The following is a 114,932-nucleotide window of genomic DNA, read 5'->3' on the forward strand; positions in this document are numbered from 1 at the left end:
GAACGATTCCTTTAATTAGGCATGGCCGCTGTGGTCAGCTCTCTTCACCAGAATGACCATGTGGTTTGTTTGTTTGTTTGTTTTGGTAAACAGTATGGCTATTAGCACCAACCCAGTTGTAAATCCATCCTTGTTTAAGATGCACTCTTAAAAATAAAGCTTCTTTATTGGTATCGATGGTTCCATGAAGAACATTTAACATCCATGAAATCTTTCAATTCCACAAAAGGTTCTTTATACTGAAAAAAAAATCACTTCTTTTAGATTTTTCAAATGTTTTTCATATTAAGAAAATAAAAAGTTTTGGTTCTTTGAAAACGAAAGGTTCTTTGAGGAACCAAAAATGGTTCTTCTATGGCAAAAATGGCCTTTTGGATCCTGCGTTCTTAAGAGTGTGTTCCTATGACAAGGATAGTATCCATAAGAATAAGACTTTGCTAAAAATAAATTTCGAGCTATTCCTGAAACTGAAACTAAATCTCATATTTTGTCCGTATATCTCATATTAATCTTTTCACCAGCCTCACAAAGTCATTATTTTGGCAATCATCTTCATCTTCCTCTTCAGGATATTGAAGCTAAAGAATGGCCTTGAGCGCCGTCTTACCAGCAGATGCTGATCGTATCATTTCTGGGGCCGTTTTTCTCTTGGAGGACCAGGAGCCACTGGCCATCTTTATCCTTGATGAGTTTCACAGGGCGGTTCTGCTCAGCGGTGACTGATTGGATCTTCTTCTGTGGGATCCGCTGGTCATTCGTTGCTGGTCTTCACCCCCAGAGGAAACCAGCAGAAAGATCCAGTATAAATGAAGGGTCAAGTGGAGGTCAGTGTAAAGCACTAATCAAATGCCCTTTGCCACTGTGTGTAGACGGGACTAAAACTACATCAGTAACTATAACTAAAATTAAAAGTGAAATAAAACAAACATGAACTGAAATAAAATAGAATATAAAAATCTTAAACTTTTTTTTTCTTTTCAGCTATTTACCAAGGCATCATTTCTCATTTAGTTTAACTTAAAATATTAATAAACCGTAACTGAAATAAAATAAAATATGAAAGAAATGATCAGGTGTGACCAAAATCAGGGTTTTAATCTAAAACTAAAACAATAAAAAACATTATTGGTACTTGAAATAAAATAGACGTCAACTGAATGAAATATAAAAATCTTGCATCATTCGTCATTCTCCAATGCATCATTTCTCAAAAAAATCATAAAACCTTGAAATAAAATAAACGTTTCCTGAAATGAAATAAAATATAAAAATAAATGATAAAACAGTCATAAAATCAGGGTTATTAGAATTAAATGCATTTAAAACTAAAACCATTAAAAAAAAATGAAATAAAATAAACATTCACTTAAACGTATTTTATTTCAGCTAGTTCCCAGCATCATTTCTCATCTTAACTTTAACTTGAAATATTAAAATAACTAAAATATACGTTAACTAAAATAAAGAAATGATCAGACATGATTAAAATCAGGGTTATTAATATTATTAAAACAAATAAAAATTAAGATTAAAAATTAAACCATAAAAAAGTAATTGCTTGAAATAAAGTAAACGTTAACTGAAATAAAATAAAATATAAAAATCTTACATTTTCAGCTAGTTACCAAGGCAATATTTCTCATTTTAAGATGAACTTGAAACAAAATAACTACAACTAAAACAGAAATAAAAATGAATAAGGATTATATAGACATTATATATTATATGAAGCTGATCAAATATATATATATATATATATATATATATATATATATATATATATATGCATGTAGTGAAATAACACAGATTGAGTTGACAGGGCATAAAAAGAAAAGCCCACAGCTCGAGTCGTCCCACACCCCGAGCAAATCCCCACCGCTCTCCTGGAACGCTCCTGATTAACATAATCAGACGGCATTAATTATTCAGGAGGTGTGGTGAGCCGCTCCAGGGGTCAGGCTTTTGCTCCGTCTAATAACCCGTGTTTAATATTAACGAGGCAGACAGGCGGTGTGATTTGCATAGCCTTTATGATGCCTGCTGGCTGCAGAGCTGCTTTCCCAATTCAGGCTTATTTTCCACTCTCCATTTTTATCGTCTGCCAGTGTCTTAGAAATGTAACAGGACACGTTTTCTTTGGATTTGAGGAATATAAGTTTCAGCGGCAGTAATATTAATAATGATGCTCGCCTTAGCAGATGTGACTGTGATGTTAGTGAACATCATCATATAAACATGCTTCTGATGGCTACGAAAGCCTTTGGTGTCTTTAACCTCAGACACCTTCACCTTCATTTCCTTTATGTACGATGCTGATTCTTATAGCTCAGGGGTAAAGTAAAAAACGCCTGGTTTTTGTTTACTTTTAATGGTGTCACAAGCAGCATGGTGAGCACTAATGAGCAGCTACTCCCAGAGTCTGTGTCCTCAGGCTGGAGTGTGTGTGTGTGTGTGTGTGTGTGGCATCTCTATTCCACAGAGACTATCAGTAGCCACAGGGTTGGTTAGATAATCTGCTAGTTTTTTGACTGTACACAAGGTGATAAGATTACTAGTGACATGTCTAGCAGTGTTGGTAACTAAAAGTAGTGCCAATACACTGCAAACAGTATTAATATTTTACAAATATTAATATTAAAAACCTTAAAACAAGATATATGCAAACAAGATATATATATATATATATATATATATTGTTTACCTCATAAAATGTTGTTCTATTTTTTTTCTGTTTGTCCTTTTATAATTTGTTTATCTGTTTACTTTTTAAATATTAATAACCTTGATTATATTTGATTTTTCAGTTAACATTTATTTTTGTTTCAAGATCTTATTAATATTTATTTCAGTTTTAGTTTTAGTTATTTTAATATTTCAAGTTAAATTTCTCAGGTTCTTCTAGTATTGTCGTTATTGTTATCTTGTGCCATTATCATAAAAACAACCTTTGAAATATGTTCTATATTTAAATCTAAAATTAATTTTTGACCATTTTTATTTAATTTCAGTTTGTTTTTGAAAATGTATCGTTTTTATAATAATATTTTTATTATGTTCTAATATTACACTATTTTAAAAAAAAGTCGTGTACCATTAACTCTAAAACACAATGCAATGAAGTGCAAAATTTAAAATACAGGTAAAACGCCTGTTGAAAATCAATATGGAAAATTCCTCCATATTAATACATTGTGCCCTATTTTTACAGTTTGTATTATTATTATTTACTTCAGTCAACAAATATGTTTTCATTTAGTTTCCATTTGTTAGCTTACAGTAGCCAACTACTTTTCCAAAGAGCAGCTTAGTTTAATGTTAGTTCATAACTCATTTTAATTCCTTATTTGTTCTGCATCAACTGCAATATTCAACGAAAGGTAATTTTTTTTCTTCTTTTGATTGTATAGTTAAAAGTGTCTCAATAGGACAGGTGGTTGGAAAAATAACGTAGGCTAAACAGAGTCAGTTTTGTTATTATGTTGACTGGTTTTGCAGTATTTTCCCCAACACTGCTGTGTAGTAAATTTAGCTCAAATGTAGTCCTCTACTGGCAAAAGGTTATTTTTCTGCTTGTCAAAACTGACGCACATAATTTCGCGAAGGCAACAACTTGAGCTCAATTCACGTCACAGACAAACAAATCTTTCACCCTAAATAGGCTGTTGAATTGCAATTAAGCTGCACAAAGGATCATACGCGGTGGACGTTTCATCAATAGGCAATTCCAGCCTCCTCTGCTGTTTTGATCTCTCTAAGCCGCAAGCGCTCGGGAATTTTTCATTGAAACTTCTCTCATTAATGCAGCGTTTCTGCCTGACCTCTCGTCTTCAGCCCTCAGCCCTTTAACTGACAGCGGAGGGTAAATAAATAATTAAAGGGCATTTTGCTGCTGTCAGTGAGATTGCATATTGCACCGTTGACATTTTGAAAACAAATCTCGGATTCATGAGCTATCACTGTGAGAGATCGGCAGAGGCTATTAGTTCGACTGACAGAAATAGACGTGAGATCGTGAAATATCGTCCTGTAATCTCACTGATTTATGAGCGTGTGTTGCCGCTTCATCGAGAACCACCACAGATTTATTGCCACTCAGGTGGAATTATTAATGAAGCTCCGTTTGCCAAAGCTGACGATGCCATCTGTGTGTGTGGAGGTTTACAGATGCTAACTAATTAAACTGAATTTAACACAAGCTTTTCAAATGCTTTTGTCTTTGTTTAATCACTTTGTACTTCATTTTAGGTTTTTGCAAGCATCACTAGGCCTATTGCTATTGTTCTTATTGTTTTGTCACATTTTATCACAGGGATTTGCACAAACCCCTAATATTAAGTATTAAACTTTGCAGCATAACTTCTATTTCTGACTTAAGTCACGTGGCTAGTTAAGGAGACATGTAGGCTGCTATTTTTACTTTCCTTAAGTGCTTCTGTCTGGGATGATGAAAACAGACTTTCTGGCTATAGCTAACAAAGAAGAATTACAGAAAGCGCCATTCAGATATTATTCAGTAAATGTAAAAATCTAGTTTAGTTTATAATCTGAATCTGTTGCTTTTGTTTATTCACAGCACCTGTGCATTGACCAGGCCTGTGACCCAATTCACATACCTCTACAGTGCACTAAATGCTTTTTCTTGCACAAAAAAAAAAACTTTTTGATGTTTTCGAAATCTGTTTGGCTCACCAAGGTTGCGTTTATTTGATCAAAAATACTGTAAAAACAGTCATATTTTTTTAAATATTATTACAGTTTAAAATAACATATTTTTTAATATAACAGTTTAAAAATGAATGACATTTGACAGGTAATGTTTAATAAAATAGATATGAAAAATGATTGCTGATATTAATTCTGGTTTATTTGTCACTGGAAATGCCAAGGGTTTAGCTGTTAACATGGTTGATTAGATGATCATCTCCATTTACGCCATTCAAAGCAAACCGATTGATATTCCTTTAGATGTTTTACCTGATTCTTATTAGATTAGGGCAAGAAAAAAATCACGTTTTAAGGCAAGACATGACAGTTGAAGAGGTGAATAGAATTTTAAATAAAACATCACAATTCTTCCCCAATAAATCAGAGAATATTAAGAAAATTGTTTTGCATTAGACGTTGTCTGAACTGGTATGTTTAAATATGTAAATGAGGCATTATCTAATTGAAAATTCACTGATATGCATACATTTCCAGAACAGAAATCTGAACATTGGATTTTGTTTCTGTTTTCTGTGAGATGAAAAACACATTGACGTCTGTCTTGTACCATTTCCATCTGAACATTGGATAAAGCCAGATTCAAAATTCATGTTTTATTTTGTTAACATAATAGAGTTTAAGAATTTTACAGAAGGGATTTTTGATATCTCTTTTTATCACTCTGTGAATCAGAAAATACTGTCAACAGCCAGAAAACATTCAATTTCACCAGGTTTTTAGGAATAAAATCCTATATAAACCATTGTGACTGATATATTAACAAACCCCTCAGTAAAAATCTTCAGAATATAGACAGGAATAAAACTGTAAGTTTAGGTGTATGTAAGTGCTGCTGAAGTGGAGAAAGAACCTCACGGCCTTTAAAGTTATGCGATTTTGCCCTGTGTTGTAGGAGTAAAATGTTATAGAAAACAGTATGAATGATATATGCACAAACCCTACGGTAAAAATCTCCACAATATAGACAGGAATAAAACTGTAAGTTTAGGTGTATGTAAGTGCTGCTGAAGTGGAGAAAGAACCTCACGGCCTTTAAAGATATGCGATTTTGCCCTGTGTTGTAGGAGTAAAATGTTATAGAAAACAGTATGAATGATATATGCACAAACCCTACGGTAAAAATCTCCAGAATATAGACAGGAATAAAACTGTAAGTTTTGCGGTATATAAGTGCTGCTGAAGTGGAAAAAGAACCTCACGGCCTTTAAAATGGTGAGAGAATGGCTCACCATACTTGGCCACACACCACTTCCCTTTCCCCTTTCCTTTATAGAAAATCTTCAGAATATAGACGGGAATAAAACTGCAAGTTTTGGTGTATGTAACTACTGCTGAAGTGGAGGAAAAAACTCATTTAGAAAAAAATTTAAAATTTGCATTTTGGATGTTTCTTTCCAATAACCTAATAAAGACGTTATTGAAGCAAAGTAGCCTAAAACTTCAAAATTGACCAGTGCATGAAAAAAAAAAAAAAAAAGATGGTTTTGCCTGTAGTGCCTTAAGATTCAGTCTCATTGAGTCTGGAAGTAATTGCTCACAGGGTGAGGAGATAAATAACAGCTGCTGACATACACTAAAACATTAAAAAAATTTATCCATATGAACATCGAACAAAGACAATGTCATTTGAAATGCTTTAAGACAGAAAACCTCTGTGACAGTCAGTGTACTGTATGAGCAACTTACCCATTAAATATGAATGAAAAAAAAATAAATCCAAAAATAAGCATCCAATTAGTTGTTGTGCATGAGCCGGTAAGAATTTCAATTCGAAATGTTTATTGAAACAATTTTTTGGGGCCAGAAACACAATTATTTCTTTTATCAAAAACTAATAACATTACATGAATTATTCTTCATAGAGTTGCTCAGTGTAAATTCTGTTAATACATTAGAACACTTTTTAAATATTACAACCTCTCAAAACGGCATTGCAAATTATAAACTACCCAAATGAAGTGATGAATATAAAATTAAAGCAAAGTAATCAGTGTAGCCTGTCATACAGAGCATGAATGAAGAATTCAAATGTATTGAATAAGAAAAGAATAACATTCAAAAATGCTTTTTTTTATGTATAGATACAGTATGTGTGCTGATTATGTCTAGTCGCTTATATGGCATTAAAAAAAATTGGTTTGCATTATCATGTTAACATGTTGCATGTTAACAGCAATGCTAAGTAGGAGATGTTATAAAATAATTAGATAAATTATGTAAGTATTTGTCACGGCAATAGATGAACAAAAGTTCTCAGAAGTAAATTTTCCATGCAATTTCTCGATAGACATTGAATTACTAAACCAAACTTGACCTGGAAAAAAAACAGTTCAGCTCCACAGAAGCATATAAAATCACTTCATACAGTACACATCTTCAACAGTTTGTACATTATTGCCAAAAATCAATTTCTTTATGGAGATTATCAATGGCATTTTACTTCTGGATCCCTACATCCACATATGAATCTGAATATGCATGACTGCAGTGTTGATTTTTCATATGTAATCATTTGTTAAAGTCTTGGTAAAACCAAAATGCCAGTGATATTCATGATGAATAACATTAATGTTCGAGTTAAATGGTTAAAAATACAATTTAAAAATCAATGTTGTTGATCTGTACGAGAAAAATCGGCTTTAAGAATGAACATACTGTACTGTGTGCAATAAGACAATGTTACAAGTAAATTTAAATCATGATATATTTTAAAACCTATTCCAGGATGTTCACTGAGATTGTTTCCACAATCATACATGTTGGACATGTTTATTGAGGTATCACCAGTTTTGGAAAGAAAGCTGGTACCGTCAATCGTCTCAGTTGATTTTTGCAACGTGGTGCTGTTTTGGTCAAAGTAAGCGGTTTTGAGTCTGTTTCATTGTCGCGCTCATCTCTCTGAGTACTTGTCTAAAATTTAGTTGGGTGCTGTAGGTTGTCCTGTGGGTTAGTTAAGGTTCAGTTAGAGGTATCCGAGTGAACGCTGTTTGCTCCCTCTATAGGAGACGTCACAGAAGATGGAGTGACCACATCGTGCCAGCCTCCGTTACCCTGGAGAGAGACACGGAAAAGACCATTTGAGACGTTCAATTAAAGTCAGAATGGAAACATTAGCTGGTATTGGTTTTTGAGAGCAAGATCAGATAAGACACTCTGTTTGTATCCTTTTTATATAAACTGTTGAAACAAAATCCAGCTTAAACCAGTCCGGTCAGGTTAGGCTGGTCTATTCATATGGTTTTAGATGCTTTTTGGACACTTGCAGAGGTGGGAAACCATCTTAAACCAGCACATCGCGCAACCATAATTTGCTGGATTATGTTTTTTGTTTGTTTTTATATGCTGAAAAAGATTTATCTTACTCATGGAAATACATTAGATACATATTCATTTAATTTTGCACACTTGCCAGGTGAGAAACCATCTTAAACCAGGCAAAACCAGCACATCACGCAACCACCATATGCTGGATTTTGTTTGTTTTTATATGGTGAAAAAGACTTCTTTAGTTGTGGAAATAAATTAGATACATATTCATTTCATTAAATTTTTCTTCAGGTTACTTTAGTGTAAACATTCAGGTCATATTTGTTATTTTTACTCTATCTAACTCAACTCAGCATAATCAACTATTATTAATTAGTTTACATATCCGGGTTGGAAGGAGTCAACTACAACATTAGCTAGATTTTTCGTAATAACTAGTATTTCGGTCTTGTTTTGCTCTTGTAGTTTTATTATTATTTTGTCTTACTGACAGATTTTTTTTTGTTGTTGCTCTGTTTATATCCATTATATCTAAACCATTGTTTGCTATGCTGAAACATCAAATCCAGCTTAAACCATCCTGGTCTGCTTTTTGGACACCTGACAGATGGTTGGGCTGGGAAATCATTATAAACCAGGTAAGACCAGCAAATAATCATTTGCTGGAAAAAGCTTTTGTTTTTACAAGGCTAAAAAGACGTCTAATCTTACTAATTTAAAATATAAATTCTATTTAATTTTCATCATAATTATCTGGCTAACCATAAATCAATTAACATTATTAAACATATCCTTGAAAGAGTCAACTAGCTAGATTTTTACATTGAAAATGTGGAGTGAAAATAGTATACACTGCAAAACAGTGATTTTTAAAAATTATTTTGGTCTTATTTTAAGACAATTTTATAATTTTTTATTAGTAACTTCTTTTAGTGCACTGTAAGATTTTTTACACGTTATTGTTTTACTTGTTTATACTTAAAACAAGTAAAATAAAATCTGCCAAAACTGCCAGACAAAATCATATTAACAAGTCTCGAATTAAGAATTTGAAAACAACGTAGGCAGTATTATGTACATTTATCTAATTTTTAGATATATTTTAACTGGAAAACAACACTTATTCAAAGAAACTGGTTCAGAAATCATTGTTTTTGAAGTGTGGCTAACATTATGTGACGGTTGTGTAAATGTTAAGATTAAATGTTAGTAAGTATCCATGACATCTGAAGCTATTGGCACTGCCCTTTACTTCTCTTTGTGATATGATTGTTTTCAGTATTAGAGAGTCGACATGGCTGCCTCAGTAGATAAATGAACCTTTAGCGCTGTGACTCCATTATAAAGCGTGTCTTATCAGACCTCATCTGGGAAGACGCTATTCACATCTGTACAAAGCTGCAGGCAATTCCAGTTTCATATTTTATTATAGTGATAAGGAAATGGACTACAGATTCTCTCAGAGAGAGAGAGAGCGAGAGAGAGCATGGTTCAATAAGAAGTCAGATATATACTGCCAAGAGCCGTGCATGTCGTTGTGTTATTAGATGCATTTTGGAAGATGGAAATGGAACGCATTTGCTTTCTATCCCAGCAAACAGCTCTGTGTGCATGTGTGAATATTAATATGAATCCATACGTTTATCTTTGCCTTTTCACAGAAGCGCATCACCTCTCCCAGACTTAATCTCAGCTGTCGTCTTTGTCGGCTCATGGAGTGACGGTTTGATCATACAACGTCTGTCTGAATGACTCTGGGAGACCTGCTGTGAAGAGATTATTCCTTCCCGCCACATGAGACGGCATGTTTGTGTGTGTGTGTGTATTGCATATGTGTGTCAATAATATTCTGACTCTAATGCACTTTTGCACCAGAGCTTTTGGTGTGGATTTGAGTCTGTTTGACGTCAGAATTTAGTTGAAAGCATCCAAGCATTTTCCACTGTGATTCTGGCAAAAAAATGTATTTATTTTTTCTCTGTCAAACTCACGTTCAAGCCATGCGGACTATAAAGCGGGTTTCCCCGCAGACCGTCGCTGTAACCCAACGACTGACCGATGGCGTGACGTATGGAGTCTCCCTGTAGAGAGAAAAAACAGGAGAGTCAGCGTAAGAGTCATGAACCACTGTACACCATTAAAACCATATTTATAGTAATAATAAATGTTTCTTGAGCAGCAAATCAGCATATTAGAATGATTTCTGAAGGATCATGTGACACTGAAGACTTATGCTGAAAATCTAGCTTTGCATCACATGAATTAATTACATTTTACAATATTACAATAGAAAACATTTATTTCAAATTGTAATAATATTTCACAGTATTACTGTTTTTACTGTATTTTGGATCAAATAAATGCAGCCTTGGTGAGCAGAAGAGACGTCTTTCAAAAAAAGTAATTATTTTTATCTATTGTGATTGTTTATATATTTTGTATATACGGTATATATTATATATTGTGTCTAGGCTGGTGTGTGTGATACCTGTGTCTGTCCTGTGTTGGGGACCTGGGCCGGCTGGTAGGATCCGTTCAGGCTGGACATGCTCATAAACATGTCTCCTGAACCCGGCAAACCATACGAACCTGAAGTACCTGCAGTGCAGAGACATGGAGAGAAACAGAAACAGTGAGTCTGAGAACATCATCAGTGACGTTAGGTTGATGTTCTCAGGGGAAGTCGTGGCCTAATGGTTAGAGAGTCGGACTAGTAATCGAAAGGTTGCGAGTTCGAGCCCCCGGCCGGCAGGAATTGTAGGTGGGGGGAGGGAATGTCCAGCGCTCTCTCCACCCTCAATACCACGACTGAGGTGCCCTTGAGCAAGGCACCGAACCCCCAATTGCTCCCCGGGCGCTGCAGCATGGCTGCCCACTGCTCCGGGTGTGTGTTCACGGTGTGTGTGTGTGTGTGTGGATTTGTTCACTACTCACTGCTGTGTGTGTGCACTTGGATGGGTTAAACGCAGAGCACCAATTTCGAGTATGGGTCACCATACTTGACAATACATCACGAAGGTTGGAGAAAAACTGCATTATTTGTTTGCAGATGCCACTTGCTTTGATATTTTTATCTGTGATGTAAAGGAATTCAGATGTTTTAAGTGTGACATGCCTGTTAAAATAATTATCCACATGTTCTTTTGGGCCACTGTATATGCACATATATAAACACAAAGTTGAACAGTAAGGGAGAGTTGAATGGGAAGAACAACACACAGACAGAGGAAGTTCACTGTAATTCTAACAAATCATCACAGGAAGTGTACAAGTCCAGGGCTATTATAGTTCATGAAAATGAAAACCACACATAAAATAAAATAGTTTACTTTTAAATTGAATGTGCTACATAAAAACACTCAAACTAAAACTGAATTTAAAAATAATAAAAACTACATAGACATATTAAGAAAACAAACAAAAAAATGACAAAAACACACAACACAATTACTAAAATGAAAATGAAAATAGAAAACAAAAAAATTAAAAATATGAATAAAACTATAATATTATCTCAAATGACACTAAAATACAAAACAACATACCAGTGAACATGTTGTTTAACAGATTATTTTTATCTTCTGCCGCATCCAGCTGAAAGTCTTCATCTTTCATCTGAAAGCCTGTAGAGAAAATGACAGTACTGACCTCACTTAAACTCTTTCCCCCAGTTTCAAAGACAAGGCTTAAGCCTAGTCCTAGACTAAAATGTAAATCTGAGCTGTTTCAACTGAAAGAAACTTGCACTGACTGATCTTAAAACATGTCAGTGCCTTTGTTTTGTCTTAAGATACACACCAGTAAGGCTTTTTTCTAAGGCATGTTTATAAAAATTACTTAAATGTCCTAATTAAACTATGGCCTAATCCTGGTTTAGGCTAAATCCTGTCTATGAAACCAGGCCTTTAAGAACTTAATTCTAAAATGCATGTTCATGACAAATAATCAAATAATCACACTAGATCAACTCTATCTCCAATATAAGGGAGACCGGGGCTAGTTGTCACACTTTTTATTCTTACGTCTACATTTCCACTGTTATTGCCAAGTAAACATGATACAGTTAATTTAACACCCCTATATGTTCCCTATAGCAGGACATGTTGTCACAACGGCTTAGTTAGGTAGGTCATTTCCCTGATGATGATTGACTATTGACTACTTAATTTAAGAATAATAACTGTTTTGGGTGACAAATGTATATGATATTTGAAAATTATATTTGAAACCAGTGCTGAAGAAAACCGGTATCTGTGCTATTGGACTCAAAACGTCATAGTTGTAGAGATATAAACTTTGTGACAACTAGCCCCGGTGGTCTCGTCTATAGTGTGTACCAGAGCTGGGCGTTGCGGGCGAGTTGGTCTGGCTGTTCTGTACAGCGGCCGCCACAGCCTGAGTCGCCGTCACTGCCGTCTTCGCTGCGTACAGATTCGCCTCTTCCTGGAATTTACCGATGTTCTTCTTATAGCGAATACGTTTATTACCAAACCAGTTCGAAACCTGAGAGAGAGAGGCAAATGAGGAAATATTATAAAAATATTATGTTATACTTCATACAACCCGAATTCCGGAAACTTTGGGAAATTTTTTAAATTTGAATAAAATGATAACTAAAAGACTTTCAAATCACATGAGCCAATATTTTATTTACAACAAAACATAAATGTTTAAATGGAGAAATTTTACACTTTTATCCACTAAATGAGCTCATTTCAAATTTGATGCCTGATACAGGTCTCAAAAAAGTTGGCACGGCCCCCGTGGGCTGAAAAGGACTGAAAAGCAAGAAATTTTGAAATATTCAGCTGGGAGAACATCAAGCAACTAATTAAATTCATTTAAATCATGTCTGTAACATGATTAGCTATAAAAGGGATGTCTTAGAGAGGCAGAGTCGCTCCAATCTGTGAAAGAGTGCATAAAAAGATTGTGGAATACTTTAAAAACAACGTTCCTCAATGTGAAATTGCAAAGGCTTTGCAAATCTCATCATCTACAGTGCATAACATCATCAAACGTTTCAGATAAACTGGAGAAATCTCTGTACGTAAGGGACAAGGCCGAAGACCTTTGTTGGATGGCCGTAGTCTTTGGGCCCTCAGACGACACTGAATCACTCATCGGCTTGATTCTGTCATTCCCATTCCTAAATGGGCCCAGGAATACTTCCAGAAACCACTGTCGGTAAACGCAATCTGCCGTGCCATCTGCAGATGCCAACTAAAGCTCCATCATGCAAAAAGGAAGCCATATGTGAACATGGTCCAGAAGTGCTGTCATGTCCTGTGGGCCAAGGCTCATTTACAAATGAACTGTTTGAAAGTGGAAAAGTGTTCTATGGTCAGATCAGTCCAAATTTGATGTTCTTGTTGGAAATCATGGACGCCATATCCTCCAGGCTAAAGAGGAGGGAGACCTTCCAGCAAGTTATCAGCGTTCAGTTCAAAAGCTAGCATCTCTGACGGTATGGGGGAGCATAAGTGCATACGGTATGGGCAGCTTGCATGTTTTTGAATGCACTATGAATGCTGATAGGAATATAAAGGTTTTAGAGCAACATATGCTCCCCTCCAGACGACATGTATTTCAGCAGGACAATGCAAAACCACATACTGCAGCTATTACAACAGCATGGCTTCGTAGTGGAAGAGTCCGGGTGCTGAATTGGCCTGCCTGCAGACCAGATCTTTCATCTATAGAGAACATTTGGTGCATCATTAAACGAAAAATACGTCGAAGGCGACCACAAACTCTCCAGCAGCTGGAAACCTATATCAGGCAAGAATGGGACCAAATTCCAACACCAAAACTCCAGAAACTCATAACCTCGATGCCCAGACATCTTCAAACTGTTTTGAAAAGAAGAGGAGATGCTATACCATGGTAAACATGCCCCCGTCCCAACTATTTTGAGACCTGTAGCAGGCATCAAATTTGAAATGTCCTTATTTGTTCAGTTTAAACATATGTTATGTTATCTACTGTATGTTCTATTGTGAATAAAATATTGGCTCATGTGATTCTTTTAGTTTTCATTTTATTCAAATTTAAAAAACACCCCAACATTTCCGGAATTCTTATTCGAATAAGAAATAGACAGAGGATTACGTGGACGAATTTCATCAGGAAATATTATTAGTGATCAAACTTCATCGCACACCTGCAAGTAATAGGTGCGTAGGACAAAGGACCAACCAGGTGGATCGCCTCAACAGACAAGCAATTCCCGCACACTATCGTAACTTAAATATTACTTTTTTGCAAGTTACGATAGTGTGCAGGAATTGCTTGTCTGATCAGGAAATTTTATAAAAAAATATTATAATGTACATTTTAAAATATTATACAATTATTTAACCTAAAAACCTAAATAAATAAATTATATATATGCATAAAGATAATTTTAATTTGAATTCATCAAACTTTTCCCCCATAATGTAAAAAAAAAAAAAAGTGAGAGGGTGAGGCAAATGTGGTTGAATCTCGTGAGAAAATGTTATCAAAAATATTATAATATATATATATATATATATATATATATATACAAATATTTTTACCCCAAAATCAAAAGAAACAAAAAAGAAATTACATTTTGCATGAAGAGAATGATACCTCTTTAACGAGTCTGACCATCACCATTTTTGTATTGTGGTATTATTTTATTTAAAATGAACTACATTTCCCCACCATAATGAAAAAGAAAGAGAGAAAGTAAATGTGGATGAATCTCATGAGGAAATATTATAGAAATATTATAATATACATCATAAAATAGTATCTCTTTTTTACCTCAAAATCTTTTAGAAGTTAGACAGTTGCCATTTTTGCATTATTTTAATTAATCACCCCTCCACCCCCTCATATTGAAAAAAAAAAAAAGAAATTTATAATTCATAAAGTCCAATGAAATATGTGCTGCAAGCCAAAGGTTCACGACTTCTTGGAAAATTGCATGCATTTTTATGTGTTTCACAGCGACTGTTGTTCTCACACATTTGTAAGACATAGTAAATGGTCCAACCTTTCGCAAAAGAACATTAACGTTGCTACAAACCCAGACACATTAAAATTACATCCACCTCAAGCAATGGCTCCTTCATAAAATATCTCCAAACAGGCCTTAAACTGCCAATGGGAGGCGGAATAGTTCAAGAAGCGTTATAAAAACGCCTCGCTGATGTCATAATCTCAGGATCCAATAAAAGACAGCCAGAAGACACCATCCAAGTGCAGGAAAGAATGTAACTGTCAGCAGCGGTGAGGAAATGTATGCATGGTTGGCTGAGTGTGTGTGTGTCTGTCTTATGGCCGTAAAAAAATAATTCCAACTGCTGGATAAATGACTGATGCATCGATTGTTGTTCAGTACACAGAGACACGGCTGCCACTGCAACCAACATCGACAGACAACACAGCGGACGGACGAATGTTTTAGTGACATACCTGTGACACAGTGATGGTGCTTCCCTTCCCCTAAGGGCACAAAAAGAAGGGGCTTTTTTACAGTAACGACTTCCTGTACACACCCACCCACCCGTTACACAAACATAAAACAGGCTGAATATTCACAATGTGTGTCCATCTCAGTCGAGCGCAACAGTCGGTTCTGGAAGTAAAAATGGCTTTCAGAGTGATTTTTATTTGTTACATTTAATGTTATTATTGAAATATTATCATTGTTTTAAATTTAATTGGCTTAATTTATGCTGCTGATGCTGCTGCTGTCACTGTCAGTTAGCTGTCATGTGGATCAGAGTTCATATTTTTACTCATTTAAAATTGGATGATCCTCACCATGTTTGAGAATGTGCTGAGCTACTATATATGTGCATCTCATTACAGCTTGTTTAATACATTTGTCTATCAGCGTATATGTTAGCCTTCAGTTTTAAGAGGCAAATACTACCTATATTATGTAGATGACTGAAAATAACCATAAATCTAAACGAAACAGGATTGTTAAAAAAGATTAGCATTGGTAAATGCTAAAACAATCTTTGGTTGCTCTGACAGATCTTTTAACACCCAGTAGACTGACTTTTATTCATTAGATGAACTAAAGTTTTTAAGTTGTCTGTGGCTAGTTGAGTTAACTTATCAAGTTGATTGTGATAGGTTGCCTTATATATATATATATATATATATATATATATATATATAATTTTTTTTTTTTTTTTTTTTTTTTTGAGTTAGGTTAACTTTTTTTTTTTTACAGTGTAGGTATAATGTTAGCTAGCTACTAGCAGTGTTGTTTTTATTGAGAAAACAAATTGTTAATTAAAATAAGGCTGAAATTAAATATAAACTGACTTGTATAAAACTAATGTAAATTAAATGTTATGCATAAATAAGTTAAACTAAGTGAAAATGAAATATGTTTAAGTTGAAGTACTAAAATGACTGAAATAAAAATATAATAGAATGTTTTTAAACAAACTAATAAAAAAAGACAAAAGACAATAACAAAATTACTTCAAAAAACAAAATTAAAAATGTAACTGAAAATAATAATAAATAATCATAATAAAAGCTAATTTAAACATAAATTTAAGTAAAAATAAGCAAAAAATATTTAGAATTAAAACAATCGTAAAATGACTATCAAATAACTCAAATTTTTAACTAAAATTAAAATGAAAACTGAAAATATCAAGCTAAAATCGAATTCAAATTGAAAACTAAAAAACATATTTAAATGAAAATGAAAAAAGAAAAATGACAAAAGCACATAAATAACTAAACATTAAAAAAAAAATTAAATAAAAGCTAATTCAAAACAGTAAGGAAATACTATAATAGTAGATAAATAATGTTAAAATAAAACTGTCTACCAGTCTCATACAGCCACTGTACACTTCATTTTATGTTTCATTTAGGGGTGGATTTTATCTGAAAGATTAGCTTCTAATTAGTTCGATAAACAGAGTCTAATATACAATTTTGCACACATCTATGTAGTTTACTTGCTACTAATGTTTACTTGCTCAGAGGTGTGCGGACAGAGGCTGAGACTAACTAGGTACCTGCTTAATGTTAGTTAATGTGGGAAATTGTAGCATGAAAGACTGTAGTTGTGTTAACAACCAACTGAACTGATTCAGTTGTTTGCAATTCTTTATGGTTGTGGTAGCTCTTTAATTACTGAAAAAGTACATTTTTGCACATTTTTACACACCAAAACAGACCTTTTGTCATTCGATTTTCACACACAGTTTTGCAAAACAAATGTTGTGATGTTGTGAGCCTTCTACTAAACTCTATTTGAACTTTATTGAGAAATTTAACGGGAAATATACTTCCAGGATCCATGCGGCAGAAAACTGGGCGCTCACTGTTGCGTTTTAAATCACTTCACACTCATGTTGAGATGTTACTGGGCAGCATCGCTATGCTTCATCACTATTTTGAGCCAAACTCTCTGCACCTTCACAGTGTCACAGACCACCTCTAACAAATTTGTTAGTTATTTTGCTCAGATTGTGAATAAAGTCTCCTTGTTTGTCAGCTGAAGGCTTGTGTGCGCAGTATCGTCCGAGATCTGGACTGACCTGTGACAAAGTGATGGCACACTTCTTGGCCAGCTCCTCTTTGGCCTCCTCGCTGGGATACGGGTTACTGAGGTGAGAGTAGAAATACTCGTTCAGAATCTCTGTCGCCTGCTTGCTGAAGTTGCGCCTTTTCCTCCTGGAGAAAGAGGAATCATGAGTACTGACAGATCCTCAATCATTTCAATATCTTGATATACTATTAAAGGTTATTACAGGAGAAGTGTGTATTTCCACGAGCAACATCACTGCAAAATAAAATATGAATAATTTAAAATATAAATAATTTAAAATATAATTAGCCCAGAAAAAAAATAGCAAAAAGAAATACAAAACCTGTGCTAATTGAAAAAATATAATATATATATATATATATATATATATATATATAAAAAGATTGAATACAATATTTGTAAAAAAAAAAAAAAAAAGTAGCATAAGACATTTATAAGCAGTTTTATTGTAGTCATTTGTGACCAGAAACTGCAGAAGTGTTACAAGGTGGGGAAAAAAAGTCCCCAAAAAGTACCAAAAGTCCAATGTGATAAAATTAACTAGTATTTTCAGGAAAAAGAAAATCCTTTCTGGCTCAAAATGACTGAAACACAACGTAAAGGTTAAAAATGTTTAGATATGTATACTGGAAAACAACACAAAATGGTTAAGTAACAAAATTGTTTTTGCAGCAAATTGTTTTCAAAGGTTTATCTGATCAGCATGATCCAACAATCCTCAGCTGGTAGATGCAATAACTATACCACAATACATTATTGCATGTATATATTATTGTGAGTTATAGGTCAGCCAACTGTTATTAGGTTGTATCCAATAAACAGTCCCTGATGTGGCATAAAAGCTATTTTTGGGCCACTTATTTGTTTAAAACAATGAGACTAGATTAAATCGGACTTTAGCATTCAATCTCTCACTCTCTCCTTATGATGTCATCATTGAGCCCACCAATCGCTGTCTGCTTCATTTGCATTCCATCAGCTGAATAATTTTCTGATGAGCAGATTTATGCATAATTTACTCTTTGATTTAAGTAACTCATGCCCTTGCAAGCCAAACGGCACTAATTGGCAAATTTCCTTCTGCCAGTTTAAGAAAAACCCTCACAAGACCTTAAAATATTACCAAATCACCCACTCGTTCACACACGCCTCGCTCTCAGCACATCCAATACACTCAGAAACAAACCCACACTCGCAAAAACACCTACATGTGTAAAAACACAGGCTCACCACCAATAACAATTATTCTTTATTAAAAAATGCTGCTTTATCTAAAGCTAGTTGCAGTGTGTTATTAGTAGGACAGTCTCTCTGGGGCAAAATGATGTTTGAAGTCACTAAACAGTTTTGAGCTTAGTATTTTAGAGCATTATCTAAGCTAAATCTGTGCTTATCTATGTACTTGACGTGTATTATATTGTACTTTACTCACATAAGCAAACACATATACGGGCAAAATACATGCATTAAATGTTATGCAAGACATTTTAGATACAAAACTAAAACTAAAACTGAAAAAAAAACTAATAGTAATATAAAAAAGGCATATAAGAAAATGACTACAAATTAAACTAAACTGAAAATCTGAAAAAAATAAAAATTAAAATTAAAAATATGCATAAAAAAAGAAATAGGAAAAAATGAAACCTAAATAGTAATATAAAAATTAGAAAACTAGCAAAAGCATATAACAAAATTACAACAACAACAAAAAACTAAATTGAAAATATAAAAATAGGCTAATTCAGATCAATAAAAACTAATAATATAGAATTAATACTAAATTCCATTTCTATTCAAACAAGGTGTATTATAGATTGCACCTTATTCAAGAAAGCACGTGTACTTGCAAAATGCATGCATTAAATGTTTTGATAAATAAAACTAAAACTGAAATAAAAATAAATGAAACCTAAATAGATAAAAACAGCAGGAAACTGACAAAAGCATATAACAAAATTAATACAAGTTAAACTAAACTGCAAATAAAAGCTCATTCAAAATATTAATAACATGTAATACTATATAAGTAATACTAAAAAACACCTTTTCTAAACATAAATACTGGCAAGATGCAGGCAATACATGTTATGCAAGATGTTTTGGATAGCATAGTCTGCCAAATGCATGACTGTGAATATGTTTCTGACCTGGCGTCAAGGAAGCGGGACCTGAGGATCATGACGGCCTCGCAGGTGCTCTGCTTGAGCTGCATCTGGATGGAGCTGAATTTGCGGTGGATGATGTTGACCATGCGCTCGATCTCTTTGGGTGAGATGGGCCGCGTGCGAGACTGTTCCCTCAACAGGTTCATCACATGGGTAGTGAACTCGTTGCATGCCTGTGGACCAATCAAATCACTCGTAACTGATAATGCAAAGCCATTAACTAAAGCTAACACTACGAAAACATTTTTGTTAACTGAAATTAAGCTGAAATCAAAATTGAAATATTCAATGAAAAACTGAATGAAAGATGAAAGAAAATTAGAAACGCTGCATTGGCAACTAACTGAAATGTTTAAATTGAACCGCTAAAATTATTATCTGGCAATAAAATGAATGAATGAATAAATGAAATGTTCTGTATTGTTTTGTATTAAATGTCTTGCTGTATGATATTTTTCTATTTCTTGTAAAGCGACCTTGTAAAGGTCTTCAAAGGCACTATATAAATAAAAATTCTTCTTCTTATTATTATTATTATTATTATAAAACCTAAATATAATGTTAAAAAAGAAAAAAACAAAAGCACATAACAAAATTACTAAAAAACTAAAAAATAAAAAATAAATGCTAATTCAAAGTGAAAAATTATAATAGAATATAAATAATACTAAAATTACACTACTCAGTGTGTGTATTTGTGTTTTCGGTACACAAAATAAGTAACTTAGTTGACAAAAAAATGACTAAAAAACTAATAAGTAGCAAAATTATTCAAAAAATAATAATAAAAAAAAAACTAAAACTTTATTTGAAATAAATTACATTATAAATTAGATGAAAAACTTTAACTACATGAGAAATGTTGCAACTGAAATAAGCTTAAGATGAAACACCAAAATTACTATCTGAAAAAAAAGAAATAATAAAAGAAAACCTACATCGTAATATTAAAATAGCAACAAAAAAAGACAAAAGCACATAACAAAATTACTAAAAAGTAGTCTAAATTGAAAATATAATAATAAAAGTTCAAAAAAATAATTATAACCTATAATTATATAAATACTAAAATAACGCTACTCATTGTGAATGTTTTCAATAGATGAAATAAGTCATCTTAGCTATGTTTTTCCCTGTGTAGTGTAAGTTTTCAAAGCAGCAGTACCAGGATGTCGGATTGATTTGAGTGAAACTCATTTTTCTGATACAGCCGTATATTCCTGATTGATTGACTGTTGTTCACACTCACAGGTGCACAGACCTGCTCGTATTTCTCCAGCTCGGTGTGGTAGATCTGTCTGATCTGGCTGAGTTTGGCTCTGTAGTCCGAGTGCTCGATGGAGCTATCGGCTCCCACTCCCACTGCTGCTGTTGCCGCAGCAACCACCGCTGCCCCGCCCCCTTTCTCCGGTCCGGACACGCCCTCTGCCAGCAGCATGTTATCCAGACGCATGAGCTGAGGATCCGTAGGGTCTTCGTCCTGACTGCCACGCATACTGAGACCTGACACAACACAGCCAATTTAAATAGAGACAATAGACAAGAACTACATCTTAATATTCGGTTATTTTCAGGTGTGTCCTCTCCTACACATAAAGGTTTGAAAAGGTGCAGGTATATATATATGCAGTCAACATTTGAAGTGGCTCAATATCTTTAATCAAAGTTGTCCTAAAACCAAAAAAAATACCCATTTCTGTCTTAGGACAACTTTGATTAATCGCATCCAAAATAAAAGTTTTTGTGTATATAATGTATGTGAGTGTACTGTGTATATTTATTATATATATATATAAATACACACATACATGTTTATATTTAAGAAAAACATGTTATGTTTATATATCAAATATATTTATACTGTATATAATATAAATTATATTAATATAAATATATACATGTATATTTTAAGTAAATACTGTATGTGTGTGTATATATATATATACATAATAAATATACATAGTACACACACATATAAGCAACAACTTTTATTTTGGATGTGATTAATCACTATTAATCGTTGCACAGCACTAATATATGGATCTCTAGGTCAGTAAGATGTTCAGCAAACCAACAAAGCTATACCCCTTTAATTCAGTTTTATATATATATATATATATATATATATATATATGTGTGTGTGTGTGCGTGCGTGCGTGCGTGCGTGCGTGCGTGCGTGCGTGTGTGAGTGTGTGTGTGTGTGGGTGGGTGTGTATTGGTCAGTATGAACTGGGTAAAGATTCAAAATTTCTTCTTTTGTGTTTCACCAAAAAAATTTCCAGCACACTGGTTTGGAACAACATGAGGGTAATGAGAGTAAATGATGATGAAATCCTATTTTTACAGGAAAAAACCATTCAGTTTAACTAGATATAAAAATACAGAAATAAGATGAGCAATGTAAACAATGTATTACACCAAGAAACAAAGGTGTGAGCTGACACATTCAGACATACAAAGACAATTTGTTGAACACCTGGACCTCCCAAAGCAGGTTTCAGGTTATTTCTTCACTCCACAGTGAACAAGCCAGACAGGCCCACCGCAGACCTGCAAGCCCCTCACGTCCTCCACCATTAACGCACGGCAGCATTAGTCTGCTATGACACGCTGTTTATCAGAGGTCGAGGTGTGTTTGTGCCAGCGCGGCTACAAGAGAATGATTGACAGTGGCAGGTCTCTTCACTGAGGTGGGTGGAATAAAAGCGCCGTGAGCCGTTAAGATGTGCTTCAGCGGCCGCCCAACACAGCCTCCTTTAATTCCACACCAAAGACTATTTGGCACTTCATGTTTGATTTTTGATTTTGCAGTCAGCAGAATAGATGGTCATGTCAGCACAGGAGAAAAATATCATATATACTGTATATGTCATTTTTATGGATTTATATGTGAAATGATATATATGATATATATTTATTACATTTTTATGGATTTTATTAATTGGCATTTTGCAGGCAGTGGAGTGGATGTTTACACGAGTGCAGGAGAAAAATGCACTGTGTTGATATAACGCGTTTAATTTTGGGGGATTTTTTAAATTTCACATTTTTTCATTTTATGTATATATTTTTAATTAGCATCTGTAGGATGTTTTCAATATTTTTTTTATTACCTGTTTTCTGGTCCCGCAGGTGAAAATGGTGCATTTGATCACTTAGTAAAGTAACATCACACTTCTCTTATTATTCATGTTGTGAATTTTAATACTAAAGTTGGTCTAACAGTGGTGTTTGATTGTCGTACTCCTCTGATCTCTAAAAGAGCTTTCTACAAGTGAAATACTCCAGATATTTTTAGACAGACCCATGGAAAAGAAAACATTTTGGCATAAATTTCAGATACATGTATTTGAATTGTATAAAATTAACCATTTGCATTGCACATAAACTGAATGTGGGGCATATTTGTCAGTTATACATAAATTAAGCAGTTAAGATTTCTAGAATAGTACTAATAAACTGAATGTTTTAAACACAATAACCAGCTTTATATATTTATCATCAATAAATCCAATTGGTTTCAGTCTTATACAGTATTGATTGTTAGGTATTATATATTGGATCATGTTCATACTTTATAAGTGAATTCATTTAATTGTTTTCACAAACAGATTTACGCCAATTCTAAGTAATTTGAATCAATGCATTTTGATCAACATATTTAAAAATATTAAAATAGATGCAAGTAGTTAATAAACCATGCCCTGATTTTTTTGAGAGCAGAAATCTTACCTGTTTCATGCAAGTATGACTGACAAATATGTATCACGCTAAGTTCATTAGGTTACGTTGCATAATGGACAGGATTTTATAGGCATTTCAGATACATAAATATTAAATTTAGGCCTAAATATTTTAAGATCTGCAATCAAAAGTCACAGATCCCAATAAGAGCAGCTAATCTGAGCCGCAACATTCATTTTATAGCTCTCTACTAGATGTTAGCTATTGACTCGTTGTCTGTTTTTCTCATAAGGTGTTTTAGACAATGTTGATACTAAAAGAAACATTAGTGTGCATTAGACTAGCTATTAAAGAGCAATCAAACTCTCTGCTGAGGAAACATTAAGTGCAATGCCATAGTTCTGCAGTTTTAGGTGATTTTGAAGATGAAAACCTGAGGACAAGATTGTAAACACACCACAGCTGCTCAGAATGACTAGAATAAGATCCACGCACGCACACACACACACACTGCCCTCCAGAAACACACACACACACAGTATTCATGAGGTCAGTGCAAGATGACATTTAAAGCACAGCAAACAAAGGCAAACAAACGCAAGATGGAAGGAGTTAATATGAGAGAAAGCATGAACATATGAACATTTGCTCTGCTCTGCTCTTAATCTCATTTCTGTTTCATCTCGTTCCTTTTCTTTGGTGTCGCTTTCATTTTTAATGGCAACAAAATAGTAAAGGTAGCCACATTCCCTATTCAGACCTCAGGCACAGAAATGCTAATTCAGCACAGAGCACATCTCATGAAATGCATCTCTCAGACAGCGGCTCTCAGTTTAAGCAGACGCCTAATTAGTTAACATTGACTGAACGGGAACAGGATCGACAAAGAGGTGCATGTATATAGATAGACAAGTGTATTCATGACTGTAGTAATGTTTGAATTATTCCATATATGTCCATAGAAAACAACCATATCATGGTTTAGTGATAGTATAAGAATATGTGTGTGTGTGTGTGTGTGTGTGTGCATGTTTATGTGGTTTATGAGAACACAAATTTGTATAATGACATGGGTATGACAGAGGTATTACAATATGAAGGTGGTTTATGAGGACACTGCCTATGTCCCCGTAATTCAAAAGGCTTAAAAAAACATACTAAATGGTGTTTTTTTGAAAATCTAAAAATGCACAAAGTCTCCTGTGAGGGCTAAGTTTAGGTGTAGGGTTGGTGTAGGGCAATAGCACACACAGTTTGTTCAGAATAAAAACCATTACGCCTATGGAGAGTCCCCATAAACCACAAAAACCAACATGAGTGTGTGTGTAATGCATATGTAAAGCAAACTGGAAATTAAACGGCAATTTTAAAAGCACACTCACCTCTTAAATACAGTGTTGCCAGTGTTATCAAACATAAAAACAACAGCGGTTGCTATGGTCCTCGTCCTCTGTTTGCCTGTGTAACTAGATGTTGATGACAGACTGAGGTCTGAATGTGAGTAAACAGCTGTGCTGCTGAAGCGGCTGCCAATTTAACTTCTCCACCTGACACCTCACATCAGGCTCTCAACACAGGCTAATATGCAAACATTTGTGCCTGATATTGTCTGTTGGTTTGGAATAAAACACAGATTTTTGTGCATGAGGACTGTACAATGATGCAACATGTATGTATGCTTTTTGATTGTTTTAAAAAATGCATACTTTACTTTAGTGTCTTATTTAGGTTCATTTGACTTGATCAAATAATAACCATGCAAACAACAAATAAAACTGAAAATCCAGTTTAATGGCTGACTGTAGTTATATTAATTTTGAAGCATAATCAAATTGACTGCTCAAGTCATTTCAACTTAAATTTAATTTATTAAAATTAAACTGACATAAAAATTAAGTTAAATCTTGTGTAATTTATAAAAAAAAATATATATATAATATTGAATCCAAGGTTATGCATTACATATTAAAGTCTTTTTCTGTGTGGTTGCAGATTTTTCATGTAGCCTTTTGTACTGGAAAATCTGCACAAATAAATCACGCCGTATTAAAATGCTGTATATGAGGAGATGAATGGCAAGTTTTGGGCCTGTGGTGTGTTTTTATCAGAGGATTGCTGTAGATTAGGTAGGTCTGGTTAAAACCTCAGCTACCTTGGGAGAGATCTTACAGAATAAATCCCAGAAATCCATGATCTCCATTACCTCACGCAACCTTTGTGATGTTTATGTCCTTTTGCAGGATCTACTGACTGCTGGAAGCTCCGACGGGTCACATGAGTTCAAGCACAAGTGCATTAATCCTTCAATGCCATTAATCTGGATTAGTCAAACAAAGACTTCCGATAATCATCTTTAATCACTCTTGGAAGTTGCCTGGGCATGTCAGCAATACATCAGCGTCTGGGATTTGATGTTGTGGTGGGGGATAAGAGATATTTCTCTGAGCTGTTTTTCAGTCAGATTGTTTTGAAAAGACATTCCTGCGGTGTTACGCTTTAGAGACACGCAGGGCCAAAACAAAGACTTCAGCAGAGTTATTCAGTATTATTTATACTATTACAGTAATATTTAGAATTAGCTTTTATTTTGATATTTTCAGTTTAGGTTTTATTAGTTTTGGTATGTGCTTTTGTCATTTTTATTAGTTTTTAAGTCTTTTCTTTAGATATATTACCAAATTTTGCCATAAGTCAAACATAGGTTCTGCAATATATAAATATATTGTGGAAACTTAAATTCCTGTAGAGCTGCTTTGCAACGATTAGTATCGTAAAAAGCGCTATACAAATAAACTTGAATTGAATATAGTTTTAATTTTTATTTCAATTTTAGCTATAGTCATTTTAGTACTTAAACTTATTTCAGTTCAGTGCCAAAGCAACATTTCTAATTTACTTTCAAGTTCTGTAGGTTTAAGGTCTTATTATTTTAGTTTGGTTTAGTTTAATTACTAAATATTTTTAGTTTTAGTTAAGGATGTGAATCTTTGGGTAGACAGCGAAATGATTAGATTGGCGATTCATAGTTTTTGATTCGAATCAGGAACAATTTTTGCTAATTCAGAATGATTCGGTTTGATCTGATTGCCAATATGATTCGATTTTTTATTTATGGTTTGATTTTTTAAAAGCATTCATAGGATTATGTCAATACTAATTTGTGTTTGGTAAGAAAAAGAAAATAACACTTATGAACTACTAAGATTGTCTATTGCAAGCAACAGTAAATCTGTGCATACTGGTCACATTGAATATAACAAAGAATGCAATGTACCATTAAAATATTTATAAAACAAAATGTCCAATAATCCATATTTTTATTTATCTTTGTCTGGAAATTACTATTTTAAAATGTTATATTTGTATAATATTTGTCATCGATGCATCAAGAAAATGAGTGAATCATTATACCCCTGGTAAAAAAAATGCATGCATCATGTGTATTTTTATGTGGTCTGTGTTGTTTATTTAGTCATTTTAAAGACTAAAGCTCAAAACAATAACACAGCAAATTTAACGATGTGTATATATGATGGATGAAAGGTGGAATGTGTGGTTCACTCAAAAAAAGTAAATTCTGTCATCATTTACTCTCCTTCGTGTCTTTCCAAACCCATTTAAGGTGTCCTTGTTACTGTGTAATTCTACATTTAAGCACGGAGTAATATTAATTAACTACATGTTACGGTTCTGTGGTTTTAGAATAAATGCCACGATGAAGGAGTAAACGAACAAAGAAACTTTAATCTGCATAAACACACTTTCTATTAACTAACATCAAGCAGAGACAACGAAAAAGGGAGAACTAAGGACTTATAAAGGAATGGGACCAAAGGAGCAAACAAGATGATTAATACAAAACAGGTGGATATAATAAACGATGATTAACTAATGACAGGAAAACCAAATAAGGGCAAACAGGAACTAAACAGAAACCAACACGTGACACATGTGCTTTAGGGTTAGGATTAGGATTACTTGCATACAGTAATTATGCATAATTTATTGTTATTGTTATTGTAATAGTAAGTACATGTAACAAGGACACCCTAAAATAAAGTGTTACCCCATTTTATTCTTCCACTGGGGTGAGCTCTAAAAATGACCACCAAAACAAAATTAGTCCTTATGACTTGTGTGCTTTATTTAATATCTTCTGAAGCAATTCTATAGGTTTGTGTGAGGAACAGAACAAATTTAGGTCATCAAATGCTTAAAAAAAAGTCCTTTTGGTTTTAGCTTTCAAATCTCAATCTCTAATATATGGATTTTCAGCCAATTTAATCAAAATTTTTATCAGTTCTCCATACAAAGTATAACTTCAGAAGACTTGGAATGAAGCGTATGAATACTGTTATGCAAAGTAAAAATGATTTTTCAACGATTATTAGAGTACATTTTACTAGAAAATACTATTTCAGTCTTTCTACTTCAAAATGAATCTTACACTAGCTTTTTTTGTTATTTGTGAATATTGACATCTGTTCACTTTCACTGTGGGGAAAACAAGCCAGGCGTTTCTGCTAAACAAAGCAAGTAAGTTATCCAGGGGTTGGAATGACATGAGGGTGAGTAAATGACAGACTTTTCATTTTGGGGTGAATTATTCCTTTAACAGACCCTCGAAATAAATCATAAGACAACTAACCTGCATAAGCCTTCAGGAGCGGGGTCTCTCTCTCTAAAATAAATATAATCCAGAGCTCTGAAATCTTCACAACCCCACATTTACAAGTCTAATTTAATCTGCTCAGTGAAACGCTCAAAGCCGGTCTCATCGCTGAGCAATGACAGTTTTAAATAAGAGTTTTAAACCCGAGTTACTGTACAGCTGAAGGGAGCTGTGGGTGGTTTTGGATTTCTTCACAGAGCAAAACCAATCGCTGAAATGCATATTTGATATATAAAGACTCTAATAGACGGCGTTCCCTCTCCCGCGACGCACTCAGAAAATCTTCTCAAAGCCACAGCCTGCTCTTCTGCTCCTAATTAGCACCGGGATCGAAAATAAGTTGGCTTATACCAACGGCAACAGAAAAAAAAAAGTTTTTTTTTTTCACGTTAAACCTTCTTATGTCAGAAAATAGACGCCTGCTGGGTAGTTTCAGGCATTTAATGTGGTTTTCTAGAGAGCCGCATGGATGCCTTGTCCTGATTTATTCACACTTTGTTACTAAAACATGCTTGTGTGGGTTTAAGATTCATAATTTGCTAATTAGAATTTGTATTCTAATTAGTGTTTCAGTCATACTGGTTCATTTGGATGAATATAGCTCGAAAATACACTCAGATTAAAGCTTTAATTGCTGCTGCCAAACACCAGCTATATTAACAAATCCTGCGGCAAACTGAGAGTAAGAAGTTGAACACTTGACAAACTCACAGGCTCTGCCAGGAAACAAATGTGTGTTTACAAGGCCCATACGAAGAGCTTTTCTGAGACAACTAAATCACTGAAAGTTTGCCAGGGCAGTCGAATCAAATCTTTAATAATATTAGGAGTTTTGTTTGAGGCTCTTAACAGAAGAAAAACTAAATATCCATAACCGTAAACATACATTCAGATGTGTTATGTGGCATAGTGTGTGTCTGGCTCAAAAACAACAAAATATTACATGTTATTTATTTATTTATTTAGTGAGTTAGAAAAACTATTTGCCAATTGGGAAAGAAAAATATATTTCTTAAATTGCATTTTAACAGATTTACTTATTTATGTATTTATTTATTCATTCATTCATTTATTATTTTTTTGCTTTCCTGCCAACTGTTTGCCAATTGGATGATAAAAATGTATGATTTATTCTCTGAAAACGAGTCTCAATATCTTTCGGTGTAGATATAGTTTAGATATTTTTACAGGATAAAAACTGATAAAATACTGTTTTTTTTTAATAGTGTGAAATTTTTGCCCAGGCCAAGATTTATTTTTTATTTATTTTTTCTTTCTATGTTTGTTAAATTTAATTTTTAAACTATTTATGGGTAAGAAAATTACATTCAAACAAGTCTCAATAGCTTTCATAATGTTGCTTTTACAGGATTAAAAGAAAAAAAACATTAAATTCATGATTTATTCTCTAAAAAAACTAGTTTTAATAATAGCTTTCATAGTTTTGCTTTGGATGTTTTAAAGATGTTAAAAAGATGTACAGGATAAAAGTACAAAAATAATATTTATTTGTTTGTTTGTTTACAATATAGTGTGAAATTGCCCAGTTTTTGTCCAGACCAAGCTTCAGACTTCACCAGTATTCATTAAACTGTTTTGAAATGAATTAATCAAGTAATTAATTCATTTTTTTAAACTATTCCACCACTGTGAGTGCTGAAATAACATACTTTATCTTTAATGTAAATTAAATAAAACAAGGGATTGTCATGTTCTCCGTTCACTAGACTGGATTTTTCTAAAAGTGAATGACGTTCACGAACTGAGGTGATTTAATAATAATCTATATTTCTCATTTTAGTGCTATCTCCCACATTTATCGGTCGGTTTATTGACACAAACACACACACACACACACACACACTGTGAGTGACTTTAACCGTTTAAAGCGCATCAGTTTCTCTCTTCACTACAAGATGAGGATCCTACAGCTGCAACTCTAATCACTGTAATTAAGAGATAATTGGCATTAATTATTCTCACATAAGCTCATCACAAATCAACAGGAAAATGGCTACTGCTGGTTTCCACACGCGACACACCGTAGTTAAGCTCTCAGAGACGCTTTGAAGCATGTGAATTTACACCTTTACAGACAATGCATGTCTTCTCCTTACTGAAGTGCAAAGCATCTGTCAATCAGATGCAAGAGTGATCGTTCATATTCAGTTCAAATTGGTTTAATATTGGCACATTTGGATGAAATTTGAGTTGCTTGTATCAATCAATTCTATGCATTTATTTTTGACTGTCAGTCAATTCAACATTACTATTGCTCAAACTGAAGGATAGTAATTTTAAACAAATCCTTGGTTACAGAGACTTAAGAATGCAGGACAAAACAACACCCTAGAACACCTTAGCAATTTGGAAGCTCTGTAGCAACCCAGAACCACATAGCAACACCTTAGAAACAACCTAGAACACCATAGTAACAACAAAGAAATACCCCAGAACACCCTGCCAACAAGGTAGAGACACCCTTGAAACAACCCAAACAACTCTAGATCCCACATATCAACACCTTAGAAACAACCCAGTACTCCCTAGAACCAAATAGCAACACCCTAAAAACAAGCCACAACACCATAGCAACCACATAGCAACGCCCTAGAAACATACCAGAACACCATAGCAACCACATAGAAACACTGTTTAAACAACCCATAATACCCTGGCAAAGACATAGCAACAACCTAAACACACCTTAGAACACCATAGCAACAACTGGGAACACCATAGGAACACCCAAGAAACAAACCAAAACACCCTGGCAACCACATATCAGCTCCCTAGAAACCACCCAAAACGCCCATCAACCACATATCAATGTTCTAGAAACCACATAGCAACACCCTAGCGACAGCTCAGTGGTGACACATCAGCCCTTTTCACACAGTAAATCCAGTAAATTGCCGTAAAATTACAGGAACGACTTTATCGGTAAATACAAAAATGCGTTGTTCACACAGCCTTTTCCACCTTTTACCCAGGATATAGCACCATTCACACATCAGTTTCAAATTACCAGTAAATTCTGTGACATCATTAACCAGAGATGACCTCTAAATGGCTGCGCCTCGTGGTTTTGTGTTTGTAAACATGGAGGGAGCTGCTTTTGGCCCAGAGACATCACATTAGTAAATGCGCCATCAGCGTCAGAATGTTATGATTGGCCCAGAGCCGTTGAATCTTGAATTAGACTTTGTAGTAGTAGACGTCTTACGTGAGCGCGTTCATACGTGCTCATACTGGTAATCTTCATTCTGTGTTCACACACAGCATCATTCCGGCAATTTACTGGTAATGTTGCAACTTCTCATACTGGTAAATTTCCAGAACGAATTTACCGGTATTTTTGAAAAAAAATACACAAAGCCAGTTTTACTAAACAGGGCAAATTAGCGCGAAAGCACAATTCCAAAACAGCGCCGATGGGTGTTTCTGCGTGTGATTTACTAACAATGTGCAAATTAAAAAACAGACGCAACATCTAATTTACATTTTGACCAACGCAATCTACCAAGCGCAGCGCAAATTAGCATAGTCGCAAATAAAGTAAATAAATTGTCCACGCCTTTTCAGCGCTAATTCTTCAGTACAATTTTAACGCCAAAAGGCAGTTTGCGCTGACTCAAGTTGTTAGTAAAACTGGTCCACGATCTCTTAACGGTAATTTACATGTAATTTACCAGCAAAGTCTGAATGTGTAAAAGGGGCTATTAACAGCCATTAAATGTAACCATTTTACAGATTCCAGCAGATTGTTTATGCTCTTTTCTATGTATTTTTATAAATTTTCTGGCCTTAACCTCGCAGTTCCCATCATCCTCACTGTCTGCCTCACACTAGCCAAACACACCATCAGACTCAATGCAGCAGCAGCAGCGACATGCACACACAGCTCTGATAACAGGCTAATGATGGTTTGTGTGTTAATTGGAGTGCATGGAGAGACTGTAGAGCAGTTAGTGTGTCACGGCTGATTAACAGCAAGTCAGAGATGCTCAAGCTCTTTTCAAGAACAGCATCCTGGGAAGAGACGTGTGTTTTTAACAGCAGGGCTGGTGCTTCAGATCCTTTAATGAAAAGTTGGACAAACACAGGAAAGTCCCACAGTTTACAATTTTCAGAATCGACCAATAAATGGTACACTGTAATAAAAAAAACAAAGATGACTAAAGTACACTTAACTAGAAATCTAATTCAGTCTAATTCAGTCCTTCTACTTCAAAATTTCCTGTTTATTTCAGTGCTTTACTTGTTGATTTTTAAATTAATTTTAATGCTTTAATAATTTTAATTTTATTTTAAAGTGCGTTATAGTTGTCTTTTATGGAAGCCCATTTTCACCACTAAAAATTAGTTAATTGCAACTTTTTTATAAAGCCCAATTTTGAGGAAAAAATACTTTATGAATTATGAGTTATGAATACTTCAGTAATTCTTTCTGAAATATCCCAAACAGACTATTTTGTAGACATATTGCTGTGAAATGATTATAAACCATGATCCTAAGATATGATAGCAAAACATTTGGACTGACATTTTTTCATTTTAACTTTACCTAGTGGTCTAATGCAGTACAGTTTTTCATTACAAAATATCTTATCAGCAACAATGTGAATCAATCTGAATAAAATGTACATTAATTTAAGTCTGGGTAAAGGCAACAAATCAATATCTCTATTTTAGCGACATAGAAAAAGCACAGAATCTTTGTTTTTCATCAGGCAAAAGTTGCATAAGTTTAATTTGATTTGTGTGTTTCTAAATCTTAAACTTTGTTTCTTTCCAGATATGAAATGAAAAAAATCCCAGCTTCTCAATGCCGTCTCAGATGTTTGGACCTGCTGTGCAAAACAACATGAATAATGACCAGCTCACAGGCGGCAGGGCATGTTGTCGATAGCGACAGATCAATTCGAAAGTCGTTTCTGCCTTGAAAGTCTTTTTGTCTTTGAGGAGTCATTTCATGGCTAAAGCGTGTGACCGCTTGTTATCACTGCAGGCAAACGACCCACAGAAACCTTTCCAAAGAGGCTTGCAGAGATATTATATGTTGTCAAAACACAGCCTGATGAGAGAAACAGCAGGTTTAGCACTGCAACGATTTTGTGTCACTGAAAGCACGCTTCACTGGAACACGCCAATCCAAACACTGATACCAGATGCAATCTGAGAACACAAATCATAGATTGCATGCGATAATTCAGACACATGCCATGATTATTGAAGCTTGGTTCCGCCATGGGACAAAAAATTATTTCAAAGACAAAGTAATAAAACATTCTTGTAATTCTGACTTCAGATCTCGCAATTCTAACTTTACAGCTCATTTCTGACTTTAGATGTCACAATTCTGACTTTCCATCTCGCAATTCTGATTTTACAGCTTGTTTCTGACTTTATATCTCACGATTCTGACTTTAGATCTCACAATTCTGACTTTCCATCTTGCAATTCTGATGTTACATCTTGCAATTATATAAAGACTTTCTACCTTATAATTCAGACTTTATAACAATTTTATCTTTATATAAACAAAAAACTTTTCATCATTTATGTACCTCATAAATTATCTTTATTATATGATTTTATAATCCAGAATATGATCAAGATTGTGATCAAGATGTGAATAAACATTAGTTCACTTTGATGAATGAGAGAGAATAAAAGAGTCAGTAAAATGATCTGATCTTCCTACTCGTTACTCTCTTTCGGTTTTAAAAACACGTGGGAAATTTGCTTCAAAAAAAAAAAAACCTTGCTTTGGTAAAGTCCCATTTATGTATTGATTTACACTCCATGAAGAAACACTGAAATGGAAAATGAGGAAGCCTCCAAAGATGGACATTTATACAGTGAATCATGAATCAGGACAACTAACCTGTGCACACGCACCAGCCAATCACATCCCTGATATAAGCGCACTCACTCGGCCTCATTAGCCAGCTATACCTCGTTAACGATGGCAGACTCTCACTGGAATGCACGTTAATTATGCTAATCAGGAGAGTGCCGCTCAAAGTATTGTGTTAATGTCCCGTTTAGAAAGCATAAATCCAAGAAACACAGTCTCTTATGTTGCATGTTAGGAGCCGTTCGTACTGGACATGTTCTTGTGTTTAAAAACAGCTAGAAAACAGAAAGAGAAACATTTTATGTTGATACAATGATCAAACTTCCATAATACACCTTTAAAATATGCATTTTATTTAGATAGACAGACAGACAGATAGATAGATGTTTAAAATACTCATAGAAATTTAGAATTTACTCAAATTTACTTTTGTAAGTAACAAGTACTTTTGTGCACTAGAGTGGAAGAACGCTTCATTTACCAGGATGCATCACCTGCATGCTTCTTCCTGTCACTCCAGTTCATTTTCCTATGTGTTTTGGCCAATTTGATGCAAATTCGCACTAATGGGATCTTCAATTCTGAATCCTACACAACCCTGTTTGTGCAACATGTTCGTTAAAATGCCGACATTTGACCAGTTTTTAAAGGCAGCATTTTTCTAAGAATCTGCTTGCATTGCATGGTCACATTTCAAAACATTTCCTCAGTTGTAACCAGATTAACTGGTAAATGTCGAGTGGTCATTCCTGAGGAAAAGCCAAGCCGTGAAGCTTGGTGGAAGCCAATGTGAACTGTAATTCACCTCTGACGCTCATACTTAGTCATGAAGATTTATTGATGGAAACTGTAAATGAAGGCCACTGAGAACGTCCATCGCCTGTTAGTGTGTGTGCAGCAATCTTTCTGGAACAGGAACTATCGATCGATGTGATTTCCCAAGACTCCTCAGAGTTGGGCGTAGGAGGGGAACAAACTGTTTTTTTTTTTTCGTTTTCTTCATGTTCTCTCAAGGACCCTGTGAATACTACAGCTTTCCACTGTGCAGATGTGAACTTTAACACAGTCTGTTGTAGATATTCTTACAAGGAGGTCAGATATTAAGGAATATTTATTCACCCGCATATCATTCCAAACCTATATGAATTTCTTCAATATCTACGGCAATCTCTGAACTGGTCTTTTCCATACAGTGAAAATATGATATGCATTGCAATTTTACTGTATATGAAGCATCCAGATGGTGATGTAGAAGTAAAATATTCAGTGTCTGGGGTGGAAAGGGTTAATCAGCCCCCAAATTTTAGAGAATAATGTGTTAGATCAATGGAGAGAATTCCTGCATATTAAAACTTGGCAAATCATGTTTGGTTACAAAACACGAAAATGGCATTGACATTAAACCTGGTCAAATGCACTGTTAATAGATCACTTTTATCTGCGGATCTGATGCACTAACATTTAAAATACCTAGAAAAATAAACAAATGTCAAACTATTGTACTAGGTAAACTTAATTTGAACATCTCCAACAAGAGATGAAGGCATGTTGTCTATAAAAACACTATTATTTGTAAATCAGCAGGTTGTAAAGAAAACATTTTCATTGAGACTTTTTGTTATCTTTTGTAAGCAGCCATATGAATACTTTAGCTCCTTGAAAATTTTGTCTTTTATCGGTAAAATTCAGCTGTGAAAACTCCCTCTGCGTTCGACTTCTGCAGCAAACACGAATATAAACAACGTCGTCCCTGAAGCGAAGAGTCTTGGTTTCTCTTAGGTTGTTGTCTCACCTGTATGGTAGCTGTCAGGGATTGATTCTTTCATCTAGAACAAGGAACAAAGACTGCTTTTAGGTGATGCCAAGAAAAGCACCAGAGCCAAGGTGAAGTATTGCGTGCCTTGTCTCCAGTGGAGCGTACGGCTTTGATCAGACGTACACAACGGTTTTGGCACACAAAAGCTTGAAAAGCCCAAACACACCATATAATGGGTATGTGTGCGCTTGAACCACACCTGACTCCTCTGCCCTCATCTGAAATGTATGAACCGCGTGTGTTTGACAGACTGAATAACAATGTGCTCTTAAAACGTCCTCATGAAAATACTGAATCGTGCATTTGCACCTGAGATGGAAAAATGGGTGCATGAACTTAATATACTGTCTTTTTTGTTATTAAAGAGATAGCTTAAGCAGATCAAAATCAATCAATTAAAACATGTAAAACGGAAAGGATTTAAGTTAGATTTTCTTGTTTTGTAGTTTTGATACAGACTTTTTGTTCAAATTTTTGGTCAATAATTTCAGACTTTGTTTTCTTTTGGAAAATGTTTTTTTAGGTTATGTTAAATACCACTGCATCAAATCTGAAAATGAAAGATTTTGACGAATGCTGGTAATCAAACAGCTGATGGTCCCCATTGACTTCCACGGTATTTCTTTTCCTACTAAATCAATGGGGACCAACAAATATCTTCTTTTGTGTTCAACATAAGAAAGAAACTTATATACGTTTGGAACAACATGAGGGTGAGTAGATGGCAAAATTTGGTGAACTATTTCTTTAAGTTAAATGTACTTCATTTATTCAATATTATGTTGCAAGGTTAAGTAGATATTAATTAACTTATTTTGCAGGTTTTTGCACACAATTTTGAGTCAATAGTTAAATCTACGTAACTTTATAATGCACGTGTTTCCATTGTTTTATATATGAAACCTCTAGGACAGGGGTGCCCAATCCTGCTCCTGGCGATCATCGACCATCCTGGAAAGTTCAGCTCCAACTCTAATTAAACACACCTGAAGCAACTAATTAAGGTCTTCAGGATCGCTTGAAAATTAAAGCCAGGTGTGTTTGATTAGAATTGGTGCTGAACTTTGCAGGACAGTCGATCGCCAGGAGCAGGATTGGTCACCCCTGCTCTAGTATATGCTTCTTTTTTTGGGGGCTGGATTTGCATGAGAGCATGTTATAAATAGCAAAACGCTGCCAAGCCAAAAACCCTATAGCCATTTCCAGCTGACCTGTAGGTGTTAAGCAACATTAAATGGAGTTCACAACCCATTAACTTCTGTAATGATGCATTTAGAATATTTAATGATATTATTGATTGCAGTAGTAGGCATTTCATATGAATCCAGTTTCCAAAGAAGGGTTTTTAAATAAATGTAGATGTATTATTGCATTCATTGTAATAAAGCAAGATGCCTTCAAGCACCTGATATTATATTCAATAAACATTTTACTTTATTAATAAACATAATCTGATTAAATAACTCCAATAAAAATAAGTTTAAAACTTCCTGACTGCACTTGGCTCATGGTTTCTATATTGAATGCAGCTCAGCCAGAATTGATGGTTAAAGATTTTGCAAAAGTTGCATTACCTACAGCCATAGCCTAAGCTTCAGTTTAATTTTGGATAACATTTCTTTTCCCCGCATACATCCATACATCCTAGTCTGGTCTTTCTCGCCTCCCCTCCGTGAAGTGTCATAAATTAAGACAGGTCGTTTCTCCAGAGTGTTATCTATCATACAGAAATATGCTGTGTGTGAAGTGGACTAATTCATTATGGCTGTGTGTGATATATAACAGCCACTCAAGAGGGTCAAGAGTACAGAAGAGCAATTAAAGCAGTCGTCAGCATCTTAAAACAAACACTAGTATGAGCCAAAGATTTACTGCTACTCTTCATTACTCAAATCAAAACTGGACACGAACCGCTGTAAGTCATGCATCTGACTCTTTCATAAGCATGGTATCAATCATAATATATATTCCCATGAACATCATAGAATAAGAATGGCATTTTTACCATCACTGTTTACATTAAATGTAATTAAAGCAGTATCATTTCACATGAACCTTGCCTTTTCCCAGTGTCAGTGTTTTCTGTTATTGGATTTTAAAGTATACAGTTTCTTTTCAAATTTTTGTCCTTCTTTTTTAACAATATACAAGAAATTCCTGAAATATCATGTATTTGTTTAAAATATTGAATTACGTCCTTCTTTCTTAAGAGGTCAATAAGAAATGACTGGAATATCATGTGGAATATTATGCGTTTGTTCCAAAAATTATTTTGCCAAATCTAACAAAAAAAAAAAAAATGGCTACATTCCTTTCTTCAATTTATAATGCAATGATATGTCTAGGTTATTTTAAATACAATTGCATTAGATCTGAAAATAAAAGTTTAATTTACACAATCAATATTATGTTGCAAAGAAATTACTCAAAATTGCATGCAAAAATCTGCAAAAGTAAATCTTTTTTTTTTCAGTTCTTCCTAAAGTTAACAGAACATTTCTTCAAAGTTAGCTGGTCTTTAATAATGTTCTCAAAACATTAGCACAAAAATGGTATTTAAACATCGTTCACTGAACTTTTTTTTTTTTCTGAAACATTTTAGTTGGACGTTCATTGAAAGTTATTTTTGAATGTTCTCTAATGGAACGTTCCCTTGCGGTTTCTCTAACATTCACATAACCAAGGAAAAATGTTTTTTACACATTTAAAAAAACTGGATGTTTTGAACGTTTAGAGAACATTCAGAAAAAAACCTTTTAGTTACACTTTATTTTATGTGTCCTTATAACAGTGTAATTGTACATTTAAATACTGGGTAATACTATAGGATTAGTGTTTGGCTTAGGGTTACTTGCATGTAATTATGCATAATTTATTGTAATTATTGTGATGTTATGCCCGATAACAATTATAGTTCCGGTAAGGTGTTGCAGACCGGACAGTTCTGATTGATGCACCAGGCTGTAGAGTTCAGTGCGCACATAATAAAACATCAGCAGTTGAAGCAAGTCGTTGTCCCGTGGCATTAATAACGTAGCAATTATAATAGTAAAGTAAATGTAAAAGGTGTAACAAGGGCACCTTAAAATAAAGCGTTACCAATCTTTTCATAACGGGAATGTTGGCACAGCATTCTTAGTTGGTTCAGAGACCATTCAAGAAACAGTCCTATAATAATGTTTTCTAAAATGATGAAATGGAACCATAAATGGAACGTTCACATAACCAAGAAAAAACGTGTTTAAAACAACATTCAGAAAACAAACAACTCTTGCATATCTTAATGGTGTTAGCTGAGTAGAGGTCATAGTTGTGTGATCCAAATGTCCTCCAACTGTCTTTGACCATATTTAATGTGCAGTACAATACAATCGCCCTTTAAATATGTGGCCTCAAGCAAGTGTCCATTGATTACTGTAATCTATCACATTACAGTACAGCTATAGGACATATTTGAGCAAGAATACATTCAAATCTTGTTGGTCCGATGACAGTGCTGACGACAGCAGCCACTTTATCACGTTAAGATGTTTAAGCAGGAGTCTGAGCAGACGGGAGCAGCTGCGCCGTCTAGCCGTATACCGCAAGTCGGTCACTCTGAGTTGTCAGGTCTGATAAACGAGAGCCGAGCTGTTCAATTTCACATTTCGTCCTCGTCATATCCAGCACTCGGTGATCATGCGCCACTGACCCGCGGAGGGCGGGCAGGAGGATATTGATAAAACAATTATCTGCTTGCCGCTCATTTGATTTTCTATTTCAATTAACGCCAGCGAGACGGGAACGGGGAGGATTGCACTATTGATTTTTTTCCCCGTGACAGGAGAGTGCGAGACTCCTTCACAGGCCACTTTGATGACACCGCAGCCGTGTAATAGCACGCTGTCCCGTGTCCTTGTCTGCTTCAAGTCTCACTTGTTGCAGTTATGTGTTTGAAGGAGAAATGGATGTTAAATTACTGTTTTAAGGCAAGGCACAAACATTGCTTTATCGGCTATTTTGCTTCCATAGGCCTAACTTGTTTTGCTTCAGACTAGCAGAAAGAAAACATCTAAAATACGCATTTACATTTTTATTATGCTTTATCTATTTGCTTTTGAGCTTTTTCTCCAGTTCAGTATAGCACTTAGCCTACATACACCAAATGTAACAGTTTTATTCCTATCTATTCTGAAGGTGGTTTGTTCATATAGCTATCATTCACACTGATTTCTATTCAGTTGTATTCCTATAAAGGCGAAAATGTATTTTTTACTGCCTGTATTTTCTGATTTTTGGAGTAAAACCTAACTCTAATATGCAATCAAAATTAATACAAGAATTTAAACCATGGCTTTATCCTGTTACTGCATGCAAATTTCCAGAGAAGTTGCAATAAAATTTTTTTTTAAAAAACACAATTGTTTTATACTGTGATTAATTTAAGTGGCGAAAGTATGGTGATATAGGTAAAAAAATTAAAAAATAAAATATTCACCATTTGGTGTGCACTGTATTATATTTTTGAAAGGCTGAAAAAAAGTGTTTATTAAAAAGGTCAAAAAAGTTACTATTTTAATAAAAGATTATGAATACAAATATATTTTTCTGATCTAAAAAGACAAAAAAACATTCAAAGTAAATGCGATCAATTCTGATTTCATTTTGACATTAAAGCTGTTCTTAACAACAACATCGAAAAAATTGTCAAGAAATATTTTTATTGACTAAAAGCCATTATAGTCTAACATGTCGGATATGAGCTATAATGATTAATCATTGCTAAAACAAACTAAAAATGCTCAAATAGTCGCATAATCATCAGATTAGTCAATTTATCAACTAGTTGTAGTGTATCTTATCATGTTGTAGTACCACGTATATCAGTTAAAAGCCATTAAACTTCATCTAATCATCTCCAACCATGAGATTCCCAGTAGACTCTATTGACACGACTGATAGACAGTCATAAAACCAAACCTGCTAAACAGCAATATAAAAGAGCTGCAATGATAAAAGACAAAGGAAAGAAGAAGTGCACTGTGGGAAAATCAAGCTCAGAGCAAAGAATTCATGAGCTCCTGCTTTTAACAAACCAGGGTGATCTCAATCATATTCATAAACAATATCAACATACTGACAGCATCTAGACGTTTATGCATGTGCAGCTTTAAAGGTCTACAAATGTTTACAAATCCTTTGAAGACTGGTCTGAACTGGACCTGCAAACCAACACAGGTGACCAACTTCAACTCAGACTCAAACAAAGCAGGACTTCTGTTTCTCAGTAAATGAAGAAACCCTGAAGTACATTTCTATTGCAAACTCATTTAAAAATCAAATCCAAATTGTGCATAAAACTAAACAAGTATTACATTTTGACGGTGAAAAATTGTTGCATATATACAAAATTCTTTGAATACAAAGGTTTGTTATTGCATTTATAATACATCTATAACATCTATAATATATAATATGTTTTTAACTCCATTACACGACACGGTTAATGCATTTACCTTATACTGCATATGTTATATTATATTGCATATACATTGAAATATAATATTAATTAAATCGTAGAGAATTTGTAAACTGCACAACATATGAGGTTTTAGGCCGTTGTGCTTTGCAGCAAGTTTGAAGCTTCCATTTGTTGCCTTATTTTTTCATCTCAGAAAAAAAGTAAGTATATATCAACCAACCTCCAAAATGGATATGAATAAAATATCAGTTTCTTCTCCTCAGCAGCAAATGAGGGTTACTTGCCTTGTTAAGGCAGAGAAAATACTGATTAAATTTTAATTTCACTGCAGTCTTTTTGCACCACACTTTCTGCTCTGAAATATCTGCTAGACGCTGACGAGGGTCATGTGTGCAAAAGATGAAACTACATGCACTGTGATCTATCTATCTATCTATCTATCTATCTATCTATCTATCTATCTATCTATCTATCTATCTATCTGTCTATCTGTCTATCTGTCTATCTGTCTATCTGTCTGTCTGTCTGTCTGTCTATCTTTTATTTTTAATGTTTTCAGTTTACATTTATTTATTTATTTGTTTGTTTGTTTGTTTATTTCAAGGCTCTACTACCTGCCAGATATCAGGTAGTAGTAAATATGTATTGTGGGAAGTCACCTCTTTGACACTGCTCTGTTAGCCAATCAGAAAGCATGGAGCCAGTTTTCTGCTTGTCAATCATTGCTGACATGTCTTTGGAGGGCATCACCAGCTGACTGCACAAATGATTACATATATACGTTGTTTTATGTCATCATCTCATTATGCAAAGTCAAAGAGAGTCATTTTAGCAAAGTGATGAACAATATACTTATTAGAACTATATTAAAAAGTGTTAAAATCCCAATTTATATACTTTGCACTTTTTCTACTTCCTTTTTTTTTAATAATAAATCATAAATCATTGCCTCCAATTCTGCTGTGACCCCAAGCATTTTAGAAAACAACTGCATTTTTGTGGAAACAATGTATTTGTACTAGTAAAACATATTTTTTTATTTCAGAAACAGATATTTTATCAAATAAAGTGACTGCTAGCTTATCCTCTTTTCCTCAAAAAATGTTAAAAAGTAAGAAAAGTGACGCTTATCATAAATCCACAATATCACTTTTACCAAAATCTGTAATCAAGCCCACTTTTCAAGGACATACGATAAAAAATAATTATTTAGATGAAAAAATCTGAAGTTTCATATTGCAAGATTTTAAGTTGTCAAAAATGGCTCTAATTGAAGAATTACCCATATCCAACTTTACAAATATTAACATTTTCTCTTATAAATGGAAGATTAGCCAAATATAATAGCACTAACATTTTCAAAAAGTTCCATTTTTAATAAGTCATAAAGAATGGCTCAAGATTTAATTCAAGCAAAATGAAGGATATTCTTTACAGATTGAACATAATTTCTGTTTTGCACCTGAAAAAAAAAATAATTAAGAACACACCTGCGTTGCTATGAATGAAAAACACACACACAAAACGTCCTGATGCATGATGAAAAGAGGAAACGGCCTTGTGTGAAATTCACACACATGCATGCGATATCTTGAGCAGCCCGACTCCTGTTGTATTTTCTCTCTATAAAATATACAACCCTTCCCTCTCAGAATTTTATCCCATGTGGAAAAATTATGGATGACTGCAGATCACAAATGGCACTCATATCGCATGCACGTCACAGGGGAAATGTAAAATATTAAAATACACGAGGTGGGGTGTGTAGCGTTTACTTTAGGGAAATGAAATATAAATTAAATAAAATATGATGCTTTAGCTCAATTTAGTTAACCTGTCGAGAGCGTGCAGTTGTGCTGACAGAACAAAATCAGTGTCTTTCAGGTCGTCTTGACAACAGACTTCATCATTTTTACTCAATGTCTTTTAAATTATGGTGTTTTGGGGATTTTAAGTGAATGTATGAACTCAGTTCTCCTCAAGTTCACCGCATTAACTATGAAAATGTTCAATTACTCAGCTAACAGGGAATGTTCTGGCAAGGTTCTCTCAAAGTTTAGAACAAACATTCTTACAGTAACTTTAATAGAATGTTCATTTAAAGTTATCTGGTCTTTCATAATGTTCTCAAAACATTGAAGACAAAAATGATATTCTGAAGAATGTTGGTAACCAAAGAGTTGGTGGTAGGCATTGGCTTTCATTGTACTTTTTCCATATAATATGGAAGTCAATGGCTACCGGCAACTGCTTGCACATTTTTCAGAATATCTTCTTTTGTGTTCAGCAAGAAAAAAGAAACTCGTACAGGTTTGAAATAAACTTAAGGGTGAGTAAATGATGACAGAATTAAAATGTTTGTGTGAAATATCCCTTTAACGTATTTCCTAATGTTCAAATAACTAAGAAAAAAAATAGATGTTTTGAACATTCAGAGAACTTTTAGGAAATTTTAATACTTGCTAGTTTCAAATGGAATGCTCTCTTAATATCTCTCTACCGTTCACATGACCAAGGAAACATTTAAAAAACTGGACATATTGAACTTTCCGAGAGGTTATGTTTTCATAACATAACAAGAACATCAGCATAGCATAACATTCTTATTATTGTTAGCTGGGCGTTGCACAATCTTCATTTTCAGCACTAGATTACTTTTTTTTTTACTAGATCTAATGCATTTCTTTTTGTTTTGTTTGTAAAGTTTTCAGCTATTTGTCTTTATAATAGACAACATGTGCACTCAAAATGCTTTGACATTAGCTGAATGCTTTTGGCTGCACTACTCACTGAGTGCAGTAACATTTGCTCAAGAAACGTACATTGTGCTTTTAGCTCTACACCGACATAGAAGTACATAAGCAGGGAAGGAACGCCAGGGATTTAAATCAATTATGCTCCATTCTCGTGTCCATTTTCCAGGCCACTGATCCATGCCGCCCGTCTCTGACAGTCCTCCACAGCCTATGGGGTAAGCAAGCTGAACACAAGCTGCCTGGGCTGAGAGATTGTAATGATCCACCCACCACATTCAAGTGCATCTTAACCACTGTTCAGCCCAGTTAATTGCACAACTCACTGCTAGAGTGAAAACGAACACGAACAGCAGCAATTGCTCAGGGAATGTGTACTATGTGCATAAACCAGGGGTCACCAAGTTCGGTCCTGGAGGGCTGGTGTCCCTGCAGAGTTTAGCTCCAACCCTAATCAAACACACCTGAAGCAGCTAATCAAGGTCTTACTAGGTATACTTGAAACTTCCAGGCAGGTGTGTTGAGGCAAGTTGGAGCTAAACTCTGCAGGACACTGGCCCTCCAGAATCAAGTTTGATGACCCCTGGCATAAACAGATTGATATTTCAGATGCACGTCTGCAATCATATTTAGGTCACTTTTTAATCATGTTCATGTTTTTTTAATGCTATTATACTAGAAATATTAAAATTGTGATCATGGTAATATCATATTTAGTGGTGCTGGAGAAAGCATTATTATGGACAGAGCACTTGTACGCTAGCCGAAAGCAATGGTTTGTAGTTGAAAACGCATTAATGATGGATATGTTTCATACAAACACACAGATTTTTACTTCTCAAGATGTTAATTGATGGACTGGAGTGGTGTGGATTACTTGTGAATTATTGTGATGTTTTTATCAGCTGTCATTCTGACGGCACCCATTCACTGCAGAGGATCTACATCACAGTGATGTAATGCTGCATTTCTCCAAATCTGTTCCCATGAGGAAACAAACTCATCTACATCTTGGATGACCTGAAGGTGAGTAAATTTTCGTTTTGGGTGAACTATTCCTGGCTGCAAATGCAAAAATGCAACTACTGCTTTACTAGTAAACCTCTAACAATTATTCTCAAATCACTTTATGCATGAATATTATCTCTATTGCTAACACAACAGCCAGCATCAATGTTTATGTTGATATTAATTTATTTGTTATGTTTTATAGTCTCTCCTAATTAAATTTGATTGCTCAAATAGATGTATAATATTCAGCGTGATTGATTTCACTCATTAGCTCTGTCAGATTGCATCAATACTAAAAAGCCCCCAGCAGACTTCAGAAGTGCTTACTTAATATAAAGCAACCTAATGAATCAAATGCAATTGCTTTGCTGTACTACAGGCTGACAATTGATTTTACAGAATGAGAGATGCATATTTACAAATATGCATGCACTGAAAAAATTGTTTTTGTGAGTGTATTCAGCATGTTCAGTTGAAAGGGGAGTTACTCACTACCATGGTAATATCTGAATGTTTACTGTACTGGCACTGGAGTGTGTTGTCATGACTAAATAATGTTTTATACTAAATTTACACGACCAATTGCCTCACAGAGCCAGTGAATTTCCATGATTTTTCAAGGCATTTGATTACTTACAAAGCAGTTTAATTAGAAAGCAATGTCAAGCCAATGAAATATTATCAAGCTGGGTATACATAGAAAAAACTAAAAGTTCTGACAAAATGTTTTTTCAATCAATCAATTGTAAAATTCATTAAAATAATTAAAACTGTACATAAAATATTTAGCTTAAATCATTTTAAGGTAGTATGACTGACTTACATAAAGAAAAACATCACTTTTCACTGAGGGAAAAATTACTGAAAAATTACTAATGTGTAATTTCTATTTTAAAGTTTTTTGTTTACTTACAAATATTTATTCATTTGAATGAATTAATTTCTAAACCAATAGGTTGAAGATAAAGATGTTACATGGTTAATAATCATTTTCATTTATAAATAGGAATGGGTGTGAATTGAGATTGCATCTATAGTTGCATCTACAGCATAGTTTAATCTATTGGAAATTCAATTACAAATAATTACAGCACAATGTAGCCTATGCAAATGTATTTGTTTTTCTCTTTCCAGACATAAAAATGCATTGTTAATTCAATTTAAAGAAAATGCACTTTATAAACTGAATTTCATCTTCTTCTTTTAGAAACACAACAAGGTGAGAAACTCTCTTTCTTTTCTAAACTCAAGTCAGTGAGGGCCATCTGCAAAGAATTAAACATCAAAAAATACCAGAAATAGGATTTGGGCCATGTATCTGACATGTCTCCCTAAAATCAGGTGAAATTTCCTTCTCATAATAACATGTTGGGCTATAAATTGTGAAATGCCTCGTTCATTCAAAAGTTAAGGGCCCATTTCTGAACTTCTGTGTTTCTGCTATGCCTATATCAGAGATACAGCTCTAAACATTAAAAACATTTCCAGCCCACTTATTGTGCCCAGTGCTCTATTACCATGCAATCAAACTGCATTTTTGCTGAGTAGAACTGCAGATATCAACCACACCTTTATAAAATATGTCATCAGAAAACACCTCATTCACACTTTGGTAAGGAAGCATCTGTCAGTGTAAAACACACCATTGTCCGTAATAAACGTGAGCTTCTGCAGGACTGCTGGTGGCTATTGTGAATGTAACAGCGGTCTGTATTGAAGAGCATCATCCGTGCAGGTGTATTATGGCAGCGTATTGTGTGGGGCATAAAGGAGCACTTACCTGTTTTCTCTTTGATTTCACAGAGCACGCTGAACAGAGCCGGTTTCATTCTGTGACAGTTCAGCCCATGCTTTCTTTCAAGGAAAAACAGGAAGGATACAGAATAATTGATCATTCATACACGCCATTAACACAGTGTTTCACATTCATAGTTCTGCTGCTGTGCTACTAAATTCATCATCTTGATTCCACCTGATTGCACCTCACAGCACCATTCAGCCAGTGTTTCTCATTAGGAAACTAACATTATTATTAGTACTTTTCTTTAATAGTTTTAACAACATTTATATAAAACCATATTGTTATGTTTAAACCAACATCAATGTGGTAAATGTATTATGGTGCATTGATCTCTCCAAAAGAGATAGTCTGCAACAAATGACACTGTATTAGCGTATTGTCTGCATTGTTAATATAATTAATAACCAACTTATTGAGACGGACAGCACATAATGGAGTTAATGTTTTTATATTTGAACAGCAAATAATGTTTTGTTTGTTCTAAATAAACACTGATTATTTTTCAGGTCAGGGTAAATTGTGTTTTATCATTCTAAATTTCTGTAGGCCATATTTTTAAACACTTTTTAAAAATATTTTAAATATACTTTATATGTATATGTACTTTATATGTATATTATATTATATTTTTTCACATTTGCATGTTACCTTTTACATTTTTATGCTATTTTATGGATTGTTTTGTTGTGTTTATTTACTTTTTATTTGTATTTTTAATATAATAATTTTATAATATTATAATTGAATTATTCATATGCATTGTTTTGTTGTATGATGTATTTTTAAATATTTAAATATTTTTATTTGTATTTATTTTAACATATTTTTTATTTTATTTTATATTATTACCGTATTATAATTCTTATTATGATTTTATTTTATTGTTTTTAGATTTTTGCACGTTACCTTTTACATTCTTTGCTGTTTACCGAGTTGTTTTGTTGTTCATAATTATGCTACTGACACATTTGACTGAAAAGCCTATATAATTGCTGTTTAATGTCACACTGTTATTAATAAATTGCGCTACCATGGACAGCATTGTAAAGTGTAATTGTAAACTAACTTTGCCTGCGCCTCGTCCAGGCTCTGGTCGGTGATGGTCATGATCTGATGCAGAATGTCTCCGATGTCCTGCTTGTTTCTGGCGTCGTTTCCGTCGTGAGGCACCGGTAAAGCCACCGGGTGTCCGGCGAGGGTCACGCCGCCCAGGGTCTGCATCAGATGACTCTCCTCCATCCTCCGCCTCAAAGAGCTCTGGTGTCTTTTAAAATCCTCACAAGAGATATGTTGATGCCGTCCTGAATCAATGCAATGGAAATGACGGATGCGCAAGAGTCCCAAGTGCGCGAAAACAAAAAGTGCTTTAATAAAACGACCCACTGATGCCAGAATCAGAAACAGTCTAGAGCACTTTGATGCTTTTACTGTTTGTCATTTACCTCGTTGCACTGTTTCTTCACACTATTATTCCATGCAGTCCAGTGGCAGCTTCTGCAAAACTTCAGAAAATCCCCCTCTGTTTGATTTTCATCCTCGATTAGAAAATAAATTGGGATGCATAAAAGCTGCAGTAAACCATTGGTTTTCCAGTGTTCTTTCTTCCTGTTGTTGAGCTGTGGAATAACGCAGACAGGTTGTTAAACGCGCCTCGCGCTCTTCTGGATGATCTACAGCAGATGGGTTGTGAGAATATCCTGTGTGCGTCTCGAGCGCAGCAGCTCCTCCTGATGATGTTCCCAGTGTTGCACAAGAGCGTGCAGACAGGCGGCTCCGCCCACCCGGGGTCTGCAAGTGTGCATCTGTGCTCACCATTACATACATTTATATATCCAGAGTCTGGACGAGGCTCAGGCAAAGTTAGATTTAAAACGACTCTTCACATTGCTTTCCATGTTAATACAACTTAATAGGGATTTATTAATACGCAGCTTCGCACGACACATTTTAAACTCGGGTGAATATTTATCAATGTTGATAGTCCATCTATACGGAATTGAATAGCTACTGAAAACTATTTAGCACCTGAACATTGCACTGTTGCTGTCTAGGAAAAAACTATTAATTTAATACCCCACACATCCTATAGAATGTCACACGGTATGGGGTAAGTTGTCACACGATGTTATTAAACAGACGAATGTGAACAGTAACACACTTATGAATAAACAAATTTCAGAAAACAGTAAAAATGTACAAAGATAGCATGCACAAATATAAAATCAATAAATAATAGATATTAATAATAATAATATTTAATAATAAATTAATAAATTTAATTTAAGTACAAATAAAATATATTTAAATATTGAAAATAAAACAATACCTAAAATGGCAAGCATCTAAAAGACTGCATGTAAAATATTTAGTTATAATATTATAATAAAATAATATTAAATAATACTTTTTAAACAAATAGAAAATATGTTTAAAATATATATTTTTAAATGTAAATGTAATTTAAAATATGGTCTATATAAAACACAACTTACCCTGGCCTCGAAATTAGTGTTTTTTTAGAAAAAACAAAGTTGGTGTTTAATTATATTAACAATGCAGAAAATATTCTATATCCTATACAGTGTCATTTTCTGCAGACTACTTATGTCAAACAAACAAAAACAAGCAAGCAAATAAATAAATAATGTCATTGCCAAGAAATAAATAGGTAAAACAAGCATATAAATTCATTTAAAAATGTTTTGTCAGGTAACCTCAAAAATATGCTTCATGTGAAAACATCTAAATGATCTGAATCAATCGAACTGCAAGAGTCTAAAATAATATTTTTTATAGCTCTGTTCAGGTCAAACACAAAAGTACAAATAATAATAAATTAATAAACAAGTAGGTGTAAATATATAAACAAACAAATACATTGTAAACAGGTGGTCTAATCAATCTAACTACAGGTTGATTTTCTGATCATTACAGTAACTACTGCACATTTTCATTTGTTGTTGTTGTTGTTGTTGTTTTGACCGTTGCATCCATGGTGCAATAAATTTGATTTCATCATCATCATAAAAACATAATATTATACACAGCTACAAAATAACTTAGTAAACAATCAAATATCAATTTGCATATGCACTAAAACAAACAAACTAGTTAGTTATGTAATTAAAAAGCATACTTGATGTGGTAACATCTAAGCTATCAGATTTTATTCCAGTCAAAGATATCATATATGACCGAATACGTCCGATTAAAAAAGTCATTTTCCCTGTTGTAAAATGGCACATTTTCAGTTTTAAGATACAGAAAAAAATATTGCATTTACAATGGTGCGAGAATTCTTTAATTTAGTAAACATTATTCTATTTTTTCCTATTACACTGTGATTTTGCATGGTCTAGTGTAAATAGTGTATCTTGCATATTGAGAAATGTCATTAAAACTTCTTAACAAACAGTGTTTCTCTCTTTCTGTTTGTTTAACAAACTATTAAAATGTTTGAATCATAAGATATAAAGCTATATTATGTTGTGTGGGATTTCTGTGTACAAACCTGACGCAGAATGTTAACTCCGTCCATTATTTGTTATTGATAGCCTTTGTTATATTTACAAAACAAAGTTATTAATTATAGATTTTGTATAATGTGAAGTTTGAACATGCCACTTGATGAAATAAATTATGTAAATAAAGAAGTAAAGAGAAAAAATAAAAGGAACAAGGTAAAAATAAAAAATTAAATAAAATAATCTCGTTATCTACTGTATTTATTGTTAACATTCTCTGAGTCTTGATTGGCCGCATGTCTTGTCCATCGTTCGTTCTGGAGAGCGGTGTACTTCCGGTATGAGGGGTAAACCCGCAGGAAGTAGCTTACTGGACCACCAACACAGGAAAAACAGAGTAAACAGATACATTTATTCTGTTTTTGGGACGATATCTCCATAATTATGAAATGAGACAGTACAGACAGTCCCTCGCTCAGACGGTACGGCGCGTCTGTGATGGTTTGAGCCGCTGTTATTGGCATGAATGAAGGTAATGATGCGCTTGTGTTTGAGGCTTATCGAGCAGATTAGCACGAGCATTAGCAGGGCCTGGCTAGCGCGTTCACCTCAGCTCTTACTTACGTGTGTTTCATCCAAAATATTATTCAAATGTAATTTTATTCATTTCAGACAGCAACGAGAGTACATTTATGACCCGCTCTCCCTCAAAACGAATACAGTTTTGATCAGAAATGGTTAGTTTGCTGGCTAATTAGCATTTGAGCATCACCATTTGTCATTTTGTTTACGAATCAAGATTTTTAAAAACGTTTTAACATGTGGTGTAACAATATGGTATGGGTGTCCCTGCTTATGTCCTAGTCTAGTTAGTTAGGTTGTTGTTTTGGTTTCCGGTGACAGGAGCGATCATGGCAGCTAGTGTCTAGTTAGTAACTAACCAGCCAACAGCGTGTGTGTTTATATCATAAACATCCTCATAAGAACAATAATAGAACCTGGATAACTGGTTTATCCATTATACCTGTGCGTGATTCTTGTTGAAGGCATGTAGTAGATTGTGAACAGTGTAGAAATCATGTAGAAATTGCATATCGAGGATTGCATATAGAGTAGGCTTTAATAGGGTATATATTACCCAAGTTGTATGATATTTGTGGCTTAATAATTAAACATCTGGTCTGTGTTACTCTGCAGGCAGGCATCCATGTCCAACCATGGAGAGGAGAAAATAACCCCAAAAAGAAAGAAAAGAAGACGCTGCATCGCTGAGGAATCTTCAGCCTCTAACTCCGACTGAGTGGTTGGCACATCCGTACAGAGAACCGGAGCGCGACCGAGGGGCTGGTGCTCAGAATGGCTTTCCTCGACAACCCAGCCATCATCCTAGCCCACATCCGGCAGTCGCATGTGACCAGCGATGACACCGGGATGTGCGAGATGGTCCTGATTGACCACGACGTGGATCTGGAGAAGTGCCATTCGTCTGCGGCGTCCGCTGGCGGAGGCTCGTCCGGAGGTTCGTTTGGGGACAGCAGCGGTGGAGGAGACGGCCAGACCTGCGATCTCTCTCAGTCTGTCGACATAACTTCCAGCTGGGACTTTGGCATCCGACGGCGCTCTAACACAGGCAAGTAGCTGATTTGCTGCTTTCTGGGCCCTGAATCCAGCTTACTGATGTGGTTGGTACAGGTAAAGACGAAACGCCCACAACCTTCTCACACTTGGATTTAAGATTGTTAAATGAGATTAGAAAAGCAAATATTTCCCAGGTACGCTTTAATTTTACAGAGAACCGATTGTAAACCTGCTGTCACAGAAACTTGAAAGGCTTCATTGTAGTTTTTCACCAGAATAACAGTTCAAGGGTTTGCCTCTTTCAAGTAATAATTAATCACTGCCCCAATTTATTCCCTTAATGTTGTGGCAATTTTTCAGTATGTTATCGAAAATGATACTGATTATTTATTTTATTCAAGGCTTTGCATTGAAGTTAGAAATTCCAGTATCATGTCACTCAGAACAATTTAAAGGAATAGTTCACCCAAAAAGGAAAATTTGCTGAAAACTTGCTCACTATCAGGCCATCCAAGCTGATAAACAGCTGATAAAAACATCACAGTAATCCACAGCACTCCAGTCCATCAGTTAATGTCTTGCGAAGCGAAAAACTGTTTGTAAAATACAAATCCATCAAGACATTTTTAACTTCAAACTGTTGCTTCCAGCTATAATAAGATAAAATAAATATATGGATAAAATAACAACCCATATTCTATTATTAGCTTTCTCCAGTGAAAAAGTCATCATGTCTGAATCAGGAGAAAAATATGCATAGTTGAAGCATTGTTTTTAAGCAAAACTAGTGAAAAAAAATAAAAATACTCTAAATTTTGAAATGAGGACCTTCTCACTAGAGCAAGTGTTATTATGGATTATGGACTGAAATTTTGGCCAGAGGCAACAGTTTAAAGTTAAAATGCCTTAACGGATTTGCTTCTTACAAACACAAGCTTTTGGCTTCATGAGTTGTTGATCGATGGACTGGAGTGGCGTGGATTATTGTGATGGTTTTTATCAGTTTTTTCAGCTGTTTGGACTATCATTCTGACAGCACCCATTCACTGCAGAGGATCCATTGGTGAGCAAGTCACGCAATGCTACATTTCTCCAAATCTGGCCTGAAGGTTGTGGGTACATTTTCAGCAAAGTTTTCATTTTTGCGTGAACTATTTCTTTGAGTGCTCACGCTTATCTTGCGCTCTCAGCATTTTAAGTATGTGGCTTTGCATTTTGCAGAGGGATCAGATATAAACATGATAATGGCTTGTCAGTTTTTCAGTGTGACAAGATGCTTATTGGTCACTACCAGAGTTTGCTAACTGATAATATCAGACATGCTCAATGTTGAAAATCCGCTAATGGGATGCCGGCCTAAACTTAACCTTGCACGCTTCTGCTTCAGTTGCTCTGCGGTGTCGGCCCATGATTACTTCTGTTTCTCTCTGAACGTGTTTTCTATCTGTATTGCTTTGCTTAAAACACTTCAGTTGATGCTGCTGAGAAATGTGACCTTTAAAGCCATTTAGCTCTCTAACAGGAAATACCGCTATAACTTGCTTTTTAAGATGTTAAACCACAACAAACAACTCTTAAAGTCCCACTGTAGTGAAAATCATGTTTTTATGTTGTTTATTTGGCTATGTGGTGTTTTTAATATGCTTTTAGACAAACCATGTGCCAATCCATTAATCAACACCATTGCTGAGTATTTTCTCCTTGAAACTAGTTTCCCAATGGCACTGACTCCCAGAAATGCGGCTTGAAACAGCCCTCGGGTTGCTACGTCACAAACCGATAACCAATCACATCAAGGGATCGATTCCTATCACTAGCATGCAAAATATACCAATACCAGCACAAAACCAAAAATATATTAGAGCAAAAAAACAATGAAGCCGTGGTTTAATGTGAATTTAGAACCGCTAACTTGCATTACAACCCGTGGCAAAAGTAGCCCGGAGTCAGACCCACCTCTCCCGCATCGACGGGCGCAAATTGAAATCACAAATGCCTGCATTCAGTCTTAACGGCATTTTAGGACACAACATCGTCAAGTAAGTAACTTTAATGAATGTTACAGTATTCACTGTAGTTGTCCGCTAGTAAAAACATAGTTGTATCTGTCATTATCCATGTATGCCATTGTTTTGCGTTTACTACAGTTCAGTGGATCAGGAGGCGCTGGCTGGTGTGACTGAGTGGAGGCGGTGCTAATTTGCATATTCATAAATCCGCGTATAGTAAACGAGGCAATGGTGTTGAGTTACATTCAAGCTATTTTAAGGCATGAGAAAATTATTTTCCCAAGAAAAAACATTTAAATATGTCATTTTGATGATCAAAGATAAGTTTTAAGGGATAAAATATTTGACTACAGGGGGACTTTAACAAGTGTTATCATTATATCAATTAGCATTTGTCTGGTCATCATCAGACCTACTGCATGGCTTGCAGATGGACAGAAATCACAGCTTATTAAGGCTAGGAATCGAGAACTGGATCCTTTTCCGACAGCTGTTCTGGAACCTCTCCAGACCAGAAAGTTATTTTTGATCTAAAACATTCATTTAGCAAAATATGGCATTTGAGGATGTTCTTTGGTTCTGTGTATTTTGTATTATATCTGAATTCATTTGACGACAGGCTGCTGAAGGCCCGAAATGCAATTGATTGCAATCGAAATAATTGCTTCCTAAATAGTGATTATTTAGAGAACCTGAAAGAATTGTTAGAGCAGTCCTCAAAGAGCCAGATTCTTTAAGTGGAATCAGAGCCAGAATCGTTAGTTTCCTTACTATTCCCTCCCTGCTGCTTACTGATTATCAATAGGCTGAAACCTTGGAGCAAAAAAAAAAGCTGAAAGTTAGGCTGGACTTAAAAACTATCCTTTTGCTGCTTTCGTCTTTCCCTCAAAGCTTTCCTGTTAATGAACCTACATTAGTCTTTACTGTACCAGCCACTCAGTATTGAGCAGGAAAAATGATCTGTATTGGGGCTCGATAAATGTTTACATAAATGAAAAGGAAATTGCAAAAAAAAAAACATTTTAATCTCAATAGTTACCATTTAAAATGAAATGTTTATTTGGGGGAATTTTTTTTATTTTTTATTTTTTATCTGATTTTCCTTTTCTGTGATCAAGGGTCAATCTGATTGTGCTTGTTGGCTGGGAATTGCAACTGACTGAAATTGATTTGTACTCTTAGACGATCTTGCCTTTGCAAACCTGTTTCCAATGCTAAAATTGTTTCCAGTGAAATTGGACCTTTTGTCTTTTGGAATCAGTTGTAAGCTTATCTGATGATTTGTCTTTGGTCTTGTTTTTCAGTATCAATCCTGTTCAGAATCATCAGTATGAGCACAAGTTAGTTTTAGTGTTTTGATATTAATCTATTACAGAGAATATCTCAACAAATGTGACAATGTTTTGCAGTAGATAGCAGCAAACACACAATGCTTTATATTGAAATATCTTTGAGTGATACTCTAATTAAATTCAAAACCTTCAAACCTTTTTCACACGGAAAACACAAACAGTCAGTTTATCACATTACAGGTGAGTTATACCTATATTTTGCTTAGGGAACAATTTGACAATAATATGAAGGCAGAATTAGCCATAATTATGTGAGGCTCTAATTATATTATTCTTGTTCAAACAGTTTTTGGTCAGTGTAAAAAAGACTGAAATACTGATGCTGGGTTATGCTGAGGTTTGTTCCTGAGTGGTTCAGTTTCAGTCAGTATGTTTGTCATGGCAGGTGTTGAAATGCGCATTAATCCTGGGCTAGGGACTGATGATCACTAGCACTCTAGCTTTGTAACGTTGATGAAATGGATGTGGCTTAGCGCTGGTTTTGGGATGCTTTTGTCGGGGAGGGGGATCTTTGAAATATTTCTCTATTATGAACCATCTAAACAACTTGTGCCCAGGACTACAAGACAGTTTCGTGAGACCTGAGCCTGCTGGTAAGCAAGTGTTCAGGACAGGAAACAGTGCTGAAAATATCAATACGAATCTGATGAAGCTTATCTGTGAATCAAATTCATTTTGAATTTCAGCAATTCATTCTGTAATCTCAAAACTATATTCTTTAATTGGATATAATAATTTTTTATATATAATTTCATGATTTTAAGTGTTCTACATAATTGTTTTTTTTTTATTTTTAAAAATGGGGTTGAAATCCAACTAGGTCCCACAGACCCTTAGGAATACTGCTTGAATCATCACTCTAAGAAAAAGTATATAAAAGCTGTCTCTGGGCCGATATGTGGCTAATATTTACATTTTGGGTACTAATAGGTATCTTTAAGGTACTAATATGCATCCTTTAGGGGTATAAATATAATATAATTCAAATATAAATCGAAATGATACATTTTTTACATTTTGACTAGGGCTGTGCAATGCCGAATACAGATGAATCGCCTGCGATAATGAACACGATATTGCCTGGCTTGTCAGTGAATTACGGCTCTATGTATTAACTGCCGCTCCATCTGAAAGTGGGTGATGGAGATTTAATACTAATCACGCACCCGGCTTTACTGATGAGATGCGCATGACAATCGCATGCAATTAATTGCACAGCCCTAATTTTGACCTTTTATTTTCACAAAAGTTTGAAACAACAAAGTATACACTTTACTTTTATTTGATATGATTTTTATGTATATAAAATGCAGCCACCAAAATGGGATGTCTTGACTCATGTAGTTATAATATAAAGTTAAACACAAATAATATAATAAAACAGACAATTTATTATGTCTTTTATCTTGTAACTAATAACAGTGTTCAATATTGTAAAACTTCAAAACTCCTGTCAGGCAAGTAATAGTCTAACATACACATTGTGAAATAGAAAAAATATATGTATGAGCTGCTTCAGATGTCTAATGTTCAATTATGAATAGCAGTATGGCACATTTGAGAATGCATGAAGTGTTTGCCTTCACATATTTGCAAATAGAGTACATTTTTTCATGCTTTGTGGTTACTATATTCATGCATGCATGCAAAAAAATAACCTTTCTGTGGAATGTCCCAGACCACTCAGGTTGAAGTTGCAGAACCAACAAAACACTTTTGACTTGAGTATAAGAGAAAAACCCTTTAAGAGAAACTTTTGCCCTGCAGTTAAAGGGGGGATTACATTTGCATACACACTTCAAGTTCAAGTGCTGCATATTTGTACTCTCAAAATACCAGCCAAGTGCTCTCTGGCTGACTCTTTTAAGTGATTTAAGTGTACAAATTGGACTAGTTTAAATATGTTCCAGACACACTAAATGCATACTGAATAAATGCAACTTGCAGGCAATCTTTTATAGTCTACGAACTGCATATATGCATATTGTTTAAAATGCATTTTTAGGTGTTTGGAAAATATAATACTATGTAGATCAGCTGTAGACCTCATGAAGTAAATGGAAAATGTCTTGTACTTCTGTGTAGACGTTCTGAAATATTCGTAGTAGTCGCAATATAGAGTGTTTTTATTCCATTCATTTTCATTTTTTTTCTTTGTGACATTTTCATGACATTAAAAAATACTCATTACTGTAAAGGGGAAAATAATTATATGATTTGAAATTATATTTGTACAGTACAAAAGTAACTGACTGTATAATGTATAAAGTATACAGGTGCATCTAAAAAAATTGAATATCGTGGAAAAACTTTAACTTATTTCAAAAAGTGAAACTTTCATATATTCTAGATTCATTACATGTAAAGTAAAACATTTCAAAAGTTATTTTTTTGTTTTAATTTTGATGATTAGAGCTTACAGCTCATGAAAGTTAAAAATCCAGTATCTCAAAATATTAGCATATTTACATTTGAGTTTCATTAAATGACCATCCCTACAGTATAAATTCCGGGTATCTCTTGTTCTTTGAAACCACAATAATGGGGAAGACTGCTGACTAGGCAATGGTCCAGAAGACAATCATTGACACCCTCCACAAAGAGGGTAAGGGACAGAAGGTCATTACTGAAAGGGATGGCTGTTCACAGAGTGCTGTATCAAAGCATGTTAAATGCAAAGTTGATTGGAAGGAAGAAATTGAGGAGGAAAAGGTATGACCGCAAGCTTGAGAATACTGTCAAGCAAAGCCGATTCAAACACTTGGGAGAGCTTGTCAAGGAGTGGACTGAAGCTGGAGTCAGTGCATCAAGAGTCACCACGCTCAGACGTCTTCAGGAAAAGGGCTACCAAGCCACTTCTGAAACAGAGACAACGTTAGAAGCATCTTACCTGGTCTGAGGAAGGAAAAAAAGAACTGGAGTGTTGCTCAGTGGTCCAAAGTCCTCTTTTCAGAGAAGTAAATTTTGTATTTCATTTGGAAATCAAGTTCTGGAGTCTGGGGGAAGACTAGAGAGGCACAGAATCCAAGCTGCTTGAAGTCCAGTGTGAAGCTTCCGAAGTCAATGATGATTTGGGGTGCCGTGACGTCTGCTGGTGTTGGTCCATTGTGCTTTATCAAGTCCAAAGTCAATGCAGCGGTCTACCAGGAGATTTTGGAGCACTTTATGCTTCCATCTGCTGATAAGCTTTATGGAGATTCTGATTGCCTTTTCCAGCAGGACATTAGCACCTGCCCACAGTGCCAAAACCACTTCCAGGTGGTTTGCTGACCATGATATTACTGTGCTTGATTGGACAGCCAACTCACCTGACCTGAAACCCATAGAGAATCTATGGTGTATTGTCAAAAGGAAGATAAGTAACATCTGACCAAACAATACAGACGAGCTGAAGGCCGCTATCAAAGCAACCTGGGCTTCAATAACGCCTCAGCAGTGCCACACGCTAATTGCCGCCATGCCACACTGAAGCAGTAATTTGTGCAAAAGGAGCCCCAACCAAGTATTGAGTGCATAATTAAACCTACTTTGGAGATCTTGAATATTTCTATTTTGTAAATCTTGTAATGTAATTTTTTGAGATACTGAATTTGTAATTTTCCTAAGTTAGCTTTTTTTAATTAAATTACAAAAAATAAAGACCTTTTCCATGATATTCAGATTTTTTTAGATGCACCTGTACATCAAGGTGGTATTTGCTGAACTAGATTGAATTCATGTTGATTTTAATAAAAAAAAAAACAATAACTGAGACAGGATTAGCTTTTTTGAGGGGGAAATGTTTAATTGTCTTGAAAATAATGTCACAATCCAAAAAAAACTACTTCATTTTCTTTATGCAAAATATACTGTAATTTTTTTTTTTATTATTGAAATATGACCTGATCATTTGTTTGTGAGATTCATCCAAACATTTTTTTTCTGGCTGCTTATTGACGAAGAAAACCAGGATCAGTGTAATAGTGGATCAAGTATGACATTGATTTGTTAGATGACACGTGCTTGAATATTTAAATAATCAGTCTAGTAATAACCTGCATTTTTAATCAAAAATATCACCACTTAAAATGTATCAAAACCCCTTGCATATTTTTTTCACCAGGTAAATTCAGCTTTTATATTTGTTAATCAGTCATAATATGCGTGAAATGTTTTTCATTGACCACTTTGAAGTGTAATGGGGTCACACCACTGACAGTGTTAACAGATGAAAGTCTTTTCATTTAAAGCTCAAAGATTGGAGCGACTGAGGAAAGAACGACAGAACCAGATCAAGTGCAAAAACATCCAGTGGAAAGAGAGAAGCTCGTCTCAATCAGGTACAGTAGCCGTACTCAAAAGAAAAGTTTGCATTCATTCTCTGGTCTTTATTTCTTGTCCTCTAAATATGTTGCTCTTCTGTCTTGATTTTTGTAGCAGACAACTTGAGCTCGCTTTTTGAAAAGAAGGACTTTAAGGACAGGCCCCGGAGCACAGGCAGTAAATCCACACTCTCTCTGCGGCTAGAACAGTGCCCTCAGCAGCTCAACAACCCCTTCAACGAGTACTCCAAATTTGATGGCAAGGTGAGCACTTTTGTGTCCACACTAAGCACTTTTCCTCCAAAATTACATGCTGGATTATCTTCAAATACTGGTGTTTTTCAAAGTCAACTTGAGATCAAAATTTTTAATTTTCTATTTAGTAGTTTAATAATTTTTTTTTTATATGACTGTACAGTTTTGATTTAATTTGTATTTAATTTTTAGTTATTTTTTGTGCAAGTTAAATGATTATTTTTATAAAATTATTTATTTTATAATTTATATATTATAATTTTTTATATGGTTATTTTTTGCGTTTTAGTTAACTATAATAACCCTGATCATTATTAATTGGTCATCATGCAGCGCTGAACCCTTCCTCTCTTGCATGATCAAAAAAGAAAATATAGTTAAGAAATCACTTCCATACTCAATTTTCAGACCTCACCATTAACAGACATTGTTGAAAAATATGTAAGGCTTTAAGTGAATGGCAGAATTAATTTAATCAAAACAATTTGAAAACATTTTTGGGATGGCTTACAGAGTGTTTTCATCACCCTATAAGTAAGCTCTTTCTTAAACACAGAACAGAAACGCCTGTTGTCACGCAGGTTTCTCTCCTGTCTGCTTGCATTAGGATCATCTCCAGGCTATAACACCTTCGCAGAAAAGAGAAAGACTGCCGTTTTAATTTTTTGACAGTCTTGGAGATTTTAGGTGTAGTTTGTCATTGTGCATCACTTACAGCTGTCTCTATCACCTTTGGCTCTTTAGATTCATGCTTTTACACTGTTTTCTGTGATGTGAAATTGTCAGGAATGCAAAAAGTGTTTTCCACTTCCAATAAAATCTTAAATACATCCCAGTTATTTTAATGTTGTGATATTTATTAGTGATATTAGCAATAGCCCTATTATTTTACTTATTTATTTATAATAAAAATGTCAGATTTAGTAAAAAAAAAATGTTGTATCTATGATATATCTCAGATAACCAGTGGTGTGCCTCAAGGCTCAGTCTTGGGCCTTGTTCTGTTTATTGTTTATTTACTGCCTCTAAGACAGATTTTCCATAATTTAATATAAATTTTCAGTGCTACGCAGATGACACCCAGCTCTATATGTCTTCGAAGCCTAATTCAGTATTGCCGTCTTCCTCTCTTTTGTTTTGTCTTTGAGAAAATTGCATGAAAACCATGATTTAATTTCAGAAAGTTAATAGTGCGAAGATATATATCTGCGAAATATTAATCGTCTTCGACCATCTCTTTCTGTTGATGGTACTGCTGTCCTTGTGCATGCATTAGTTACCTCTCGAATTGACTACTGTAATTCTCTGCTCAGTGGTGTTTCACAGAAACTTATTCATAAACTTCAGATGGTTCAGAAGCAGCTCGGATCATTACACGAACACCGTTGAATTAGCATATTACTCCAGTTTTAAGGCACCTTAATTGGCTTCCAATCAAATATCGAATTCAATTTAAGATTTTACTTTTTACTTATAAGGCTCTTCATAATCTAGCACCTTCATATCTGAGTGAACTTCTTCATGTGTATGTGCCGGTGTAGAGCCTTTAGTTGTATTGCTCTGACGATTTGGAATACTTTACCCCAAGATATACGCAATTGTTTTAGTCTTTAATTTTTTTTAATCACGTCTTAAAACAATTTTTTTTAGATTAGCCTATCCTGAGTGATTTTAGTTATGTTATTGGGTATTGATTTTTCGTATTATTGTTTGTTGTTGTTTTTTCCCTCTGTTTAATTATGTATTTTATTATTGTAAGGTGTCCTTGAGTGTCTTGAAAGGCGCCCACAAATAAAATTAATTATTATGATTACTATATATTATAGATGATAAAAAATATGTAATTTCTGATTGTTTATTTTACTTATTTTTTATTTTGGGGCTTTTTTTCTACTTAAAATACTGACAAATTGAGAGAAAACTAAATGATCTGATAAAGATCATTTAGATCCCTTTGTCTGCTGCGTAAGCAACAAGGCTCAATTGAATTGCTTATAGAAACGTTTCCTTAACTTTTCTGTTTCAGGGCCATGTTGGTACAACGGCAACCAAAAAAATTGACGTCTACCTCTCAATGCAGTCAACCCAAGAAAAGCTTCACCCCATGACTGTGGTCACGATGGCTAACGCTCGGGTCCACGATCTTATCGGGCTCATCTGCTGGCAGTACACCTGTGAGGGCCGCGAACCCAAGCTCACGTTAGTAGAAAAAAGCTTTTCACACATGCATCCTATATGAGAATTTGATATCTCCACATATTCCAGTGCATGAAGTGTTAAAGTTAAGCTTAGTGCATGGCTTGACACTTCTAATTTGAAAAATTTTACACAGTGATTTTTTTTTTTTTACAGTAATAAAGGGAAACAATGAGACATTTAAGTTTCTGGATATTTATGCATCAAACTTTATTTATTTAATAATTATGGAACTATTTTATATTTTAAATGTCGAAGTGCCAGATGCGGTTTATTGTGTAAACAGAAAAAAATGTATGCATAATGCAGGACTTTTAATTAAAGACAAGCGAAGCCCGAAATACACACACTCTTATTTTTAAATGTCTTTGCTACATTGAGCTGCTCGTTCCAACAGATGAGGGGGAAAATATACATTCTTGCAGCCATCAAAAACATATTACAATATAAACATCACAAAGTAAACAGTCATAATTCATTAACAGTAGAACATGAGCAATCGCCTGGCATAAATGCACGTTATTCATTAATTGCCAACTGATGTGAATCTGCGAGTACAAAAGTAACAAAAAAAACATTTGTGTACTTGAACTAAAATAGATTTTAACTAAAATAAAATATAAAAAGGTAAACTAAATTTATTTCAGGTAGTTGCAAAGGCAATGACTATACAGGCTTTATTTATTTTTTTTAATCACAAAAATACACAATACTTTAACTTTATTAATTAAAATGAAAACAGAAAATATGAAAATAAACCTAATTCTGAATCTGGGTCTGAATACTTAGGACCATGTGATATTTCAGTTTTTCTTTTTTAATAAATCTGCAAAAATGTCAACAATTCTGTGTTTTTCTGTCAATATGGGGTGCTGTGTGTACATTAATGAGGAAAAAAAATGAACAAATGATTTTAGCAAATGGCTGCAATATAACAAAGAGTGAAAAATTTAAGGGGGTCTGAATACTTTCCGTACCCACTGTATATATATAAAATAAAAATTTACATAACACTGCATTAAGCCGTATTACAATTCCTGATTTCCTGCCCCAAATGATAAATAAGACTTTTCTTATGCCATTACCATAAATGTGAAATATAAAATAAAAAATACTTTAAGGACTCGTGGGAACCTACTTTTTATTCACACATGTATCCTAAATGCATTTTACAGTTTGCATGCATCTATTTTTAGTCGCAAATTGAGTGAAATGCTCACACCGTTGAGCATGTTTAGTGGATACTTGTTTAGGGTTCCATAAATAAAATGTTTGTTATCAACCTGCTTGGAAAGTGCTACCCTCCAAGTAATGATCCTTCCCAGAGGCATTTATATTCCTTTCCCATCTACCTCTGCTGCTAATGCCAGTCTTGACCTTTCCCAGCGAAGGCAGGGATTCCCCTGGGTTTCTTTCTCATCTCCTCATTCAGTACGTCTCCGAGGTTTGCTGACCGAATAGCGCAGGAATTTTCTCCCTGGTACGTGGTACAATATGAAGATTTATACAGATTGAGGAGAGGGTGACCATTAAAATGTAGAGGAGACCAGAAAAAAAGCAAGATTCCCTCTTGGGCAGCATGGTGCCTCACACAGACAGTCTCGGTGGTTGATGTGAGACCTGATTGGCATAGCAATGAGTCTTTTCCCCTGGAGGAGTGTCAGGCTGTAGCGAGGAAGAGATACAGGACTTGTATGGGGTTTAAATGAGTCGGCTACCTCCTTACGGCTCTGGACATTACTGGAGGCTGTCTGAAAGCTGTTTTTGAGTGAGGATCAAGGTAAAGGGACACCCCTCTTGAATTCAGAGGCGATTCTTTCAGGACGTTCAGATTGTTGTCAGAGCAAGCCAACAATTTCCCATCTCCCTTTCTCCTACGGTTCTGTCGATCCAGGTTTTGAGTAGTTTGACATCTGAGTAGTCAGTGACATCTGGTATTATCATCCAGATGTACAGTCCTTAATATAGGTGTAAATTGGGTTGGAAAAACACATGGCTTGAATTATCGTAAAATACACATTTCAAGGTTTTCATGACAAACTGCTAGAATAAAGGCTTGGTTTTATTTAAAGAAATTATTATTATTGTATGCTAAAATGTACTTCCTAAAGTAGTAATAGACATAATAATAATAATTTTAAGGAAGTTTTTTTTCATCAGTGTTTTTATTTGTACAGTGTACTATAGTATACTGTATAGTTTTGTTGTGAAGCACTAAATTGTTTTCTTTTGATTACATTTTAAAAGATTTATTAAGTTGTTAAAGTTTATGAATGTTTTATGAATTAGTTTCATAAATGCCACTTTTTTGGTGATAAATTTGTATTAAAGGATTAGTTCTCTTTCAAATTAAAATTTCCTTATTTACTCACCCCCATGTCATCCAAGATGTTTATGTATTTGTTTCTTCAGTCGAAAAGAAATTAAGGTTTTTGATGAAAACATTCCAGGAATCTTCTTCATATAGTGCAGGTCAATGGACTCCAAACGGTTGAAGGTCAAAATGACAGTTTCAGTGCAGCTTCTAAGGGCTATAAACGATACCAGACGATGAATAAGGGTCATATCTAGCAAAACGATCGGTCATTTAAAACATTTTTTTATAAAAAACTTAATGCTTTATAAACACAAATGCTCGCCTGTTCTGCGATGTGTGTTCGTGACGTCACTTACATTGAAAGGGTCACGCTTGACGTAGGCTCCATCTCATCTTCTCCTCCAAGTTCAAAATCGTCTGAACCTTGTAAACTCGTTGAGTTGTAACTCCCTTTTTTTTGTAAACAGCGTTTGACCTGGTATTTACACGGTCAACTTGTAAACACTGACTCGGTGCTTCCGCCTATGTCAAGCGTGACCCTTTCAACGTCATGACCGCGTCTCGCAGAACAGGCGAGCATTTGTGTTTATAATGCATTAACTTTTTTATTTTTTTAAATGACCGATTGTTTTGCTAGATAAGACCCTTATTCATCGCCTGGAATCGTTTCTAGCCCATTGAAGCTGCACTGAAACTGTCATTTTGACCTTCAACCGTTTGGAGTCCATTGACCTGCACTATATGAAGAAGATTCCTGGAATGTTTTCATCAAAAACCTTAATTTCTTTTCGACTGAAGAAACAAATACATAAACATCTTGGATGACATGGGGGTGAGTAAATTATCAGGGAATTTTATTAAGAAAGTGAACAAATCCTTTAAATCATAAAAAAAAAAAAAAAACAGAATCCAGAAAAAATAAGTTAGTCGTGGTTAGTCAAAAAAAAAAACTACAAATACAAATAAAAAACGTCAAATACACTGCAACTCCAAAGTCTTCATGGCAAACTGCCAAAATAAAAGTTTGGTTTAACTTGAAGAAATTATGACAGCAATATATTACTATTATAGTTCTGTGTTTTGTTGTAAATTGTTAAAATTGTTTTATAAATTAATTTCATTAAATGCCATTTTTGATACATTTGTTTTAAATCATACAACACCGAATCCCAAAAAAAACACTTTTTTTAGAGGCCTTAAATTAAAAGGCATTTTTTTTGTAAACAAAAATGTGTAATGCATTCTCTATTAATTGTATGAAATTTAATTAGGTTTGTTTGGTTGCTTAAAGCACCATTAATGTAATATTTATATTTCCAAAAAGTAAGTTGAAATTGGGATAGCTTGTAACGTAAATCAGTTAGATCTTTGTATCAGTATAGCGAACTACGTACATTAAATGCATATAAATAGATTTTGATCATGTTGGTAATTAAGAGGCCTTAGAAATTCACGCATCAAATAGGGTAGACTTTAAGAGCCAGACAGAAAGTCTTTTGAGACTAGATATAAAAGGATCTTGGATCATCAAGAGTCGCTTGTTGTCTTAGATGGCCCAGAATTTGAAGGTGATGTCGAGAAGGAGTGCATGTTACTGAAACTACAAAAAACGATAACTTGTGGTGCTTGAGGTCCAGGACTTTCTCTGAGTCTGCTGTTATCTCTTCAGGCTGCTGGAGCAGGATCATGGGTCTGATTAACACTATGACAGTTAGTCTTTACAGCTCAGGCCTGGATTTCGACAGAGTGTCAGAGCAAATTAAAATGCCATCGTCCCAGCACAAAAACACCAGAACAGGCACTGCCCTCAAGGGATGAAAACTATATCATAAAGACAAAAGCTTACCATGTCTGCGCTGAATGAATTGTGGAATAGGCTGCTGTTAGTTTTGTATTTCTGATGGATTAGTCTGGATCCATTATGATATAAAACAAAGCCCTGGGCAAAAGTAATCTGGAATACAGCCAACTTATTCTGTATATAATCATACAACAAAAGGTTTTACCATGAAACCAATGAAGTTAACTCTTCCCAGTGCTTCTCTTTTGATGCATACTCATTCTGTGCCAGGCTACATCCCAACAAGCCCTCAATGTTTTTGCCTCTCAATGAATAGCCCCCATTTAAATGCCCTGACTCATAAATTGTGTCTGGGTGCTTTTGTTTGATGTTTCTGTTGTTCTCGTCTAGGGTCGGGAGAGTGATGTTGGTCTCTATCACCAAACCAGAGCTTTTAGAAAGAGTTCTTCATAACCACTTCTCCACAGACACAAATGAAATGTTTTTTCCTAACTTAATAATGATATACTACATAAACATAGCACATCACAGTCTTGGCTTACAATATTTATAAATTATTTAAATAGTTCTGATTTAATGGTCAGAAGTTATTTTAGAAAGAATGAAATTTATTACAATGAAATGTAAGACATTATAGGTGTTAAATAATTGTAAAAAAAAAAAAAGTATTTTTCCTTAAAGAGAAAAAATATTGAATTTATTACAATACAAAATAAGTACAAACTCCAAATTATTCTCCCAACTTTATTTAATAATTATGTAATTATTTATATGCCTATATACTGTATATTATAAACCTTTATTTTATAGACTTTTAATTATAAACAAGCTTGAGGTACACATGGACTCTTATTTTGTAATGTCTGTGCTTTACTATGACAAGCTGCTCATTCAAAAGGTGAGGGAGAAATAATATGCACTCTTACAGCCATCTACAACATATTATAATATAAATATGAAGTAAACACTGTCATAATTCTTCAACAGTAGTTGTTTGCAAGCAATCTTTTGCATAAATGCTTGGTATTCATTGATTGCGCAATTTCTCTGAAAGTCTGAGCCTGAAGAACATGTAATAGTGCTGTGATTTTACTTTCAAAACATGCAGCTCTATTTTATCTTATGAAATTATAGCCTTTTGAAGTTTATTAATCACATAATAATAACATTAAGCTGCAATGTGATTCCTGTTTTTTCATACACAAATATAAAACTTCTTAAAATGATAATTAAGATGTTTGTTATACCAAGGGTTACTCCACCCCAAAATGAAAATTTTGTCAATAATCACTTACCCCCATGTTGTTCCAAACCAATAAAAGCTTTGTTCGTCTTCGGAACACACTGTCGAGGCTCTGAAAAGTATGAAAGACATCGCCAAAATAGTCCACCTGCCATCAGTGGTTCAAGCTGAACTTTATAAGGCGACAAGAATACTATTTGTACACAAAGAAAATAAAAATAATATATTATATCGATAGCATCACTGTAGCGCCATTTTGGAGAATATCTGCTGGACACAAACTGCATACGCTGTTCTGTGTCAGCCGCATCACACGGATGCGTCTTCTACGTTTATTTATGCTTTGATTTGAACGAAAACTAAAATAAAGTCGTTATTTTTAATTTATTTGTGTACAAATAGTATTCTTGTCGCCTTATAAAGTTCAGATTGAACCACTGATGGCAGGTGGACTATTTTGGCGATGTCTTTCATACTCTTTTGGGACTCGACAGTGTTATTTACTTGGCAGCCAATGGGACAGTCAAAAGCCTCCCGGTTTTCATCCGAAATATCTTAAATTGTGTTCCAAAGACGAACAAAGCTTTTACTGGTTTGGAACGACATTGGGTAAGTGATTAATGAGAAAATTTTAGAGTAACCCTTTAAGACATTTTATGACCTTGAATTTCATAAAACTGAATTTTCTAAGGACTATCAGGACTTTTTTTATTCACACATGCTCATAAATATGTTTGCAGTTGGCACACATCTGTTTTCATCACGAATGCGAGTGAAACGCTCACACTGTCAAGCCTTTAAAATGCTTAGTTGCTTAAAAATAGAACAAGCTAATAGAAAAATAGGATTTTACCTTAGTGAAATGCCAAACATACTTTCATTGACAGCAGCACTCTTTGAGTTTGATCTTTCTCTCATTTTTCTCCTTTCTTACTCCACAGTGAAAACGTCAACACTTACTGCCTCCACATCGCTGAGGATGATGGGGAGGTGGACACAGATTTCCCTCCGCTGGACTCCAACGAGCCCATACACAAGTTTGGCTTCAGCACGCTGGCTCTGGTTGAGAAGTACTCATCTCCTGGACTGGGGCCAAAGCAGTCACTCTTCGTTCGAATGTAAGAATGCCACTTAACTCTTAAGATTTTATCACTACTAATTACTACCACTGTCTCACTGTGAAGAATGAATACAATTAGGGTCAAAATCAAAAGGAAATCAATATTTCCAAGACTTACTGTCATAATACGCGTTATACATAATTCAAGGAAAATGGGTTGGTAACACTTTTTTTCTTGTTGTTGACAAAAAAATACATATGCCATGTTCAAAAGTTTGAGGTCAGTAAAATGATAAATTGTGTAAAATTAATATACATTTATATTTTTACAAAAGATTTCAATCTCAAAATCTTTTTTTACTTTCTATTGATCAGATGTTACTATATTATGCAGCCTTGGCACTTCTTTCAGAAACATTAAAAAATCTTACTGACTACAAAATTTTGAATAGTAGTGTATATAGTTGCATTAATGCACAATTCCAAAGAGTAAAACAAACCATGTCAAATATTGAACTTATTTTATTCTTCAACTGCATCTAGAAGTTTACCTAGTTAGTGCACATCCTCTGATAAGGATCTTATGAGAAATATCTGAATGTTTTAAACTAACCCTTGAACTAATGAAGTTTAAATGCCTGGCCAGTCACATAAGTCTTAAGCACTCAGTCCTTAAGTTTGTTGGAGATTTTCCCCACAGGCCTCTCCATGAAGCTCTTATCTTTGTTTTGTGAGCTCTTAATTCTATTGTTGGTCTTCTGTGCATCTTCTGGGCCGATGTCTAATCAGCTGTTTGGTTTATGTGGCTGACAAAGCATTAGGAGGCCTCTATTAATTGGAAGTTGCTAATTGGATTTGAGTGGCATCCTGCCAGACTGTCCGGCCTTTGATAGGGAACCTTGTTTTGGGCTGTAATACTGAATTTAACATTGCAATGAAGTTCAGTTTGTTTTTGTACGTCACAGATGTTTTCATGTGATGTTTTCTTGTACTCGCTCAGGTTGTGTGACATTTGCACCAATTAACAAATAATCATGGACATTTTTATTAGGAGATAAAGAGATGTTTTGCAGATTAGAGAAAATTTGTTTTTTCACAGTTGGGTGAACTATTCCTTTATCATTTTGTCAACTGTGAAAGCAAGACATTACAGTACCTTTTCTTTTTTTTACTGATAAAAATTAAGACTTGCATTCATCAAGGATGCAATAATTTGATCAAAATTGACACAAAAGATTTCTATTTTAAATAAATGTTGTTCTTTTGAAGTTTCTATTCTGACAATGTATATTATGGTTTCCAAAAAAATGAAACCGTTTTTAACAGTAATATTAATAATGCTTCCTAAGCAACGCATCAAATCAGCATATTAGAATGATTTCTGAAGAATCATTTGACGCTAACGACTGGAGTAATGATGCTGAAAATTCAGCTTCGCATCACAGGAATAAATTACATTTGAATACATTTTCAAATAGAAAACAGTTATTTTGAATTGCAATAATATTTTACAATTTTACTGTATTTTAATCTGTATGAAACAAGTACTAGAAGCAGTCTTATTTTTGTATTTAGTTTTAAATTAAAATTTTAGTAATTTATTAATTGTTATTAGTTCTTTGTCTTAATTTTATTTCAGTTTTAGTATTAGTAATTTGAGTACTGCAGCTTTAACATTTTATTTAATTTCAGCAATCATTTCTTTTGTTTTAATTAACGTAAATAAAATATTTTATAAATATATATATTTTTTGAATATATATATATATATATATATAAAAAAAAAAAAATAGTTAACACTGTAGTGTATGTGTGTGTGTATATATATATATATATATACATTTTTTTTTTTTTTTTTTTTCTGATCATATAATTGCAGCCTATAATTGAGACCCTAAACTTTTGAACGGAAGTATAACTTCATTATAATTAGCTATTTGCACTGTGGCATAAACCAATTGAGTTTTTTTGAAAAGTTGTATTTGTGGCCCAGCTGCTTTGCACTTTTCATTGCATTTCACGTGTCTTTGTAGTTATTTGTTCTTTATTCATCAGCTTTCAGCCGTGGGCTGGTGTTCAGAGCTCTCTGGGTCAGCTGCATGCTCCCTTCATGAGAGGACCACTGATGTGGCACTGCAGGACCCTGGGCGAGAACTGAGCCAGCGCTCGGCCCTCAGTGGGCCATCGGGGCCGGCGACCTCTTCTGCTGGATCCCCGGCCTAACGTGAAGCCTGTCAGAAGCCCTGGCCCGAGGCAGACGGGTCAGGACTGCTAAATGGAAGTGGACAAGCGAGTCCTCTGTCCAGAAAGTGGGCGCTTTCCGGTCTCTGGCCTGGGGTTGTTGTTCTGTTGATAAAGTCTATCACAGTGATGCGTCCATGTGCTCAAAGTTTGACTCGTGGACTGGCCCTCGGCCCTTTTGTGTTTAAGATGCGCTCTGTTAAAGCAAGCCACCATCTTCTGAGTACTGTACAGTCTTTCTGGGTGCAAGCTTTTCTTCTGTCACCATTGTATCCACTTACTGCTTGCGCTGGTACTGCTATTCAAGAGTCATTCTCTTGAATCTGCAAAAAAAAAAATATTGGTTTCATTTGTATAATTTAGTGGTGCAAATCTGTTTAGTGAATCAACTGAATCAGTCTGAAGCAATCACCAGAGTCATGAATCTGTCGTTGGTCAGGATCATGGAGTGAATCAGCTCAGATGACTCATTCACTTACTGAAGCCTGGTTTCACAGACAGGGCTTAGACTAAGCCAGGATTAGGCCATAGTTCAATTAGGACATTTAAGTGCTTTTTATAAACATGCTTCGAGAAAAAAAACATTACTGGTGAGCATCTTGAGACAAAACAAAGGCACTGATATATTTTAATATCAGTCAGTGCAAGTTTATTTCAGTTGAAACAGCTCAGACTTACAGTTTAGTCTAGGACTAGGCTTAAGCCTTGTCTGTGAAACCGGGGGTTTAAGAGTCGAGAACAGTAAATGTTAGAATGATTTCTGAATAATCATGTGTCTCTGAAAACTGGAGTAATAGCTGGTGAAAATTTTATTGTTTTATTTTCCTCAGGTTTATCTGGGAAGAACATTCATCAATGCTGAGAGTTTGAAGACTGATTTCAGTGTCGATGCTCTGTTTGGCAGGAAGTTTGCATCTAATGCAAACTTTAAAGATGTATTCAATATGACTGATGATTTTCCTTGCTCACCCACAGAAACGCCGCTCATGGTTTCTCCCTGATCCCAGTGGATAGCCTGAAAGTGACCATGAAGGATATTCTGCAGAAGGCCCTCAAAAAGAGGAAGGGCTCACAGAAAGGATCAGGTGAGAGATCTCAAGGATTCACATCTCACTTAATGTGAAACAGAGGATGTGTTTTATATTTAAGTTTATATTCTTAATCCTATAATGCTGGATTATATATTTTGGTAAATAATGGTATTTATATACCATTATAGTAATATACGGTAATAATTTGTATTACGGTTTTATTTATTTTTTTAAGTTTTCATTTTTATTCTAGTTTATGTTTTGGTAATTTTACGTTTGTGTGTGTGATTTTTATTAATTTTGAATATTTCTTATAAGCTTTAATTTATTTTTATTTCAGTTTTAGTCATTTTAGTACTTTACAGTGCTATTTAAATTTAATAATTTTTATATTTTTATATTTTCTAGTAGTTATATTTTTATATTTATTATATAAAAACATACTTATTTTTATATAATTTATATATTTTATCTTAAATCATATTTTTATATTTTCAATAACTATATTTAATAGCTATATCTGGAAGAAGTGTAGCAAATGGTGCCTTTGAATTGCCGATTGAACTGGTATTTGTGTGTGCAGTTTTCATCTTAGAAAGTAAGTGAAGCTGTCTGCTGCGATTTGGCCCGATAACCGCGGCAATGTGCCGTCCTAATTTGTCATCGCCGAATGGGGCGGAATCTGATAAGGCCAGAGACTTTAATACAAAAAGTCACAGGTAACGGATCGCCCCTTTGACGGCCATGATGAGCCGGGGCAGCGCGAGATAAGAGGGGTGAGGAGAGGAGATTGAGCCGCAGACTGACTTGGAGACTGAGAAGTGCACATAAAGAATGGAAAGCAATGGTGCGGGAACAAAAGTATATTAGAGAGAAAATGGATGAAACGCAGTGAAAATGATGGCGCGTGGAGAGCCACTGGAGCCTCATCTCTCCTGAATTTACCACACACTGAGGTCAGAGCCTGCAGCGAGAGAAGTTCACTTCAATAAGGGCGCTGGAGGCTAGCGCTGTCAGTTTAAAGAGGCTGTAGTCTTCGCTTTTGTCTTATGTGTATCCACACAGCCTCATCAGTATGGGTCACATACTCCTTCATCAACGCCAAACTGACTGTCTATAGCAGCGGTGCTCAGCCTTTGTGAATCCAAGACAGGGGGGCTCTGTTTTTTGAGATTTAAAAAAAGTTTTAAAATTTTTATAAATTTTCTTTGTATTACATACATTGTTATTATATTTAAATATTATTTAAATGAGTTATAGTTGAAATAATAGTAAATATTTTTTATGTGTAATAATTTTGTTATACTGTATATTATTTGTTCAAACTATTATAATTTTTAATGTTTAATTGTTTTATTATATTATATAAATTACATTAAAATCATTTAATAATAAATACATTTTTTATTAAATTATTTAGATCTAAATCTTAGTTAAATTATTATAATTTTATTATATTATATATTAAATTATATCATGTTAATTATTAAAATATTTGAATTATAATTTTAATGTCAAATTAATTAAATTATATTATTGTTTTCCATGACATTTCCAAGTCTAGAAATCATACTTTTAAAATTCCCTCGTTTATGCAGGTTTCGTCATATTTTGAACCATTTTAATATATTTAAAAATGACACACATTTAAGCCGTCTTGTAAAGTTCTTGTTTGATTTGTAGATGTCATTTTAACAATGTTTTTTTTTTTTTTGTCAAGTCTCAATATTTCAGTTACTTTCCTCACACATGACAACAACATGTGCTATTTTAGTACAACTGAACTGTCTGTAGTCATTTTAAAGATAATCCATCACAGTGACATTTGCTTTCACTTCAAACCATTTAGCACTTTGAAATTCACAAATAGTCTAACGTGAGCTTGTTTCGGAAGCTATTTTGGGTTGTAAAACGCAATCTATTGGCATCTCTTTCTGCAAAAACCATGCAAGTATTTGACAGCTTTTCCAGAAACAACAAAGATGGTGAGTATAAGAGAAAAATAAATGCTCTGACTCTGTGAGATCGGTGTTTCTTTGTCTTTTTAAAGGTATCAGAGGAATAGCCAACTCAATCCTCTTTTGTGGCTCAGTCTCTGGGGCAAACAAACAAACCCAGTGTTTCTCTTTTCAGATTTGTGACATCTTAGACATGCCTCAAAAAAGAGAAATATCTGCTTGCTTTTAAAAGTACGAGCACACTCAGTTATAATAGCATCTTTAGTTCCAGTGGTTTGAGAGTACATGTGTTTGATGCACAGCCTCATCAGGGACAGATTGATTTGACAGCAGCCCAAGAGAGCCCTCAGAGGGAATTTAATTGGAAATAAACCTACAGAATTGCCCCGCGGGCAGTGAGCCATTGCCCTGTCCCGGTCCAGCTTCCCATCTTGCAGGTGATTGTTTCTCTTTTAGTCTGAGATGGTGTCTCAGAAGACATCTTGAGTGAATGTGATGGGGTAGTTGGTCCAGAAGAGAAGCGTTAGATGGTGCGGGCGCGCTCTCATCTGCATTTAGATGAGTATTGATTGTTTATTTACCCGCTGGAGACAAGAGACCGATCCAATCTTCTGTCCACTCTCTTCTGTTCACTGTTTGGCCATTTTCTTTCTGTTTTTTGTTTTTCCTTTATATATTAGTTTAGTCCATTCTGGTCTGAACAAGAAACTAACATAAACCTTTTTGTCTTTTAAAAATATTGTTAAATTAAATATTTGATGTATATATTTCATATGTGTGTGTAATATTATGTGTTTGTTTTAATGTATTAGTTTTAAAATACAATACTAATAGTTGGGAAAAAGTAAATAAAATTATAATATAATATATAGTATGATTTAAAATTAGAAAAGTAAATAGATTATGTATAATATAATATAAATTAAAATCTAATTAACCCTTATAACCATTGATTAAACACACACACACACATATATATAAATTATGCATATTTATTTTTAATTAAAAACAAATTAAAATAGAATTAATCATATATATATATATATATATATATATATATATATATATATATATATATGTATGTATATATATATGTATATATATATATATAGAATTACATACTAATTAAAGCATATTAACAGAGATTAAATGTTAAATTAAAAAATGCCTATTTTTTATTTATTGTTATTAATTTAATTTAGTTTATTTAATATTTATTAATTTAGATTTGTTTTTAAATATAGTTTAAATACATGTACTGATATTTAAAAATTAATCGAATACTTGGGGAAAAAAATGGTATTGCTTTGATTTTCAGTTCAACTGAGTGAATATATAACGGTAGGACGTGTGGACACTGGAAAGCGTGTGCACTGTAAAATATGACTAGTTTTATGAGCGGCTCAGGGTTTGTGAAGCTCGGCGGGTCTGTTGGGGGAGATAAGCGCGATTGAATGCCTCCTGTGGGTCTTATCAGGGTAAATGTTGGTGACATATGGGAGGCGGCGATGGCTGCGGTTTGGGGTCGGTGTGCCTGTGTGTGAGCTACAGATGAGCTCAGACCGTGACTGTTATGCTTTATGGGCTTAGTACGAATGCATTGAGACATTATACAAAGATGAACATTTTCAGCAGTTGCTGTATTTGTGTGGATTTGTGGGAATTTAGTATCAGCTGTTTTATTTAGTACTTGGCTCGATATTTTAATGACACACATGCACACAAAATGATTGGATTTGTAGCTCCACATGGTACGTCTGGTCTCCGGTTATTAAAGATTCATCATAAAACGGCTCTGAAATCTGATCGCTGAAGTCTTTCATATACACACACACACACACACCTGTGACCGCACGTCAGTTTAGATCTATAAAAATGCATTTATTATATATGATTATTGCCATATACACTATCGTTTAAAAGTTTGGCTCCGTAAGATTTTTGTTTTTGTTGTGAATCTGAATAAATTTTTTTAATTCAGTAAAGACATTTATAATGTTACAAAAGATGTCAAATAAATGCTGTTATTTTGCTGGTTTTATTCATCAAAGAATCCATATATATATATATATATATATATATCATTACGCCCTTAATCATTTGTTTTTCACTATGAAATATAGTTTGAAAAATCTACAAAGAGGTCTGGAAAAGTATGGAATTTTAAAAAGGAAAATGTATAGGAACCCTGGTTATAATTTGTAATATTTCACAATTTAGTTTTTACTGTATTTTTAATCAAATAAATGCTGCTAATGCACCCTATTGCCTTATTTCTAAATTAGAAATAGAAATAAAAAGATTTAATATTTAAAGTAAATATTAAAGTAGAAAATATTTTGAATTAAAATAAATTATAGTAATTATAAATTAATGAATAATACAAATGTAAATTATTTATAACAATTATTGAACATTTTATACCTTTTTAGGGATGTTTACTAAATCATGCTTAATTTTTTAATATTGTTCATACTTGTGACAAGGGTTTTATAAACTCTAAATATGAAATATCATCCTCATCAAATATCACTTAATTATTAAATATCATGTTATAGCATGTGTCTTGTCAGTGAGAGGTGTGCTGTTACTTTACTAAGTGATGAGACTTAGGCGGATGATAAAATGGATGAAAAATAACCTCTCTGCTCATTGAGATCAGCGCAGGGTCGCAGGAAAGCTTGTTAAAAGGTCAGATGGTGTGTTTCTGAATTAGTCACAGTCTCACAGCGGTTACAGGCATTCACATTTTCTCCTGTGGATTCAGAGAGGCACTCTCTCATTCTTTCATACACTGAATTACTGTAGTCTGATTCCTGCACGTCAGCCTCAGAACTGAAGTGTTGTATAGAATTGATTCACTCGTTAGCTTCGTTTGTGTTCTGATGCATCTCGCATTGTGCTGCTGGAGGCTGTCGTGAACATATTTCTTTCTCCATAGAGGTCGTAAGCTTTCGGAGGCTCTGGTGACATTTTGGATAACCACGGTATTTGCAAAAGGGTAAATATTGCCCTGAGTGTTTGCCCTATTTATATTGGCAGCTTCTCTCTTTTGGTTTTTTCCCCTTCTTTTCTGGAGAAAAAAGACTTGATCCTGCCTCTGGGCATTTTTCCCTGCTTCTGACAAGGTTTTATAGCTATCAATTGTTCCTGCAAGGCAATAGATATTGACTTATCTTTACAAACCTCTCCAAATGAGAGAGAAAGGTCTGTGAAGATCGGTCTTTAGGTCTTAGATGGGTAGAGAACATCTGACTGGACAATAAAAAGTCAAATTAGATTGTTTGCACTGAGCAATATTAATCAAGCGACGTTATAAAGAGAAGCCCAGAGCTTTAAAATCCCAGCACATTATCTCTAATAGATTGTTTTTGAACGGCTCTGGTCATCCTGGAGTATTTTATGATGTCTGCCTTCTCTCAAGGGCTCTGTATGACCGTATTAAACTGTTCAGAGGTTCATATGAGGTCAGTATAGTAGAGATGATTCGTGTTATGAGAGAGAAAGATAAAACAATATTACTGTCTCTTTTATTCACAAAGGCTGCATTTATTTAAACAAAAATGTAGTAAAAACTGTAAAATTGTGAAATGAAGAGTTTAGATGCAAAAGTTTCCAAGTGCCATTTGAAATTTTCTTCTAAAATGAGCATTATTTATTATTATTTTTTATCAGGCTCCTATGTTTAGGTTCAGTATTTTCACTTTAATGGCAATGAATAAGTTGTTTTCATTGATAATGAAGTAAAATAACTGAACTTAAACATGCTAATTTTAGATGAAAATTTCAGATGGCACTTAAAGGCTTTTACATCTGAACTCTTCAAATATCGTTGCAATTCAAAATAATTATCTATTTGAACATATGTTAAAATTTAATTTATACCTGTTATGCAAAGCTGAATTTTCAGCATCATTACTCCAGTCTTCAGTGTCACATGATCCTTCAAAAAATCATTCTAATATACTGATCTGATGTAAATGTAAATCATTTTTTTTCAGGCAGGTAGCTGTGAGTTTATTTGATTCAATAAAAGAACTGGTTCATAAGATTAATTTGTTTGTCGAACAGTCTAGATCGAGCACAGCAAGTACAGTACAATAGAAAGATGTTGTTTGTTTATTGTAATTTAATCTGTATTTATAATTTTGTGTGTAACATTAAGAGTGTTTTTAGAATCAAATGAATGATTCTTGCAAGCATTTCTCATTAGAATGTCAAAGTCTTAGGGGTCATATAGGCATGATTTTGTTTTTGAGAATTTGCATAATTTAATGATTGATAAAATGCATAACAATAAACTTGTATGTGTGGTTTACTCATGTATCTGCAACAAGTAAATTCTAAGGCTTAATGGCATGAACGTGATCTTTGAATATTATTATGCTTTTAATGATCTTTGAGCTCGACCAGTGCAGTGATTTTATAGATCATGTGAGCCGAATGCAGTCAAATAAACACTTACGTGATTCGTTTCAGGCCCCATGTATCGTCTGGAGAAGCAAACCGAACCGAATGTGGCGGTGGATTTGGACAGTACGCTGGAGAGCCAGGGAACCATGGAGTTCTGCTTGGTCCGAGAAAACAGTGAGTTTTGATGACATTTCTGATGTTCCTGCCATTGTAACACGCAATCTTTCAACATTTCACATTCATAAACTTTTTATTATTATTTATTTACTTTCCTCAAACAATATTATACTTCCATCAAATGCACATCACATAGATGAATACACTCATACATAAGCACACATATATCTATACTCACATTCACATGTATTTATATATCTAAATGTGCCCATACATGCGCCCGTTACATATGTTGTGTACATATTGAGGGGAATAAAGGGGGGGAAATGTAGAAAAAGAATAAAATGAAAAATTTAAATAAAAAAGGGGGAGGGGCAAGAAAGAAAACTATGTACATATAGGGAGTGATCTTTCTTTACATCAGAATTTTGCTTACAAAATAAAATCAGGTCTATGAGATGTTGCATATTCGATCCATTTTTCCCAGTGCAAAGCAAATTGTTCCATTTTATGATTTACAAATGCTGTTATTTGCTGCATTTTATAAATGTCCATTGTGATTTCCATCCATGCATTTAAGGTAGGACTCTCCTGTGACAATTTTTTTTATTTGTACTTTTTAACAGCCACCAACAATATATTAATTAGATATTTATCTCTTTTCAACCATTCATGGGGTATGTATCCAAAAAATAAGATTTCACTGTTAAAGGGTATCACACATTTAAATGTATCTTGTAAGGCAGTATGTATTTCTCTCCAGTAGCCCTTAAAAATAGAGCAGTCCCAGAAAATATGGTAATGGTTTGCGTTTTGGTTTCCACATTTTCTCCAACATACCGAAAAATTATTACCATGGTGTGATTTCTGAGCAGGCGTAATAAAATATCATATCAAGCTTTTCCAACCAAACTCTCTCCATTTCTGTGCCTTAGAACATTTCCATTGATACCTCCACATTATAATCCATTCCTCTATCTTGCAAAAAGGTGTCTTTCATTCAAAAACACCTTCTTTCCCCAGGCTTTGCGCAGAATCTCTTTGATTTTGTAGCGGTGGGATTTGATTGTTATTGACCGCGGTCTATCTTCCCTGTTGCCCGAGGATTTTGGTGCGAGTGCCCGTGCCTCGATGCCAAAGTCTGTAGTTGGGGGGGATCTCCAGCTCATCCCGTTGTAACTTTTCCACAAACAGCATCATTGATGCCCCCTCTGCTCCTTCAGAAACTTTATAGATCCTTATATTCTCCCGTCGTGATCTCCCTTCTCGGTCGAGAAGTTTATTTTCTTGTTGGCTCATCACTTTTATCATCTTGCTCATCACCTGTTCTACGTTTTGAACGCAGTCTTCTAATTTTCCGATTCACGTTTCTGCCTCTTTAGATTAACACTGGTGAGTTCGGTGATAATCTCGTTTAGTTGTTGTTTTGTGTCTTTGCGAAAGTCCTTTATCTCCTCCAGAACTTTTGTCAAACTTGCCGCATCACTCAGATGAGTATTAGCATTAACGTTAGCGTCACCATCTTGTGCCTGCGCCGGAGAGCTGTTGCCTATGTTTTCTTCATTCACAGTTTCTCCAGCGGTGCACTTTTTATTTCCATCTCTTCTCCCCATTCTTTCCCCACTTAGCGAAACAAATAAAGTCGAGAGAAAGTTATATTTGACGATTTAACGGGGCAAATTAGCAGTTTTCCCGGAGGAGCTGTTGTTTAAGCTGCCATGCAGGGAGATGACATCACCGGAATCCTCATAAACATTTTTAGAACATTACAGAAAGAGTGTTTCCTTTTTTTAGATATATTGATTAACTTTATTGATCACCTTTATTGTTGCAAAACAGCAGCAACATTACATGTAAAGTGCACAAATGCACATCTAACACACACATCTCGTTCTCCATCCCGTCCCGTCTTCATCTGCAGGTTCTCGAGGTGAGGAGAGCTCAGAGGAGGACCCGCCTATAGACATCACTACGGTACAGGACATGTTGAGTAGCCACCACTACAAGTCCTTCAAGATCAGCATGATCCACAAGCTCCGCTTCACCACAGATGTGCAGCTAGGTACTGTTTCCAGATCTCTGTGTTTTACATTGATGAAATATCTGGATCCACTTCTGCCAAAACAGACCAACATTCAGGTCCAATACAAGAGTTTAAAAGAATTTTAAATTTCTTTCAGTCACACATTAATGTGTAGTAAATATTATTATTATTATATAGTATTATCTAGTATTAAGTATCATATAGTACTACAACCTGAATTCCGGAAATGTTGGGATGTTTTTTAAATTTGAATAAAATGAAAACTAAAAGACTTTCAAATAACATGAGCCAATATTTTATTCACAATAGAACATAGAGAACATAACAAAAACTGAGGAATTTTACTCTTTTATCCTCTAAATTGGCTCATTTCAAATTTGATGCCTGCTACAGGTCTCAAAAAAGTTGGCACAGGGGCAACAAAGGGCTGAAAAAGCAAGACATTTTGAAAAGATTCAGCCGGGAGAACATCTAGCAACTAATTAAGTTAATTGACATCAGGTCTGTAACATGATTAGCTATAAAAGAGATGCCTTAGAGAGGCAGAGTCTCTCAGAAGTAAAGATGGGCAGAGTCTCTCCAATCTGTGAAAGTATATATATAATAGTATTATATGGTATGGTTTAGTTTAGCACAAAATACAATTTGGAAGTCTCCAGTTCTCGTTTACTTCTCCTGACTTCTCAGTTTCTCTACCTCTCAAAGCGCACGATTCAACTCATGAACAAAAGTTTGGCAGATGGTCTTCAGATCAAACACAGTACTGTTTTGTGAAAACACACAAAAAAAATTCCAGCACACCTGACAGTTGCTCCAGTCACAGCTCCATCCCAATTACAGCAGCGCTCCAGGCGCAGGAAGCCTGTGTGAACCATGGAATCTCTTTAGGAATTTCACTGTGATTGACAAGCTGCAATTTTTTTCTGGCACACTGATGTTTGCATGCTATTTTTTTTAAGTCATGTGAATGATTGACAGCTGTCACATCCATTATGGATAGACTGTGTGTGCGCTTCTGAGATAGACCAGTAATAATATTCCAGACCCCTCTCTCTCACAGCGTTTGCTACAGAATCAGTGTCAGTCTGGCTCGGTTCTCCTTTCATATTTAAATAACAGGGAAAATAAACCCACACACCTGTTCATCTTTAAAATCTAGATGTCGTTTTTATGTAAACTCTTTTGATACAAACTGACAGTTGAGATTTATCTATAAGTGATTTTTAAGATAAAACCTTCTCACTTTTCCAGGAATTTCTGGTGAAAAGGTGGAGATCGATCCTGTCACAAATCAGAAGACAAGCACAAAGTTCTGGATCCGACAGAAGCCAATCTCCATCGACTCGGATCTGCTGTGTGCCTGTGACCTGGTGGAGGAGAAGAGTCCAAGTCAGTTCTGCTCATACTTTTGTGAAATATGCATGAAATCCTTATTTATTTATATACACTACCATTCAAAGTTTTGAGATCAATACATTTTTGAAAGAAGTCTGTTCTGTTCACCAAGGCTGTATTTATTTGATCAAAAATACAGTAAAACACTAATACTGTGAAATATTATTACAAATCAAAATAACTGTTTTCTTTTAAAAATGTATCTTAAAATTTAATTTATTTTTGTGGTGGCAAAGCTGAATTTTCATTCTAATATGCTGATTTGCTGCTTAAAAGGTTTCTTGTTATGATTAGTGTTGAAAACAGTTGTGCTGCTTCATATTTTTGTAGAAACGGTGATAATTCTTTCAGGATTCATTAATAAACATCAAGTTCAACAGAACAGCATTTATTTGAAATAGAAATATGCCCCTTTTAATCAGTTTTATGCATCCTTAAAAAAACATTGATCAGTAGTTTGTGTTTATCATAAAAAATGGAATAAGTATTTTTCTACTTATTGTATACTTGCAGTAAAGTAATAGGCTCTGCCTCTCCTCCTGAAAGGTCTCTGGTTTATTTAGAAACTCTTTTGATGTCCCACATCACTGGCGACTGACAGATATAGTGTAGCACTGCAAACTCACCAAGGGATTTATATTGCATTACACTTACAGGGAACTCCGTTACCGAAAACAAAATCTATTTACGCAGCCTTGCTGTAAGGTTTGCATTGGTAAGTGATGCAGACGTCTCTTCTTAGCGGATATGACAGGGACACGAGCGCAGCTCTCCAGACGCGTGCTGCTAACGGTGATTGATGAAGTGCAGACAGATTGCTGAAGTCTGCTCACAGGCGCTGCGGCTCACACCGATGCTCCGACTACGCCTGGAAATGCTCCAGTCTCCCAGTCGGGATATGCCGTTCGCTGAGCATTTGTTTCTGGAGCAGGGCCATTTATTTCTGTGTCCTGTGTGTTCAAATTCAAAGATGCCAGAGTTCATATTTGAGGTTAATTATGTTTGAAATGATCATATTTTATCAAAGAATCCTGAAAAAAAATATCACGGTTTGCACAAAAAATGAAGCAACACAACTGTTTTCAACATTGATAATAATCAGAAATGTTTCTTGAGCAGCAAATCAGCATAAGAATGATTTCTGAAGGATCATGTTACACTGAAGACCGGAGTAATGATGCTGAAAATTCAGCTTTAATCACATGAATAAATCACATTTTAAAATATTAAAATAGCAAACAGTGTTTGTAAATTGTAATATTTCACAATATTGTATTTATGACCAAATAAATGTAGCCTTGATTAGCATAAGAGACTTTTTTCAAAACATTAAAACATGTTACTTTCCCCAAACCTTTGAACAGTGTATATATATGAAAAGTCTATTTGCAAAAACGGATAACTCCGTTTTTTAAAATGTTCAAAAATCATGTTTTTTATTATGTTATCATGATTTTATTGTTATAAGTAATTTTTTAACCTAGTCAAAATAACCCACTGCAGTTTGATTGGAATGCACAGTAAAAAACATGATTTTTGAGAATTGTTAAAAACGGAGTTCTCTGTTTTTGCAAATTAACTCCTCATATATTTTCTCAAATATGAGATTAATCATTTTATTTTTGACAGCCCTGGGTTATTTTATTGTCAGGGGTGTTTTAGGCTTTCTTTGTGCAAACATAAGATCTCTCTTTCTTTATGTATGCATTTATTTATTTTATTTATGCAATGATCAGTTTATCATTATTTAACTAAATTAAGTAAAAAAAAAAGTTAATGGTAATTGCATTTAAAATTCACTTAGCACCTGCTATTCAGTGTAAATTAGCAAAAAGCTTTTGATTAGACCGATTAAACAGATTCCAAAATAATATATTTTGTCAAAACTGATTAATAAAAATAATTACAATCGTAGCATAAGGATTTTTGTTAATAATAATAATAGTAATTTTTAATAGTAATAGTAAATACGTTTTTTTTTTACTTTTTTTTAATGTTACAGTATTAGCTCACATGCACGTGTATGTTGAACCATGGTGGTAATTTTGTTTTGCTGAATGTAAAAAAGTCTTTATGGTTTCTTTGTAGGTCATGCAATATTTAAGCTCACATATCTAAGCAACCACGATTACAAAGCCCTGTACTTCGAGTGTGATGCTGCAACTGTCAATGAGATTGTGCTCAAGGTAGGATTTATTATTTACTGCTTTTTCTGTATAAATTTGATCACATTCACAGGAAGTGTGTCTTTTCCTCTTCCTCTGCCAGGTGAACTACATCCTGGAGTCACGTGCCAGCACGTCGAGGGCGGACTACTTCGCCCAGAAACAGCGCAAACTGAACCGTCGCACGAGCTTCAGTTTCCAGAAGGACAAAAAGTCGGGCCAGTAGCTCTGGCGGCCAAAATGATCAGCAGACTCTGAACCGAATGGCCTGTGAGAACAGAGGCGAAATAGACAAGAAACATAAAGAATAGAAGGATGGCAAGAAGTTTAGATGAAAATGTGAGACCGATGTCTCATCCGGATGAAGAAATCAGCCTCTCAAGGTCGGCCTTTCCTGGACTGACGGTCCTTAATCATATCAGAGCACTAATGCTCTCTGCTGTCACTCGAATGTACTAGCAAAACCAACCAACAATCTAATTGAACAATTCTATTAACGTTTGAAGCCACAGCCATTGCCCAGACCAGACAAAACCATCGGCTGGACTCTGAATGCCAAGGACCGAGAACTTGCTGCTGTTTGCGTCAAAGACTTACTTCCACTGCCTACAAACCAACTGTACATAAACACGCACCAAACGAACGCAGTCGGAACCTTACAAGCCAGAAAGAGCAAGCGAACCGTATTAGCTGTTCCCGTATGTATCAAAGATGTTAACTCAAATCGCATCGGACACGTGAAGGGATCGTGTTTTTGGTTTTTTTACGAAAATGTAAATAGCAAACGCATTCAGGGTCTGATGACAAACCCTCTTTGGCCATAGTACTTCAGTGCCTACTACAGATCAATAGGACGAATGCGTTCTTCGAGATTTTAAGCGTCCGCTGGTTAAGTCGGGAAACTCTTTTTACCACCAGAGGAGGTTCATAAGTTAAGGAATGACAGATTTTTAATGATCAATTATGAAATTAATTACTACTTTTTACTGTGATGTGTTTTTCCCCTCTGCATTGTATATTTGGATTGCATATATATATATATTATAACGAACCAATCGCCGTCTGTGTCTCTTTTCGACGGATGTTTTGGTTTATTCTGACTGTCCTCTCGGGCTGCAATGGGAATGTATGACCGTCTTTGCCACATTTCTTTCTAGATGTTAAAGATAACATTATGATGCTAGGTTCATTTCATCCGTGTCCGTCGGCTCGTTCTGCCGTCTCGAGCTGAAACTCTCGCTCTATAACTCCACTTCAAACGCTGCTGTTGTTAAACTGGATTCAGGGTGTTCGTTCTATCCAAAACTATTCTGACTCAGGTTTCCGACTGCCATGTTGTTTTGACTGATCTTGTTTCATTTCGTTTTTTTTACGTCTGTCAAAGCCAGAGAGCGATGACTGATACTCAGTTCAGCGCTGACGGATGGACAAAGAGAGCGCGTGTTTTCCCATGACTGGGATAACGGCTGAATAGACATTTCAAATAAAACTTTATTTATAATATTCCGATGACCTGGGGGAGTTATAATGCGGCCTATGGAATCAATATTTGCTACAGTACATGTATACTGTATATAAGTAGATTTTCTAATTAAAGACTGAACAACAATACGTTTTGTCCTGGTGTCCTTTTGTTGGGGTTTCATCATTTTGTCTTCTGTGCATAAGGTAGGCAGCATAATTGTGTTTTAATTTTAAGATTGCTTCTTTTGGACAAATTCTAATGCATGCATCTTTCACAGATAAGGCAATCCCAGAATGCATTGAGACATGCAGCTCATTCAAGCCAGCAGATGAGTAATCAGTTATTTCATTCTATAAAGGTAAATTATTGATTAAAAATAGCTTGGTTTAATTTAGAATTTACTATTGGAGTCAGTTGAGTTTCACGTGTGTTTTGCTTGAGAAGCACATTTCTGTGTAGAGCTCTCTAAATCAAATGCATAGGATTTTATCACAGCTAGAAAATAAACGGTTGCTCTCTATTTTAACAGAAAGGCAGGTCACTGTACTGTTAAACGTATGTAAATAAGATCAAATGTTATCACCACCTATATTAGCACCTTATATTTGCCATATTTTGAGCACTAGAGCCCATATGGTTTGGTGTGTGCTGTTATCATTAATTAAGATTATTAAAAATAGTTTTCCGTAACTGGAATAAAACAAATTTATATTTTACTTCAAAAATGTTCAAATTCAAAATGTTTCATGCAAGTAGAACGGATATTACTAAGTACTTAACTAGGTAATTACTCCAAAAGGTATATTAAAAATACTGATAAAAATGACAAGCACATAACTGAAATTGAAATGAACTGAAATTATAACTGAAAAATAAAATTTTAAAGGTTTACCCGAAAAATGAAAATTCTGGGTAACACTTTATTTTAAGGTGCCCATGTTACATGTACTTACTATTATAATAACAATAAATTATGCATAATTACAAGCAAGTAACCCTATAGTACCATATAGTAAGTACATGTAGTTAATTAATATTACTCCGTACCTAACAAGGACGGAGTAATACACTGTAACAAGGATACCTTAAAATAAAGTGTAACCAAATTATGTCATTAATACCCTCATGCCGTTTCAAACCCGTAAGACTCTTTGGAACACAAATTAAGATATTCTTGATGATATCCGACAGTTTTCTGACCCTCCATAGACAGACATGCAACTAACACGTTCAAGGCCCAGAAAGGTAGTAAGGATATCATTAAAATAGTCCATGTGGCATCAGTGAATCAACCATAATGTTATGAAGCTACCAGAATACACTTTGTGCACAAAGAAATAAAAAATAACGACTTCATTCAACAATTCTTTTCTTCCATGTCACCGTCCTCTGTCATTATGGAGCGTAACACGACGCATGCGATCTGTAAATACGATCTGTTGATTTCATGCTGACTTTAACACCAGGCCTTTAATTCAAATCACTACATGAAAAATTATGTGTTGTTAAATGCAGTGAGGTGTCCACTTCCTTCCTACAGTCCCTGAATGAGTTTGGTCTCTGTATAATGCAGAGAAATCTCTTTGTTGCAACATTAATACAAAGCCAAGAACGTTTGTTAGCCTCTGGCTAGTGCGGGTTTCTCCTCTGTCACATTTTGTTTGCTTTGCTCCACCAACCCTACAGGCCTCGAGAGAGCCAGACACCCAACTGAACGAGGAGTCATCCGCACTTGCTGCTTCAACTCATGTTTATATACTGCAGGAAAAAACCAGTAATCCTTTGTTTACAACTGTGTGTGTGTGAATATATAGTATAGTTACTACAAAATATATGTAACACACTACAAATTTGTAAGTTTTGATGAAAACCTTCAAAGTTTTTGCTGCAGATCAGATGCATGAATGCTGTTTAGGAAACCTCTGATTGTATTTCACTTTGCATTGTAGCGAAAAAGACCAACAACCAATCGACTTGATTTAAGAAGGATGCAAGCAGCAGCAGCAGCAGCACTTCAATAACAGGTAACGTCTCGCCTGTGGGGTTAAACGCTGGGAATCAGAGCCCAGCTGGCAGAGGACACATCCTTACAGACGCCTCTGTCTTGAGGTTCTTCTGCAGCTGTGGGCCCTGAGAGATCTTTTTCTGCCCTCCACAAGAACCGGAGATAGGCACTGGTTAAAAATATCCTGAGACCTCGCCACAACCAAGACGATAAACTTAATTCAGAGCGACAGTCATGGAGCCGGAGATGGATTTTCTCAGTTCTTGTTGCAGGAGGAAGAGGCTTGTTTTTGCTCGGTGCTGTGAACATCTCCTCAGCTCTGTCACGATGCTTGTTTTGGCTCTGCAGCACTGCAGTGTCTCTCTGCATCCTCACTGGACTCTTTCCAGACGGTGTCAGTTTGGCTTTCGAACACAGTACATTTTGTTTTCTGCCGAGTGCAATTGTTTTGATGGTAGTCTGCCTTTCAATCCACTGGCTTTGAATGTTGATGCACTCAGTGTTCGTTTCATTGTTTTCAGAGCTGCCTGGGAATTTTTGAAGGTTGGAATATGGTTTTGTTTTCCAAGAAACACAGGCCTTGGTTACAGAAGATTTTACCATTCACTTTTTTCCATAGAGAATTAAAAAAAGAAAAAAATGATACAGACGTTCGTTTCAAAATCAAAGTTTGTGTTTACATAATTTGTGTGTAAAAACGTGCACGTATATATTTAAGAAATCTATCTAATATATACATTTGTGTGTGCGTGTGTTTTTGTGACACGAGGACACAAATTTGTGTAATGACATGGTTATGACATAGGTATTACAAGGAGAAGGTGATTTATGAGGACATTTCCCCCGAGTCCCCATTTTTAAAAGGCTAATAAATCATACAGAATGAGTTTTTTTTTGAGAAAGTAAAAATATTCCTGGAAGGGGTATGTTTAGATGTAGGGTTGGTGTGGGGTGATAGAAAATATGGTTTGTACAGTAAGCCATTATGCTTATGGAATGTACCCACAATTCACAAACGTGTGTCTGTGTGTGTGTGTGTGTGTGTGTGTGTGTGTGTCTCTCTCTATGTGTGTGTGTGTGTGTGTCTCTGTGTGTGTGCCTGTCTGTCTGTGTCTGTCTCTCTGTGTGTGTGTGTGTGTGTGTGTGTCTCTCTCTCTCTCTCTCTGTGTGTGTGTGTGTGTGTGTGTCTCTCTCTCTCTGTGTGTGTCTCTATGTGTGTGTGTGTGTCTCTCTCTGTGTGTGTGTGTCTCTGTGTGTGTCTCTCTGTGTGTGTGTGTGTGTGTGTGTGTGCCTGTCTGTCTGTGTGTCTGTCTCTCTGTGTGTGTGTGTGTGTGTGTGTGTGTGTGTGTCTCTGTCTCTCTCTCTCTCTCTCTCTCTCTCTCTGTGTGTGTGTGTGTCTCTGTCTGTGTGTGTCTGTCTGTGTGTGTGTGTGTGAACACACATCCTGGAACAACATTCCAAGCAACCAATCAGAATTGTGGGATAAGTTTGAGGAAATGTCAGTTTTAGCCTTATAACCACAGTTCGATGCTTCTACACCCTTGTTACTCATTTCCCTCCGATTTTTGGGATAAATTATGGGTTAGGTCTATGTTTTGAACAATAATGTTGATCCAGGAACATGTCATGTGTGTGTGTATATATACATATAAAGGTACACAGGACACACACATGTGCCCCTGGAGCACAAAACCAGTCATAAGTAGCACATAATTATCGATTTTTATTTTATGCCAAAAATCATTAGGATATTAAGATCATGTTCCATGAAGATATTTTGTAAATTTCCTACCGTAAATCATTCAAAACGTCGCTTTTGATTAGTAATATGCATTGCTAAGAACTTCATTTGGACAACTTTAAACATAGTTTTCTTAATATTTTGATGTTTTTGCACCCTGAGATTCCAGATTTTCAAATAGTTGTATCTCAGCCAAATATTGTCCTATCCTAACAAACCATACATCAATGGAAAGCTTATTTATTCAGCTTTCAGATGATGTATAAATCTATAATAATAATAATAATAATAATAAAAAAAGACCCTTATGACTGTTTTTTTTTTTTTTTTTTTTTGGTCCAGGGTCACATATATTATGCAAACACAAACGTTGTGATTTTCAGTGATTTTCTCTTTTATTAAAATTAAAAATGACAAGTTTCTTATAGATACAGCTTCATAAGGCCGCGTGTTTGTTTGCTTTATATCAGGCTGCCTGGAGCAGTAAAATGCATTTTCTCGTATTAATTTTTCTTCCTGGATATCCTCCATCTGTGTGTTTTCCAGCAGCAGCAGATCTTCAGACGGAAGCTGACTGCAGTCTAGAGGCGACAGATGGAAGCTGAGCAGGGCTTTTATATTCACTTCTGCAAACACGCACGCTTCTGAATGCACAGGTGTCCCGTGTATTATGCGCTTAATTTAAGTCCATTAACTGCCGAAATCCAGAATGTTCAAATTTGCTTGAATGCATGTCTTAAATGACCTCAGATAGTCCTTATTCAACAGTATTTCGGTCTACTCTCTGCTTAAATCAAATGACAATAAAACGGCGAATTAATAAAAGATAAAGCGCTTTTGGTTCATCTATCACTTTAGAATCGCGCGCTCGTTCTGCATCCCTTACGAACATTAACATGGTTTTACTACAAAAAAACAACGTTTACTATAGTCAAACCATGGTAGCACTAACCATATTTTAACCATGGTATTTGTAGTAAAACTGTGCTATTACAAATGGTAGTACTTCAATACACCATAAATTGCATGTTCTTTGCAATCATCATTGATTGAAGCAATAGTTTTAGTCTTAGTTTCAGTTTTCGTTTACGAAAATAACCTTGGTATGGTATTCCAAACATAACCTTATTATTTAGTGATCCACACAAACCCTGATTAAACCTTTATGCAAACAAATAAGGGTTTTAGCTGCCCCCTGGAGGTTAAACATTCTTACCAAAAACAAAAGGAAGGCTTGTCTTGGTTTCCTAAGTATAAAATGTAAAAATACTGACAGAATGAAAACGTATTATTCTTGTCTAGTGGATTTTTGATTTATCAGCTGAGCTGTTAATCAGTATGTGTTTAAACAACAGTACACTCCATTGAACTGCACTTCATCCTCTCACAGCCGCATCCCTGTGTCACGTGCTGGAAAGAACACAAAAGGTAAAAACACACCACATGGTGGAGCCACAACATTACGAGTTGGTTTATCTTAGTAATTATATGACAACAGAAACAATCTTTCAAAGACACACTTTTTTATTTAAGCTTTAGTTTTTCTTCTTTTTCTCTGTGAGACCGTGTCTTTGTTTCATTTGTTTTCAGCATAACAGCAATGGTCTTGAAAAATATCACTCCTACTATATATTTTTTCATATATTACTATATACTTTATCCCTCATATACAGCATATTTTCAAATATCAAATATTCAGGCAGGTTAATTATATTAATGTAATGAGATAGAAAAAATAGAATCACATGCAATCATTTTTTTCGGTTTACCACTGTATATGTACTCTCTGCCGGGCAAAAACACCTGAACGTGTGCTATATAGCGGTTCTGCTCTGAGCAGGGTTGTGCTGTGAAGTAAAGCAGTGAACAGATTTGTCCAGCAAAGTATAACTGTCTGGGACATTCAAGGAAAAACCCGCTTTGGACATGAAGTAACTGCAAATACATGACAAAAGTTAACAGGTATCGGCTCACTGATTCTGGAGTACTGGGACAAAACAGGTCACAACGTTTTTTTTCTTTTCCCCTTCCACTGTAACTGTATTTTTCTTCATGTCAACACTGACAGATAAAACCATGTACTGTTAGGTCAAATACTTATAACAAATCCAGCATTACGCTTTAAGATTGAATTGATAATACAGGATGGTTTTAAACAGATTGTCGGTGCATCTGTTGACAGAAATTAAGACATCTGAGTGTTGACATAACCATTTAGTTTTTGCATGTATTAATTGTTTTTCTGGTGCCGCTCGCTATTAACAGACCTACTTTTACTAATGACAGACCTAATTGTAGACCATTTTGTGCAGTAACTCAAGAATCAGTGCTGTGTTTTGCTACCACATGTTGCATTTGTATTGTAGCATCTGTCAAATTGTTGAACGTCTGAAATTTAAATGTCAAACCAGTAAGTGAAAATAAAACCACACACACACAAAAAAACTATTTTTCCAAGCTTAGTAACCAATATAGCCTACAGCAATTCTGATTCCATTTTCTTAGAGATGTAACTACAGCCGCATCTGATATCATATCCCTCATAATCTTAACTACTACTAAAATATTTCCAAGTCTAATAGGTGATCACAAGGAAACTCTATCAATGACACGCATATAAGAGATATCTCAGTTCACAGTGTTTCTGATGGAACAGTACCGGCCAACACCTAATGTGCAGCGCATCACTGATACCAATATTTTCCAGATTTTGTCTTCAAGTGCATTATTGCTCAAGTAATTCTACTAAACATACATAAAAGCACCAATTACTTCATTGAAACCTAAATTACATAAACCATTTATGAAAATGAGTTTACCAGGTTGGAGCACAAAATTCTAGGTGCTGCTTAATTCTATGCAGCTCTCTTTTTAATTAAAGCCGTTCCTCAAAGTACATTTAACAGACCGTGGATAATCCACAGCCCTTTATATGTACTGTGTTTCCACTCTGCATTATGTTCTTCTTCTTTTTTTAAACTATGTTTATAATATAATATAATGCCTGTATTAACATATCAATAAAAATACACCTTTTTTTGTGATAAAAAGAAATATAGTCTTATATTTCTTTAGCCAAAACTTTTTCAATATTTTTGCGGGACAATGTTGGTCATTTTTTGCATAGGAAAAAATATTCAGCTCTGACGTAAGTAAGTACATAATTCTGTAGTTTGCCAAAATAAATCAAGATTGTTTTTTTTTCTTTCTTTCTCTTCATGAACAAAAGAATATCAAAAGAGAATTGCTACAAAGAAAACAATGGCAGTAATTGCCAGTGAAGCATAAATGAACAAATCCTAGGACTAGATATCAAGTCGATGGATAAACTGTGTGAATTACTCTTATTCAACATCTGATGGGCAATATTTCAACATTGAATAATACTGGCCTTGCAGACATGAATACATTTTTTTTTTTTTCATTAACAAAATACATATCTACAAACATGTATAACAAATAAGCTTGGTATATTTAGATATGTACTATAGTGAGATCTATGCTTTAATATATAAAAGGTGCACTTTTTTTATATAATGTCATCTAGGAGATGTGGGTTGGCTACCCAGTCCAAAGTTCGTGGCTCAGAAGCTGCCATTATCATGCACATGAACTGCTTGCCGGTCCTTTTATCAATGGGATAAATAGTAGTGGGCGTAAACCTCCTGTTGTTCTCAACAAAATCACAGAGCTTTTGGTAGACATTGGGATACTCGTGGCGAAGAAACACCCCACGTATCCTCAACTCCCGCTGAATGTTGATGAAGCAGATCTCCCGGGCTTTCCGTCCCTCCTCGCCTTCCTTGTCAATGTCAGCCATACCTGGCGGTGGGGTCAGGATCAACGTCTCCATGTCGGTTTCCTTCCGATGGACCTTTTTTTCCGGGCTGTAGGAGGCAAGAGCGATCTTGGCAAATTTCCTGACGGTTGGGGCTTGGACCCTTGGCGACGGTCCGTCAGGCACTTGATCACCAACAGCAATGGATACATTCAAGAGAAAACATTCATTTGGGTCGTATTCCTTTCCCGCCTCTTGGAGCTCCTTGCAATATTCCCCAAGGTTATCCTTGAAGCTCTCCAGCTCACGGAGAGATAAGTATGTTGGTGACATGAGTAGACTTTCTAGTCCAAACTGAAGGAAATTTGTGGACGAACCTGGATTTGGAAAGCCCAAAAACAAGACTCCCCTGCCCCGAGACAGGTATCCCACTTTGGCTATACGGGAGAAAGCTTTATGGACCTCTGCAGTTTCTCGACAGTGCTTAATAACGTGGCGACACACACTACTGATTCGTCCATAGAGGCAGCTCTCCTTGTGGATGTCCCAGTCTTCGCGGCGACAGTTGCGAGAGCAGTAGTAGGTATAGCAGCTGTGGCAGGACTTAAAGTAGAGGCAGGCGTTAAACAAGGTCTCAGTCCGTCGGCATTTATTGTTTGAACACATCATAGTGTCGTCCTCATCGGGACTATGGTCAGGGGAGCACTCTTCTGTACTTCTCAGGCCGTCACAACTCCCGTCAGTGTCTCTTAGTGTGTTAGGATCTATTTTTATTGAAGTGGGTTGTTTGTCAAGGGGCATGCCACTTTCAGATCCTGCCATCGAATCCTTTCTTGCTGAAGATACTGCTTCTTCTTCATCAATGAGCTTTTTGAGTTGATCAAGCAAGTCTTCACTTGTCCTCCTGGCTGGAGGTTTGTAATCAATGACAAGGTCTGCTAGAAGCTCATCAAGCTGCTCTAAACTTTGCTGTAAAGATGTGCTGCTGTGCATTTTCTCTTTGGTAGATTCTCCAGCGCGGGATTTCGCTTCACGTTGAGGGGCTTCTTGATTTGGGGCACTTTTTGAATCCAGCACATCCCAACTTGCAGAGCGTGCTTCTGATTTACTAAGATTGCTTTGTCTGATATCATTGTCTGTGATGGTAATCTCAGGTGTGACAAACCACAGTTTACTCGAAGAGCTCCTAGCCTCAGTTGGACTTTTGTCAATCAAAGAGTTTTCAGATAAGGACAGTGCAGCATAACGCCTTGGTGAGCTGGAAAGGTTCACAACCACAGGTTTTGGTCGTTCACTTGAAGTTTGTATCCCCTGACAAAGAAGATTCTCATCGCTTTTCCCTCGAGGTACGGGCTGTTCCCGCTCTACATGGGTATCAAGGATGTTATCCCAAGATCTTGAGTACGGTCTTGGGTCTGTTACGGTTCTTGCTGGCTCCATGCATGGGTGGGCATACCAAGATGTGAGCTTTGGCTCTTGTCTAACTCTCGTGGGAGTAACCTGTGAGACATACGAGGAAGGGTAATGGCTAGAGTAGCCGGAGACCTCTGAGCCATACCAGTCCTCTGATTGTGGCTGCACCACACGGGCATGTCGTCTTCCCTCAGTGTAGTACGCCCTTGCAGGAATATGATGCTCCATTGGTGGCGTGTAGGGGTCAGCCATGTAGAAGATCTGAGGAGGGGCTGTTTGAATCTGATATGTCCTTGGGTCATCGCCATAGAAAGTCCTTGCAGGAGGTGTCTGAATTATATACGCCCCTGGCTCACTTGCAGCATAGGGTTTAGGGTACACAGGCTGTCCAGTGTAATGGTAAGGGTCAACTTCTGTGAAATATTGCCGGGAAGGTACAGTATGAACAATGTGAGTCCTTGGATCTTGTACATATTGTACTTTAGGTGAGTAGGTTTGGCTAGGAATGCTGTACCGTTCATCTTGATAATGAGTCCTTGATGAAGCTGAAGATCCATACTTCCCCAAATCCTCTGCATAGAAGAATTTAGTTGGCACGTTGGGGCTTGAATGAGCCCTTCGTTCCCGTCCATAGTGTTCCCTTGGCTCCCGTGGCGAGACCACCTTTTGTAAAGGGATCTCCATAGGCTGCATGTAGCTATTTGGCATACTTTGGGAATACTGGTACGCCCGCCTGTACTCTCCGGTGAAGGAGTCAGTGGGAGTCGATGTCCTCGAAGTGGAGAAATGGCGAGGCACTGTCAGACTCCGACTGCCACTGCTGGGATACTTCTGCCAAGGTATGTCCACATGGGGTGTAGCTGCCTTTCGGCCTCCTTGCTGCACGGCCGACTCATCTGGTTTGATGTCTACCCGGCACCGAACATGAGGACTAGTGGCAGATTTCTCTGACCTTCCTTCGTCAAAGCCTTCAGGCACATATACAGGGGAATACCTGCTTGTATCACTCCTCTGCGGCTGCAGTTTGACGGGATGTACTTCGTTCGCGTGTGCTCGCGTGGCGGCGTAGGAAGACTCTCTTCTTGGGGAAACTTCCGGCCTTGGCTGAGTGTTTCGATGCGCCCTTTGAGCTTCCCGGCCCCTCCTTGCCACTGGAGGGGAAGCATCAAAAGACACAGGAGTTAGGCTGGTCTGAACCCGTGAGGCACTTCTAGATCTAGTCCTCCTCTTTTGTTCTGTCACAGCAATTTCACCAGGCATCTCAGCAGTCATTGGCTGGGAGGTGAGACGGTAGCTAAATATGTCTGGGGAAGAAAACCGGTGAAGTCCATGCCCTTGTTGGCGACCTAAGGCGTTCCAGGCAACCTCTGGATTGGCCGCATACCTTTCAGCCCTTCGGTATGGGTACTCCATTGCTATTGTATGATATAGGGGTTTGTCCATAGACTCAGTGTCAAAGCTACGGCAGTGCCTCTTTTTGCTTTTGCTTTTGCTTTTTCGAGTGTTCTCCAGTTTGCTGATGGATGGGGAATCACATTGTTTTGAGGGATGACAGGCTTTGGAGTGGTTTGAGAGGGAATTCACTTTAACATCTTGATACACCGTTGATACTAGTATATCAGGTGGATGTGTGCGTGTCATCTTAATGAGACTCTTCTAATTTTCCCCATTAAATTAGTTTAGGTTAAGGTTCCCTGCAAGAGATGAAGAAAACAACACAAGATTAGTATTGCATTGTACAAGTTGCATTCAAAACACCTATAGTATAGGATCTATAATACTAAGCGTGAATGCTAACAGTGTTTTTGGGAACTGGCTGATTAACCATAAAAACACAAGATTACTTGTAAATAGCCTGAATTTAATATTGTAAACAATAACTGCACAATATTAAGTATTCTACATTGTTTATCATTATTTGATAAGCATTGAATGTATAAGGTTACCTTGGGAAGTAACTCGTCAAGCCAAGATTCAGTGCAAATGTACGTAGCAAATAAACCCAATTCTGATTCTGTAATGCATTGTGTTGTTCAGCAAAATATGTTGGCAGGATGTATGCAAGTAATTTGGAGGTGGCTGCCAGAGGATGATGTTTCCCCTGGCAACAACATCATCTCATAACCATCATGGTACATACAGTGTGAGGGCTCAACAGAATTGCACTGAATCCCTAATACAAAAATCTTTCTTTTCACCTTTGAAATATCTTGGAATGGTAAATCGCTTAAGAACGCTTACGTAATTATAAACATTTTATCTCTTATGCTTGGCTTCAAATCTGCAGGTTGAAGGCAGGACAGAAATAGTGTCTTGAGTCTAAATTAGGCTCTTTGAAGGTTTTTGACATCTTGTCATTCTCATAAACTTTGTGCAAAACAGGTGCAATCATTTGTCATGAAGAACCGTACTGTACAAAGAGAACACAACTGAAATAATGCATGTAGTCATTAAAGATACAATCAAAGCAATGGAATTTATGCATTATACTAGCTTTTTTGAATTCCCATTTAGTTCCAGCTCATGAACGTTTTTTCTTCTAAAAAGGAGATTAAATGGTTTTCAAGACCTCCTACACATTCCCTACAGCTAAGTTTATCAGACTGAGGAAATCACATCTTGTTTCTACGAAAGACACTTCTACAAACATTACTATCTCCAGACGCTGTTTACTCACAGAGCGTTAGTCAGGCAGCTTTTTACATTGCCTCACACAATCGAGTAACTGTGTGCGTATGGAACACCCACCGTCTACCAACATACGCACAGTCACCAGACTTGTGCAATGCAAGATATTTGCTTCTCCCTAACTAATTGGGAAATGCAACATTTGTTTAAAAAATTGTCAATTTGTTCAAGTCCAGGACAGGTAAAACTATGGCATAAAAAAAATAATGGCATAAAATTGTCTGAGATGATGACAAGCAAAGTGCTTTTGAAAATCCAGTTTATTTTTTAAATACTAAATGCAATATTAGTATTCATGTTGGTTTTATATGTCCAAAAAAAAAAGTCCTTACACCTTCAATACACACTAGTGCACACATCATTACAATTATTTAAAAATAATTTTTATATATATATATATATATCATGAATTTTTATCAGAAATGATGTACCCCAACATTTCAGAAACAATTGAAGCCCCACAAAAATATCAAAATTAATTTTAATTCTTAAATAAAAAAAATATATATTCATAGAAGAGGTGTATGAATTGTATTTAAATCTATTTTTGAATAATTTCATAAATCTGGGGGAAAATGCATTGACCTAAAAATAATGAACAACAAACACAAACTGTTTGCAGAGTATAAAAGCTGTCATTATTATCAGTGATGACCTCAATCCCTTAACAGAGCTGATAGCACTATAAAGCTTCACACATTTCACACAGTTACACAAGGAGGCGCAGCTGAATGCAGCTCTACACAGCAGAATCTCCTCTTTGGCAAATGCAAGTCACGTATTGGTTTTTAAATAAAGCTTATTGTACATTATTTATTCTTTTAAATTCGATATATAAAGGAAAGCCATTAAGTCGTGACACTCAGAAATAGGTAATATCAAATTAAATCTCTAATCTGCATAAAATGTTCCATTATTATTATGTTTTTTAAATGAATCACTCAATTAATGTATTATTCATGGATCTGGCTAATTTAAAATTTCATGCAGTTTTGTTTCAATTACTTATTCAGTATAATATGAGAATATTAAATTGGTCCGGATGGCAGAAGAGTCTTACAGTAAAAATATACTGGCCTAATATGAAACTACTATAACTGCAATAAACTGCAAGCATTCTCTTACTCAGTATAGAAGCACAATTATATATTAAAGCAATAGTTCACCCAAAAATTAAAATTTGTTGTTACTTTATTCGCCCTCAGGCCAAGTGCAACGCAGAGGACTTTCTTTTTCTTCAGTAGAACAGTAAACAGATTTTTAGCTGAAACCATGGTTCTTGGTGATTCATAAAATGCAGGTCAGTGGCTACCAGCATTTTGAGAGTAAAAAAAAAAAAAGCATATCAGACAACACAAAATCAATACCTGTGGCTTCTAATGTTTTATTGAGGGCCTATGAAGTGAAATGACTGGTCTGTGCAGGAAACCGAATGTTATTTACAACATTATTACCTGGAATATAACTGTGCGTACATGATGTCACTGCATGATTATGTAAATGAACTGGTGACTCTCAATGGTAGCCATTGACTTGCATTTTATGATTTTTTTGGGGTGAACTATATCTTTATTAAGTCTTGTTTTCTGGAAAAAAAAAATAAATAAAATTAACGAGTAACATTTTTTTTCTTGTTTTAAGCATAAACGATCACTCTGAGTAATGCATAATGCAGTTTGAATTGATATAGTTTTGTATGAGGGTTAACAGGAGCATTTGTTCAGCATCTCACTGGAAAATCGCCAACTCCAGTAAAAAGGGCACTCAAAGGAGTCAAGATTTTGTAAAGCTCATCCGTGGCCTTTGACCTTGTCATCTGTAAAGCGTGTGAACGTGCCTGTAGTGTGCCGTCTCACTGCTGCTGATGCCAGCTGACCCTTTTAACCCAGCGCAGAGCTACAGATGGATGTGAATTATTGAACATATGAGCCTCTTTACCACCACACGTTTCCTCTATGTTTTCTCTTTACTGTAGACACAATGCACTACATTAGAAAGATCTATCCATTAAGTATCCATGAAATGCATGGAAATCTGAGGTTTGTCCATGGAGTGACAGCCAGAACAAATATTTTGACAAAGCAAATGCCGCTTTCCATGACTAAAGACAGCTTCAGTGCACTCGCATGCACAACAACAGCCTATATAAACCTCAACCTGCCAATATAAATATGAGCTTATATGGACTAGAGTTAAATAATGCTATCAGCATGATTTTTCCAGAAAATCTGACCTTTTGTACAAAGCAGTTCACATGCGCAGTGACATAAATATGCTTGCTTTTGAATAGGAACCTAGAAATCTGAAGAATCTGATATACAGTAATATACACTGCAAGTCCAATTCATAATTATTTATGATTAATATTCTGTAAACTAAAAAAAGTTACACTATAGTTACAAATTTAGTAAAAAAAAAAAAAAATTATATATATATTGCTCGTGCAACAGCCTTACAATGGTATTAGACATCAGTTTTAATGTTAATTAAATAAATCAATCCATTGTTTTTTGTTGTTTTTGCTGTTGTCAATTGAAATAAAGCAGAAATAAATATCATAAATTATAAAAAAAAAATACTAAAACTGAAATATAAATAAATTAAAGCTAAATGGAAAAAAACAACAAAAAACAGATAAAATGACAAAAGCACAAAAAAATTACTAAAATAATGAACTAATAATTAAATATTACAAAATGAAAAAGTTAAAGTAAAAAAAGAAAAAAATTAAAATGTTAAATGTTGCCCTGGCAACTGAAATAAATGAAGTTTAAGTTGGAGTACTAAAATTACTCAAACTTAAAAATAAACCTGAATAGAAAAAAACTAACTAAAATATGACAAATGACACACACACATATATGCAAAATATTAATAAATACTACAATAGTTAAGAAATAATACAAAAATAACACTGGTAGACATGCAAAACCACAAAGCAGTCAAATGTAGGTTCAGTTTCAAGTTCTTTGAAATCACAAGTGGAATCATTTTGCATGAGAAACAGATATTTCATGTGTATATGCACTTTCTAAAATTTAAAGATGGTTTCTTGCTCAGACTTCTCAAGCCTTTTAACACACTATGTGATTATTTCTCAATGTGAATTCCTCAGACTTTCTTATCAGAAACCTTCAGTCTTATCAATAGCAGTCGAGTCTCATAATGCAACCCATTAAACACTGCAGACTTGAATAGAACCTTTCCATGCCAATGCGGTCCATTCCTCGTCGAAGGCCCGCTGCTAATTTTGCAAAATGAGCCCATTTGATGCGGGGGACAATGGGAGGCTTGTGAAAGGCTTGGAAACAAAAAAGTCCCAATCCTGCGGCCTGAGCTGCTAAACGAGCGCTGCAGAAATGCAGATCTGTGAGAGAAAAGCATCAGTGCCGATGTGGGAAAAGAAAGCGATTATGGGACGTACTGTAGCAAGGCTCTACTGCATAATTGGGCTGATCTGACTCCATCAAAACCAGCGTCTCCTGACCTGCTCTCTCCTGTATGACCATCTGTTCAGGCTGATCGGGCAACACCCTCGCCTCCACACACTCATTGCCTACCCGATGAACTTATGCTAATCTAGCATAGAAAATACCTGCAGCAGAACTGAGTATATATATATATATATATTATAATGTAGAAAACTGTTAATATCTTTTTAAACCATGACATTTTTGATCAATTTAATACATCCTTGATTAATAAAAGTATTAATCAAATCTTAAGTATTAAAATATCATATTGATCCCAGACCCTTGAAAATTCTAGAGAATTATTAACATAATGTGATTTTTCTTACAGTTTTATCCAACTTTTACATAAGTGATCTGAAACTGATTTTCCCCCAAAAATAAAAAAGTTCCAAGCAGCATGCAGTTTTGTGAACCATTTAAAAAAAACTGTACTGACACAGAGATAATTATAGTTATTTAAATTCATGATCAATCATAAATTAATAAAGACTTGTAATTTTACTCATTTAATGTGAAAATGAAGGGCTCTGACACAATTCAAATGCATGGAGCGATACGAGGGTGAATAAATGATGACAAAATATTAATTTTGGGTGAACTATCCCTTAACTATTCACTAACACTCATGAAGAAACGATATTCAGAAAGACACTGACATCAGTAGACAACATCACCTCTTTCTTCTTCCCCGTTTCTCCCGGCTGCTCCCGACTCTCCCATCATATTCCCAGCCAAAGAGCTTCCCAGTTTCTGACCTTTTCGTTGTGCAGCGTCTGTGCTGTCAGTCAATCTCTAATCTCTGTAATCTACTTTCACTCGTGAACATGACAGGAGTTTGTCTCATGAAATCGGAATCAGGCCAAGTCAAACACAGACCACAAACCGCCTGGGGACGCACTACAGGCGGGTCACGAAAGCCCTAATCTACACGCGCCACAGTAATTCATGTGCATATATCCAGTTTGCAAGCCTGAACCTGTTTACTTATCCACTAGAGGTTCTGCTTTCAAATGTTCAGTAGTTGTGTGCATCTCACTAAAAATGGCATACTGTGGCCCAAACTAAAAACAAATTGTGTTGATAATGGTTTAAAAATGCAGCTTTGTTGTGTTTTGGTATTGCCACACAATAATTCACATGTATCTTAAAAATGCCATATTTTGCCCCAAAATCAAAAGAAGAAAGAAAAATAGTCATGAAGTTTTAAAAATGTGTTGCCCCACAGTAATTTGTGAAAATGTCCATCTTGCAAGCCTCAATCTGATTCTGATCCACAACAAGTTCTGCTCTCGTGCATCTCATTAAAAATGGTATATGTCATCCCAAAATGAAAAAAGAAAGAAATTGCCATGATAAAGGTTTTCAAATGCTCCTTTGTTGTTTTTGTTGTGTAATTAACATAAAAAGAAGTTTGCAAGCCTAAACATGATTTCTGAGCCACAAGACGTTCTGCTGTAGATGTCTCAGTTCTGTGTATCTATTTTTTTCGCCACAAAATCAAAAGAAAAAAATAAGAAATTGTCATGGCAATTTAAAATACACTTTTTGGAGTGAAATATGACCCAGGCATTCACCTAGACTTTAACCACAAGGCAAAGTTATCTATCTTCTATGAGAAATATGAAACATGTAGACACAAAATCATTCTACACACTAAAAGCAGGAAACGCTAACTTTATCGGCATTATCTAACATGTAACCACAAAGCACTCATGACCACAGGGAAAGCAGGCGCTGCGCTGCTGGTGTATGAGAAAGACCTCTTCAATTAAACGCTTTTGAGTGAATCACGCATTGTTGAAGCTCCTTGACCCATATGAGCAAACAGAAAGATGCAATCGGCAGAGCGGAGATAGCAAAGCTTTTCACATCGTAGTATGCCAGGGCATTTAGAAAACAAGTTAAAAATAACACAACATCAGGACTTCAGTGCAAGAGAAGTTCAGGGACCTTCATGTGACCTGAACACTATGAGATCATGCACTAATTACAGGGTCACATCATAACATGTTTATCGCTTAATTTTTCACTGAAGAGTTGCATCATATTTTATTTGGCAAGATACAGGGGTGGCCAAAATGATTAGAACACTAGTATTTTCACCAGCTAAAAAAGTGGTTTTAAGTCAGTTATTTCTATTTTTTGCTGTAGTGTGTCAGTAGGTAATATCAGTTTACATATCCAAACATTCATTTTAATAATCCAGTGAGATTTTTGTGCTCCACACAGAGATCTGATCATCATCAAGTCTGTCAGGAATGACATGAAGAAACAGAACAAACTGAGACAGACTCAATCCAGAGGAACTGTGTCTCCAAGACGCTTCAAGAAACCTCCCTGCAAAGCTCCCTGAGAAACTCTGCTCAAGTGCACCGAGGACAAAAGCTGCTTTAAACACAAAGGATGCTCACACCAAATGTTGATTTAATTTAGTTAATAGAGGTTAATTGATAAAGAATAAATGACATTATTTTTGACAGCATCCACATTTTACAGCATTTTTACACAAGTGCCTAAAACTGTAGTTTTGCAGGGAGGTTTCTTGAAGCAGCTTGGAGATGTTGCCACAGTTCTCCTGGATCTAGTCTGTCTCAGTTTTGTTCTGTTTCTTCATGTCATTCCAGACAGACAGATCAGATCTCAGTGTGTTGTCAGGAAAATCTTAAAAACCTTAAAACCATTTTTAGCTGGTGAAAATAGCAGTGTTCTAATCATTTTGTCCACCACTGTATAACTTCCAGAAGTTCAAGCCACTGTTATTAGTTAACTACACCAAAGTTATATAAGAGGGCAATAATAATATACGATCCAACAGAAACAGCACTATTTCTCTGGCACAAAAGGATACTTTTTAGAGAGACACAATCGAAGTTAATATTAATGCAAATACATTTACTCTAAACAACAAAATAATAGTGCTAAACAACACTATCATTTATTCACAATTTATAAACATATTGGAAAACCTAAAAAAAAAAAAAATCACTCAAAAATAAGTAATTTCTAAACTGATTCATTTAAATTAACAGGTCAAATAAAGCAACTCACTGAAATAAAATTATATTGTTTAATTATATAAACCTATATATCTATAATTCAAAATATTAATGAATACTGCAATAGTATATAAACTATACTAAAATAGCACGGAAGTACAGTATCTATTCTACTTTATATTATCTTTTGAGGCTGGCAAGAAAGTCTTGATTTCTAAAAGTTACAGCAGGTTTTCACAGTTACACTGAGCTCTTCAAGGCAGCACAGAACGTGATTTCTGATGATCTGAACTCTTGAAACTCTGTCCTTTCTCTGCTTTTTGCAAGCTGCACAAATAATGCAGTGGATGCTTTTGGATGGGGAGTAAAAATAGAAACATGTGAGTCAGTTGAGCGTGCATGTAATGTATAAGAGATGACCTGTGCACATGCATGAAAGAGAAAGATGGAGGGAGTGATATACGTAATGCAATTCTGACTGAGCTTAATGAGGTTCCAGTGAGAGCGAAGGAAATAACGTTTCCTGTGAACACTTACTATTATCAATGCAACACTGTAAAATACTACAGAACTGAGAATTACTTCATCCAAATGAATATTCTGTCAAATTCTGCATGCTGTATTTTTTTCTGTGGAAAACAAAAGGTGAATTCAGCTTTTTTTCATATTTACATGTATGCATTTTGTCAGAATAATAATAATAACATTTAATAGTAACCATAACTGAAAAGTATACAGTCCATGTGACTTGTGCACTACAGCATATTCAAAGTCTTCTGAAGCATGAGAGCTTTGTGTGAGAAACAAAGTAACATTCCCTGATTATTCCCTGAAAATCATCCCCTAAGCTGCAGCTCTGAAACCTCATTCTCCACTTGCACTTTTGTCATGAGAAGCAATGCCTTTTGGTGTCAGGAACTTCAACATGCTATTTGTATCTGTGATTGTGAATGAAATGTTTCACGCAAAGCTTTCATATGACTTCAAAACACCTAATCTGATCATATTACCATTAACTGTGATCTAAAATGATTTCACCCTGGACAGAAGACCCAGCAAAAATACAAAAAGTGTCTACACAGACATTTTTAAGCCACACAGGTTAGTCTGGTTAAAATTTAAATCATCTGCTGTAGTCCGTTAGATCTACACTTTCTAAATGACAGAAATGTAGAATTTTATTGAAAGTAGTGTACTTGAAATCTTATAAGGGTGTAAAAAAAAACCTGTAGGTACAGATAATATAATACTACTGAATTAAAATGCATTAAAGAGAGTCCACTTTCATGACTTTCTTAACACCCTTAACACTTTTAATAGTGCACTTTACAATAATGTAACAAAAACTACAACATGTTTACTTTAGAGTGCATTTGAAATCATTGCTTACATGTATTTTGATGTACTGACTAACATAAGAAAGCACATGCAAAGTACTTGTGTTATTTCAATATTACATGTGAAGTTAATGTTGTTTTGAAATGTACTACATTTCAAAATCATCATATTTGAAATTTATTTAAAAACATGACATGCAAGTTTACAATAAATGCTTGTCAGTGCACTTTGCAATTCAAAACTAATTATGAAATTACATATAAAGATGTAGGTCCTACATAAATGGGTCAAAAAAGCAGTCTTAACTAATTACATTTAATATCAATATATAATACATTTTCATTTAATTTCAAATAATATTATGTGTAATTATGTGTCTGAAAACATTTAATTCAGTTTGCATTTATTACGTCTGTAATAAATTATGCTAAAGTGCACTTCTTTTTCACAAGGGTGGGATAAATAAAGTATTTAAGAGATGGCCAAACATCATTTGCACCTTGACAGCCATGGTTACTATAGGAACTGTCCTTTTGATGGATAAGATATGAGTGAAGGTCCTTTAAAATAAATGTACTTTTTGTTTTTCCACAAAAAACAAACAAACAAAACCCCAACAACATACGAGTTTAGAATGAGTACTAAATGACAGGACTTCCATTGCATGCTAAACGATTCCTTTAGATATGTCTGAAAAGGGTTTGTGACATGCAAACCTCTGGTGCACACTGCAGCTCCAGCATGCAACACGATGCACATTACAGTCTCTAGGCACCATCGCACGATGACGTATAGCCCCAGAGCATCCCACATCACGTGACACAAGTAGACCATTTCATCAGGCATCATTAGAGGTTAGTTCACTTTTACTAGTAGGATCCCCAGCCCTGGCCATGCATCTCCTGACGTTGAAAAATCCACGACTGCATTACATAACCTTAATAATAATACTGACATCAGCAAATATGACAAACGAGCACTAGGGAAACACGTCTGTTGCATGCAATTGCAATAAGTAAGTTGCACGCGCGAGATTTTCAGTTTGGTTAAGCTGCTGTTTGAACTCGCGTCGCAGACCGTCGCTAAATGAGCATTAAAGCGCGATGCATACAGCTGGAGGTTCCATAGGTTATTCCTCACGTATATGAGCAATGCCTTCATTATCTACAGCATCATGCGCAACTCTGATTCCCTACAACATCAAACCGTTTCCATACCGACAGATCGTTGCATACATCCGCACTGATCGCTTGCAATTCGATAGTGTCATATGTCAAATATCGATGCGCGTCTTTTCAATGTCAATGTCAGAAAAGCTGCGCTCATCTGTCACGCGCACTGCACACACAGATCGCGCGATGCTCTTACCGTGTTAATCCATCCGCCGATAGCATAAATGTCCATCATACGCAGCGCTCACGCTTTATAATGTGCTGAGAGTCGCATTTTAGCGTGAAAGCGTCTGTAGTATCGGCGAATCGTGTCGTCCTCACAGCGCATCTGTGGCGTGGCGTTACTATCCGCGCGCGTCTCCTCAGCACCGGCGTCCAATGCGTCTAATATGCGTTCAAAAGGGGCGGGGCAGACGCGGCAAGTACGCGTTCAAAAGAGCGCAGCGAACGCGACTGGTACGCGTTTAAGGGGCGGGGCGAACGCCTCTGGCTATAATGTGAAATGTAAGTACATTAAACCTCTGAAAGTCTGCATATTCAGTGTACAAACAAAACTACTTTGGAGGTGCCGTGGTAGTACAGTGATGATAGCAAATGCCAATACTATGGTGTATTTTTACTGCAGTAATACCATGGTATTCTTTGAAATACATAGGTGTACCAAATAACACGAGATAGATCAAAGTACCATCAAAGAACTAAGATCAAAGTGCTTCCATCCGCAGTATTTTGTAAGCTAACTCCTCTTTGTGACCTTATAATAACTGGGGAAAATAAATAAATACATAAACAAAAATGGTAATAACAATAATAGCCGTTATTATTATTATTTACAGACACATTCAGGTAAAATGTGACTATTATTATATATTTAAATTGAACAGAATACAATTTAAATTAATAATAACATATAATAATATTATGTGAACCATAAATAATTATATCATTATTAGTGTAGAATTATATATAATATATTTGTATTATATAATTATATTATTAATATAATAGTATTATATTAAGGTAACACTTTAGAATAGGGACCATTTCTCACTAGTTGCTTATTAGCATGCCTATTATTATTTTCCATTTATTAGTACTTAAGAAGGCACATATTCTGCATGACCATACTCTACATCCCTAATGCTGCCAATACCTAAACTTAATAACTATCTTACTAACTAGCGTTTGAGACAAAAGTGTGACCTATATGAACACTACTAACAATAAACATTATTATTATTATTTGGCAGACCAACATCTAAATATGCAAATTAGATTTGTAAAAGGGGAACACATGATGACTTTGTGACATATATGCTGTAAGACTAACAAATTGTCAGATTGGGAACCAGCCAGTAAACAGCCTATGATAGACCAATTCAAGCAGGTATACAATTATTAAACACGACACAATTCATAAAATTACATAAATGCATTTTTGCATCAACTTTAGCTGTTTGAAACATATGGAATCACATATGAAAGCCCTAATGAAAACTTTAAATGCACTGTATATCCTCTACTATTGTTATTCAGAAAAACACAAGAATGTTTGCTGTGAATGCTGCTTGAATCCATTACAATTAAAGGGATTTGAGCTTCGTCTCGGCAGCCAGTTAAAGTGTTGGATGGGGAGCAGATCGATACTCACAAATTCTACTAAAAGACCTTCACGGGGACAATCAGTCTGTCGAACGCTGACCGATGTGGGTTAATAAGATCAACAAAGAACCTGAAGAACACATGTAATCAAACACACAGCTGTGAAAGCAGCTTATAAACACGCCATCCTCCTCGTCCTACAGTAATTATTCAAGACAGCTTGTCATTTCTCTACAAACGACCTTACACTGGTGTGAAAAGTACAAGAATGCAAATGAGCCGGCATTGTGTGTTGATAACACGATGCCTGCCGTAAAAAGCGATTAAAAACACAACAACTCGCATGCATTAGAGGAAAACGCTGTAATTATGATGTATTCATTCAGGTCTCCGTGACTGATGGCTTCAAGACGAATCAGCGCTTTCATGTTATTCATTAGAAATCCTCTTTATGGCTCGTTTCCAAAACCTCGTGAGCTACTGCTGTATACTGTACACTGAGATGAGTGAGAGAGAGAGAGAGAGAGAGAGAACGATAGATGGAACGTGAGACAGAACAACAGATTGATGAAGAGATGGATTGATAGAACAATGAATGGATGGATAGAATGAAAGAACGATAGAGGGATAGAACAATTGACAGAACAAAAACAACCATGGATAGAATGATAGAAAGAAAGATGGATGGATGGATGGATGGATGGATGGAATGAATGAAAGAAGGACAAAACAATGGATAGCTAGATTGATAGACAGATTGATAGATGGATGGATGGATGGAATGACAGATGGAGGGAATGAAGGAACAACAGATCAAATGATGAATAGACAGACTGATAAACAGACCGATAGACAATAGATGGACAGAATGATAGAAAGACAGAAAAAGAACGATGATAGATGGATGATAGAACAAGATAGATGAAGAGATGGATGAACAATGGACGGATGGATAGAATGAAAGAATGATGGATGGATAGAACAATGGACGTGTTATGGAAGCAGTCGGACACAAAGGTAAGTGATAACACAGTGAATTTATTTCCACAGCAAAGGTGCAGGTGATCGTGAAGAGAGGTGAGCAGGAGATCTTGAGGCTTGGAGAATGAGAGTCAGGCAATTGTACTGAAAGTGTCCTTATGCTTCTCAGGTTGCTGGAGCGAGACTGGTGAAGAGAGCTGGCGTCGGATGAGGGTGATTCCCAACAGAGATGCGTCTGCGGACAGTGGAGAGAACGGGACGGAGAACAGAAGGTTAGTCTAAGAGGTAAGTAGATAGAAGGTATACTCATCGACTGGTTGTGCGTCGAAGCGGAGTCCACGTTGAATTAACGAGATCGGACACTGCAGCGATAGTGGTGAGTGTCTTTATAGTGCTCTTGATGATGGTGGTGACGAGGTGCAGGTGTGAGTGGTTTAGAACACAGGTGAGGCTGATCGTGGAAGTTGAGTGGGCGGAGAGCCTGGTCGTGCTGTTACAGTACCCCCCTCTCCACGGCCCGCTCCTGAGGGCCGACCCTGGCGTCGTGGTGGTCTGCCTCGACCTCGTGGAGCTGGGAGTTCTGGGTGAGAGGCATGGAAGTCATCTAAGAGTGTCAGATCGAGTACATCCTCTCTCAGTACCCAAGATCGTTCTTCGGGACCGTAGCCCTCCCAGTCGACTAGATATTCTAATTTACCACCACGGCGCCGGGAATGCAAGATCTCACGAACCCTGTAGATGGCGCCTTCGTCAATGATGAGTGGGAGAGGGGGATCCTCGACCGGACCAGGCTCTGGGGAGACAGAAGGAGAGAAGGGTTTTAGTAGTGAGACGTGAAATGTGGGATGGATTTTATACTGTGGTGGTAGCTGAAGTTTGTAAGTGACAGGATTGATCTGCTCGAGGATGGTAAAGGGGCCAACGAATCTGGGACTTAGTTTCCGGCAAGGCAGGCGCAGACGGATGTCTCGGGTGGACAGCCATACCTTTTGCCCAGGATGATAGGTAGGAGCGGCAGAACGGCGAGCATCACTGGCTATCTTCTGTCTGCGCACTGCCTGCTGTAACTGGTGGTGCGCAGCGTCCCAGACTCTCTCGCTCTCTCGGAACCAGTGATCTACTGCAGGGACGTCGGACGGAACTCCTGACCATGGAAAGAGAGGGGGCTGGTAACCGATAGGGAATATGTACCTATGATTAGTTGGACACGAGTGGTAAGGGGCTTCATCTTCGGGAAGTTGGGTCTAATGCCACTCACCATCAGCCTTGAAGGGCGGATGTTACATTCCTGGATGCGATGGGTGTTGTCTCCACAATACAAACATAATCCATGCTGCAAACGCCTTCGCCTTTCAGAAGGAGTGAGGTGGAATGAGTCTGTGAGCATAGGTTCAGGTGAATCTCTGTTGGGTGATTGTGAGAAGGAAGGAGAGCTGGGGAAAAGGGAATCGTGGGTTTCAGCAGAGCAGGCTTGCATCCTGTTAGAGCATCGTATCGCTGCTTGGATGAACTTCTCAAGGCCGCAGTTGTCGTCATATGCCGCAAGATGTAAGCGCACTGAGGGGTTCAAACCTTGGCGGAATGTGGTCAGGAGTGAGGGCTCGTTCCATCCGCTCGCCGCCGCGAGGGTGCGAAACTTGAGAGAGTACTCGTGGACAGTTGAGGAGCCCTGTCGCAACCGATACAGCTGTTCGCCCACGGTGGAATCTCCTGGAGACAGACCAAAAACCTCACGAAAATGAGAGATAAACTGGGTGAATGAATGGGTTGCGGAACCGGCTTGGCTCATAATCGTCTCTGCCCACTTCAGCGCTGGACCGGTGAGGGATGTGACGACAAAGGCGATCTTGGAGTGTTCGGTTATAAACATCTGAGGGTGAAGATCGATTATGAGTGAACATTGCATAATGAAGCCATTGCATTCCTCCGGTTTACCAGAGTAGGGCGCTGGAGTGGCCATGGGACTGGCGAACAACACAGGCGTAGAAGAAGTGATGGCTGGTGGATTCGGTGGAGCGGGAGGTGACGCCGGGGGTGCAGATTGGGTAAGGAGTCTCTTCAGGGTGTCCACTAACTCTTGAAATGGGTCGGGAGTGCTCATGGTGGAAGCGGTTTGGTCCGATCTTCTGTTATGGAAGCAGTCGGACACAAAGGTAAGTGATAACACAGTGAATTTATTTCCACAGCAAAGGTGCAGGTGATCGTGAAGAGAGGTGAGCAGGAGATCTTGAGGCTTGGAGAATGAGAGTCAGGCAATTGTACTGAAAGTGTCCTTATGCTTCTCAGGTTGCTGGAGCGAGACTGGTGAAGAGAGCCGGCGTCGGATGAGGGTGATTCCCAACAGAGATGCGTCTGCGGACAGTGGAGAGAACGGGACGGAGAACAGAAGGTTAGTCTAAGAGGTAAGTAGATAGAAGGTATACTCATCGACTGGTTGTGCGTCGAAGCGGAATCCACGTTGAATTAACGAGATCGGACGCTGCAGCGATAGTGGTGAGTGTCTTTATAGTGCTCTTGATGATGGTGGTGACGAGGTGCAGGTGTGAGTGGTTTAGAACACAGGTGAGGCTGATCGTGGAAGTTGAGTGGGCGGAGAGCCTGGTCGTGCTGTTACAGGACGATGGATGGATGGAATAATAGAACGAAAGAATGAGAGATAGAACAATAGATAGATTGCTAGACAGACCATAAGTAGGTGGATTGAAAGATGGATAGATAGAACGATGGACAGAATGATATAGCAAAAGAACAAAAAGAACAATGGATAGAACAATAGATTGATAGACAGATAGAACGATAGTTAGAACGAAAGATTGATAGAACGATAGAACGATAGAACGATAGATAGATAGATAGATAGAACGATAGATAGATAGAACGATAGATAGATAGAACGATAGATAGATAGATAGATAGATAGATAGATAGATAGATAGATAGATAGATAGATAGATAGATAGATAGATAGATAGATAGATAGATAGATAGATAGATAGATAGATAGATAGATAGATAGATAGATAGAACGATGGATGGATGGATGGATGGATGGATAGAACGACAGATAGATAGATAGATAGATAGATAGATAGATAGATAGATAGATAGATAGATAGATAGATAGATAGATAGATAGATAGATAGATAGATAGATAGATAGATAGATAGATAGATAGAACGATGGATGGATGGATGGATGGATGGATGGATAGAACGACAGATAGATAGATAGATAGATAGATAGATAGATAGATAGATAGATAGATAGATAGATAGATAGATAGATAGATAGATAGATAGATAGATAGATAGATAGATAGATAGATAGATAGAATGGCAGATAGACAGAACGACAGATGGATAGAACGATAGATAGAACGAAAGATAGATAGGGTTTACTCTTGACCTTGCTGCTGAAGCCCCTCTAGCATCACTCGGCTCACATGAGGACATTCAATCCTCAGCAGACTGAGTCTGGCTTCCAGCTCTCTGTATTGATTTGACTCCAGGAAGGGAAGAAATGTGCTGAACAGCACACAAACACCTGCTGGCTGATCACTGGACACTGACAGAGGAGCTTCAACAAGAGACTGATCCCTCCACATATGAAACCCAGCCAGTCAGCACAATGCACACACATACACGCACACAAATACACACACATGCACACACGCACGCACACGCGCACACACACATACACACCATGAGCAACTTCAGCACAATGCTTCTCAACTGCCCAGACATCAAGTGGCTACACACTAACACAACTGTTCATCATACATGCTTATGTATGCAAACAGACCAGAAAATATTGCAGATAGAATACATGAATATACTGTATGAGCTGTGAATGACCCCTTAAACCTTTGAACAATTGTCAGAGTCGACTGTGAAATAAGTAACATGGAACGCATAATCATTGATTTGCAAATAAAACCAATATTAAACTTGCAAAGTTTTTTTTATTATTTTTTTTTAAATCTATTTAATAACTTACACATTTGGCACAATAATTTAATGCCACTGAATCACCTTCACTCAAATATAACAGTACTGTATATTAAACAAACAATTAAAAAAATATTAATAATATTTGATTTTAATTTTATTTTCAATGACATAATATTGTGTCGAATGCATAAATTACTGAATAAATCAATATAGATTTTATTTTATATGCATATACTGTAATGTTTTCTGATGAAAGCTGTAAAAGAATATATTCAATGATATTAAATTATTGTGTCAAATGCATAAATTATTCTAACAAACAAACTAAATATATATTTTTTATATACAGTACACTTTCATATTTAGTGAAGCTGCAAAATTAATATTATTTAATGATATTAAATGACTGTATTGAATGCATAAATTACACTAACACTAACCACACCAACACTAACTAAATAAATATTTTTGTATTTTATATGCACATCCATTTTGCAGCTTTCCTCAGCAAATATTGCAATTATTTTAAATTATTATAAATTTGTTGACTGGTCAAATGAAGGCCAAAACAAGATGTATTAAGAATTACAATGCACTGCATAGATCAAACAATATGCAAAAATATTAACATTAAAAATGCAACCTTGAACCTTAATAAACTGCATCAAAACACTGGACCAAATATTGTATTAATATTAGCTGTTTCACCAAGTGACAGATGAATTTGTGGCAAAATACAATGGATTGGATGCACAGCGTTTGGCGTTATGCACAGAAGATTTGGATAGTGTTTTTTCTTTCTATTGAAAGTTGAAAATACTTGCTATATTGCTATCCTAACTACATACAGATTGTTGCATTTAACAGTTATTTCCCTGCTTGTCAGTGACATTTCTGGGTCACGCCCCACCAGTTGAGAACTGCTTTATTATAAATCTTTAAAATTCAGGTCAAAATTCGTTCACAACGTTAACTGTGAATGTCCACTTATGGCTCTCCACATTGCAGTCAGTTTAAAGTGTTTTCTCTCTCATTACGTGACAAGCTTCCCTGACGCCAGGCACACATGCTGCTCATGCATTATTTACAGATCCTGTTCTTTAGATCTGCTGCTGCTCTGTTCAGCGCTCAGGACCACGCCGTGGGAATGTCTGCCTATTAATGAAGTGCTTTCTCAGCACATGAGCCTGTGAATGATTCTGATGCCCAAAAGAAACAGACTCATGTTTGAGCTCATACAACAAATCTCATGATATTGATGCAGGATGATACAACATTTTTTTTACAATGCAAGACCAGTCTGAAGCTGTCAGAGATGCTGGTTATACTCTGGGTCTAGAATTAGCATTTATTAGGCTATAGTTTATTGAATTGTTTTCCCCCTAAACTACATTCGAAGAAGATTCAAAGAATTCTGGTGTTTATAGGGATATACTCTCTGCACAGATTCAGTCAAATGCAGCAAAGTTGATTAGACGGCGCTTCATAGCACAAATGGACAATGACCCAAAACATACAGCAAAAGCAACCCAGGAGTTTTTGAAGATAAAAAAGGGGAATTTCTGCATTGGCCAAGTCAATCTCCTGATCTCAACCTGATTGAGCATGCATTTCACTGGCTGAAGACTGAAGAAGGTGTTTGTATTGTTTTAAATATGGATTTATTTAAATTTTTTTACAAAAACACATGGATTCGTTACAGGAGGCCTTTATTCACTTTTAATATAGGCAGATGCGCTTTATTTGACTACTTTTGGACTGTTGAACTACTCCCATTCTAAAGCTTGGAGGGGCCAGGACAATTTTTAACATTACTCTGAATGGATTTGTCTAAAAGAAGAAAGTCATATACACCTAGGATGCCTTGAGGTTGAGTAAAACATGACTAATTTTCATTTTTGGGTGAACTAACCCTTTAAGGTCTATGCCTCCATTCGCAGTTTTTTCTCTGTGATTGTTGGCTGGTTTGCTCTTGTTTCAGCAGCAGCTGCAGCTGGTTTTGTGAGTCAGAGCCTCTTGCGTAACGCACCTCAAACTGGCATCAGTATCTGATGAGCCGGTCTGAAGCTCACATCAAAGCGCTAGAGTCTCAAATCAGCTTGTAAGACTCTTATGAACGGGATTTTTAGGCATGCAGGAATAGAAAGAGAATGCAAAATAAATTCATATCTCTGAGCTACTGCAGTAAAAAGTCTGGTTTGTGAAGTCTATTGACCCCATAATTCAGATATTCACTATATTATTCTCTTTAAAAACTGATTTATGAACTCATCTCCTATAGGATCCTGATTTGAAGAGTTTTTCATGAATAATGAGTTAATTAAATATTTTTTTTTGTGGGGGGGGGGCACACTTTAGTTTATGGGCCAATTGTCAGTAACTATTAACTACAACTTTTGCCTCAAAATCTTACTTTGCTGCTTATTCATTAGTAAGGTAGCAATTAAGTTCGTGCAGAATAAGGCATTAATATGTACCTTAAACAATAGTAAACAGCCAATATGCTAGTAATAAGCATGCTAATAAGAAAACAGTTAATAGTGAGAATTGGTCCTTAGAGTGTTTTTTATTTTAATTGATTATTTTTACATGTAAAGTTCTAACTC

The 114,932-nt window shown here is 35.6% G+C and overlaps 3 protein-coding genes across 6 annotated transcripts; 1 reads left to right on the forward strand and 2 right to left on the reverse strand.

The window, feature by feature from the left end:
- Positions 1 to 6,302: 6,302 nt before the first annotated feature.
- On the reverse strand, positions 6,303 to 48,530 carry LOC306871637 (pre-B-cell leukemia transcription factor 3-like). 3 transcript variants are annotated; one of them, XM_079419700.1, is made up of 11 exons: positions 47,850 to 48,530; positions 46,763 to 46,836; positions 20,984 to 21,225; positions 19,705 to 19,895; positions 17,544 to 17,679; positions 15,439 to 15,468; positions 12,330 to 12,495; positions 11,538 to 11,615; positions 10,481 to 10,590; positions 9,984 to 10,073; positions 6,484 to 7,776 (listed from the first exon to the last, which is right to left on the reverse strand). In XM_079419700.1, exons 1-11 carry the CDS (start codon positions 48,020 to 48,022, stop codon positions 7,684 to 7,686), a joined length of 1,383 nt encoding a protein of 460 aa, XP_079275826.1. In that variant the 5' UTR covers positions 48,023 to 48,530; the 3' UTR covers positions 6,484 to 7,683. The 3 variants fall into 3 exon arrangements, with proteins under 3 accessions (XP_079275828.1, XP_079275826.1, XP_079275827.1); XM_079419702.1 differs by lacking the exon at positions 15,439 to 15,468 and having other exon boundaries at positions 6,303 to 7,776; positions 47,850 to 48,486; XM_079419701.1 differs by lacking the exon at positions 15,439 to 15,468 and having other exon boundaries at positions 6,485 to 7,776; positions 20,972 to 21,225; positions 47,850 to 48,486.
- A 2,052-nt stretch (positions 48,531 to 50,582) lies between these two features.
- Positions 50,583 to 85,334, forward strand: LOC306871636 (target of rapamycin complex 2 subunit MAPKAP1-like). 2 transcript variants are annotated; one of them, XM_079419698.1, is made up of 12 exons: positions 50,583 to 50,779; positions 51,445 to 51,877; positions 59,416 to 59,505; positions 59,603 to 59,751; positions 61,769 to 61,941; positions 68,241 to 68,417; positions 71,576 to 71,685; positions 78,069 to 78,176; positions 80,041 to 80,181; positions 81,415 to 81,552; positions 83,647 to 83,744; positions 83,827 to 85,334. In XM_079419698.1, the coding sequence occupies exons 2-12, from the start codon at positions 51,604 to 51,606 to the stop codon at positions 83,947 to 83,949; spliced, it is 1,581 nt and encodes a 526-aa protein (XP_079275824.1). In that variant the 5' UTR covers positions 50,583 to 50,779; positions 51,445 to 51,603; the 3' UTR covers positions 83,950 to 85,334. The 2 variants fall into 2 exon arrangements, with proteins under 2 accessions (XP_079275824.1, XP_079275825.1); XM_079419699.1 differs by lacking the exons at positions 50,583 to 50,779; positions 51,445 to 51,877 and adding an exon at positions 55,589 to 55,779 and having other exon boundaries at positions 83,827 to 85,333.
- Positions 85,335 to 92,356: 7,022 nt separating this feature from the next.
- Positions 92,357 to 106,153, reverse strand: LOC306871634 (apical junction component 1 homolog). The gene is made up of 2 exons (XM_079419695.1): positions 105,989 to 106,153; positions 92,357 to 95,819 (listed from the first exon to the last, which is right to left on the reverse strand). The coding sequence occupies exon 2, from the start codon at positions 95,764 to 95,766 to the stop codon at positions 92,464 to 92,466; it is 3,303 nt and encodes a 1,100-aa protein (XP_079275821.1). The 5' UTR covers positions 95,767 to 95,819; positions 105,989 to 106,153; the 3' UTR covers positions 92,357 to 92,463.
- Positions 106,154 to 114,932: the final 8,779 nt, after the last annotated feature.

The sequence above is a fragment of the Barbus barbus genome (assembly GCF_936440315.1).
Source record: "Barbus barbus genome assembly, chromosome: 6".
Taxonomy (NCBI): domain Eukaryota; kingdom Metazoa; phylum Chordata; class Actinopteri; order Cypriniformes; family Cyprinidae; genus Barbus; species Barbus barbus.

What these genes read in the sequence shown, in the direction of transcription:
- LOC306871637 (XM_079419700.1), bottom strand. Translation starts at nt 48,022, where the DNA reads ATGGAGGAGAGTCATCTGATGCAGACCCTGGGCGGCGTGACCCTCGCC. An exon ending in CTGGACGAGGCGCAGGCAAA is followed by an intron (nt 46,837 to 47,849) that starts GTTAGTTTACAA and finishes TTTCCTTGAAAG; the next exon opens with AAAGCATGGGCTGAACTGTC. An exon ending in GTGCCATCACTTTGTCACAG is followed by an intron (nt 15,469 to 17,543) that starts GTCAGTCCAGAT and finishes TTGTGCCCTTAG; the next exon opens with GGGAAGGGAAGCACCATCAC.
- LOC306871636 (XM_079419698.1), top strand. Translation starts at nt 51,604, where the DNA reads ATGGCTTTCCTCGACAACCCAGCCATCATCCTAGCCCACATCCGGCAG. An exon ending in ACTCCAAATTTGATGGCAAG is followed by an intron (nt 59,752 to 61,768) that starts GTGAGCACTTTT and finishes TTTCTGTTTCAG; the next exon opens with GGCCATGTTGGTACAACGGC. An exon ending in GGGCTCACAGAAAGGATCAG is followed by an intron (nt 71,686 to 78,068) that starts GTGAGAGATCTC and finishes GATTCGTTTCAG; the next exon opens with GCCCCATGTATCGTCTGGAG.
- LOC306871634 (XM_079419695.1), bottom strand. Translation starts at nt 95,766, where the DNA reads ATGACACGCACACATCCACCTGATATACTAGTATCAACGGTGTATCAA.